The sequence below is a fragment of the Sceloporus occidentalis genome, unplaced genomic scaffold, assembly GCF_023333645.1.
Source record: "Sceloporus occidentalis isolate IW3139 unplaced genomic scaffold, rSceOcc1.0.p SCAF_48, whole genome shotgun sequence".
NCBI classification, from domain to species: domain Eukaryota; kingdom Metazoa; phylum Chordata; class Lepidosauria; order Squamata; family Phrynosomatidae; genus Sceloporus; species Sceloporus occidentalis.
The window spans coordinates 3679909-3824087 of record NW_028317028.1 but is presented as its reverse complement, the minus strand read 5'-3'; the positions used below and the strand labels follow the sequence as shown (position 1 = coordinate 3824087).

Here is a 144179-nt window from a genome sequence, read left to right as displayed (position 1 = left end):
TAATGTGTGGATGAATTGCATGAATGAGTGAGAGTATAAATTAATGTGTAGATAAATTGTGTGAATGAGAGAGAATACATTAATGTGTGGATGAATTGTGTAAATGAATTACAGAATTAATGAATTAATGTATGGATGAATGGTGGGAATGCATTAATGAATATGTGCAAATGATTTGTGTGAATGAGTGAGAGAATGAATAATTGTGTGAAGGAATTGTGTAAATGACAGATTAAAGGAGTGACTGTAAAAGTGGTTTGTGTGTATGATAGATGTATAAGTGATTTGGGGAAAGGCAACAATGGCACAAGCTGGGTGTTTGAGCTTTGGGGACCAAGATGGCACGGGCAGGGTGTTTATGGGACAAAGATGGGACGGGCAGGGTGTTTATGGGACAAATATGAGACAGGCAGGGTGTTTATATGGTGTTTATGGGACAAAGATGGCACGGGCAGGGTGTTTATGGGACAAATATGAGACAGGCAGGGTGTTTCTAGAGTGTTTATGGGACAAAGATGGCACAGGCTGGGTGTTTATGGGACAAGGATGGCACAAGCAGGGTGTTTGGGGACAAAGATGGCTCACGCTGGGCTGTTTGGGGACAAAGATGGCTCACACTGGGCTGTTTGGAGACAAAGATGGCTCATGCTGGGCTGTAATTTGTGTGTGTAATCTGGGTGCTGGTCAAGTTCTATGTGGACACCAGGGCTGGCTTTGGGGTGTGCATCCTGTGATCTATGCCTGTAATTTAGTTTATTTGATCTATACCTTCAGTGCTGTAATGTGTATATCTGATCTATACCTTTAGTGCTGTAATGTGTATAGCACAGAACTGCCCTTTTTGTTCTTCCCACTACTTCTGTCTCCCTTCTGCAATTATCAACTCTTCACCCTTGCATATTCAGGATATTAACTTAACTTACACTTATACTCTAGAACTACCTGCCTTGCTCTGTACTTGCTAATTAAAAATCCACCTATACATAGATGCATACAAACTATTCTAATACCCACAACCTCCTTCTTCAAGAAACCATTCATCTTCCAGACCTTTTAGCTCTCTACACATAGAAACATAGAATTGACCGCTGAAAATAACCATTCGGCTCATGTACTCTGTCCATTTTGTAAAGATTAATGATGTATGATCTTAATTCCATATTCCATGCATGCCCAAGTTTCTGCTGCAAAGCTGTTCCACTTATGTACCACCCTCTCTGTATACTAAAACTTCCTTACATTAAATATAAGCATCTGACCTTCTAGTTTTAGATTATGACCTTTTGGTCTAATATTTCTCCTTCTAAGATTTAAGAACCATTACTATTTATTTAATTGAAGGAATTGATCTTATTGAAGGAATTAATAAAGATACACATACTGCAAACTTAAGTACACTGCTTTAGTAGAAATAGGGAGCGGACAAGGAACGTGAGACAGAAGCAGGTCTGGACTGGGAATTAAAAGCAGCCCTGGAAATATTTGGACACCAGCCCCATATATGTTTTTGCATGGTCGAGCTCATGTGCCCATATGCCCCACCAGGGGTATAACTAAAAACCACAGGGCCTGGGGCATCCCAACCTCACAAGCAACATGTCCCACAGTATCACCTCTGCCCCCAAACAGCTTGTTTGTGCCATGTTTGCCTCCAAGAAGCTTGCCTGTGCCATCTCTGCCCTATAAACTGCCTGTCTGTGTTATCTCTGCCCCCTAAGCAGCCTAAGACACAGAATTGTTATTTATTGCATGTGAACAGTGTTATTGGTTTTCACAGTAATCACATAACATAGATCAAAAAATATTGGTTGATTCTAGTCTGCCAAACTCCCAAGGCAACCAGGAACGACCCACCCCATTAACCACCACACATTTGGGGGCGGATGGGCTTGTCAAATACTATATGCAATTGCTGGCACAGGCAGTTCTAGCAATTGCAGCCCCTCCATGAGTTCTCTTTTACCTACAGCAAATCAACAAAGATCTTGAAAGGCAAAGGAAAATATCTTGCTGCCAGTATCATTTTCCTAAAAGTGAAAGTAATGGAGTCCAGAGAGACACCTTTACCAGCTGTTGCGAGCTACAAATTTGGTGGATACAGAGAAAATACTGTGGGACTGTACTACTGCTTTCCAAAACACTCCAAGTGTAATTAATTAACCTCTGAGTGACCAGATAGGATGGTTATTTTTCCAGCCATGGTTCCCCAGAGGTTTCCTACAAAAAAGGGGGGCTTTCATCTTCTGAGTGCTGTGGAATAACTCAGTGAGTCCAGAGGTAGCATTCAGTTTTACCTCCTTTGAAGTAAATGTGTATCTTTTACTTCTGTCACAGATTTTATTTCATGTATTGATAAAGTTTCAATAGTCCCCCAATTCTTGTTAAATATGTTATTTTTTCATAATATTAACATTTTATATATATTTTTTATCTGAGAAAATGCTAAAATTGTCTAAAAGTTTATTGTCTATAATTACTAGAGGGACAAAGATAAATCTTAAAAAACATGTAACATAATTTACAAAAAAGCATTTATTCAGAAAACATCAGGTGGCTACCTATAACATCATCGGTGCACCTGTCATTGGTATGATGCTCTTTTGTGTTTTACTCCTGGTATGTGCTTTTACTTATCCTCCCGTGTTTGACCTGGCTTGCCCTGGTTCTGCTGACTCCACTGTCTCCTGGTATCCTGACCCAGTTAGTTAATACATATTAAAAATGCAAAAATGCCAAAAAAAGGTCTGGTCTTTGGGGTACAAAAAAAAACCCTGGAATCTCTGATCATTGAGGGGTTAAACAACTAGTAAAAACAATCACAACTATTATATTTTTTTATGTTACATATATTATTCTTTGTTTCCTAGAAAAGGTAAATGCGCATGTGTGATCTTGTACCAAAGAAAGCAGCCTCAGTGAGGTGTGATATTGTGTTAAAAAGGTGAGATCAGGGAAAAGTGTGATCTATAACACACACCATCTGCACAGCACAACTTGTGTTTCTATTGAGTATATTGAGTGACATTTACTTCACCTCTCCAGCAATCTGTTCTGTGGACCTGTGTTTTATTTGCGTATTAGCACATATGGTTTCTCCCCTAAAAGCAGAAATCCTACTAATTAAAACAGAGACATATTTAAAGGGTCTGATCAGTCTCTTAGCAATTCAATGTGCAAGTCTGTTCCGCGGGGCAAAAGGTGAAGCCTCTCAGTGAGGAGACCACCCTGGGGTCATTGTGTGTAATGGGACCGTAAAGTTTAGTGTTAAAAGATGAGACATGATTGTTTATGGATTACAAGAAAAGGTCTAGTAGGGTTAATTGAATATCATCTTACTAATTATTTTACATTAAGTAAAAAGTTGTTCCTGCTGGAAATACAAAATTGTGTGATTCTGTTGACTTGTCTGGTCATTTCTGGTTTCAAAAAACTCAAAATCAAGCAAATTACTCGGGTTTAAATTAATATGTTTGTGATCTTTAACCCGTTAAGGACTAAGGATGTTTTATATTTTTGTGTACTTAAGGACTAAAGTGATTCTGTCTTTTTCATTTCATTAACTATATTTTTCCAGCTACTTAGCTATTTAGCATCTATCAAGGCATGACAGTATCAAGTCAGAATATCATGAATGTGATAGTCTGTAAATATAAGACTGTCATGAAAAACAAAGCTACTTGGTGTGAACCGTCGACTCCATTCTGAGGGACAAATTGGTCTGTTAAGTATTCTTCTCACATAGTTATTTCCTGTGTAGACAGGTAGCATTTACTACAGACATTTCCTGAAAATACTATTGTCAACCACTGTGATATTCTTTGCTGCTAAACTTAGATTTATTTATTCAGGGACGTAATTGGATTCTCGATTATTTATTTCTTCCCCAGGTACGCAGCATATGTGACTACTAGTATTAAAAGACCCCATTACTCCAGACTAAAAGTAAGAGGACACAAACCCAGTAATGAGAAACAGGCTGGTTTACAAATGGTTCATATAGGTTTTCCAGCATAGCTTTTAAGCAATGTTTGTAGTTTCAAATTAAGTAATTTAATGTACTCAGATGATGTACTATATGGTAGTGTCACCTTGAGAGACACTCTATAATCTGTTGCTATAGTCTATATGGTTGGCAGACACTTTTTTGCTACACAACACAATAAATAATCTATTCTGGGCTCTTCTGTTTTGAGCTAGGGTGGGGGATGCTAATAATCTAGGGCATGCAAGCATACCATTTTACAGCACATCACTGACCTGGAGATCCAGATTAAGCAAATTATGCAACGGCTGAAGCCCAAACTTCTCATAAATCAAACCAATTCTGCAAGTTAAACTTGCAGATGTACCTCATTCCCGTAAACATTTGCATGTATTGAGATCCAGTAAGTCCTTGTTCCTGAAAGTCTTAACCAGATAATTTATATTCTACCTTCTTCTAGTTTTTTCCTCATATCCTATTAGTGCAACTATTGGCCTTACTCATGTATAAAATATAGTGTACAAATGTAGGTGATCAGATAATAACTTAAAGCATGCATTCCATCTTTTCCAGATCTCTCACATAGTTTTTGCCTTTTGTACAATTTTCTCTGGTGTACTGGAAATTGTGAATACTGGAGGCCATAAACAGTTTAGTTTGACATGAATACAAAATTGGGACAGTCCAACGTCACAGCTGTGCCAAACTGTAACACTAGCATTAAAATATATAGGTATTTCTGTAGTATTTGCTAGACTTGGGCGCCGGCCAACTCTTTGTGTTCGTCTTTGTGTTAGTCTTCGTGGGGGTAAAAATCTTCGAACTCCATGAATATTCGCCCGTTCCTGTCTTCCGTTCGGGCGTTTAAATGTCCATACGAGCAACGCTATTATTAAAAATACAAAAAATAAAAAAAAGATAAAAAAGATAATAATAAATGTTTAAAAAAAACCTTACATCCCATTGCCCTAGCACAACATCTACCCAGTATAACCCTCCTGCCCCCGTTCACAACCCCCAAACCCTACAAATTCTACAAAAAAATTACACCTTATAGTATGCTCCCTATAAGTGCTGGGAAAGTATGGAAAATCTATATAAATTAGGTATTTCTGAAATCAGCACATCTGAATTGATAAACTTGGAGGGGATTTCCATCACTTTGCCCAATTTTGTGAGGATTCAGAGGGAAAATGTAGAAAAAATTGGGTATTTTTTCTAATTTTCGCTAGTTATTACTAAATTTCTTATTCTAAATTTTCAGCTAATCATCCAACTACGATATCAAAAGAAAGCTCTATCTCTCCTTGAAAAAACAATATATAGTTTACATGGGTACACTATTCACAGGAAAAGAGAATAATCGCTGAACCGTCATAGCGCAAAAATAGCAAAATTGCTCCGGGACTTGAGGTGCCAAAAACCCCTGGGATTGAAGAGGTTAACGTGCTGCTCCTTATAACTGTATAATTTGGATGGCGTCAGTGAGGTTACTTCTATATTAGTATTATTATTAAGGTGCATACTCCTTAGAACTGTATGATTAGGATACCGTCAATGATGTTACTTTTATACTAGTATTATTATTAAGGTGCATACTCCTTAGAACTGTATGATTTGGATGCCGTCAGTGAGGTTACATTGGATAAAAGATGGATAAAGTAGTTAGGAGAGAGGGTAGTGGTTTTCGATTATTATGTCGTCATTATATTACATATTAATATATTATGTTTAGGCGGCATCCAGGTCATGAAAGGATTTTTCTTATGGTACTTTTATGGGTTTTCTCTCCAGTTACTTTTGGCGGCCAGTACTAAACAGTGTGCAGTAAGTCTCCAAATGTGTTTTGGCTGCTGTGTCACCATTTAGATGACATGAGAGCCCTTCCTATAAAATCTGTCTATATACCGTAGTTTACACCAGAGTGGAAATATTTTTGGAGAGGTACAAATAGGCATCACTGCCTAATAGTCTACATTTAGCTAAAGTGCATGAAAGCTTTAATACTGTGCCAATGTGATCTTTGAGCAACAAAAGTTCTAGCCATAGTAATCGTACAGCATAGCAAATGATGCAATGGCATTGGATTAATACATTTGAGTTTATATCTAAAGAAATCAGTATTGGCAGATTTATGGTAATCTCTTTGTCAATGGAGTCTGGAAAATAGCTCAAAATTTAGAATTCCAAGAGCTACTGTTGTACTTACTGTACAAAGGCCTTTGATACTGTTTAAAGAAATGAATACAGGTGGTTGAGCCAGCTATGGCAAAGCATGAGCCAATCCATGAGCTGTCCCCAGCCCGGTTTGCTAAGCCCAGACACAACCGCAAACACTAGTTGGTTTATATTTGCCAACCAAACACACATTCTCAAAAACAGAAGGGAAGTCACTTTTAGCCACACATCTCGTGAGGAGCCAGCTTGTCCAGTTATAAAACAAATACACTTATTATAAAGTTTAAGCACTGAGTTGGAGTAAACTGTTGGGAATGACTTGTCACCTTTTCTACTGCAGAAGCCCACAACACAAATCATGTTGTCTGTGAAAATATTAATGTAAGGGCTGAGGGATCGCCCCAAATGCAGGTGGTTAACTGGCCAAGCTGAAACCCAAAGATTCAGAAATGTACTAATAACAGCTATCCAAAAGCAAGCCACATGGGCACAAAATCTGCAGAAACCAGATACACAAGCTGAAGCCTAAAACAAGAGTATCCAGAGGTCAAAAACAGGGAAGAGACCTGTGTACCCCATAATTTCTGTCAAGCCAAGCATACAGAGCATTGCATACACAACATGAGCTTTAGGGATGTGACATCCTGCGTTTGTTCCTTAGCAGCCTCACGTATCCAGCCCGGTCCATCGTGTGCATGGATATAGCCATACCACTTAGCCTGGGAACAGTTGTGCGTGCATGACCACTCTGATGGGTAAGTAGGCCAGGGCCATGACAGTGAGTCATTTAAAATTATACCATACAGATGAATGGTCTTCTAGACAGACGCAGGAAACTAAAGTTAGTTAGCTAGATATAAACATAACTTACTATATTTCTACAGTTAAAAATTGGGTACTTCAAGGATCAGAATTCTGTAATTCCAGAATGTGTAGCAAGTATTTAATCTAAGAACCTATTCTGGAAAGTGCACTTTATGTCTTTATGCACTGGCTTTTCTTCACCATAGAAAGTTTTGAAATCCTGTTTCTGTTTTTAAATTAAGAAATATAATGTATTTATAATGATATTTTAAGTGTTAATATTAATAGTAATATAGTATTTATTTCTAGCCAAATCTTTTTCTTTCTTGAAATTAAGATTCTTTTGTTTTTATAGAACTAATCTTCTCAGTTGTGTCAAGTTGATTTTGGCTCTAAACAGATTTTTTCCATCTGTTTTTCTAGACCATGTCATTTGATGCTTGAAAATTGTATACTTTCTCATTTCTGGTGTCTTGAAAAGAACCCCATCTCTCCTTGGTACAGGATTTTGACCTTGGACGGGTGCAGTGTATAATAAGATCCATTTTTATCTGTTTAAAATACTGTGGTTTATAGAATGGATTCTGGTTGATGGTGGAATGCAAACTTAATTATGGTTGTACAAAAAATGCTTGTGAAGATTCAGGATGCACTAAGCTAAACACAGGGGGGATTGTATTAGTAATTGAAAAACAAGCAGATTTTTAATCAGGAAAATGTACCTAGTTAATAAAATGGAATTCAATGATTTTTTCCCAATGTAAACCGGTCTCAACAACATTTCAATCATTAATTTATACATACTTCTCCTACATATTGTGTTACCATTTATAAACTGTTTGGTGTCAATTTAGGTTGTTCTTATGCATCACTGATTAACACCCCAGGGACCATTTTTACAGTATGTTTGTTCAATCACAATGTCTCTTTTTTATATTTAGTCTGAACACATTATTTCTACATTAAACCTTTCTTTCTTTATACTATCTTTGTATGTATGGTCCGTCATTTATTATTAAGGTATTATTATGTTCAAAAAATAAACAAATAAAAAAAATTCTACTTAATATTTTTCCGCAAGTTAGGTGCCCCTGATGAAAACATTCAGCAACATCCTTAACATCCTAGGTTTCTGTAATTTTATAAAATACTCCTTTACATACTATACTATTTTTTATTATTTTTGAATGTGTGGTTTGGGTGGCAAGAAAGAGTTTTTTTTTTATTTAGATTTTGTATTGGAAGGGACATGAAGTGTTTTTAGATTATTTAACCTTTTTTTTGCCTTTTTTCATTTCTTATTATTTTTATAATTTATATTTCTAATGAAAGCGATATGAGGTGTTCGGGACCTATATTAAATTTTTTACTTTTTTCCCATTTTTATTATTATTATTTTTATATTACTGACACTATAATGAAACATAGATTTTAAAATATTATTTTTTTTCTTAGAACCTATCATTGAAACCAGTGACACCCAATCTATACATCTGGTATTGACACCTGCTAGGGTCGTTGGGTTAGAAAAGTGGAAGTGTTTAGCAGCTTATATGCAAATCTTTGCCATCTGATTGAGCTGTACAGTGATTGACATAAAACAGTGTGAATGTCATAGATGAGACTAAAACTGTTTCTACTTCTATATATACACTAAAATATGGGAACGGCTTCCCCTCTTGATACTTCATTTTGGTGATAATAATTTACTATACTTCTTTTTCTCACCATGTACAGTAAGTGAAAGCTATACACATGTTCTCTCTTAAAAGACCTTGCGATTTATAATGTTCCCATCAGTCTCATAAACCTCTGCCAAAATTTTTCAAAGTCTTTCTAAACCTAACATATGAAATATTTCTGAACGGATATTATAATTAACAACCAGACCATGACATTTCACGCCTATATGGCATCTCTGCACAGCTACAAATGAAGAACACTTCATATAGGCTCTCGTGTTTTTGGATTATATTTGTGAATAGCTACCATTAGTAAGTAGTCTTACACAAATAGCTTGACAGACTCCAAAAACCTCTTCAAAGTGAGATATATTCCATTAAAACGTCATGCTGTAGTGTAGAATTCTTTAAACTTCATGTGGGATAGACAGACCCAGAACATGAAAATATACACTGTAAGCCAGATAATCAGGTGTAAGAATAAATCAATGTCACTGCATAAAAAGGGTATAAGCTGTACCAGAGTTTGCACAAAACCTAGTTTGGTGAAGTCTTCATTCTGTTAGATTATGAAGCTGCTGTTCCACTCAGAAGTAGTTATTTGGCATATAGTTTTTATTATGAATCTGTGATAACTTTGCAGTGAAGTCACAACAATGCTAGAAGTGGGGCAGAGAAGAAATTTCCCATGGCAGTGCTCAGATTGAAACAATTTGGTCTAAAAATAAAAATATTTTTTTTGCAATGCTGGAAATCATAACAATGGGTACTGGTTGTAGACAGATCTTTATGAAGAATTTGTTATCTGGCTATATCCTTATCATGCAGTCCTTAGATTATTGCATTTTTGCCATTAAGGGAATCAGGGGACTGTAGCGGAGATTCCCTGGCTGTGATTTCCATACGGTTCTCAGGCTCTCTGGTTCCAGACTGACAGTGTTTCAGCACAGTTTTACAGCTACCTTTGTGGATGCGTTCCCTGCTTTTCCCACACAGTAGACTCCCAGTACCGCTGGGCCAGTGGCTAATAGGGTTGCATACTGCCACTCCAGTGCATATCTAGCCCACAGCTGCACGTGCATTATTATTATTATTTGGTGATAGCAACTCATACCAGGGCCGTTTAGTCAACCCCTGATTGGTATCAATGAAAAACCTTAGGTGTCCCAGGGGTGTTAATGACCAGATTTCCCATTAAACTGCGATTCTAATACCAAATATATATTGCAAAAATACACAGAAAAACACTGCTGCCATACTTTACCTATTTTCCAAAATGCATTGACTACTTTGCAGTATTTTTAGATTTTTCTGTCTGTAGGCTTCATTGTCTTGTAAACTTTAATGCAGAGCATTCTACAGTCTGCCTGCATCTTCCAAACATTCGTTTTTCTCAGGGCTGCACAGACACCTGCCAGGTACAATAGAGCTCTTTGTACGGCACACACTGGTAGAATTCCCCTGTATTTAATCGTGGTCACAGCTGTTTGCTCTCCTCCAGACCTGTCCTTCTAAATTTGCATTAGATTTCCAGAGCCAGCAGTTTTGAAATCAATGCTTGTCCTTGTTACATTCACACTCGGCATACAGTACACCTTGTTTTTGTAGCAGCGTGTTGTAGAAATCACTTGAAAATTATTTTCAGGCACACGTTAATTAAATATTCTTGTTTTCTCTTGGTTATAATGCTTATTAGGGTCTGGGCATATTATTACATCATGTTTTTTTTCCAAAAATGTTCTGTTTTTATATTTTCTTTCAGGGTATGATGCGTAACATACACAGAAGTTTCTTTAAAAAGATACTCATTTGATTTATTGATGGAAATAGGCTAGACTGGCTTAACATGTTACTTTTTGTTCCTAAGGTAATGCTATGGGGCATATAAAAACAACTCACCTGTACACAGCTAGAGTGGAACACTGACATATTTTTCCTTAGGCTTATTCATATGATATATTGTTTTGTGCTCAGTTGGACCTTTCAAAAAGTTTAAGATGTTTAATAACATCTTGTCTAACAACATATTCTTGTCTTCATATGCAGTCCTACGGGTGAAAAATACAAGGGTAAAAGTGGCAATGAATACTATAGTGTATAGTATTATATATTTAGCATATACCGTATATCATAGCATATATTATTCACTATAGCAAATAGTATCTACTAGGAATGCAAAATATACAATTGTTCTTTCAGAGTTGTAAAAACTAGAGTGCTAAGAATTAGAAAGTCAGTGTAATATATACTTCACAGAAATTGGAGAACTTTGATGTAACGGCAGGCATAATATGGCCATATATTGTGACTGAATCCAAAATATTTATGCCTCAGATAGGTGTTTTTGCTGGGTATGTGTTTATTTCTTGCTCTGTTTTGTATACATTGGTTGGTCATTATTATTTTAGCAGCAACCCGGAATCTGAATGTGTATCCTTTTTAGGGTGTGCTTCCCGCTCTGTTTATATTTTTCTTCATATATCTGAAATATATCAGAAATTACATTCGCGAAAAACTCAAATGTATATGTATCTACTTCAGTGGCTACTTTATTAGATCTAGTTTATAGCTGACACGAGTGAAACCTGTCATGGTCTTCAGCTGGCTTGACATGTTGTGCATTGAGAGCTGTCTTTTTGTCAGGTGTTCCAAAGAGTAATTGAGTGCTTGTGGCATTGCCAGAGCCAGATCAAGCACAATGCAACCTAAGCGCCTATTTGAAAGCCAGCACTGCTATTGGGGCCTGATCATGCAAGCAGGTTCTGTGTGTAAATGATCCATTGCAAGTGCGGGCCCCTTACATCAAAAGTGCTAGGAGCAGAAGCTTAAAGAGGTAAAGTGATTGATTGGGGGGCCCAAATTGGTGTCTTTCTTAGGGTCCCATTGAGTGTCAAGCCAGCTGTAGGCATTTCTGTCCTTTAAACTCGTTGATGAGGTATTTTTGACCAAAGGCTGTAGTATATGGAAATACCAGGAGGTCAGTTGATTATAAAATGCTGGAACCATCAGTTTTGGAATCAACAATCATACCATGGTCAATGTTGCTTAAATCCATGGGTGTCTCCAGGATTTTTCCAGGGAGGGGGCAAAATATCCTCTCCAGCTTTCCACTCCCCCACCCCAGTACCTCCTTACTTTATGCACATTGCCTACCATTGTTGGCTCAGGAAAAAAGTTAGCCAATGTTAGTTAATAGGAAAAATTATATGACCATGGAAGTAGTAGCCAGAAGACCAGCCCAGTAATGGCTGACTGTATATCATGGGTGTAGGCCACCACAACCCCCATCTGTAACTACAATTCCCATGAAGTTCAGCCAGCAATATGGCTGATGAATATTACTGTAGATGAAGTCAACAAAAGTTAGTGTTTGTACTGAAGACTTATTGTACCCCCCAAAGGTTGGAGTCAAGAAAAGTTAATGTTGTGTTGTGAGGGAAGTAAAAAAAGGCATGGAACCAAGGGCACTTGGTAGTTTTGCAGCAGTTGTAGTTGAAGTGCTCTTATTACTTATTGTGGTGTTCAACCAACCAAATGGATGGCTGAGAATCACGAGATGTGCATTCCACATAGCACTCCAGTGGCTATAGTACTCATATACCCATGATATACTCATTTCCCCATGATGCTTAATATACCAGACTGGCGGAGAGCAATGGGAGCTGGAGTATTAACTAACCCTAGCTGCAATACAACTACCTCGTGTCTGCAGCCTGCAAACTCTGCCCAGGTGGGGACTCTGAAGCAGCAGCAGCAGCAAGAGTGAAGAAGAGTAGGGCAGCTAGGGGGAGAGGAAGAGAGCAGACCAAATCACTCTTACAATAAGCTCTCTTGCCGACTCCCAGATGTTTTTTCTGCCTCCATGTCTAGTTAACCTATTCTAAACAGTGTATTGTTTCTCCCTATCCTGCTGCTCATGCAGTGGGCCTCTTTGAATTTCCAGGGGGAGAAAAGTGCTCCCTCTTGCTCTCCCACCCCCTAACTGTCATGCTTAAATCATGCATCTTCCTCATTCAAAGACAACAGAGCCACAGAACCACTTGACCATGTCTAAAATCTTTACATATTCACCTGCAACTACATTATTCACTCTTTTTTTCTTCCATTTTACCAAGCAAGTGTACCTAATGTAGTAGCCAATCAGAATACATGACCTTAATGTAAACAAGCTTTATGGTTCTTGACCTAGGAAGACCTCAATGGCTTAATGCTAGTACTAGTCTTCAGCTTTGGTACTTGATAGCTCACAATCATTTCTCTAGAACTGTACATTTTCTGGAGAAAAAAAAAGCAGATCATTTTATGTTTTGGAGATAAAAGCAGAGCATTGTCCAATTTTAACTTAAACACAAACATGTGTGAATTTTTTTTCTGCAATTCAGTTTGAGAAACTGGAAATGAATTTGAGTAATCTATTAGTCACACCAAGAGAAGATGCATAATTGACTGGCTTCCGTATTAATTATTTCCATGCCACTGGCTCATTTTCAAAGGGCAAGTAGTAACTTCAAAGGATCCCAACTTTGCCTTTGTAATCATTTTAAAAATAGGAAGTCTGAGCATCAGCATTCTAATGGAAATAGCAACAATGATCTTAAAATGGATTTACCTAAACATGACCGTATGTCTTTGTGAATTAACAAAAGTTGCTTGTTGTTAAAGTACATTTAGTAGTTAAAAGCAGAGATGGGTATATATGAGCTGAAAGAAGTAACTACTGTGGGATAATAGTAGATACACTTGTTTGAAGAGGGGTTAAAAAAAGGAAAGCAGCAGCAGTCGAGGTAGGGGCATTAAAGGAAGGATTAGGGGAAATCAGATACTGCCTGTGGTCTTCAGCTATTAGAGTACAAGCTGATTAAAGAGAAAAACCATCATAGGTGCTCTATAGACCTATTTGAAGTAGTATACTAAAATATAGTACCTGGGGTAAAAATATGTACTTTTTCAGGGTTGTCTTCTAATCTGGTGTGGTAATAAGTATTTCAATGTTAACAAAAAAGATTCTAAGCTTGCGGGCAGGTCCCTCTCCACATAATGTATCGGTTTGTCTTAGTCTTGTCATTTGTTTTACTGTTAATTATTTTTCTTACATTTTTCTTAACACAGCAATAGTTGAAATGGTCAAGACAAGTATAAGTATTCCACTATTTAAGAAAAGCATTTTTATCAAGCATTCAAGGTTACATATTGTGACATATTTGCCCTTTGGCCAGGATAACAGGATAATAATGTCTCACAATTGCTAGGTCAATATTGAGTTTCCTGAGTTACTCTGACTATGAGCATATTTTTATCATCACCAATAGCCAGTAATTACAACTTCAACCTATAATTCATCCCATAACAAATCTTTGGAAAACATAATAAATACAAAACATCCAACATATTCAGGATAAAATTATATTTACAAAAATTATTTAAACCTGATCCAACATGACAAGCTTGGGTATTGGAGGACGGGGACCAATTTAATATAGGCCTTCAGTATATATTTGGTTGTGTTCCAGGTTAAATGATCAATCTGCTTGTTCTCTTCTAATGCATGCATTTGTATTTGAATAAAATAATACGGAACATGCAAGCAGGAAGCTGGGTTGTATAGTTAGAGGTATTAGTAGCAGAAAGTGTACATTAGTCACGCTGTGGTCAGACCTCACCTACAGTATTGTGTACCCTCCCAGTGACCAGGGCTACTAAAATGATAAATGGGTTGAGATAAAAAATAGTCAGGACTAGGGGGGACTAGGGGATCTCAGTATGTAAAGCTTGGAGGGGAGGAGAGAGAAGGGATATGTGATAGGAACATTTTAATACGTAAACAGTTTTAACAAAATATAGGAGGGATGTTTGTTTCAAAGGAGGAGAAATGGTAGAACAAGAGGTCATAATCTAAAACTAGAGGGTCAGAGGTTTAGATAAAAATGTAAGGAAGTTTTACTTTACAGAGAGAATGGCAGATAAATGGAAAAGAGGATAGGAATAAAGCTATCCCGAATGATTCAAGGCATTCACACTAGGGCAGCCCAGGGAATAACGGCCCCCCCACCACCACCATACATCTCCTGTTCCACTGTAATTCAGTTGGGGAGTTGGAAGCCTACTCCTCATTTTGGTGTGAATTGTTACTTACTCATATATATCTATTCATGCAGAATCTGAATCACTACAGTGACATGCTTCCGGTTACAAACAGATGCGCTAGAATCGGCCCTGGCTTGGATAACCACAGGTTTTAACCTGTTCTAGTATCCCCATAGCTTCTAGAGCAGTTTGCAACACCTTGGGCAACTGACTATAGAAGGAAAAAAAGTATTGCTGTAATTGGGACCTCTGTGTTGAACCCAGCTACAAGGTAAATGATTATGAAGAAAGGCAGTTTTCCCCAGTCTGCAGCTGAAACTGAATATTTCTCTGAAATTCCTAGCAAGTGGCGACAGGCTCTGCACGAGCCCTGCTGGAAAAACACTATGCAAGGAATTCATTGTATCTACAAGGGATGAGCTGCTCCGCATTATGTGTGAATGGAGGAGCCTCTGCCAAATATACCAGTTAATTATAGCCAACAGTAAGGTAATAAAGTGTACCATGCCATTTATTGCTCTCCCAATATTTCTGAATCCAGTTGACATTTTCCGGCTGTCTACTCACAATAGCATATTTTATACTATTGCTTTCATTTAAATCTGTCCGGCATTTAGATTTCTTCTATAAATAAATGCTTAGGCTGCAGTTGCATTATAAACTGCGGGACAGTTCTTTACAAAGATCCTTGTAAATAATTCAATAATAATATAGTTAAATAATAGTTTAAATAGCTTAAATAAATTTAGCTTAACAAAAGAAACCTCACTGTTAAGGGCTATCAACTCTAAAAATACATTGCTGACATAAGTCCACTAAATTCCTAGTCATATTGCAAATTAGTATTTTAATGGGTATTTCTTTATATATAAACTGCAGAATGTTGGGGGGGGGGAATTTACTGCAAAAATAAAAGCATTAGCAATCATAAGGGATGAAGTGGGAGGAATTCTACCAACACCATAAAAGCAACTGTAAGGGACATTTTGAAGAAGAAAGGAAGGGAGGAAGTGAGGAAGGAAGGGAAGAAAGAAAAGAAAGAAAGATGGAATGAGGGGAAAAAAAGAAAGAGAAAGAAATGGAATAGATATAATCTGGTGCCCATTTAAACTGTTGAGAAGTTTGCATAAGAAATCACTATGGTAGGCTTTGAATTTTCTCTCGAGCAGAAGAAAAGCAACAGGAAATATTGGGTTACTGATTAAAGTAATATTTCTCCTTACCAATGTTGATAGGTAAACATCTCCCATATTAAATGTGGTATCGTACGACAGGAGCTGTGGCAGTGTAGTGTCTTGATTGGAAACTTGAAGAAGAGTACAAGCTTTCTTTATTATTATTAATAACACAATGATCACCTTTTGCCTCTATAGCCACGTATTAATTTTAAGTTGAAGGGTTTTCCCATCACCTTTTGTTATTGGTATTTCTCGTGCTTCCCCAAGCCTCAAGTATTAAGACAGTATCACAACCTCATGCTGACGAGTCCCATTAAGGATGAAACAACTGTCCATGAGTGGTGATCTGGCTATTGCACCTCTTCTCGAGTTTTGTCTAAAGGCTGTCCTGTACAGCGGGCAATAACTTTCAAGGGATCCATGTATAAAGTGGATATAGAGGCAAAAGGTGATCATTGTTGACCTTATTTGCATGGGCTTACCCAGAATCCCTTGTGGTTGTGGCAGCACCATGAGATTTCTGAGGGAAAAAACAAGCCTTCTGGCTTGTCTGGTGTCTGTAGATGAGTGTTTAATAATGCTTCTACTACCCCCTTATTATTATTAAGAAAGAAAGAAAAGAAACCTCCCAACAACCTCATTTTGATGTTATTGATAGCCTCAAAATGAGGCTGGATGCGCCTTTAATAAAATTAATTTATCTTGGGATATGATTTATAGTTAAAATATGTTTATAATTAACATCGATGTATGGCTTTTTGCCATCCTGAAACATGCCTTCGGTCTCTATTTAGAGTACTGTGAGGCTTGTCATCAGCCATACACAAGGCTATCTAAAGACCATTTTATTGTACTTTAGAGAACTTGAGAATGGTAATACTGCCCCTAGCAGGTGAATACTAAATTAAAGTTTGAAAGATCAACCCTTATTAATGCAATTAGTTTATATTTGTTTCAAAGATGTGCAAATAAGGTGTGTAAATATCTCCTGACTTTAGGGTGCGACACTCGCTCCCCTCCCCCCTTGTCGCTGGGTACGGTTTACCAATGGCAGCTTTCCACCAGTTTGATGTGATTTGGTTTACAATTCCATTTCATTGGCACTGTTTCCATATTTTTTTGCTTTCTGTTAATCATTAGTGGATATCGGATTTGTATGACCTGTTTATTATGCTGTTACCATATTCGACTTATCTGTACTAGATATTTTCCTGCTGCACCAGGAGCTTGACGTGTCATTTTCCCACCTTCCTTTTCTATCCTCTTTTCCTCCCGCCTTTTCCCTCCCAACCCCATTTTCACCCCCCTGTTTTTCCCTTTTCATGTGTACCTATATTTTGTTGAAACAATAAACTTTGATTCATAAGAAAATAAAGAAATTTTTATTTTTTTTTAAATATGTGATATGCGGCACTCATCTTTCATATAACCAAAATTCCCTAGTGGACTAGTAATAGAACTCAAAATATATTAATGCTTAATAAAAAAAACATTATAATGAAATAAAATTTTTACAAAATGTGAAATGGTTGCTTGTTTAATTATAGAATTAAAGTGGCTCCATGAATACGGTTAAATACTTGATTATTTTTTTACTGAAATAGCAAGCAGAAGGGTCAAGGGAACATTTTGCGGTATGGTCCACCCATAACACCTTCTTCCATTAGCAGGCAAACTCATTAAGTGGGCTCCACACAAATCATTTACCAAAAAGATGATCGCAGACTGATGAATCACCAGGGGGTGTTTTAATATTTAACTACCCCCTCATTCCAGCTTTCTTGCTAACTTGCACCCATCAGAGGAGAATTAGCAAGAGGGCAGGGGAGGCTCTTCCCCTGCTTGCCAGCTATTTTCTGTGCAGGAGACCCCATTGATTTTAGAGTACTTTCCTATGCATCTATGATATAGGGGGCTTCCTGGGAGACTGGATTGTATCTTTAATGTGCATACAAAATCAAATTTTTTCTCATCTCTCAAAAGCAGAACAATTTTTTAATTGTATTTCTGTGGTCCTGTTGGAGGAAAAATACTGAAGCCTTTTAACGTCTTTTTCCCTAGTAATTAAGAACTGGCTTAAATACATACATTATTTAAGATTTAATAAGAAATGCAATATACAAGTGGTGGATATTTGCTGTAAATGCTACAATTCCCATGAATATTTAAAAGGTAAGCAGCCTAAAATAGTCTCAATCATAGGTTACCTTGAGAATTGCTACAGAAATAAGTAGCAATAAATTTCACAGTACATTGCACTTGAACTAAAAAGCAATCTAATTGTAGGACACGTTATGCACCTTTAGCGCCATCTACTGTTTACCTTTATAAGTACATTTTGCGCAATGTTAGTGTATTTTCCAAAGTTCAGATAAGAAAATGATTGCTGGTTATAGATTTACAGGTTTATAATGTTGCACATGCTGTTTGGTGCAACAAACTCTATTTAAATGGGAAAAAATCACATTAGATTTAAAATTGCATTATTTCCAGGGTAATATATGCAATTATGGGAAGAGCCCTCATCAGCCCACTATTTAACAGAATTTAATAATGTCCAGGTGATTATACGCAGTGTAAAATATCAACCTTTTCAACGGCCTACCTAAATACAGGCCAATAATTAAATAGTTATTTTAAATCAGTTCTATATGGCTCTAAATCTAGCAAGAGGATTTCCTTTAAATCTTCCATAGGTCTCCACAGAGGTGTTGCTAGGTCTCCAAAACATCTGGGGCTGGAGCTTATGGCAGATTTGATAGAACTGGAGTAAAGAAGATCACATGCTTGGCTGTGTATATAAAGGATATACATGATGCCAATGAGCAATAGGTACATAAACAATGAGCAATAAATACAAATAAAGGATTAATATTAAGCCAGTGAGCAGTAACTTTATATGCAAGGCTTTATGCCAATAGAAATATCTAAATTATGTACATGATGCCAAAAAGCAGTGAATGCATAAATGAAATGCATAAATAAACTTTGTATGGGATACCAATGAGCAGTAATTGTATAAACGTTGTATATGATTTCAATGAGACATCTTTGCCCCAAACAGCCTGAGTGTGCCATTGGTGGCCCCAAACAGTCTGGCTGTGCCATATTTGCCATGAAACTGCTTGTCACTGCTCCCAAGCAGCCTGCATCTGCTATCTTTGCCACCAAACAGCTTGTCAGTGCCCCAAACAGCTTGCCTGTCCAAAGTCTCATGACTTAGGGCTTTCGCCAAGGTAGCCCCTCCCCTAGCGATGTCTCTGGGTCTCCACATCATCCAGCTGCCTCCACAGCTATTTTGTACAACTAAGTATTCTTCTCTATCTGAGTTAACAATCACATTGGTTCCACTTTACTTTTTTGAGGGGGCCTCTACTAGATTCTACAAGAAGCTCTAGTTTGGCCTCCACTATCTTTTGAAATATATTAATAATTTGTCCCCTGCAATGTACTGAGTAAAAAGTAGATTTAGATTTAAAGTATTGAGTTGGTTTGATTGAACCAGGCATCTCCTCTCTACAATGTATAGAGTTTAAAGCCTATTTAAAGACTATTGAAATGCTGGATACAACATAAATCCTTAAAGCCCAGTTCAATTGATGGTCACTCATATATATATCATATAGATGCAATGCTTGAAAAAAGTTTTTTTAAGGTCAGTTCTTGTACAAATTTATTAACATTATAGTCAAATCCTCAAGATGTCGGTTTGGTGTCTGCAGGAGATAATGGAAAACCAGGGAAAGATTACTGGTTTCCTGTTTCTTCTGTCCCGATACCTCCGTTTCACACCTTCCATTATTCCCACGACTCTTAGATTTCTTTTGCTCCCTCATTTTTGGATGGATGATGTGTTTTTTGAAGGTGCATTACTGGAGGCAACCCTTGTATTGGTACCGTGACAAATAATGTAAACGGTAAATCCTCATTAAATGCTATCCTTTTATTATCAGAGGAGATCATGTGGAATTACAATAATCTTGAACGGGACCTGCGGAAAGAGCATGATACATCCCCTTGCCAGTAGCAAACCATTTTAAGTCCTTCTTGTGCACAGGAAGCGCTTTATCCACTATAGTCATTCCTGAAATTTAATGCCCAACTCTTTAAATAATGATTGATCTTTCAGAGACATTAATTCCAACTGCACCTCTATAATCTATGTTTTGTAGTATCACATGTTCTTTTTGTTTGTAGTCCAATTTGATACACATTAATTTAAGGAAAACATTAGAAAATAGTTTCATTCCAGTTTAGTGTAAATTCTAGGTCAGTCATTTCAAAGGTTGGAAACGTTTTTATTCTAAGACCACTGGGAATCCATCCTTGTTGTAAAGACTTTTCAAATGCAACTTTATCCCATAAAGCTTGCCGTTCTTTTATCATCACTTTATTAAGCAGTTTTCCCATATTCTGATTTCTGGTAACCTCAGGAATGTTGTCCACATTGACATCCATGCTTGCCATCCTTTGTGAGGCATCACTAAATGCATACAATCCACCCATAAGCTCTGCCATATTTGCCACAATATGTCACACCTCTTTACACTTTAGACAATTAAGGCATGCCTATGTATTTGATTATTTTGCACCTTATGGTTGTGACTGAAACCTATGGCAAATTGTATTTTTCTTTTGCCTGGCTGACCTCATTGTTCGCAAACACGCCTGGAACTTTAGATATCCATGCTTGAACTTTTAATCAAAATAATACAAAAACAATTTACCCAGTGCACCCAAAATATTTGTGTAGTCACGGTCCTTGAGTACTGAAAATATGAATCACCATCAAAAACGTAAACATTTAGACCGGTAGCAAGCAGCAGAAAGAGACTTTCATTATTATTATTATTATTATTATCATTATTATTATTGTTTTACCAATGAGAGGTGATTTAGAGAGAGAAGCCGAGTCATTTTAAACTGCCTTTCGTGTTTTGCTGTCATGACAAGTGTTAATATTCCTGTTTGTTACACACACTCTGTTCAAGCTATTAATCACAGCTTATTAGGCAGGAACCCTCCGCTTATGATGCCCTTTTCCAGGCGTTATTGGTCTCTCTATCCGTACGAGCTATTATATGTAAATACCCAGTGTGTCCTCTCACAAGCTGGGCATGTTCAACCAATGTACAAATAAGGCCTTAGTTGGAAAGGTGTTTTTATAAGCCAAGTTTTCTGAGGTGGTAATACTGGACAAGCAGATGGCTATCCTAGATCTAAGCCGAGTCCAAGGACTGATAAAGGTTTGTGGCTTTGCATCAGGAAAAATGGTCAGATCTTTAGCATATCTGTAATTTTAATCTTTCCTCTAAAGTGACACTAAAACTCTTAAGCTCTTGCAGTTCTATGGCAACATGCTATCAATGCCTACTTTTGTGTCACCTGACAATTTGGGTGTTTCTGTCAAAAATGACAAATGAACCGTTTTCTATGATTAAGTATTTATTACTGTGAAGGGTTTATACATGTGCTAGTATGTAAGAATGATGTTTCCAATGCTGGGAAAAAATGGTTAATCTTCTTGTTTACAAGACACGTGGTCTTTTTGCAGACCACCCACCAAGCTCAGTGGAGTCACATTGTACATCGTTATGTGAACTGGTGGTAGTAGTAGTAGCAGCGAGGCAGCTATCTCCTAGCTAGATATAAATCACCAGTCATGATGAGCAGCATGGCCAGACTGGGCATGACTTGGTGGCCTTGGCACTTTAAGACCAACGGTCACCAAATTAAGGACATGCAGGCACCAGCTGGATACACACGGCTGCAAATTAAGTTTTTACACTCAGTGCACAGCTATGCGCATCCAGCCAGCGGCCGCACACTGCAGAGCCCTATCTTTTGACAGAGCAGCAGTATTTGTAAGTATGCTCTGGTCCACCATTTGTCCAGTCTGCTAGTTTTATTAGTGGATCAGAGATTTTGGTCCATATGGACATGATGGCATCACACAGTTGCAGATTTGTCGGCTGCACATCCATGATGTGAATCTCCCGTTCCACCGCATCCCAAAGGTGCTCTATTGGATTGAGATCTGGTGACTGTGGAGGCCATTGGAGGACAGCGAACTCATTGTCATGTTCAAGAAGCCAGTTTGAGATGATGTGAGCTTTGTGACATGGTGCATTATCCTGCTGGGAGTAGCCATCAGAAGATGGGTACACTGTGGTCATAAAGGAATGGACATGGTCAAGAACAATACTCAGGTAGGCTGTCGCATTTAAACGATGCTCAATTGGTACTAAGGGGTCCAAAGTGTACCGAGAAAATGTCTCCCGCACCGTTACACCACCACCTCCAGCCTAAACCGTTGATACAAGGCGGGATGGATCCATGCTTTCATGTTGTTTACGCCAACGACCCTGCCATCTGAATGTCCCAGCTGGAATCGAGACTCAACCAGGCAACATTGTTCCAGTCTTCCATTGTCCAATTTTGGTGAGCCTGTGTGAATTTGTAGCCTCAGTTTCCTGTTCTTAGCTGACAGGAGCGGCACCCAGTGTAGTCTTCTGCTGCTGTAACCTATCTGCTTCAAGGTTTGACATGTGCGTTCAGAGATTCTGCATACCTTGGTTGTACCGAGTGGTTATTTGAGTTACTGTTGCCTTTCTGTCATCTCGAACCAGTCTGCCCATTCTCCTCTGACCTCTGACATCAACAAGACATTTCCGTCACACAGCCGCTGCTTTCTGGATATTTTCTCTTTTTCAGACCATTCTCTGTAAACCCTAGAGATGGTCCCGTCAAAGTCACTTAAATTATTATTTATTGTTTTATATATTGCGCCATCAAATTCCGTAGCGCTGTACAATGGGTCCCCTTTCTTTCCCATTCTGATGCTTGATTTGAACTTCAGCAAGTTGTCTTGAGCACGTCTACATGCCTTAATGTATTGAGCTGCTGCCATGCTGCTGATTAGCTATTTGTATTAACAAGCAATTGAACAGGTGTACCTAATAAAGTGTCCAGTGAGTGTATATATATATATGTGCTGCTGTATATAGAGGCTTCTTGAGACAGTCTTGTATGTATTCACAATGTACTATACTGTAGTCTGTTTCACAGCAAACATTCTATACATTGCTCTGTGACAAGTTGAATACATAAAACAAAACGAAACCATTCAATGTTAAAATATAACCAAGAATAGACACGGCCACGGTTCATGATGGGCATAGTTAAATTGATTGGACTCTTATCAGTTTTTTTACTCATTTGCCTGCCCATACACACATGCCCTCACACACAAGCATCCTAGCATACACTAGCTATTACACAGACATACCTCTCTAACATTCATGCACTTTAAACATATGCACATTCTCTCTTCCCACTCTCTCTTTTCTTTGTTTCTTTCTCCCTTACCTTTCTATCTCTCCCCCTTTCTATTCTTTCTTTTTCTCTGTTTTGACCAAGGTGGTCCTGTGTGTGACACCTTGTTGACCTCTGAATATAACTTTTATTCCACACGATGCCAAAATGTGTGCAAATACAGTAATGACCTGATGCATTTCATTATCAAGACAAAGGCAAAGCAAATTTTTTAATTGTGTATGTATGTATTGTGTGTATAAGATTCTTTCTTTCCCTAGTCTATCTATGACTCTTTCCTGACTGTCTAGTTACCACCTGACCCATTGTGTGACAGATCACACAACCTGTCAGTCTTTCCCAAAGAAAATAACAACCTAAGGAAGAAGGAGAAGTAAAATGGTGCTTAACATCAGGTGAGTAAATGAGTAGATACATCAACAATGCATGCATAGTTTCCCGAGGCAGGGCTCAGTGGAGAATAAGGTGGTAGTACAGGTTTTGTGTAATTTTGTAATGATCTTACAATTCTCTGTTGTTATGGAGGGACTAGGGGTCTGTTTTTAAGGGAAATAGTGTTTAAAGGGGACATCTTCAATATCGTTGTGCAATTATGTTATTTTCCTATATGATTGTAATTTGATGTAATCATTGCAAAAAGTAACTTTAATAATTTATCTTTACGTTTCACTCAATTACTCACCTACTCAAGACCTTATGCTATTTGAAAAGCTAGTTCTCACAGCCTGGAAGCATCTTGAAGATTGGAACATGGCACCCGATTGTGTCACACATGAAGCAGCATGTCACAAATCACATTAATATTTATGCCACAAATGGTGTCAAATATCTTACTCAAACCACATATGGTAGCAAACGTAACAACAGAATGGCCAGGCTTCATGTACAGGGTATTTGGCGTCGCCTTAGGCTACTTCTTCCCTTTAGTGTCTGAAGTAGCGCTAAGAAAAGACAATACAAATGGCTGTAGTAAACACTGGATATACTACCTGTAAATCATACTGGGGATAGAGAACTAAGGCAGGAGGCAATCATGTGATGTTTAGGTTTTCATTCCACAGTGTATAATCACTATGGTAATTTAAAATCTGGACAGAGAAGAAATACTTGCATAAGCCTATAATTACTTTGAGGCTGACAGGTGACATCATTGTTTAACAGACTATGTAAGAATGAATAGCCCTCCATGTGTAAAGCTACAAGCCACCAAAGAACACGCTTTATTGATGCTTTTACTAACTCTGGTTTAGTGTCCATGATGTGCTGCAGATCACTGTCCCTACGCCACTAAGCTAGCAAATGTTCTAGCAAAAGGGTTAACATATGTAATAATGGGGATATCTTCAGTACCATGGACAGGAGCTGCAACATATAGGAGTGATAATTCTGATATCAAAATATGGAATATTTAAATGATTAGACTGCAGGGGATACTAGTTTACTACACTACTGTAAGATGCTGCAATTGTCACTTTTTAGTGAAGTTCTGCAGCCACCATTTTTAACAAGAAATTACGTTCTGTACGGCAGACGGTATGTTTAATCTATTGAAGAAGGCTGTACTAAATGTTCTGCAGTAAAAGAAAATTGTACACTTCCCAGCACATGCACTATTTGGAAAAACAGACTAATGTTACATATAACGACCCTCGTTCCTCAAGTGTAGTGTTCAAAAGTGCTGGCGGCTTCCTGGACTCAACGGCACCTAGAGAGGGATGTAGAGCTACGAGTGAATATGCTAAATGCCTATATATAGCATACAGTCCAATGAGTGGCACGCAGAATTCTATCACAAAGGATAATACAGTCCAAGTTCAGGGCAGGCAGAGTACTTTCATAAACAGTCCAAGGTCAAAATCACAGGAAATCAGAATTGGTGCACTCAGAATGAAGAGCTAAACGGGCACAATAACGAGGCTATTGCAAAAGTCTATTTATACACAAATAACGGGAAGTGTTTGTCTAAAGCCCCCCGAGAGACCAGCCGCCAGTCACAGGGCATTGCTCTGGAGAGGGAACATGGCGGAAGCTGTATTCAAATACAATATTTTCTACATTTGAAGCACGGATAGAGCATCTCTTGGCATACAAATAATTCAATGAATGAACCCAGTGAGCCAAGAGAACTAGTTTGCATACGATTGCCCAGCCATCCCCTGGCAGTTGCATTAAGATCCCACTCAGCTGGCAATCTCTACACTCACATGCTTGTTAGAAAGGCATCTGCACCATTTATTTTTGCTTCAATCACTGGACATATGCTAATTAAACCCAAACATGGCTGAAATTTTCAAATAATATTGTTTTGAAAGATAGGAAAACACGGTGTATAACAGCAGTATACATAATTATTTCATTGTCCTAACTACTCATCATTAAAAAGTACACATATGATAGAGTCATTGGATTCATGTTAGTCTGTTCAGCAAGCTAGTGAGCCATCGGCACTGTGTAAGAACTCAAACACATTAACTGTTAAGACATTCAAGACCACAATCCCAGGGTCTGTAAGGCTAAAGATTGTTATGACAAAATCAATTCTCTAGTCTTTTTTTTTTAGTTTATGTACTTCAGAGCGCTATATACACGCTGGTGTTTTTGATGCAAATATTGTATGATTTATTTGTGCACTAATGGCAAAGTTAAGACACTTAACAATTGTCAGGAACTTGAGGATGAGAATGTTTTAGCTAAGTGGAGGCCTGGGAGGAAACGTGGCCCTGGCGCTTAAAGCCACCTTCTGCACACTAAGTGACTGGCAGTCTGGCAGTAATGGTAAGTGTGCACCACTGTTGGCCACTGGCCCACCAAGCACTTCCGTGGCTTGCCACAGAGCCAGTCCATGGCTCATAGTAGCTAACACACTGCAATTACAGCCATAGTCCCGCTGCACAATGGGCTGGTTACAGAGGAGGTCTTTGCTCTCTCCAACCGGCCTACTTATGCTATGGATGCTGTGCCAGTCCAGCAAACCTCCCTAGACCGCATTAAAAGGCGCTGCTCACTTTTAAGACACTCCCTGCCGGGATATGACCTCATATCTTGGTGCGCCTTGTCTTAAATGCAAACATGGTGCCGACTGCGGAGGGGAGGCTGGGTCAGCTCCCAAAGTAAATACACGACTGGTCTCGTGTTTGCTTCATGCCTATCCCATGCATAGGGTATTTAAGTTCTCTCACTAACTTAGCCTCTACCACCTCAGATGAGAGGCTGCTGCATTTATTTATCACACTCTTGGTAAAGTAAAACTTCCTTACAATAAACAGCCAGGTGATATAAAAATAAATAATAATCATTGATGCATGGAATTTGACCTTTCTGGTTCAGTCCTAGTCTGCCCTTTTCACCAATATACTCTCTTCTCTCATATCTGAATTACGTCACTTTATAATCCCCATACGCCACTTTACTATGCCCCTTTTTTCACCTATTCACCGCTTTGTCTGAGAAGTAACAGCTCCGGTAAACTAAGCTAAGCACACCGGCCGATTTATTAGGTAACGACCTCTCCTGTATCGGTGCTCGTGCGCACCCTAGCGGATGTCCCAGTCACTGCACATCCCGACTTCGCTTCCTGGTTGAACCCGTTGCCATAGTGACCGCTTTGCACCTGAGCCCTGCGCCTGCGTGTTCGCCGAGAAACAACAACGAACCGGCGGAAACCGGGAGCCCGTGAGACCGACAGAACGCGTCTGCGTATTGGGAACGTGACAGCCAACGCTCTAGAAGCTGGTTATTTCCTAGGACCGGTGCGGACTACAAGAAACCGTGAGATCTCCCATCATGCATCGCTTTATTGTGACCAGTCGCCCAGGGAGATAAGGAGAAAGGCAGGCTGGACAGGGCCAGGCCAGCAGACGCGCTGATCCCGGGGGCAAGAGGGCATGACACCGATACCCAGGGACCTGTACAACCCATGTAAGCCAAGGCAGGGTGCGTGTCAGTAATGCGCATCTCTTAATACACGTGTGTGTGTGTACAGCAATGATAGAAACCTACATACATACATAAACTGGATATTAGGTAGACATATAAATTTGATAATAAATTAACTGCTAGACACATAGATATACATATACAGATACACTGGATGTTATATACAATACATTGGATGTTAGCAATACATATATATACATGTACAGATACATAGGATGTTAGATATATGTATAGATTAGATGTTAGACACATATTACATTACATATATCTATATAGCACCAGTAGATTACATAGCACTGTTACAATCAGTGGGATGTTAACACAATAACAAACTGGAACAAAAGGAGAAGAGGGTCCTGCTCTTGCAAGCTTACAATCTACATATACATTGGATGTAAGATATATGTATACATTGAATGTAAGATAAATATGTATACATTGGATGTTAGAAATGCATATAGAGGTACATTGGTTGTTAGATGGATATATTGTATGTATATGTATACATATACAATAGATGCTAGCTGTGTGATCTGTTACATGTAGTCATGGAGCCACTCTTGTATGCATTTGCCTTGAAAATAGTTTAATGTCTCTCAGCATACACTATATACCCCTGCAGTGTCCGCATAAGTGAATATATTGGCTTTCACACATGCTGGGGCATTCATAAGATTTTGGGTTTTGGAATCATATTGACTCCAATGTATGCATTTTAGCTCCTAAATTCAGCAGGAAATGAAATCCACTAAATTATATTGTAATAAAAATACCAACAATGTATATTATTATATAGTAATATGCAGTGAAATCGTTTGCATTGGCTTAAAAACAAAACCCAGAAATAGACCAACTGAGTTGGCTGTGGCAATAACTGGCAAGGTCTACAGAAGCTGAGGTGCAAGGGGTTCGTTCTTCATTGAAGATTGAAGATTCTTACGATATTATGTTACATATTCAATAACTTTATTATAGCCAAATAATGCATAGTTTAACATGTCCCACAAGCCATATAGTATAAGTCTAGAAAACCCTTGGAGACAGTTTGTTGTGGCACCCATTTACTTAAATATATGAATTTTACTTTCCTTTAAAGGAACAGTTAAAAGAAATGTCGTTGTTATTATTATGATGTAAAGAATTTGACATGGTTAACCATTTGCATTGTGGCATTGAAACGTTGAGCTTTAGAATTGACCAGTCCGATACTGGTTTATACTTGAAGTGAAGTCCTTCGTGTGACTGTTTCTAAAAGTATTGTTTTTGTAAAAGAACCAAATATCTAAACCTTTCTATCCAAATAGATTTATTCAGTGGTAATATTGCTGCTGTATCCGTTATAAATATTAATAAAGATAAGTAAGGATAATGTTATGGAAACCAATAAAATCATGAGACAATAACTGGATAGAAGAATGCATCCAGTTCTGGAACTACTTAAGGTATTAGGGGTTGTACAGTGAAAATAAAATCCATTCAGAGGGCTTTCATTGTAGACTTAACAAAGTGTATATTATCCATACTGGAAAACATTTAGAAAGCTCATAAATAATTACTTCCTCTAAGATTTTAGAGATTTGAGTGTAGGTATAAAAGAGTCTCCTCCAAATAGCCAGGCTGACCCTTACTTATTGGGAACAATGTTGAGCTTTCCTTGCTGAGGATGAAGAAGGCATTACTGGTGGATGGTGCATCATGGTGCAAACCAGTGACAGGGTTTGATGGACCTGTCAATCATATGGTGACTGTTCGGCTGTTATTTGATGCTGAGTAGCCCATCGCATAGTATGAAAAGCTTCATAGATCATATGTGACATTTCTAGGCATTACAATGAAAAAGTGGTTTGTCTTACACTCTATGTCATTAAAATTGAGAGAAGTTGGGCAGCCCTGTCCATTTGGGAATAGTCGTTACAGCCTTTACAACGATGCATATCGAGGTCTGTACCTTCCGATGCCGTCCAGGCGTGTGTGTATGTGTGTGTGTACTTTGCGTATTGCTAGTAAACGTGTAGTTCAGTATAGTGTATCACGTGCCGCGTGTATTTTGCTCCCAGCTTGGTTGTAGAATGGTTTATATCTGGGTATATAAAGTTTTATTGTTGTTGTTGTTGTGTGGTTCACTGCAATGTAAACATGGGTTTGGCTGTCTCCACGTGTCCTCGGAGAGGGATCGGGGCCCGTGTACCGGCGTCACCTACTCCCCGCTGCACAGGAATCTAGCCTTTCTTCTCCGTTATTCCCGAGCGCCTCGTTGATATTTTTAGAGCCGGTTCTCGGCAGGGTCTGCTTTTCAGCTCTGCATTTGGTCGGGTTCTGCGGGGAGGAGCAGTGTCCTGTTCCCATCTCCTCCTACCCTCGTCATCACTGAGCAGGGCATCGCCTTGAAATGAACGATCCGTGCAACCCCCCGAGAGATGAAGGGCGTTTTCCTGCTCTGATCAGAAGGGACCTGGAGTCATCACGGTAACACAGGGTGGGGACACTGGACGTCCATCGCCAGCAGAAAGCCCGTATTCATCCTGAGGATGTCCCCTCTGCGCATCGTCTTCCCGGAGCTGACCCTTTAACACGTGGTGCTGAAATCTCAGAGATCGAGTTATCGGCAGCTAGAGATCCCGGTAAAGTAAAACAACTGCTTGCCTTTTGCAATCTCACAACACCTAGATCCGACACCCCCCATAATAGCCATTAACCCGTTACAGGATGACAGCTATTGGAGGCTAAAGAACAGGTATCCGCATTGCAGATGTATTGGAATGTGATGTCCAGATTGCATCTCCTCATCTCTCATCCGCATCTGCTTTGCTGCTGTGGTGGCAGGGGTGCTGTCTATGGTACTTAATGGCATGTCTCCATTATATAGGGAGTTGTGATGCTCCATGGAAGCATCTCCAGCTGCGCAGAACCCTAGGCAGAATTACTGCATGCTGATTATGGGTATGTGTTTATGATCTGAGCCATATGGAGTTCTTAGGCACTTTGGGGTCTGAACAACAGGTGAGTTTAAACACTCTGTAGTTAAGTCTGCCTTTCCAAGACGCTGTTTTGAAACTCAGTTCATTCTGATGCCCTGATTGTCCATAATTAATATCATTGGGAGATTACTATAATAAGTAACATGCGTATAAGCATAAGCGTAGCTTTAGATGCTGAAAGTGTAGGAGACTATGATTCCTGCACCAATTAATAATTCATGATTTCTTGGAGCATACAAAGAGAGCAGTGATTTAGCCATGGTCATTATCATCTACCCTGCACTCTCTTGGGATTATCCAATGACATCAGCTGTATCCCATTACTTCTGATAATGTATCCTTTCTGTTGTCTATCAGTTTCTCCAGAATTTCACCCTTTCTTCGGGATCCACATTAGATCTGCTTTTTCACTTAAAAGAATTTATCTGAAAGAATAAAAATGTTTTAGATCTGCCAAGTAAAGCCTACAGAACTCTAAATTGAAGTGCTTACATTACTTTAGTTTTGTATCTGATTTGGTCCTTCCCTTTGTTAAGTGACAGAGAAAATTAAGACTTAGAGGGCTAAACTTATGCTACCATATTGGATAATTAATGCTGTCATACTCCCATTACCCATCTCCATAGATATACTTGGATGGCTGGGAGGTTAGTGGTCAACAAAATAGGTTTATGTATAAAACTTATTTAAAAAAAAAAAAAAAAAGAGCTTGCATGCTGCAGTTGTGCCAGTGTATAAAGTGTATAGCAGCAATATGTATCATAAAGATCCGTGCCATAAAATATTACACATCCTCTGTATGCATTTATTTTGTTTTTAGGCCCAAAGCACTGGTGCATTTAACCTTCACAGTGTCTGTATGGCATCCAGACTAGGTGTGTATATAAAAGCTAACATTATGCTGCAAGCCTAAATTTAGACATTGTGTTGGCTGTGCCCTTTATACATAACCTCCAATAGAGACCACAAATCGCTGAAAAGTCAAAAGAAAGGGACATTCAACCCCCATTCTGTAGTGCATAGCTTAATGTGTGGCATAAAATGCTATGTATCAACAGACATTGTGGATGAGCTTGGTATTTTTTGAAAGTTTTGTGAGTTTAAAGCCTAAGGGCCTATGTGCTTAAAAGTGATACTGATAAAAAGTTTACCGCCGAAGCAGTCTTTAGGAATATTCTGTTGGTTACGTCTATATCATAACATTTATAAACAGGTCGTATTGTTCCCAATATAGCCAGGATAGGCTAGATCTTTACCTTCAGGGAATAAGTGTGATCATCAGCATACATGAGTTCAGGCCGTATAATTTGCACACTAAGTATAAGACAAATTACAGATGCTGACTACTATTTCCCATACGCCGCGTCAGTGCTGCTTGTGCCGGTGATTATCTTTTGGCTGAAAAAGGGCAGCCTTTAATCATGGAGAATATGTGTTTTGCCCTTTACTCTCATTTTTCTTGTTACCATCTCTGTGTCTATATGGTATCTTCAGGTTGAAATAAAAATCTGTTCATTAGGGAGTAAAGTGCCCTCTATACTCGGAAGAGGAGACAATCCCCTGCTAATACATAAGTGACCATGGCTCATCTTCATAGTTATCTGTGCACGGTGCGGGCCGATGTGCGCTTCTTCAGCCCTCAAATGTTACAGTTCTAGTCTTTTTTAAAATATGCACCAGTTGTAGATCCTTTCCCACTAAGAATAAGAAGGCTAATTAAGCTGCGTTTTTTACTGCATGTTTGATTCACGAAGCAATAAAGCAATTAATGAAGAAGAAAGAGAGTTGACTGTTAATATGCAGAGCATACCATCATCAAACTGGAGGAAACATTTTATATACATATACATTTTTGCGTTCCCAATATGTTTTCGTAAGAAACCTTTATTGTTAGGAATAATAATGGCCCCTAAAAGTTTTACTGGTGGCGCCTATGTTTTTGTTCTTTTCCTTTTGATATCGATCTTCCATGAATGCATCCCTTTATGGCTTCTTTAAAAACAAATCTGTCTTGTAAACTTGTGCTGTACACAATGGATGTACAATATAAAGTGAAACCTAAGAATATGTCAGTGGAAGCAGCAATATACTGAAAGCCTCTGAATGGCACTCTGCCCTGAAAAGATACAATATTCCAGTCTCTTAACACCAGCAGTCCCTCTAGAAGATATATACATATTCTATTATATATATATATATATATATATATACTATGTGTATATACTATGTGTATATACTATATATATATATATATATATATTCATATTGATACTGATGTGAAAATAACTCTAATTGTGTTGTTGCACTTTGACCATACACAATACAGTAAAATACTGTATAGTATGCTAAATAAGTATTAGTAGATCTGTCATTGTATTCTTTCCTCCTATGAATTTTTGTCACATGACAATTAAATGCTCCCAGGAAAAAAAAATATAAATAAGGCAAAGTTTTACACACTAAAAGATGTCTGGGAGAGGTTTGGATATCCAGCAGTGTCTAAAAATGATATTTTAATGTTGTATTGATGTACATGTTCCTATGGAGTGACCTCCTAATCACCAGTATTACCATTGTTTTGCACACAGTGGCTGTGTTTTCACTAGTATATGTGATCATCTCTTACTGGGAGGATGCACCACTGCCGTGCACACATGTATCATCACAGGGCTGTGGGAGTCTTTAATGGGTTAAACACGTTTAGCATTATAGGAGTAGTCCTGTAGTGTAGATAAGACAGCTCATTTTGACTGTAAATGCATTTTTCATAAGCTCAGAAAGTTACATTATTGCGCATTGAATTCCAGTTTGCAGCTCCGGTTTATTGCCTGGATAATATTACACCGCTGTGTCACCACAATGTCTACTCCTCAAAATGCATTTGCTGAGGACGGAGAAACACATTTTGGCAAACAATCACCCGGCATGTCTTAAAATATTGTGTTCCGCATTACAGTAAAATACGTAGTTACCAGAACAGTTACCAGAGCCAGACTGCTGTTTTTTTCAACATGATATATATATATATATATATATATATATATATCTAACAGATGAGATTTCACTTGTCTTCTTGATAATGATGGCTGTGATATACAATCCCAACACAAAACCACATTAATAATGTGGCTGCATGTTTCCCCACTTGCTATGATCTCAGTAGCGCTTCTATTTCTGTGACCTCGGAGGGAGCTTTATGGAGGGGAGGGGACCGTCCTTTAATGTCTCATAAGTCATTTTCTAAAAAAAAAACAAAAACAAAAAAAAAAAAACACAGTAGGCTAGGTTTCCACTTGGTTTTTTTTTTGCTAAAAACGCCCATAAAAACGCCAATAGCGCCACCTGGCGTTTTTTTGTGAAAAAACGCTGCAGCCAGATGTTAGCTGTTCTTCAATAGGAAATCGCACAATGCCATATCCACTTGGCGTTTTTCTGTTTGGCGTTTTTTCAGTCCTCTTTGGCGTTTTTCTGCTTTTTTGGGCTCTGTGGCAGTTTTTCAAAATCGCAGCATGTTCACACTCTGGCGTTTTTTGCAAGGAAATCTTGGCGTTTTTCTCCAATAGAAGTCTATGGGAGAGAAAAAACGCCATGAAAAAGCCATGTGGGTTTTATGCCTTGGCGTTTTTTATGGCTTTTTTCCACAGTTACAATGCAGAGGATGGACCCAGTATCTGTGTGTCCTACGAGAAATAGGCTGGAAACAAACAGTTTCACACAAAACAAAGTTCATATTGAATTCTACACCATTTGGAACAAACATGCCATTACAAACAAACCAACTGGATCCTGCGTGCCAAAAGCAACAGCAAACAATTTGCACCATCATTTGGGGCCAATCTTCCTAGAGGAGCAGACATTCGGAATAAAGCAAACCACAGAAAAGAGACAGAAGGGTCCGCCGGGGCGTTTAAGTAGAACTCTACCAAGTAAATGACATCAGGGGGCAGATACTTGCCATTTATCCTAATCCCTTTTAGCTGGGTGAAACTTCTAACTTGTAAAGGCTGGAAAAACTGCCTAAGGTCAAAAAAAGCAATTTCCACAGAAAGGCTAAAACGCCAGAAAAAACTCCAGAAAAAAACGCCAAAACGCAGGAAAATGCAGTGGCAGTTTTCTTGGCGTTTTTCATCAAGAAAAAAAACGCAGGACAAAAACCCAAGTGGAAACCTAGCCTACAAGAGAGCTCTGGGGTCGCCTTTCGTTCTTTAATTAGGTATTTGGTTTCTGATGTCACATATGGAGCTCTCTTTGCACAGTTTCTTTTGTTATGGTTCTAGATGAAGAACACTGTTTTTGCTAGAATTTAACATGTAAGTAGTTAATCTATAAGAACGAGTTTATTGTTTCCATAAAAAACGAAACACCATGTGTGCCGATGGTGAAGCGTATTAATATCGTGGCCTGGTTCTGTGACGTTCATCTTAGTGCCAACTGCGTTATATTACCCATACCTTGTTACAGAATGCAATGTACTGGGTGGTGTATGTGACAATGGCTGCTGTTATTAAAGTCATATTCGAACATATACAAAAAACAAAATTCTGTCTGCGCTTCTCACCCTAATAAAGTTGGCAGCAAATATATAAACATAATATAAATGAGAGGTTTTGGTTATATTCGAACATATTGACTGCGGAATGCCTTATTGTATGTAGAACTTTTCGAGTTGACCTATTTATTTAACTCCCGTTTTGATTTTATTGACAGTGTAGTCGAAACCTGGATTTCTATGGCAATACTTTCCCCTTATTGTCTTCGCAAACATTGAGTGAAAACCACCATGGCCACCACTAACCTAGAGATGCAGCTGCACAGCGCCCAGAAGAACCTTCTCTTTTTACAGCAGGAACATGCCAACACACTCAAAGGCCTGCACACTGAGATCCGACGACTACAACAGCATTGTACAGGTCCGAGGCACAACTTTTTATATATATACATACATATATATATATATATATATATATATACCATAACGTATTACGTGTACTCGTAATGTTAAAATATTTCCCCGCCAAGTCAGTTCCCCATGGGTCTCCAACATTGAAGATTTTCTATATTTTTCCACCCCAAGTACGTACCAAGCTTCAGAGTAATTCCGAAGGATCAACACGTGTAAAAAGGTGCATTTGTATGGAGGATTGAATTTCATTTCAGGATTGTATGTAATGGAGGATTGAATTTCAAAACCAAATATAGGTATTAGTTGAATAATCATGTTCAGCAAAGAGAATAGGACGTCATCTAGTATAGGCCAGCGTTCAGTATGAGCCATCACTTCACCAGTATTAACTTTTTTTTTCCTCTCGCAGATCTGACATATGAGCTGATGCTAAAAAGTTCTGACCCAACAGGTAAGACAAGGAAAATACACCCTTCACACATAATGCAAACTGAATGGTTTCAAAGACAACTGTATCTGCTTATCGTGAGCGCTCCATACTGGGACTTTTATGAAAATAGGTTGGTCTTTGTACGTCAAATTGCATCTTTTAATGGAGTGTTTATAATTATTTTAAAAGTTTCCCAGCTGCTGATAAAATTCTTGGCCATACTACCAGCTGACCATTACCAGTTACATAGGCAAGTTTTGGGGACACCACAATCCGATATCTGATAATGCTCTTAAATTACTGGTTTGTCCTGAGCACATAACGTTACACAGAATACACCCGTGTCTGTAGGATCGCTTTGCTTTGCTAAAAAGATTAAGTGGAGAAGTAGAAACTGTCAAATGTAAAATGCTATGCAGTGTCCAGATAATGTATTTAAATCTCCTTGCAAATGTTTGCAGCTCCATGCAGCGTACTTTTTACTAGTGTAATCTTGGTTCATATACTGAAAAGCACAAGAAAGTCTTTCTCCGTCTAGGTAGACAAAGCCTGTTCCGTGCTTTTTGAAGCTGGGAGAACAAAGACATGATGGATAGTGTGCCAGCATACCACTGACTGGCCTTCTTAATTAGACACACTGCTGTCTTTATACTAAAAGTAATTTATTATGTTACCTGCATTCCTTGAACTCTTTGATAGAGCCCATTCAGATTGTTGAGCAATATGTCACACAGGCCAAGATGCCCCTTTTCGTGGATCTAAATTCAAAGCATAAGTTGTCCTCCATAATGGAGAGTGCCTTGGCTGACGAGTTCTCCTAATCTGTGTTACCCTACATGTTTAATTACCCGTAGTGATTCTTAAAGCCACCCAGCTAGGAGTTAATACACTTAAAATGAATTGCAAGTGAGCTGAGATAAATGAAACATTGCATCTCAGCAACATAGCTGTGCATTATGAAGGGCAAATGCCTTTGCATAATGCGTAGTCAAATATGTGGGGTGCATTATGCATTGTACATGGCCAACTTGGCCCTTCTCAAAAAAGGTTGGTCTTTCACGACCAACTGCAAATCACCTACAATCCTCAGGTAACTGAATAAAGCTCTATGTCCTTTTCACAGATATTTAATTTTAGTATAATGCAAATAGGTTGAAGGTGGATTATTTTATGAATACTGCCTTGTTGCCTTAATTACATATTACCACCAATGGGAACACAAAGGGTAGCAGTACATGTAGCTACAGCATCCTTTTCTGGATGCAGCTTATTGTCCAACACCTGGGGAAATTTTCAAGAAGTTCATGTACTAGTAATAGTGCTTTACTGAGGTGGATCTGGTCCCCCCTCGTATCTGAGAAGCAAAGATAAGCAAATAATGTCTAATTTCTGTATAATAACTTCATTGATCGTGTAGCAATTCTAATATTGTAATCTGGTAAAATAAGGCTTTGGAGCATCTCTAGCTTTTTCTAGAGTGTCACTAATTCAGAAGTGTGCTTTGTATAGATATACTTATAAGTGGTAGATCTGCTATTCCAAATAAGCAACATAGTGGCACACTCCACACTTTAAAAGCAAAACCAGAATCCCTTTAGCAAATAAGAGCCATTTGGAGCAATGGAAGACTGACTGCAATGCGTACATATACATCCTAGACACATTGAATACGAGGACGATTAATGGTCTACTAGCTGCAGAGCATATGCAAAGCGCTGCATCTACACTTGTCCTCTGCACATTTTAGTCATTGATTTTACAGGCTGAGCATAAAACTTGCATGTAGTCCTGTTCCTGTGTTTATTGACGGACTCTGAGCTGACAAACTGATCTAGCATAAATACCAAAATTGAACATGATGAGAAAAATGACCTTCTCATATTGATTTTGAAGCTATTAGAGCACTCAGGCACACATGGTTCTTTCATTGTGTGATGTGAAAATATTGCATTTAATATGCAGAAAAGGGAATGAGGTTATGTTTTATATTTTACATTTTATTGTTCATGTTTTTATTTTTAATTAGCTCAAACATTTATATGCTGCTAGAGTGATACTATTATATTAGTTTGTGAGAATACATGTGAAATATAACATATTCTTCGAATCTGCAGCATTTGAGTCACAAACCTGAAAGAAGAGGGTTAGGGGAACATATGCACCTTGTCTTCTAGTAGGTTAAGATGATCATCTCCAAGTCTCCTTTATATTACTACCTTCTGCGTACCTTTCTTCCACAATCTAATTCTGGCTTAGAAATTGTTAGGGACTGCGTTTTTTTTGGTACCACAATCCCAGCGTTTCCTCCCGATGTCCCCCTTTTATTAACAGCTCAGAACATTGTTATGAGTGTATGATAGTGTCCTACAGCCCTAAGCTTACATAAACGTGCATGTAATCAGCAGAAAATGTGTTTATTAAACCCCATAAAAATTTATATTATAATACAATACATCAAAAAGTGTGCGTGTGCATATATAAAATATATATATCTATATAAGTATATAACATATACATACACATATAAACACACACACACACGTATATGTGTAAAAAGCTTTCAGAGCTGTGATTCACAGTTGGTAGTTGGATATTATTAGTGATAAATGTTATTCTTTTACTGGAATATACCATGTACCATACAACTCCGAACAGCTAAGACTACCACATTTTATCTCACTTTTAGGAAGTGGTATCTCTAGAAGTGATGAACTGAGGATGAAGTGCGAACATCTGGAAGCTCAGCTGAAAAATAAAGAAACCGAGAACGATGAATTGTTGAAGGAGTTGGAGCAGAAAACCGCAATGATTATGGTGCTTGAAAATACAATCAAAGAAAGGGAAAAGAAATATCTGGAGGAACTGAAAGTTAAAAGCCATAAGCTCAACATGCTTTCCAGTGAACTGGAGCAGAGAGCCAGCACCATTGCATATCTGACATCACAGCTCCATGCCACTAAGAAAAAGCTGCTAACTTCAAGTGGGACACCGGAGGTGGCTCCACCTGGGAGTCCAGTGATGTCTAATTACAAGCCATCTCCTCCCAAAGATAAGCTGCCTGATACCCCGAGGAGAAGAATGAAAAAGAGTCTCTCCACCCCCCTCAACGCTGACTTTGCTGAGGTTTACAGGCTTGGGGCAGATGGCAGAAAGATAGTGCTTCGTGAGCCTGTGGACGCCATGCCTGACCCAACGCCATTTTTATTGGCCAGACAGTCTGTGGATGCACAGATTATCAAAGAGAGACCCCTCGTGATTCCGCCCATACGCTCTGACTCCAGCAGCCCAGCCAAAGAGAAGAAACAGAAGGCTCACATTGGCGTAGCTCATCGCATTCCTCACGCGACTGCAGTCCAAAGTCAGCATGTACCTCGGCCAGAGGTAGAAACACTCGCAGTGGATCAGGTTAATGGAAGCAAAGTAGTTAGGAAGCACTCAGGAACGGACAGAACTATTTAAACATAAAAAAAGCCCCACCATGCTCCAACTTTGAAATATCTTGCTTATACACCGTGTGACCAGATAGGTTATTAATGCAAATCTTAGATTTTGGTTTTATATTTACTGTTACTCTTTTTTAGTGTTAGGAGGATATGCTAACCTCTGGCACTCAATGGCTTAGATTCCCCTGCATGCCAAATATAAACAGATTATCTGCTGCTCAATTAAAAAGTGATGTCATAGAAACCAAAATGACTCAAATACTAGGCTATGGTGTTATAAGCCTGTATTCTGCTTGCTACCAGCCTTCTTTCTCATAACCGTATGCTGACAGAAGCACAGGCCTGCAGCATTACCCTATCTAATGTAATAGCACTCAAGGCAGACAGCAGTAATTAGAATCTGGCAGGTTGAAACACTGTGTGTGTGTGCTTTTCAACACTTACATATGTACCGCTAAAGAACTAATTTCCACACTATATGTAAACAAAGCCTTTTCTTCTGGCAGCACATTAAATAATGCTAATGTATGTATTTGTGTCTGATGGACTGTATAAGATGACTATACTCTCACCGAATTAGTAATTATTATGGTAGTGAGTTTGCAGAATGTACCACGGAGGTGACTGTGAGATTCGGTGCAGGGTTTTTAAGATAACCTTTAACAAACATTTATATATTTATTAGAAGTTCTAAGGTAAAACAATATATGCGACTATATATACCATTCAGGTGATTTTGTTCCAGTTTAGGGTCTTAGAGAAGATACCACTTAACATAGAAACATAGGATTTGACGGCAGATCTATTTTTCCTTAAGTAAAGGATTCAATCACCTATCAGTCCATGGTCTGCTCCCATAGTGAGGATAGGTTTATTCCATGCATGTTTAAATTCCCTCATTGTGTTAGCCTCCCCAACTTCTGCTGGGAGACTTTTTAATTCATCTGCTACTCAGTTGGTAAAGTAGCATTTCCTTACATCTGAACCTCTGACCTTCTAGTTTTACAGACATACCCCCTCTCCAGGAGGTCAATCATCATTTTTTTTAGCCCCCTGCAAACACATGGGGGTACTCAACTCCCTGGTATGCATTTGCCACTTTCCCTACCCCCTGGATATGAGATTGCTGGGAATGTTTCCGGCCTGCCAAAGTCCATTCACCCTGTACTCATCATCAGCCAGCTCCAGCACCACCATGCTTGAGCATTCCAGGGAACCTAGCGGGACCCCCCACCCCCACCATGCATGGAAAATGCTCCCACTGAGTTCAATGGGAGTCGTTTCCTGCCAAAACATGTCCACAGATGGCATTGGGAAAGCTTTATTCTATATTATTTTTTGGTATACTTGCTGAAACTTCCCCTTTAACATCAGAGAAACAAATCATGTTTGTTAGGTCATCACTAGCATCCAGAAAGCTGTAAAGATCATGAACATAATATACACACAGATTGTTGTGCAGCAGAAGGAATGTTGACAGTTTAATGTTTTATTTAGCTCTTCGGCTCTTATATTTTAAAATATATAAACATTAAGCAAGTATATATATGTATATATATATATATATATGAATTATATTGCACAGGTCTCATATGTTTTAACAGTGTTAGCGCAGCACTTCAGTCGGAATTCAGAGTGAGGCAGACACCCTGCAGCACCCAGTGGGAACTGTGCTTCTTAGTAGATAGATCAGCTTCAAACACCAAACCAACTCCCATGGCGTTCCTCCTCATGGATGTGGTATAAACGGGGGTCTTGAACGTGTTCTGTAATAAGCAACAATCTAGTCTGTTATTCATGCGTTCTCTATTTTTTCAAAAAAATCACATTTAGAATTTTTTAGTTATAGTGACTTTCTAAAAGGCAAGGCAGCCCTTGATTCCCTTAATTAACTAGTTTACTTTAAACTCAACGCACCAGCTACCAAGGATCCTGTCAAATAGAGACACCAACCCCTGCCTAGTTCATATTTGTGTTAACCAACGATCAATTTTATATAAACCATAATTTAGGAACAGGTTTAGTGCCTTAAGCCTTAAGCCGCCCGCCTGCCTGCCAGCCTGCCAGCCTTAAGCCCCCCCCGACCAGCCTTAAGCCCACCCACCCGACCAGCCTTAAGCCCCCCCCGACCAGCCTTAAGCCCACCCACCCGACCAGCCTTAAGCCCCCCCCGACCAGCCTTAAGCCCACCCACCCGACCAGCCTTAAGCCCCCCCCGACCAGCCTTAAGCCCCCCACCCGACCAGCCTTAAGCCCCCTTGACTGACTGCCACCTGACTTGTGTTTCTGGCCTCTGGACATAATTACCTTTGGTGAATACGTACTGAAGCACATTTAAAAACATGGGCTACTTATCTTTATGGCCGCTAGCATGGCAGATCGAGTACCAGGAAATCTGCACAGCTACATGAGTCACAACCAGTATACGTTAATGGGTTTAAGTGCAGCCAGTTCTTAAGAACAATTGTTTCCTTACCTGTAGCTTGAGACGATGAGCTTCTATTGGGATGACCTTCAATACAGGTAACTCCACCACAAGTACTTTGGGTTGGCTTTTAATTAAACACGAGTTCTCAATATCCCAATCCGCTCCTTCCAGGTACAGGCCAGAAATAAAGCATCCTACAGGGGGCAACAAGGCAAGCCTGGAATCAGCTGGGTAATACGATGCCTTAATATTGCTATGTTATTGTATCATATACTATGCAGATGTCATTGCTACAGAAATAGTATAACAAGTTTTTGTATAAATTGGAATGGCCAATAAATTAGGCCTAAGATGTCTTGCTGGAGGCTTTCACTTGGGGTGGTCCCAATAGCCCCCACTATTACCATCGCTAAATCAGCAGGTTTATATGCTGTAACAACAAAAAATGGCAATTTTGCATCAAACCATTTCACAAGCATGATTACCTGGAGGGACCTACTGCAACAGCCCCTTAGGCCTCCTCAACAGTCAGGACTAAAGGTCTGCTATATAGCTGTTGGTACAGATCAGTACAGTGTGGCAAGCAGCTTCACAGACCCCCACTGCACTATACCACCAGCAGGTGTGAGTGGGCTGGGGGTCCCAATTGGGCCGCTCTATGACCACAGATGGCCCTGACAATGTCTACTGGATTTTTACAAATTAATATGGATGATCAAGTTCACTGTATAGTATATATACAATAAAGTAAAACTGATAATGGAAAAGTAACCACGCTAGTTTAGTATGACTGTCAGAGAAAGCATTGACCAGCATTACTTCAAGTTAATGGATCCTCCAACAAATGCAACTAACCTTGTCCAGGCCTTTCAGTTACTTCATCAGCTGCCCTAAATGTGGTTACTTGGGTGTACAGTGTGGAGCGGTCAAGGGGCCAACCATTCTTCCTGCAGGTGGCTTGTACAAGAGCAGTCAGGTAGGACTCCGGGATATGAAGCCCTGACAGCCACATGACATTTGGCTCTCCGTCTTTCACCTAAAAAAAAAACAAAAAAAAAACATAAAGCCTCTTTCATCTCATTTCCACTATTCTGAACACATAATGCAGTATAGGCATATTACCCATGATGTATACTGATTAAACCGCCTCCTGAAGTGGATCATCCAATTTCCCAAAGACTTGAGTGTATCGGGGGCCAGTCTCCTCCATATGTTTGGAATCTGTCCGTTGAACAGTGCTCTGGCCACTTCATCCAATTCACTGCTCATCCCAACTTCACCAGCCAATGCCTGTGCACATTAGAACACGACACTTAAGTGCGTGTAACTTATTGATGATTGGACGACGGCCAAAAATTATCATTGCTAATTAACTTTGCGGGTATATCGACATTATAAATGTTCGTTTTTCACGCAAAGACTGTAATTGTAAAATTTGTTAGGTGACAAACTATCACATTTACAGTCTTCTAGCAAAATGTAGACCAACCTTTTTCGATAATACGGGGTACAATTTAAAGACTCATATAGGTCCCTCTGTTTAAATATGTATACTAAGGCTGCACCGTGCTGTTCTGTGCTTTGAACCAAGAACTAATATTCTCAAATAGGAACATGCAGAGCAGATCGATAATTCTGATCCTTTATGCGGCAATACTGGGAAAATTGCATTAAAAACTGTTATCATATCTACATTTAATATCAATACCCAGAGTATGCACTTTCTTAATCAGTGTAACTGTTTTGGAGGAATTTAGTTTAAAATTAAGGGTGTATTGCACCACAGAAAGGCTGAGATCTCTAGTAAATTGTGACCTCCACATTAATTAGATTCCTCCTCCTTCCTAAGACTTGCTATGGGATGCGAGATCCAGCAACCACCGAAGAGAGAAGTAACAAAACAACTTCGGAACAGAATAAAGTGGGTTTCTAATATACACAACTGTACTACTCACCCTCTGCAGTTCAGCCAGAGATCTAGACATGCGGATGATGAGCTTGTTAAATCTTTCCAGTTCCTGAAGTAGCACCACCGTGGTCGGTGAGATGTCCAAACCAAAATTCTTTCTGATTTGGTCTATATCGAATATTTGGGGTAACTTGTTCTCTATGTCCTTAGCCACCTGCCCGATGTACTCATCTCGACTGATACCGGTCCCAGACTCGCCTGAACAGATAGCAGGAATATAATGTCATAAGATACTTTCTAGACTTTTTCATCTAGGAGTTGCATTGACAAACATAAAGAAGCCATATAGTCTACCATTAAAGATTTGATCAGCGGCATCTACACACATACTGTTGTCACCATTTCTAGTCCATGAAGCTGAGTAATAGCCTGTGTTTTAACAGCCGTTTTACTGCTATTCAGTCTTATACCGTTCCCGCCTCAGATACCTGTTTGAGGCTGCAGCTCCAGAAGGTGGGACCACATATCTCGAGCTGCCTGCGTATAGTATCCAATCTCAGCATTTGAGTGAAGACCAAAAACTTCAGGAGTGTTTGCAAGTGGAAGGGATTCTATTGCCTCTGTAATACAGTAATATAATATTTGGTTGTGCAATATGACAGCAGATGAGAACAATTCAGCGCTTCTAGTCTGACCATTTTTCCTGATGTAAGACTCAGACCTGAATCAGCCTTTGGTCTTGATTTGGATCCAAGATAGCTTTATCCCTAACTCGTGCATGTTTAACTTCAGTTTTAGACTATAGTTTCTGGTTCCAACATTTCTCCTCTGAAATAAACCTCCATCCTGTACTTTGGGGTACGCAGCATGCGCAGGCTAATTACCATGTGTACTGTAGCATAAATGAAGATGGGACACATTATTGCCCCCTCAAATTTTGGCAAACAAAATATCCTAAAACACATGATAGAATATGGATGTTCCTTTACCAACAAAATCATCCTTTGTAGTCCCATTTGGAATTTTATAATCAACTTCCTCGTTTTTATAGAAATGAAACAGTTGAAATGAGTCAAATATAAAGTCGCCCAGATATTCATCCATGTAGGTGGTAAGAATGCGCCGATCAAAGCTGTCAATGGCACGACCTCCATACATAACCTGCAAGCATACACAACAAGAGTTCAGCCGGTAATAAATCAAATAAAATGTAATATTCATCTGAACTCTGTGATCATAAAAACTTGTGGATCTCTACATTATGCTCTACGAATATGTGGACCCAATAAGTTATCACAGATGTTTAAAGAATTGGGACCAACATGGGAAAACCTGTTAGTCAAAAAAGGCATCATTGATGTATGGTAGAGAGTTACCCCCGACCTCCATTGGTACCACACCTGCAGGAAGGCTTCCATTCACCCAAAAGCTATGAAAGCTGTTCTTGCTTTACAACTTTTTTCCGGAAAAGTGAAAATATTCTTGGATTTTTTTTTGCGGTTACTGAAAACAGGTGTAAATGCAAGTCTTTCGTAAGAGCAAAGTGGAGTAAAGCAAATTTTCGAAAAGCTATTTAATTACTTCTAAACTAAAAATACTGAGCTGCACAAGCTACCACTGCCTGAAAAAGCATTATAAAAAATTCTGTATTTTAGATCGTTTTAGATAATAGATGTTTACCTCTCCTATTAAATACTTCAAGCTTCCCCATGGTATCTTTGTATCATTTTGCTGAAATGCTTTGGTCAAATATGTGTTTAGTATTTCCATGCAGACCTGCAAAACAGAACAGTTATAAGATAAGCCATAATTAGAATGCAAGGTGGAACAACATTTCAATGTGAACTGAGCATTCTGACTGAGGACTACTAGTCAACTAAAAAGTCACTAGTCACAGGTGAAAGTTATTATGATTTGGCTCCAACACGACAACAGAGGGTTGCCATGTTTCATTTTTGAAGCATTTTTTTTATCTGGACTTAAAGTGAAAATAAATAAATAACCAGAACAAACCTGAAAATCGGATTCATTAAAATCGTAAGGTACATTCCAGCCAATTTTGCCAAATTTCCTTCTTTCTTGCACCACTGCATGGAAAAATGCCAGCACATATACCAGAGATTTGAAGGCAGGGTGCGGACAGGCATCCAGCGCCTCGTGTGTTATCTTGAAGTATGTTGCCCTCATGTTTAGCTTCAACCCATTAGGAGGCTCTGTAACAACCTACAAGATGTACAAAGGAACGATTATTATCACTACCATCCTGCAAGACATCACTTTTTTTTTTTGAACAGGACAATTCCCTTCCCCTATTTTGTGAGAGGTCACAAAAGTACAACAAACACAGGATTTTTTTGACCGTAAGTGGCTATGGTGTTAACATGTTGAGTGGATCCTGATCCCACATTTTAGTGCCTTGCATGCCATAATGATAGGGAGGAAAATGGTGGAGCTCCAAGATCTTCATCACCAAAAAAACAGTTTTCTAGATGCGGGATAGTTCTAATAAACTCTTGTTAACCATTTTTTATTTTACTTTTTCTATTATTACACTCTTGTGTGTGTATCTATATATATATATATATATATATATATATATATATATATATATATTTGCATCATAAAGCAGACATTACCAAGTGATATCATTGTATGTGCAGGTGACACAAGTCATGAAATACCGCACTCTGAATGTACCTTCAGGGATTTCTGAAGTATTCCAATAGGGAAGTCCTTGGTGGGATCTGTAGTAAGCCACAGACGGAAGTCTGGATGCGGTTTCTTTATCATCTCCAAGGCCTTTTCCAAATCTTTTAACCACTTTACCAAGAGGTGGCAGTTCTGTAACATCAGCCACTGCCCACGAGCAACTGCTGTCTCCAAAAGCTGGAGAGCTACCTGCATATTCAAGAGACATATATGTCAGATACTTTTACAAATGAATAAAACATTGTGGCTATATATGAAACATTTATGTCTGGAAAAAATAGAAAGGTGTCATAAGGCAAAATGTTTTTATAATATGTCAATTACCTTTTCCTGACCTTGTCCCATGGCAAGGAATTTGAGTCTGTTGCCTCCAAATCCAGACCTCTCAGCCAACTTCATGAGGTCACTAGCGGGGTCAGAGCCTGGGCTCAGGATAAAGACAATTGGTGAAGTTGGAACACTTTGTTCAAATATAGCTTCAAAGCTTATGACTGGAGGCTGCACGTACCTGAAGGAAGCAATGATACAAAAGTGTGTTTTTATAACAAGGCATTTCATCTCTGCCTTTCTTTAACATCTATATTTGTAGTCGAAGTAAAAATCATCCTCTAACATGGCTTATTCTTTAGAATGTAATATGGGTGAAGGCTCTTTCAGTACACGGAATATGGTTGCCAACTTTACACTAACCAAATAGCAAAATAATTATCTCAGACATGTAATCAATTCTAAATAGAGATTCCTAGCCACTAGTCTCGTATATGCAGCACAGCTCCCAAAATACTTTATTGTGATGGGTATGGGTATGGTCATGGCTCCAAGATGAGTGTTCCAGGAAACGTAATTGAATGACAGGAGGAGTTTCCTGTCAAATAGCAAACCACATGTCTAACATGTTCAGTAATTGGCTTTTAATGTTATAGCACACACAGTAGAACACATCTTATTTGATTTTTAGCCTGTTCTCACATTTTGTGTAATAACATTGTGCATGGCCTATGCAGTGCTCCCTTAGATTATTTTGTCAACTATTGTCTTTTTTTTTCTGGATTTAACTATCCTTTATGCCCTCTTTGGTGTTCACAAATTTACAGAACAAATTCTGCCTCCATGGATCTTTATGAGCCTGCAGCTAAGACAGACACTAACAGATCTGAATTATGCTCTGGTCTGTTCTTGTTTTTGTTCAGTATGATGGAATGATGATCAATAATGCTTAGTTAAATATTTTCATAATTAGTCAGATAAAAATAACATTAGCTATTCTTCAAATACTGTTCTAATGCCAATCTGCTGGAGCTTCTCAAGGCCAAGCCAATTTTACAATGGCTTTGCCTTCACTTAGACATCTGATGAACTCATGGCTATAGCAGAAAGACGAATGCCTCTTTCTACCAGAGCTCTGCTAACTGAATGAATAGATGACTTACTTCTCTCCCATGGTAACTGTGATATAGTCTGTGACAGCTCTGTAAACACGATCTACCCGAAAGCAGCGCAGAAGAACCAGTTTTTGGAAGCTGGAAAGCTTGTTGTAGCTAAGAGGGAATGGGTATTGTTCCAACGTGTCCAGGTCATACCACTTTGAAAAAGAAAACACTTTGTGTCACATATTTTGGATCAAAATGATGCATTAATTCTCCTTGGCACACATGTATTTCTGGAATTTTCTTTCATTGTTTTTACTTATCTTCTAATCTAATCTAATAATCCACTATTCTGTTTTCCCATATCCAATATTTAAATTTATACCCATAGCTTATATTTAATATATTTATAAGCTCTATTTTGGACCTCTTTAGTGAAAAAAATAAAGGACAAAGCATGGTAGGAAGATTTCTTCAGATAACATTTTATCTGACGAGACATCTGAAGTGACAAAAGTTATATTTACCATACAAAGAAAAGGAGGGAAAATGACTGTAGGCGCGTTGGTTACAAATTTCTATGTAACTTAATTACTATGCTACACTCTTTTCCCATGTTGGATTAAAACCTTAGCATTGGAAGTGATAACTGCCTGCTTTAGTAATAAAAAAAGAGCTGTCAATGTAGATGACAAGGTAAGTATTCAATTTTGTAACACTATTCTTTTATTATTTGAAAGATGTTTTGTTGCGTCACTCACAGCTTTCCAGTCAGACTCATGCTTCTCTACATCATCAGGAAGAGACCCAAACAGCAGTGGGAACAATTCAGAAAGACGTATGATATCTTCCCAACCTTGATCCGACAGCCAAGAACAAGGTTTCTTCCTTTTGCTTTTCTCCAAGGAAATATTGCCTTAAAAAATATAACATATATGCTTTTACTTGAAATTGCTCCAACCCTAGTATTGCAGCAGACTGGACGCCCAAGTTGGGTTTGCAGGATCCAGTCCAGAACTTGTGAAGCCTGCATCAGGCACAGGTGCTGGAACCTGACAATCAGAGAGACTGTTGTGCTTGCAGGGCAAGAAGAGGCCCTTAAGAAGATCCCCCTAGCCCAATGCGCATGGATTACTGTGTGTGCTGTCTGGGGTTGGGGGCTTCCAAAGCCTGGCTTAGTTGGGTCTGGAGGGAAGTCAGTGAGTAGTTGAGCTGGCCAGCAAAGTATAGTCAGAGAGGGCTCAAATGGGAGCTAGGCTTTATTCTTACGATTTTGCTTTGGGGATATTTTGTGTTTTGTGCACTAGCAAATAGATCAAAAGTTTGCTCTAAATCAGTGTTCATGAGCTTTATTGCCCTAGAGGACCGTACTTATGGCCCTCATACTAACATACATGCATGATGTAGTAGCCCACTGACTGAGAAATAATAACACCAGCACCAAACTTTTTGAAAAATGCCACACTTTTTTCATACATTATAGGCGAGGACATACATCCTACCATACAAACAAAAGCATTCATGTCACTCCTGAAGACTGCGATAAAAAACGATCAATAATGCTGGAAAATATTAGACTTGAGCTACTTACAAATGTTCTTTTTAATTAGAGTTTAGGCTTTTTAGGTTATTGCTTGATCTTCACATACACATTGCTAGTAATCGTTAACTGCTGTAAATACCTTTTAAGAAAAAGTCAAGCTCTTCCTGCGGCACTCTGCCATCTGCTTGCTCAATCTTTATAGTCATATTGAAGGAAAACAACAATTTGTGTTTTTCAAATAAACCTGCAAACAAAATAATGAGATGATACTAATCAGCATGCAAATCATTAACACTGCAAATGATTATATTGTAACACAGAAAAATCCCTTCAATATTATTGCTGCCAGTAAGTAAACTATTGGGTTTTTTTTAGTGTGTATTTTCATGTTAATCAAATCTGAAAACATTTGGAATAATCTTATTTAAACATGGTTTTATAGAAACGGCCATTACCTGTACAGCCATAGTTATACACGTTGAACGTCAAAGTATCCATGATGTTCTTCAATCTTTTGGCCAAAATGCCATCAGGCAAAGATTTTCGCAGAGAGAAATCGAACACAGCCAAAAACGATGACAATGAATACTGATACATTGAGTTGACCAACGCCATCTCCGACAGGACAAAGAACAGAATAGCACCGCGTTTAGCGGCCGGCCTGTAACCATCCCGTAACTTGTCAATGTCAACTGCTGTCTTCTCTGCTAGTTTCAGTTTCTCAGAGACCTGATGCAATACAACATTTTGTTAGTATGATTACAAACCATTCTTTTTATTGAGTCTTCTACTCAGATATATAGGCTATTACTTGTTTTAATCCATGTTTAGTGTCCAGGCAAAATTAATGTGTACCAATGTACATTAAAAAAATCAAGAGGAAAAAAAATTGGGGACTAGACCGGCCCTTTTGAAGGACAGTAATAAGCACATCCTAAACAAAGCAAACTTAGCCAAACCTCCCCTGATAATAAAAATATTCCAGGCCTTTATATCTTGTGTTGTTATACCCATATACCTATACATATATATAGTGTTACCTCGGTAGCCTTGGACTTTGTTTCCTCCAGAGTTTGAACCAGTTCCACATTATCCAGCATGTTACCAGTAGACGTTGCAAGTTCTCGCAGCAAAGAATCCTCCAAGTCTTTTAACAGCTTTTTATTTTCACTGGTTTCTTGAATGAGGTGTTCTCTTTGCTCTTCTAACTCCCTTCTCTCAAAACCTACAATTACGCTCAGCAACTGATCTTCCAAGCCTTTCAGAGTAACTGGGACCAAAAATTGAGATGTGTGAGAATGGGATTTCATGGCCGAGAGGTGTTAATTAATACTAGCAGGTATCTGTCAGATGTCCATTAATAAATGTGCAATATACACAAAGTTTGTAACTTTAACCACATTCCAGAGTCACTTACAGAACGAAAAGGATGTAAAGGATGTAAAGGATGATCTAGTCTATTCTAAGTGGTCTGCAAGAGGTCCATACGAGTGGTGAAAAGGAGAAGCAACATAAATAGAAATTGGTTCTTACCTGTGTAATTGATGACCATGGCTTTACCAAACACTGAAGGCGAATACTTGGGGTTTGCTAGTTTAGTGTTTAGATACAATCTGAAGTTTGGGTCATAATCAACTTCCTTGTCTCCCAGAATGATAAATTGCCGGCCTTGAGCACCCTTGATATTCTTCTCTAGCACATTATCAATGACGGGATCAATATACTCATCTACATCTTGAAATAGGAATGGGAAACCATACTTTATAGCCATTTCTAGTTGTTTTAGGAAATCTAGGTCGTTAAATGAGGATATCTGAAATATACCAAAAAACACTACTTAGTGACTAAATGAGACACAGCACATTCCTCATTTAACAAACATGTTTTTTCTTTTTAAATTACATTAACAGACACCATAAACCATAAAACATATCATAGAGCATTTTTGTGGACATCTGCAGAATGAAATATATGAATAGCGGTCTGTCATATTAACTACTCAGATTGTTTTACAGCTATTCATTTTTAACATATAATGGTGCGTGATTTACAGAACAAAAATATATAATACATATTATTCAAAGAATAATATGTATTATATATTATTCAAATAATCTTACTATGTCTTGTTTGGGGGAATGTGAGAAGGAGATATGACAGAAACATATGTATACATAAGGAGCTTAAACATAGTACAATAACTAAAAAGAGTTGCTCGCTTGGACAAGAAGCAATAGCATAAAATGAAAGGCATAGATATGAAGTTGGAAATTATTTTTACATAGGGTAAATTGCTCTTCTCTGCAGTCTGCTAGTGTCCGTATTGTTTTATAAATTTGCATAATGAATGTCATGCTGGACTGATAGGATGATATACCCATTAGGTTATTCAAGAATACCTTGAGGTTATTCTTTTCCTCTTTCCTCTTGATCCAGTTTAATGCTTGCTGCTGAGGGTCTATACACAGGGGGAAACGGCTAGCACGGGTTGTTAGTATACCATTCTGAATTGAGAGTTCATCAGGGGGTAATCCTTCTGAGCCCCACCTGCAAAAAAGATTCTCATATTTGGTACATTTGGGATATGATAGATTAAATCAGTCAATGTGATGAGCATGACCCAAAACTGTTTTTATGGGCGCTGATCATTTTCATTTACCTGCTTATTTCTACATCATCAGTGAGAAGACTCTCTACCCGGAATGGTTGGCTAAGCGGAATCTCTCGGTCTTGTATGTCCTGCTGCCATTCAGTGTATACCATCTCTTTACGGAATTCCCAGTTAAAGGCACCTTCATAGCTCAGGAAAGCAGAGCACAGCAAGCAGTCTCCAAGTAGTTTTACTCTTCGCTCCTTTAACTCTTCTAAATCATTTGTCCATCTGGAGGATATAAACAAGATGTGAACTGTGTGTATCTATCACTTGTTGTTAGGGTCTCTAGCTGGTGTTCATTGAGCTTAAGATGTTAATTAGATTCTTTGCATGCTAGAAAAGCTATTTTCCTTTTTTTTTATAATTACATAAACTAGAAAAATCTCTTTGCAGTAAAAAAGTACAAAGTTCTATGCATCTTTGAAATGTATTTATTTACAGAACTGAGTAAAAATAGTCAAAACAACAATAAGCAGGATAAAAGAAAAATAACCATTAAGTGATTTCATTAGATGAGTTTGTTTGTCAAACTTGCCTTATGTTCTCAGATCCCAGACCAGAGATGAGTTTGTCCGCAGCGATCAGTCTGCGTTCCATAATTTCAGCCTCGTCTTGCAGTTTTTGCTTCTCTGTAATCGCAGACTCATACTTTTCACCCAATATCTTCAGCTCACTCTGTATGACGGCTAATTCTGCCTGGATCTTTTCCAGGTCACGCTTGCTCATGTAATAGTTACGCTCTAGTTTTGCCACCTGTTTTGTAAGAAAAATGGCCAGCAGTCAAATCGTATTTAAGTGATGTTTCTCAATGCATGTGTTTCTTGAAGAGAACTTTTTCAGAAAGCAGCCATACTCTTACTCCAGGACCCATTATCCCAAAGAAGTTTGTTATACCGTTAGACCAACACCCATAGAGGAAAAAATAGAGCCCCTTCAGATGTAATTAAATGAATTTGGTAGAAGATGACCACTTTGTCCAGATTATCTGACCGTTTTATATTTTGATTTATGCTTCCCAAGCTTATATAAATATATTCTCTATGTTGCAGGAATTTGAAATCCGACAATATTTTCATGAGTATTACTAAATGTTTTCTATGTCCTGTTTTTCTTTCTCTTCTATTATTTCCCTACTTTTTTAATAAAAATTTCTAAAAATTAATTGTATTTCATTTTAGAATGTGGATAACATTGAAAAAGGGGCAACTAAGGTTATTTCTTGTTGCTTCCTACTACTTACCTTTTCCCTTTTTGGTTTGATCTCTTTAGCAACATCACAATAACCCATCACAGCTTCCACAAATTTCAGCATCCCTAAGCCTGCCTTACTTATGCCTTCCATGTCTTCAAATGTTGTGTTCAGATTTCTCAGGAAGCCTATGAGGTTAAGAACAGTTATTGTTTCACAAGCTAAGATATATATATATATATATATATATATATATATATATATATATATATATATATACATACATACACACATATATATACACACACACATACATACAGCTGTATTAGCAGGAGACAAATACCTATAGGTTAGGGGGATATGCATATCTTTTTTTACTTAAGGACCTAAATATACATTTAAATATAGCTCTGCCTTTCAAGTAATTTTGTAAAACCTATATTTCTATAATTATAATATTATAATTATTGTGTGTATGTATTTTAAACTTTGTCTTTGGCATGTTACCTCGTACTGTTTTGACTTGGTTCGGGGAAATTGAATCAAAATCCATCTCCATGAGAGATTTTAGGAAATTGGGATCTGACATCATTCCCTTTGCACTTTTCCAGCTGATCTCTTTGTACCCCCTCATCACCAAGATACACTCGCACACAGACTGGACTTGCTTGGGAGGCTTGGCAAACGTCCTTTAGGGGAAAAAAGTATCAATTTCAATAAAGAGATTACATCGGCACGGGTTCACTGCATACTAGATCACTGCAAACTGGAGCAAACCATGTTGTGAATATGACACAAACATGACAAATTTATAATTTGTAAAACAACTGTAAAGAAAAGACTTGCATAGATAGGGCCACACGGTATACTTTACAATGCTCTTACAGGCAAGTCAGTACACACCATGACCCTGATCGACACTGGGAAGAAGAGACACTCACATTGAAACAACACAACTCCCCAAATCATGTACACCTTCACATTTCTCAGACAAAAGTACTTACAGCCTCCTTTGAAAAGCATAAAGTAAGAGAAAGACCTTATTCCACTTGACCAAAAGTAAGTGATAATGTTTTTCACCATATGTATATATTCTATAGGTTCCATTATTTGAGACAAGTGGACAGTTAAATCATAGAGGAGGCCAAAACCAATGGAGAAAACAATTACTTAAAGAATGCAACAAAGCCCAGATACACCATTATAGTGTACAGGAGAACCAGTGATGGAATTCACACCAGAAACCTTCTTCGTAAATCCTGTGTTACCTAATCTCAGTGACGTCTGACTTGTCCAGCTTTTGAAGTTCCAACTTGGCAGCCTCCAGTATTGGCAAAGCTTCTGTCAGGGCACTCTCAGCCTCCCGCTTCTCTACCGCGATGACTTTGTTTTGCTCTTCTATTTCTGCGGCCTTCTCTTCAGCAAGCTTCCTTTTTTCCTCAGCTGTGAAAAAAATTACAGTGACTCAATAATATAGACCAAATTAGGTGATTTATGTCGACTAAAATCAATTCACACTACTACTAATTGGTGTTTTACCCCACTACCTACACCAGTTTTACTCCTTAGAACAGTGTTAGTCAAATATTTGTACGAGAGCCATACTTATTATTAAGCAGTCAGGGAAGAGATAATAATATTTAATCCTGTATAGAATACTAGAAAATGATCCAGCCTGTAAAATTATGGGAGCCATAAATTCTTAAAACAAAAAAAAGATGCAATTATTCTGACCCATAACAGAACCAGTAAAAAGTACACGCAAACAAAATAACACAACATGGCAGATTAAGATTACTCTCATAACTGTGATACAGAATAACAATGCCTGTACAGTGCGACATATAAAACTGAGCTATATGTAAAGGAATGCCCCAGGTGCTGGGAAACTGCCCAAAATTGTTACAAATTTGGTTTTGTTAAATGTCTATAGAATTAAAGGTTTTTTCAATGATGCCAATTTAACCCCTTCAATCCCCTATAGACGTACCGGGACGTCCAAAAAACGCCTATTAAGAAACCCCTATGGACGTACCGGTACGTGCAAGCCTTTCTTGCAGCGTCAGGGACACATCCCTGCCGCTGCACGGGAGACCAGGCTGTCGTTTGACTGAAGGGATTGAAGGGGTTAAAAATTGAATAAACCGTCCCAAATTCTGAACGGAAAAACTGCAGACGTTCTTTTGGCATATTTCTAAGCGGGCTGACTTTGGTATTTTCTCTAACAAGACTACGGTAGGTTTTTTTCAGCATATATATATTTTTTGTGGTCCTGGACATTGTGCAGTGGATCGCTTCAGATCCACTTTCAGGATTTAAGCAAGAAGACTTAGGCGGGACACATCAACATGAGCAAGTGACAAAAATCATTCTTCATAAACTCTGTGCTGCAATACTCATTCTAATCTTCTTTACAAATTAAATATTAAAGTGATATGTCTTTATGAAGAATATATACCTAACCCATCCCTCATTCTCTGAGGGACTCCTTAGACCAATGACCGCCCTAGGGAGCTTCTTAACCTGTTTATATGGTAGTTCCAAATTTGATAGGAACTCTCTGAAATGTTCAAGCTTCAACTGTAATTCACAGTTCTAATTGTAAGTCCTGTATATCACTGATCGTCTATCTTACATTTTTACTATGAAATTAATACAATGTTAGCAAACATTTGCTAAAACAAGTGAGGTGTGTAAGAAAGGAAATTATGTGTACATTGATCATTTGAGATGGTATGGCTCAAGGAGCACAGGCTTTGCATCTCAGAGAACGTCATTGTTCCGCTCACCTATTGCAGTATTGACTGAAATCTCCTCCAACAAGGCTTCACAGGCTGAGGACTTCTCTGCTAAAACCACCTTCTGTTCAGCCAACTTTACATTGAGCTCAGCCAACTGCACGGTGGCTTCCTTCAGCTTGTCCAGACCACCTTCCAGCCTCTTGCACTGTGCTAGAATAACCAAGAATAAGGAAGTTCACCAGATGCTGCCTATGTATCTATACACAGAACACTGAAATAGATGTCTATAGTGTATTTTTATTAGATAGTAGGAGATTCATTGCTCATAATATAGACTAAGGATTATGGGAGTTGTAGTTCCTATACATCTGAGAGGTACTGTTGGCTTTTTAGGTTTGCAAAGAACTGAAATTTGAGGGAATAAAGATAATTACTGCATACAGTATAGACTTCCAGATATCATGAGCATGAATAACCTCGTTTACCGAAAAAGACTTCGGTGTGAAAATGTTCTGGCAATATCTCACCGTTAGCTGTCAAAACTTCATATAACATTTTACAATTGTATCGCAATAGTTACAGTTTTAGTTTACAGTAATTGTCTGTAAATAGATTAGTATGCACTAATTCATCCCCGAGTTCCCATTTTACCAAGGTTAAACTGGTTCTTTTCTTCTAACAGTTTTGAGTAGGTGTTGATGAAGTCCAGATAATTCTTAGGGGTGACGTAGTTACTGCGCCTTAGCTTCTGCTGAAATTTCTTGCTAAACTTTCCAACGGAATCGTGTACCATAACCACATGGCCAATTACTGGCTCCAAGTGCACAGGAGGGATCATTTCATTCTCTCCTAAGATTTCAAGAGAAAAAAGAACATAAAAGCTTTACAAGCTACTCACATTTAAAGTTCAAGTTGTGCTTAACACATGGTGCCATGTTTGTCACAATTTGTCAAAGTACCTCCGCATAAAAGGTCTATAAACATATTTGCATACACCAAAGTGGTTTAACTCACCTAAAAATGATTTGGCAACTGCATACAAAGCTTGTGGTGGCCAAGGCAGAAACCAATCTATCCCAGTGTTATTTACCAAACCTTTTAAATAAACAATGCATTAAAACAAAAATAAAAATTATCAGATTATATTCATTTTTAGCCATATAATAAATTATAGATCTAGAAACTTATGATTTATCAATTACAAACATTATAACCAACCTAAGGCAACTGAATTTTAAAACCACACATTCTAAATTAGCCAATATGGCTAATGACATGTCAATAAAAGACTTCCTATGAAGCAAAACCAACCTCCATCAGTTCATGCACCCTGAGTTAATGTAAAGTATCTACAGCGAATACATTAGGAAGATAAAGACATGATTTGTGAGAATTACAAATTAACATAATAGAATCCAGCTTCCCTTTACCTGGGAAATTTCTGCATCTCGTCCTCAAGGTGTCACCTACTGGAGACATTCCAAGAACAATGTGTAGATTATTGGCACTCTTGTTTACAAAGAATTGCCAAATACTTTCTTTAGCTGGGCCGACCCCACATTTAGCAGCTTCATCCCGGATCTGGCCCAGAATCGATTCCTTCTCATCATCAGGGAAAAGAGCTGGAACCATCCCTGTAAAATACGACGACATTTAATATATATTTTCGTGAGTATAATTAGGTTTAACACTGACAAATTTCTCACTACGTAACACAGCTGTATCTTAAACTTGATCATTCATGGGTTCGAAATCAGTAAGTATATTTCAGTTTTGTCCGAAACGTTGACCTTCATTAAGTATCTTCATATTTTTGTTGTTTTTTTATTATTTAAATGTTCTCATTGTATTGTGTTGATGCAATGCTACTATTTTGTATATTAAGCTAAATGATACCGTTTGTTAGTAGTTAATAGTTACAATTTGATCTCTGGATCTATTTTAGATGGATTGTTAAAACACAATGTTTATTGAGGGAGGATATGTGATATTTCAAATAAGATACGTTTCGTGTAACAACACATTCCTGTTTTGATTCAGACTTTCATAATGTGAAGGTACATGTAAAATAACAATGATTCTATATAAACTAAGGACCTATCTGTAACTGCACACTCTCCTGAATGCAAGTGGTTGCATCAGCTAGTATTAGAAGTGCCATCACACACTACAGTAATTATTACCTGACGTTAACATATTGTTAATCAGTTCCAGGAAGCCTTCTTCTGCCACATGAGCGTCGGTAAAAAGGAAGATCATCTTTTTGTTTTCTAGGCCAAGCTTTGTGTAGAGGGTCTTCAGATCCTCCCGGAAACTATTTTCTCCATAACCTCTGCTTAGGACTATTTCGAAAACCTGAAACAAGCAAAATACTTTTTGTTATCTTGTTCTGGGTGAAGCATTGAAGATGTACACAGTAACAACTATAACACACCTCATATCCAGCAGTAAAAGCAGCAAGACGTGCAAGCGACTGCTTTCCTGAACCTCCTACTCCAACCAGGAGAGCATGTCCTCGGTCCATTCTTATAATGCGGTGGACGCGGGTGAGGTGTTCGAGTGCATCATCGAAAAGAACCAAGTTCATTTTGGTCTTAATTTCATTGTACTCTTCAAGAATTTCCTAAAAACAACATTGCTTAATGAATCATACAATTACAGTCATGGAAGCTGACTGAGTAAAAGGTATCAGTAACAAGTCATAATAAAATATTAGTACATACTATATTATATTACCTGAAAGACAGCTTTTGCAGCATCATAATCTTGAATATCCTCATATACCCGAGGCTCTCCCTCGTTCAGCGCTGTCCTGTAATCTCCAAACAGAACTGGATCCTTCATGGCATTTTCCAAGTCCGCCGGGAAGTGTTCTGCTATTAGGCTCTGAATGTGGCCTTGTACCTTTATATTAAAAAAAAAAAGCCAGGTTTTGAAGCAATTTTTATACATTTTATAAATTATACATATATAAAGTTAATATTTTCATATTGATACATTTCATAAACAGATTATTTTTATAACATTATAATTAAAAATTCATTGTGCCAGTTTTGGAACTTTTTTCATTTACCTTTTTTCATTTCAGTACCACAGTATAAAATATAATATTAAGCTATACACACCACTTTCTTATCATCTTCATTAATAAGTCGATCATGAAAAACTCGTAGGCCCTCATTTCTCCACACTCTCACCATATGAGTCACAGTCTGGAATCTGGAATCAAATTTTAAATAGTTATTGTAATTGTTGATATCATAACTGTATATTGAGAGGATAATTACCTTTATCTATATATATATATATATACATACATACATACATATTATATGCTTTTTAGAAAAAGTCACCTTTCTGGAGTAGTAAGAACTAGCCCATTGTAGACCCGTGAGAGGTCACGGAGATTAAATATGTAATGGAACTTTGAAGGGGTTGGGGGTAAGTCGCGCACGATCAGTTTGTACAGTTCCAGGGTGCAGAAGGTCAGCTTATCACAGATGGCCTGTATATCCTCATGAAATAGCTGTAATGAATAGAGACAATACACATTCATACTGTAATTGAGAAATGTAAAAACTGACTTTTTTTTTTTTAATAGTTACATAAGATAATTTATATTAAGGTTCATTGTTTGAACATAGATGTTTTTACAGGAACCAAGAATACATGTATTTAATATTATTCACCATACCAAATGGCCAACAAATAACAATGATAACTTTAAGAATGTGCTGATCTGTGTCCAAAGTTTAACTTTGCAAGGTGTGCACCTTAAGCTTTTACATTTCATTCATGTAATCTCACATGTAACTATTTTTTTCCCATTTGCTTGGACTATTCATTTACATTCATCTGCCCTACTGCTTATTCTTAAATTACCTTTGTATGTCCTTTTAAAACAGATGAATATATATGATGTAAGGACTCCTCTGAAGGGAATGGGACGTTAAATACAGTGAAGAGGGAAATAAAGCGGGTGTCCACTTCATTACGACCACCACCTGCTTTCCCCATGGCAGCTATGAATCCGAGATCCCTCAGAAACTTGCAGTTGAGCTCTTTGCCACGATCGTACATGCCACCTTTCTCAAGGAGCAGCTTCAGCAGAGCGATGGGCTGCTGGGTTCCATACTCGTCCACCTGTGTCACAGACATTAACATTACAGAGCCATTAGAGGGAAAACAAAATGTCTGGGAATTGACCAAACATTAAATGTGATGTGATGTGATTAGTCCTACTTTCCAGGAGACAAGAAACTAATCAAGATTAAAAAATGCCAAAGATCCAACAGCACCATTAGCAATCATTTTCTTTAAAATTTAATAGCGTTTGGGTGGCAAATCATCTAAACTAACCTTTGGCATATTCATATCATCCATAAAGACCAGCAAACGCTTGCCCATGGGAGGTCCATATGTATCCTTTGTACGCTTCTCAACATTGGCTTCCAGATTCCTCTGGATGTCCATGGATGTAGTTCGAGAGGAGAAGTTAATGGTCAGGAGCATCTAGGAAAGAACGTACAGGTAGCTCACCATTAAGAGTTGTATCCCATTACTGAATACAATTTAATATAATTGTACATCTTCAAAAATGTTTGGAGTTTTGTGTAAATAAAAGCAAGCTTAATGTACAAAGAGCATTTAAATAGATGCTCTTTTTACATTACAATAATGTTTAATAAAGTGTGAATATTGCATACGCTCATTCATTCCATATTAACTGATCAAAGGCAACTTGGTCATGTATCAAACACATCACATAAATATGAAAATGTCACATACAGTGGAGTCACTGTTGAGGTTTCTAAGCAAGTTCGTTGTTGTTGCTGTCTTAGAGGTACCAGATTCACCAACTAGAACGACGGGCCGTTTGATTTTGACCATCTGTTCCAAGAGCCACGTAGTACGAGTTGTATCCACAGTAGGAACTAGAATATAAGTATATAAAATTTGGACTTTATCCATCCTATATAGTTAAATCAAATGTTTCTTTATGTGAATCTCTGCAAAGATAGGTCCCATATCCATCAGCAAAATTTTACTATAATGCTAATAGTATAGTACAGACCTGGGCAAAGCACGGCCCGCGGGCCACATCCGGCCCGCTGAATAGCTCGGACCGGCCCGCAAAGAGTGTCCTGGTGACTCACCAATGAGTCCGGTGTCCCCCCCCGCCCCGGTCACTTACCTTAAACTCCTGTGTTGGAAGCGTTTGTCTCGGGTGCCGGCGCTTTACGCTGGGCGCCGGCATATGACGTCAGACGCCGGCGATCAGCAGTGAAGCGCCGGCACCCGAGACAAACGCCTCACGCTTCCAACACAGGAGTTTAAGGTAAGTGACCGGGGCGGGGGGGGAGATCCTGAGAAGGGGGGTTAGGGAGTTAGAGGGGAGATACTGAGAAGGGGGGTTAGGGAGGGAGGTCTTACTGTGTGTGTGTGTCTTACTGTGTTTGTGTGTGTGTGTCTTACTGTGTTTGTGTGTGTGTGTCTTACTGTGTGTGTGTGTATCTTACTGTGTCTGTCTTACTGTGTCTGTGTGTGTCTTACTGTGTCTGTGTGTGTCTCACTGTGTCTGTGTGTCTTACTGTGTCTGTGTGTGTCTTACTGTGTCTGTGTGTGTCTCACTGTGTCTGTGTGTGTCTTACTGTGTCTGTGTGTGTCTTACTGTGTCTGTGTGTGTCTTACTGTGTCTGTGTGTGTCTCACTGTGTCTGTGTGTATCTTACTGTGTCTGTGTGTGTCTCACTGTGTCTGTGTGTGTCTTACTGTGTCTGTGTGTGTCTTACTGCGTGTGTCTTACTGTGTTCATAGCTTATTCAGTTATTGTAATAAATATTTTAGCCCATTTTTTAGCTCAAAATATTTTTTCCTTTTTTTTCTCCTCTAAAATCTAGGTGCGTCTTATCAGCAGGTGCGTCTTATAGAGCGAAAAATACGGTATGCACTCCGAAGCCTTGTTCATTTTGTTCACTTCTGTGCTGTGCTAATAGTTATTCAGGCCTTACTTATTCAAGCACCTCTACCAATGACGTAGGCTTGAATAACTTTATTAAACAGCACATAAGTTAACAAAATGGACAAGGCTTCGGAGTTTGTAGTTTGTAGAGGTCTGGCCCTCTAAAACCATTCCAATTTCTCATGTGGCCCCATGGGAAAATTAATTGCCCACCCCTGGTATAGTACAACGTATAATACTTCTATTTTCATATTAGTACAAGTATGCATTTTAAGTATTAACATTTTCATATTTTATAATATAATAAAAAAATCTTATAGCATTATTATACATTTCCAGATAAAGATCTGTTAAAATGAAGATTATGCATCTTTTCCAACAGGAACGGAAGGAGATTGTTTGAAGCAGATTTTAAAGAATTGTATGCATATTCAGCTAATGTTATTTTTGAGCCCATAATACCAGGACAAAAAAGTGAAAGCATTATTGAACCCTCCACTTACCTAATATATCAATAAACTTCTCATCAGGTTTATGGATATACTGAGGAACCAGTTTGCTCCAAGGTATCCACTTGTTTTTCTCTCCATCAAAGTGATAATCATAAATGGTGGGCAACTGACCTGTAGAAATGCACAAACTCATGTTTCACTCTAAGCTCTACAGGACACGGACCTCCTGCCCTAATGTATTTATACCTATTATACCCCAATATTAACAACTGTACAACCATTGTTCATACTATACTACTGCACTTATTCTACCTTCCCTTTATTATACAGTCAACTGCAAAGCACTAAATAAATACAATATACATATGCAGTATACACATATAATATATCTATATGTATATATATATATATATATATATATATATATATATATATACACATACAATGTCCAAGAAAACTCTTATTTTGATTTAAGTAATTGAATCTACAAGGTAACCTACCTGGAAGCTCTCCAGGCCCAGCCATTTCATTCTCATCATTGACTGATGACATTGATGCCAAGCGTTTAACATACTCATCAAATTTAACCCTTCCTGCTTCAAGCAACGTCCCACCCAGGGAACAATACAAGGCTTCAATAAAGTAGCATTCCAAAACATCCACATCATCAGTTTCTTTGTCAATTAATGCATCCAGCATCATGGACAGCTGAGTAACCTGCAAAGTCCACAACATGAAACATTACTTGCTTATACTATTATTCTATACCCATTTAATAAAATAATTTACACAACTACCATTTCACACACAGTCAGTAATGCAGTACACAAATGTAAACAATAAAACGAGTGTGCTCTAATGTGAACTTTATTCATGTTTAGTAATAGTTATGAAGAGCGGTAGAAAGTATTATCTATTTTAAGGTAATACCATGTTTAGATCCGTCTGAGGTACGATCGTTTTTAACTTTTCTCCTTGTCTTCCATCAATGATTCCTTCAATAATCATTTCAAGACACTGCGGGACATACTTCTCAAACAAACGATTTAATTCACTTTGTTCTTGCTGAAAATAAAATGTAAAACATAGAAATAGTCATTAAGTATACATTGATAGGAACAAAGTGAAGACTAACATTATAGTACAGACAGTTTTTGGTGCTGATCCAAAGACACACAACTGAGATGGAATAAATAAATAAATATTACACAATTAATATTAACTTATGTTAAATGTATTTTTTTTTAGAACCTAAACCTCACTATTACAAAAGGTCTTAATGGTAAGGCACGTCTTTTCACAAATGATACAAAGGCCTGCAACGGGGTAGATGTTCCTCGTGGAACAAGCCAAATGGCAAGGGATTTACGTAAATTTGAGGAATGGTCAGGAGTGAAGCAGCTGCAGTTTTATCTTGATAAATGTAAAATAATATACTTGGGGTGTTAAAAATCCCAAGGCAGAACGTAGCATTGGGGCACGGTTCTGTCTGTGAAAACCGAAGAGAGGGACTTGGGAGTAATTATTCCACAGGACTTAAACGTAAGCAGAAAACGCGATTAAGCATCAAAAGATGTATATCGTGAGGCCAAACCTCACCTAGAGTATTACGTACATTTCTGAAAAACCATCTACATAAATGGTAAATGGTTTGCGGGATTCCAATTAAACAGGAAAGACTAAGGGATCTCAACGTGTATCGCTTGGAGGAAAGAAGAAGAGAAAGGGGAGATGTGACAGAAATGTTTAAATACATAAAGGGATTTAACAAAGTACAGGAGAGAAGTTTGTTACATTAAGAGGCCATTGTCTAATAGCGGGTCAGAGGTTTAGGTTTTCCTACTTGCTTATAAAATAGAGTGCATCTCGTTTCTTGGTCTATTCTAGTACATATCGTAATAAATAATAACCCTAGCCACACAAACTCCTGAAAGGTTTTACCTTGTTCTGTCTATTACTGATCCATTTCTGCCAATAAGGCCTGTACTTCAGGTTTTTGGGGTCCACAAAGACCATGCCGCAGCGTGACACAGTAGCAGGTGAAGCATATTGTAAATCCCCAACCTAAAAGAAACAGAGTGTATTTAAAGGTATTGCACTGCGTGAGTACTCTGAGGAGATAATGGGGAAAATCGATACTATGATGAAAATAGTCTGCACCTCGAACAATAATGCGCAGTGTGGCTGCAGCCTAATGCGCTCGCCATTTGCCAAGGTCAGTAGCTTGTTGTCATCCATCACAGAATTCATATTTTCCACCCACAGAGCATCCACGTCTCCATCAAATAGTATATACCTGAAGAAGAAAAAAAAAAAACAATGACTTGCTTCATGGACGAAGTTAACTAAGTAATGAATTTCAGTTCTGGGAAATTAAATGGCCTTCATTTCAATTCCCCATCTGTTTATCTAGATCAATGATTCTCAGACATTTTAAAATCAGATAACAATCATAACATATTCTATCATCCAAGCTCCGCTAATGTAAGTCTTGTTTTTCCGACAAAGAGTAACAAACGCCTTTTTTAAGTGGCACTCCCACCATTTTTTTTTTTATTACTAGTATTAGATTAAAAATAAGTTTTCAAAATATTGTTTCTCCTTATCTGGGGTAAACAATACAATGGTCTGGGTAGAAAAGGACTTGTTAGTATTGCCATAAAGACTCCGCTAAATGTGGTGAAAAAGTCACCCAAAATATCACATGGATGCACACAACAGCCAAACCCTTACCGTCGCTCTTTTTTGTCAGTTGGCTTGTTGATTTCCCTAAATATATTAGACAAAACTCCATCCGTCCAGTCTCTTGTTGCAGGATCCAGGATGCCATACAGCTCAATCACACTCATAGCTTTAGGATTTAGTGTATATAACTTGGTTACAAGGCCAAGCCTAACAAAGAGAAACAATTAGTTGTTTTTTAATAAATCACAATCTGTAATACATTGAGGAACAGCCTATACATAGAGAAATGTCTGGTGGCCTCTCAATAAGTGCATTAAAAACATACATAACAATAGATATACAATTCAAAAATGAAAAAAAAAGAAAAACAAGTAATGGAGCCAGTTTCAATTGTAAGGCAAGCAGGTACACTTCAGTATAAATATATATTAAATAAAACTGGATATTTATAGAAGCAGGGCATTGATTTTATTGTTCCACACATAACCGTTGACCTGTTGCCAAAAAAATAAGATGATTTTTTTAAAAGAACAATCAAAATTTGCTGTACGTATTTAATTGTTTTTTTTCTCTAAATTAGACAAAATTTGAGCGCCGTTTCATTCTTTTATTATGGGGCTTAGAACAAAGCCTGTGATTCATTTACGTGCTGACAGAAATATCAGGCAGCTCTTTGATTAGTAAGTAAATGGAAGCTACAACATTGCTTTAAGAAGATTATAAAATATATATATATATATATATATATCTTGTTAATAAATGACTATTATAATACACAGCCAACTTTCATTGCTCTTTTTGCTGTGACATGCCCAGTATAAGGCTGGGCAATTAGTATTAACATGAAACATACCACATTGGACATCCACTTACTTAGTTTGTGCCGAACACAAAGTGTTAATAACAACAGATTTTCCTCCTCCTGTGGGTCCGACCACCATAGTTGTATGTCGTGTTAGCATTGTCTCATACATTTGAACAACTTTATCCACCTTTGGAACAGACCACATGTCAATAATGAACACATTCATTCCTAGACATAATTTAAAACTATAACTAAAACCAGTCCATAACGGACGCAATGCCATGAGCAGAAACATCCGAAAGAAGTGAGCAGACCCACTGCCTGTGTCTCATGGTTGGCTTGCACAATGATTTAATGAAATAGGCAAAGGACATCATTGAATGCAATGAACAGTAAAATTGGCATGGTTACTGATTTCGCAATCAGCTACTCATCCTTCTCAGTAATGGCATAATGGATCAAGCAACTTTTAGAAATTATGGAGACTCTAAAGTTACACTAAGAAGTATAATGCGTTTAAAAATCTATGTTGACCACTTTAACATGTTAACGAAACATTAGCTAAGTACACATAAGTTGGAGTAAGGCAGGTCAGGTCCACGTTACCTGTGTGGGCAAAAGGACATATTTGTTCTCAAGAAGGGCCTCTTCCACAGCGTCGTTAAAATTAGGGTAGCGAACACGGGGGCAGTCCAGCCCCGGAAACAGGTCCGAAATTAAACCAAGGAACAGAGGAACATCTTCAAATACAAACTTGGGCAGGTTCATGTCTCTTAGAGCTCTCATTAATACAACATCCTAAAAATTCAACCAAAATACATATCATTCATAAACACACAATAAAGGTCATTTACTTCTTAAACCTACACCGCTGTGTATTTTCCCTCCCAAAAACCTAGATTTATTGCTATAATTCCAAAATTAAAATGCAGTTTTCTCTAATAAACCATTGCAATGACAGCAAACGTGTAGCACTCCAGCTATTGAGTCGGTTACAGTCACAAAAAATCTCAACAGATCCGGGATATTTAAACTAAATGAAAAGTCCTTACCCTTCCACCCCAAGATTCATTATTTAATTCAGAATATGCACTATTTCATATTCAATGGGTTTAAGGAAACACCCGCATTGTTATCTTCAAACACGACTATGACTGATACACACACGCACACGCTTACCTCACTTAAATCAGGAGACCCTCTTTTCAGCTCCCCAGCCATCACTAGCACAGATTTTAGTGCACGCAAACCAAAGTCATAATGATGCTGCTTGGACAGCTGTTCCCGTGCAAGTTTATACAACACAGTCATCTTTTTAGCCAGGTTCTATAATAAAAATAAAACATAAATTAAAACTACCGGTATATACATTAAATCTGCATGGTAGTTGTATATACATATATATATATAAATATATATATATATACATATATATATACACATCTTTTTAGCTTCTAACATATAAAAATAACTATATACTTATAAAGAAATATTTATCACTGTGCCCCATCTTGCAATTTCCATCTTTCCTGATTTTGTCCAACTTACTTTGGCTAGGAGAAATCCTTCGGAGAAGAGCATAATTTCGCAGATTTGCTGGAGATCAGGCACAATCACCACAACAGGTCTAAAAAGAGCCTTGACAGATTCCGGAAGCTCCGTACGGCCGGCATAGCCAGGGTTCATTGTAATGAAGATACCCATTCGGGAATCCAAAGAAATTTCCTGCCCTTCGAACTGAACACAAAAAATCCAATGCAAACTTTTAGGAACCTTTGCTGCTTGTGCAAACTTTTGGATCATACCTCTTACCTCTATGCAGCACTTTAGAATACGGTTGTGCCTTATAAATAAAAGGTAGTAATAAAGCATAGGTACACATTGTGGTTAAAACACATTTATACATATACATAATGACAAAACACTAAAAAGCTAACACTGCTGTAAATGGAGAAAGAAAAACCCTCCTCAACTCCAAAATGTAAAAGTTTGGTGCTGCTATATACCTGTATTTATATTCATTTTTGTAAATCTGTACATTCATCTGTGCTAAAAAAAAAAAAAAGGTATCCATCCATTTTTCAAAATGCCTATTGGTTGTGAATCCACTGATATAGTTATGAAGTCTATTGCGTTACACACCTGAAACTTCTTTAAGTGATGGATTAATGCATTTCGTATAGTCTGTATCTGGGAAGAAATCACTGACAGCACAGAGGCATCAATCCGATTGAATTCATCAAAACATCCCCATGCTCCACACTGCGCAAGGCCAGAGAAGATTTTCCCAACAGCCTAAAATAGAAAACAAAATAGCATATTACTCTTCAATGGATGGTGACAGATCACATAGTGATAGAACTGTCACTGCAGATACAATTAAAATATTTAAGTATAACCAGCGACCATTTTTACCATACATTTTGGGGGGTTTATTAAGTTACCAATTAACTCCTTCCATGGTTCTTTTTTATGTGGATTAGAGGGCATCATATACAGCTATCAAGACAGTAATTTATTTATTTTTCATATCATCACTTCAAATCTGGGGAGTAGGTGTCCTCCTCTTGAGTAGGGACATGATATTTTAATTTTCCATTTAAGTTTAGCTAAAAATCAACAGCATCTCAGAACTTAGTGAATACCTAAGTTGCTTTTTCTCATCCTCTTGACACAAGAACCAGTCAAGTTAGCCATTGGCAAGGGTGCAGCCAAGTTTGTGTTAGCAAACAGGAGCTTTGTCTAGCTAATGCAACTTGGTTGCCCTCACGCATTAGTGAATAACCTCTAAATACGGACCTAGGATCTGTTACATTGAACATAGCAATGTACATGCAATACAGTATAAAGTAGCACTTTTTGTCCCAGTAACCTCTACTTACTTTGTAGTCCATGCCTTCACCACAGTTTGTAACCACACAGAGTAACCCAAGGGCTTTAGCCAGATCCTTGGTTGTCTCGGTTTTACCTGTACCTGCTGGCCCCGCAGGCGCACCTCCGAGATACATGGACAGGGCCTGTAAAATTAACAAAACAAATTAAACACAAGAAACTAATTATGGGATGGAGCTATTGACAATAAAATGAATTATTGAGTTCCCTCTTAAACGAAAAAAAACCTAAAACACTTCAAGATAATAAAATATCTCTAAGGTACTAACCATACAGCTTCTATGAATCTGGTTATAGCCATAATAATACAGAATGTATCAAACATATGCATTTAATGGACTAGGACAGCCCAATTCAGCATTGATTTGGTATTCCAGTAGTAACACAACTGATGACATAAAACTGACCAACGGGTCAAATGCTGCAATGAAATAAAAGCAACAGGCATAATGTTGAAAATAGGCTTAAGAAAGGGCACCTGTGTGAGTGTTAGGTATATCCGATCAGTCAGAGGGGTAATGACCAATCTCCCATTGAGACCCATGTACTCATAGCCATAAGCGAATGTCCCAGTACATTGTCTGACATTCAGGTCATCGGGTTCTCGGTCCCAGTAAAATCGCAGTTGGCTTTCCCACTCGAACTCCCGTGCATCCATTATACTGGCAGAGAGAAAAGTCATCCACGTTAGTGGGAGCCATTTGCGGCACATGGCAATTTCGTATGAAACTTTATCTCACCTGTCCCTAACAAATATGTCCACAATGTCTCTTGCATGCACATCAATGATAAGTACAGTATTGTATTTTTTCCTGTCATTTTTGTCTAACGGCTGGGTGATTCGTGTAACAAGCTCATCAATCTGCTGGTGCATTTTCTTTGCATGATTCTTCATTGCTTGTTTCTCTCCGTTTTTCACTTTGCGGAAAACGTCTTCTACTTCCCAGGTCCACCATACTTGATTACCAGCCAGCACAACCATCCCCTGGTATAACAGCATCCAGTCTATCCTGTGTGACGCAGAGATATGGGATTAGTACAAATGATATGTCACCTGTCTGTGTATTCATTTTAGCTACATACAATCTACTCTCACGTTCTGCCCAGGCTGCGGAGCTGCATATCTGTCTTGCTTCAGTTTCCCTGTTTTGCTTCAATCCATTCCTGGATTTCCTTTTGCTCTGTTCTGATCTCCCATTCCTTGCTTCTGCTTCAGCTCTTTGCTTTTGCTTTGTATCCTTTATAAGGTGTGCCCCACCCGTGTGTTCTGTTTGTCTCAGTCTGCAGTCTAAGGTATGTCTCAGTGCTATGTGTTTGGTTTACATGTTTGGTTTGTTTCGTACCGCTGTCAGCAGGGATTAGCGTTAGGACCCACCGTCATTGGAGTACTTTGGCGTAGTGGTGGGCTAAGCATACTATGGCCATATGATGTGACGGAATCTCCAATTGTTATCAAACAGTCTTAGGCTAGTTCCTGTATTCATGTTTGTTTGTCTCTTATGTACCTTTGCCCTTCTTCCTTGTATCATCTGAGGATTCTGGTTCCTCTCTCCTCTCCCTTTGTCCTAGTCAATATGGCCTATCCTTGCTTAAAGGAGAAGCGTCCGAGGATTCCGGCTCCTCACTCGTTCCCCTGTGTTCCTTGCCTTGTTCCCTGTCCTTTGTTGTGCCCTGTATCATGTATATCTTGTCTAGTAATGTTTATTCCTTGTCTGGTTCACTGTAGTGCCCTGTAACATGTATGTCTTGTCTGGTTATGTTTCGTGCCTGGTCTCCCTGTCCCTTGCTTGTTATGTTTCTGCTATACCCTTTGCTTAGCTTCCATACGCCCAGCCTGCAGCATCCTGCACGTGATTCTTGTGTGATGTCTCATGCCTGTTCCAGGGTGCCTGCAGGATTTCACTTTGTTCTGGACTACATCCGCTGCCATATCAGGGCGCTGGTGTTTGGCTGCACTACCCTAGGTGCTCAACACCTGGGTGAGTGTGGTCACCCTGCAACCAGGCCCTGTCCAAACTCCACTACTGCACTGTGACTCCTGCATACAATCTTCGGGCGCGCTGGGTCCTTTCAGTCATCTGTTTGGACCCAGTCCGTGACATCTACTTCCCAAATAATCATGTTATATTTATCTATTTTGATCCTTGACTACAGATGTGTAAAGTTCCGCATATATGCTGGCTTTATTTAATATATACAAATAACAAAACTAGCAAAGTAGACTTGCAAAGAACTGGTATTGCCAGAGTCTTGAATAATGAAGGGATGCATTTACAGAAACATACGAAGAAAATACAAGAGTCAAAGTCCACCAAACTTTTATAATGGCTACAAGAGTTGCCCAAAGCTCTGACTGTTTTTGCATGGGTCAATAAAGTAATACTTCATGGTACCCATTACCAGTCCAGAGCATGATGACGAGAGACAAGGGGTGGCGAAACAAATCTGTTGCTGTTATTTGCAGAGAGGTAAATTTTGTACCTTAGTTGAATGTGTCAATTTCTCAAAAATTGTGTTCAAGGTTTTCCAACAAGCATTACCAATACTTGTAATTATGACCAAAATACCTGCTTTTGTCCTCGCAATATCTAAAAATGGCCTCCTTTGTAATGAGTCTGTTTGTCCTCCTCATTTCGTGGAGCACAGCTGTCATCCAGTCCTCCACACGCCCTTCAGCTGCGATAACCTGCCGGAACGGCATCACTTCCCCTTCCGCAGAAATCATGGCTGTTGCAAGCATTTCCCCGTTATTGCCCTCTTGGAATTTGAGGGATGCAATGTTATCATACATCTGAAACAATCGACATGTATTTGCTTCATATATTTTCATTTCCAGTTCGCTCATTAACTTAGAATTTAATTTTCATTCATTACAATCATGCCAAACATCAAAGTTGTTATTTAATGAATGATCCTCTCTTAAAATAAACCGGAACACATTCAGAGGAACATTGTATTGTGGTCCTGTTTCCTAAACTTTTCAATTACCTTGATGATGTGCTCCTGGACGCACGTAGGATCGCTGCTCCCAAGTATACTGAGCAGCTCATCATCAGATATGAAGAAAAATCTCGGAAAGGCGTTCCTTTTAGAGTCCAGGTAATCGTTCAAACTTTTCTGACACTTTTCTAAGCCTTCGCTTAGGTTTTGCAAATCAAAGAGGCGATTAGGAACTTGGCAACATCGTTTGATAACTGGGTCTTTTACAGTTTCGGACATTATCTGTTTATAGAAAGAAACAGTTAGGTTTCCCATCTGATATCCGTGCGATAGTCCTTAGGCTTCGACAGCCACAGCACGTCTTCATATACTTGCAATACACAGCGTTTGATGCATGATAGTTAAGAAATGATAAAATATAGACCCGGGCAGAATTACAGAGCCTGCTTGCCAACTCGTTTCCACAGGCTTCCTTTCAGGACACTTCTATTCAACCTAATGGGTACATTTGTTACATTTATAAATACTCACCCTTTTAAATATTTTATCAATATTGTCAAATTTTTTGGCCTCATCTGGGAGCTGCGCTCTAATATCTCCCCCAATAAATATGCTCTCCAGATACATCCATTTTCTCTGAACGGCCATCCACACCTGTGATTAAAGTCAAAAAACAATTGGGCAATGGAATCCCAAAATGTGTTGTGTGTCAATGTTGATGTCTAAAATGTACTACTGTATTTTTTCTGTCTTTTGTATTTTTGTATAAAATCAATACAAATTTTTATTTTTAAAAAAGTCAAAGAACAAATTGAAACATGATTAACTGGGAAATAGTACGTTTCCAGTAACCTACAAAACATTGTGTTGTTGTATTTACCGCAATAACTTCTCCAATTAGAGAAAGCGTTTTTTCCCACAGTTGCACGGTGTTGAGGAAAGGACCGACAAATCGACTTCCTGAGATACTCTGAAGATTCATTGCATTATCATCCAAGATTTGAAGGATATCATCAACAGATCCCAGGATATAGCCACGGTCTTGACTACCCTTAATGTATTTTTGAACAATGAATTTCATATTTTCCCAGGTGTCTACAATTTCTTTCACACCCTGTTAAAAACCATAATAAATCAGATAAACAACATGGATTGGTTTAATTTTATTATTAAAATGTATTATAAATTATTAGTATGTCCACATCATTAAAAATTACACCTGCACAGCACTACTGCCAGGAGCAATGAATGTACAATCTGCATAACAAGGAAAAAAACAGAAAATATTTGGTACAAATAAAGTAATAGAGCAACTAAAAGACAAAGCAGTACCTAAATATGTAAGGGTCTTCCAAACTTGATGCAAGATCTGCTCTTTCTCTGTTTTGCCTCATCCATACCTTCATTATCTTCTGCTTGGAAATCAGATGGTGCCAGACATGCTTCCCTACTCAGAGGTCACATTCTGCTCCCTGCCCCAGACTCCAGACCAACTACAGGTGAATCCACATCACCCTTACAGATGGTGGGACTACATTTACTACTGTTAGGTGCCCAATACTTACAGACGATTATAAAATCGAAGAGATATTGGTTTTTTTGTTCAATTTTGCTAGTAATGTTTACTAGTAACAGCTCTTAAGCACAAGTTTAAATATTTATGGTCTTTTATGGCATCCAACATGTATTAATTTCTGCTGTACCCAAATTATTGGTCCCAAGATTATAATTTGTAATCTGCATACTATTGGTCTCAATGTGATCATTTGCAATCTATAAACTGCGTCAACCGTTAATTTTGGTTTTCACTAAATGTTTTTTTTGCTTCTTCAATTACTTGGCTTGATTGGATATTTCAAGCATACGGATCCTGCTTAGCTGAATGTTAAACCTACTGCTTGGGATCAAAGCTCAGCTTCAGATACAAACTGCATGTAGAATCCTGGCTTTCAACTCAACAAACTAAAAAAGTGTGAAAACCAGTGTAAAAATAGGTATGTACAAGAAAAAATAGAGGCATACTTCCCTTTCTCCTTTTAACCGGATACACAGCTGCAAACCCGTAATAACACTCTCCTGGTGTTAAAACGATAATTTTGATCCATTAGGGGCCGCTTGTGTTAGCCGGTTTTTAATTTGAAATGTAAACAGAAAAAAAACTATAATAGTGTAGTACTTCAGACTCAGTTGTCGTATGGATATTATATATATGCACTCACAATCTAAATGAGCTGATCAGGCTCCGTATATAAACCCACCGCGATCCGTATGTGGAATATATATGAAAAAAGCAACAACATAAAAAACACAATGGTGTAGTAACTTAATATGTTCTGGCTCGCCAGAACTGATGTACACTTACAGTTGTAACTGGTGTGTCAGGCGCATAGGAGTTTGGTTTCCTCGGCCCTTCACGATCACGTAGTTGTATGTAGTTGTTGTGTATATGACCTGATTTACATTCAACTCAACAAAGCCTGGACATTATTTTTTCATCACTTACATTTGTCAGTATGAAGGAACCAGGGCCTTTCAAAATAACGCTCCCAAGTTATACCGCTTAGAACATGAGCTGTTCCAGAATACGGTGAGTAAAACATTGTGTATGCAGAGTTATTCATTCTAGAAACCAATCACCCTGTCCTTAACTTGTGTTTGTTATTTTAATGCATCCGGGGACTTTTACAAATAGGATTTTCAAAAAAAAACAAAACCCATCCAGACCTGCCATTTATAATAGTAAGCACGCACTACAAATGAATGATACTGAAGCTGGCAAGTCAAAACTTTCTACAGGTCTCCAGTTCAGTCAAGGAAAAACAGACTTCAAAATGAGTCTGGTAACTGGATGTATAGGTAACTGTGATGTTTTGTACTTTCATCGCTGGCGAAACCCCTCTAGTTGTCAACAAAACTCACATTAAGTAGACAACTTTTTGAATACAGATCACATGGAGCCCTAAATCTTACTTTTTTGGACTTATACCCTATAACTTCAAAAACCTTTTATCTACTGGACCTGGGCGTTAATGTGAGTGTCAGTTAGGGAGGAGGGGGTTACTTTAAGTGATGGGTAAGATATGGTCAGGTGATATGGTCAGCCACTTTATGTTTATAGTACCTTACCTGAAGGCTGCTCTATGAGTCAATCACATTTGAGGTTCTAATCTTACCTTTGGGTCTTGAATTTCTAATGTTGGGGAATTTGTAAATAATAGTTATTTTTCATTTTTATATAGTTCTCATCCAACTGGGTTTTGTGTTTATTTCAACCACGTCACCAAATTACAACCCCAAAATATAAACTAGGTAGGGTTATCCACTCACCTCAGTTTTTATACAGAATAACACCATCTTTAGACATTTCATTTCATTGACTTTATTCATGATTACACACAATACCTTCTCAATGCTCAACTCTTTAGCAGCTGATCCTACAATGTCACTGATAACATCTGCATATTTGTGTAGCTCCATTGCAAACATGTTTTCCAAAGTAAATGTATCGGGGTTCATGTCAAAGCTTCTCCCAGTCTTGGTCATAAGTTCTTTCCAATGTCTGAAACCACAAAAAACCTCAGTCAGAAGAAATATGAAGCATATCGGGCCAGAGTGAGAATATTTTTAATGATGGTTCAGACCTGTCTCTCAGTGCTTCATTCTTGAGATCAAGGATCAATGGGATTGAATCTTTGAATTCCTTCATCTTAGATTCAAGATGGAAAGCCACCGACATATTTCGGACATCTTTTGGCAGCTTCCTGAAGGTCTTCAGAAAACCATCAATTCCATCCAGTAGAATCTGAACATTTAAATTTGCCCATAGAGTCTGTGACCATTCTTCCTTAGCAAGCTAAAACACAATACAATTATTTTTTTTATATATTTGGCACAAAACATTATTGGTTACATAGCCCCTGGGCTTGGTTTTCCAAGCCCTTCTTTACCATACATGACAACTAACCCTCATGGCATTTCACTTGCTGAACATAATATGATCCTTTTCTACTTAAGGATCCAGTGATCCCCATTAATCTCACTATCTTAAGGACCAAAATAAAACAAGACCCCCACAAACACGAGTGTCCTCTAGCTCATTCATAAACATATTCCCAATATATTGACAACTTTACTTAAGACATCGGGTTGACAAACCTTTTGTGCATTGTATATTTCATATATTTTGCGCAAACCATTCATTTCTTTCTGAACCTCTATAAGATCAGGATACATTGTTATAGGAAGGTCAAATAGTTTTTCAGCATTAGCTAATTCCTGACGGTTCTTCTCATGCTGTGTGAGGTCGTTTTCAAACAATGTAAGTATCTCTAACCCTGTAAAAAATCAAAGATTTTAAATTGATTCCAATACAGGCAGTCAGTAGCATACAGCCATTCTAACTAACTACAGGAAACTTCATTTCAGTATTGCATATGTTTTTCTTGGTAATTACTCCATGGTGTGTTAAAAGAAAGCATGTTATTATTTAATCTGATTTATAACAAGATCCAGGGTCTAAAGAGGAAGCAGTGCCTAAGTATACCTTTATCAAGGTCACCACCAACCGCTCCTGGCCCTTGTTCACGAAATACCGATGCAAACTGTACCAACTCTTTCCGGTATTCCTCAATCTGATCTTTGGTGATCTATAAAGAAGTGGATAAAGAAACATGGGCAAGTCTCTTCTGTGTCAGTTAATCATAAGGCCGTCCAATTTCCAGATGCATAGATTACATTATATTTATAGAGCATAGGCAGTTTCCACGGCTCTAATACAACAGGGGGAAAGCGACAACTAACAACAACTTTAACACCGACGATATATAACTTCACAAGAAAATAACCACATTAGCACATTACAATTAGTAAAGATCTCTATTACATTTCCCCTAAGGCATAAGGTATGCAGCTTACGTGTAAGGAGATGAGGCACATTACTGTTGATATTTGTACAGTGAGGGGACATTTTGGTGGGCGATTATGATTAGGGAGCATAGCATTGCAATACAGAAATTAACAATCATTGTCACAGTAGAACACAAACAATACCCTACACCATGAGTCTTGCTTACCTGAGTAAATGTCTTTTTGACTTTCCCAAGACTATGATCAACTTGCTTTGATTCTTCAACAAGGTCTTCCCAAATGTGTGTCACCCTCTCAGCCAAAATGTTTTCTTCTTCTTCAAACTGTACAGAGGATTTAACTTGGTATTAGAAAATGAGTCTATTCCATAAGTACGTTACCACTACCCAGCTCTAATAAAGATATAAGTATATTCAGTAATCAATACATCATTAAGCTCTGGGCATAGAGAAAATGAGTCTATTCCATAAGTACGTTACCACTACCCAGCTCTAATAAAGATATAAGTATATTCAGTAATCGATACATCATTAAGCTCTGGGCGCAGGGTCTTTATTGATCCTTTTCCTAATCTGAATAAAAATCAGAATTACTTACTGAAGGATTGTTTTGTGTGTTTTTGTTTTATCCTGCGCAACCAGTTCCTATCTCAGTACATGTTTGCTTACCTCAATATGATACATTGCCAGTGTCCGGTATCGCTCTTGGGTGTCACGATAACGCAACTCAACTGTGAGTGACATGTCTCTGATGCTAGCAATGGTGGCAAGAACAAACTTGAGGTCTTCCAGGGTCTCAGGAGATTTCTTTAGATTAGTAGACAGTTTCTGCACGAGAACAGAGTTTCATGGTCAGTTATAGTTAAAAAAATACAAACCTTACTCTAGTGACAAACAGGAGACGCCTCAATCCATTTTGCAACAACTTAGACGTGCTACTTTATAGAAGAAAAGTTTGTTATCTGTTTTTTTTTCTTTTCATTTTTAAGTTTTTCCCTGCAGTTTGGCTAATCAGAGTGGAAAACAAAGAATTAATGAATTACTACTAGGGCATCAAGGGGTTAATACGGGGTTAGCGCGATACACAGCAGCTTTGGCGCCAGGATTTTAAACGCAAGTACGAGCAACTCTATTGGTCGCCGGCAGGGGCCTCCTTTGCCATTAACCAATTAAGTGCACCTGACAGTGAACCTACGGACAATTGGTAGATGCCAGAGGAGGCCCCTGCAGGCGACTAATAGAGTCGCTTGCACAGCCCTTTAACTCCTGACGGCGAACCTACGGATTTCCGCTCCCGTTAACTCCTGCGATGCTGCGTAGCTAAGGTAGGCTAGATGGGGAAGGGACCAGGGAGATTTGTAAACTCTATTCATCTTTGTATACATTTTGCCGCCACCATGTTCGTATGTTCGGTATTCAGGCTGAACAACAAAAACGCACCCTTCGTGTTCGTTTTCATGTTTGCCCGAATACGAATGCACAAGTCTAATTAGAAAAGAGAGTTTCACAGATGGTGGATCCAAAAAGAAGTTAAGATCTCATGTTATGACATTTGTGACAACTTGCCATGTTTGTATGTAATTTTACATTGAATGTCTACATCAACAGAGATAAACATACTTCTAGCTCATCCTTGAGGCTGTAAAGGTCTTCCCGGGCTGATTCATTAAGGAGATGCCCAAGCGAGTTCACCCAGGCTCTTGCATTTTCCTGGACTGTATAGGCCAAAGGTCCCAGGTATAGCCGGATGCATTGCTCATCTTTAATCAAGGGCTGCTGCGTCACCTCTTGAGCTAATCTAGTGTAGAATTGCAGCTTTTCATCAAATGTAACACAGGATGGCTTCCGAGCAGCAAACTTTTCCAAGACAATGGCTTTGTCCATCTTCCAGAGAGGACGATACCTCTTCCATCGGCTCAGATACTTAGTAAGTGAACTGAGCAGTCTATGCATGCTCTGGTTAATGATACGAGCTTGTTCTACAATCTGAGGGTTTTGGTAGACATCACTGTAGAAGTTATAGATAAAAGGCTCATCATCGTCAACTTTTTGGGGAGGGCAAGGAAGGCAGCTTCCATGCATCCATCGTACAAAACTCTGAAATACATGTAGACAACAGTTATAAGGATAAGTTCTTCCAAATTTATGACATTTTACATATTACAACCTGACTGAGAATGTAATACACTACGAAAACAGTTAACAAACACTTCTATGTCTAAACAATACAATACAATTTCTTCTATATTTTTTTGGACCCTCTTTAAGAACCTTAAAGCTTTCCAGTGTTTTACATAACTGTATGTAGATGTACCCATAGCTGACAACTTGCTTGTTTTAATTATTTTCTTTTAAAAGTTTGAATGTGCCTTCTAAATTAGGCACATCTTATATTGTAAAAACCATGGTAGTTAATATGTTTTTTAAATTCAATTAAATACATCTGCATTTATGTCATGTAACTCCAGAGCGTCAAAATCATTTGAGTGGCTTCTTTCTCCACAAACCTATATTCTATATCTGCATCAAATTTCCTCTAGGTATTTTATATTCTATATATATATATATATATATATATATATATATATATATATATATATATATATATATATATATAACTGGAGATATATATATCTCCAGTTGCCCTGTCCACATTCATCTTTCTAGCAGGATGAGAAAGACTGACAAGTGATATACTTTCTTAACCACTTGATCATTGTTTAATAGTGATCAATTAAGATTTTTACAGTATTTTTTTTTAATAAAATAGTTTTTTGGGGCTGTTTGGACAGCAGTTACATTTGGGAATTGTAGCGTGTTTACTGCATTTTGCGTAAATTAAAAATAGGTATATATCTTATAAGGTCTAAAGTGTGGTGGGGGTTGTGTAGAATTGGGAATTAGTTGGTTCTGTGTTTGGGAGAACAGTAATATTTAAATTAAAATGTAAATATGTAAAAACACAAAACATATGAATTTACAAAAAATTTTATGAATACTAATTTATATATGTTAGATATACCTTAAAAAAATATTGCCTTTAAAAAAATAATATATAAAATGGGCACACTATATAATAATTGAAAATAAGCCACTTTCCATGTTGTGGCTGGATGATAGCTATACCTTTGTTGTCTCCAAGCATCCTTTGTAGCATTGGGTAGTCAGCTTGAAGATTTCATTGAAATTAGGGTGAAGAATTATTTCTGGAGCGGACAGTATTGTTTCAACTTGAAACAGAGGTACACCCCCCAGTATGGAAGTATTTAAAGCCTGGAAATTTCTACAAATGATAATAGAACATATTAGCACAGCCCCAAAAATACAATTCAAATTAAGTAGACTTTGAGATAATTGGTAAGATTGTTGGCTTCTTAAAATGTAAGATTGTGTTTATCTTCTAATTGGATACCTAATAAAGAAATGTTATGTGGACTGCTCACATTTAGCATACTAAATAAAATTTCCTATAACTTTAATAAGTCACTGCTCACCTTTTGGGGAAGCTGATTGATTTTGGCAGCCTTTGTAAAAGTAAAGAGTAGCAGTTGGAAGAGAGTTAATATTATTAATATTATCTTTTATTTATATAGCGCCAACAACTTACACGGCGCTTCTTTCGCACATCTCAAAAGTACAGGCTATAGGTAGCTTTAATAATAGACTTTATGTGTGCTAAAAGCTGACAGTTTCCTCTTAAGAAAAACAATTTTCTTTGGACATTTCAATAAATTGTAACTTCTTTACCTAAGGACCATTTTCGTAAGAGAGTTGTAAACTTTGTTTTCCCAGTATGCATAATACGGAGCCATTTGAGGATTTCTTCCGGTGTTGGTGTTCACAACAAGACCTTCGATTTTTGTTAGAATTGACCCTATTGCGGAATACTTTCTAACCATTATAGCAACATCTTTGGAGCGTTCAATTTCAATATATTCAAAGAATTCTTTCACTCCTACAGGACAAAGAAATTTCACTTAAATTATATTTGTTGCAAGTGCAATATAGATTCTAAAATACAGCATAAAACGTTACATATTATGAAAAACATGGTATCACAACTATATGTGCTCAGAGGTGATAGACCATATTTTTTATTTAAACCATTATATATATATTATATATATATTATTCCAGCATATTATACCTGGAATATCAGTCCCAGGTTTCTTTGGCATAAATTTAAAGAGATTTGCAGACTCAATAGCGGATAATTTGGAATCAATGTCATTTGCATTCTTTTGTATTTTATGGACCAGTGATTCAAACTTCGAAACCGCTTGGGTACAGCGAGCAATGTATTCTCCAATGCCTAAAAAAAATTAAACAATATATTTTTGTGTTATACGTATTCAGATTATGCATGATGACACAGACTATTTAACAACATATACATGTATAAATGGTATAAATACAATGTCTCATATTTAGCTACCAACAGCCATTTGAATCAAAAAAGCCAAATATCATAGCAAAGTACAACAATTAAAAGGTGCAAATTACCTAAAGAGTTCCAGTTTAGTCTTCTATAGCCAGATCGAAAGACTTTCAAAAGATCACGAATATGTCTATCAAGGAGCTGGATTTCTGCTTCATTCAGTAACCCCATCAGTCTCCCATACGATACCAGCATGTGCTTCATTTCATCTGTATACCTGCAAAAGCACTTACTAAGTCATGCTTCACAAAACTGTGTTATAAAGTTGTAGATGGTACAATATGTTTTACGTACTTGTGCACTGATTTGCATCAAACCCAGCTTAAAAAAAAAAATATGTGAAGAACTGCACACTTCTGTAACCTTGTCAGCTTTCTTTAATATAAGTTACAATCAGATTTACTGGAAGGGCAGAAAAGGCAGATTTTGTTGGCAATCTAATACCTCTTAATAATAGATAGTAATAGATGATGTGCCTGTCATGTGTAAGTGTCCTTCGCAATTTCATTATATATATATATATATATATATATATATATATATGTTCCTGAATCAATATAAATAGTGGTTTGAAAACTTAAGTACCTTAAAAACTTGTCTTCTTGAAGAGCAACATTTCTTGCCAAATCTCCAACTGAAAAGCCCAGTTGCTCCATGTTTTTGGTTTCTGTAATAATTTCTTGGAGCTCAGGGGCAAAGTGTACAGCATAGCGAACAATCCTGTGATCAGTATCGGCCTCAATGTGGTCTACATTCTGTTAAAAATATAATTTAGTCCTTTATTTGTATTTAAAATGAAAAAATATGCAAAGTTTATAAATATATATATATACCCAATTGAAGATTGAAAAAAGTGTTAAAAATGAGTTACAAAAATACATTAATCTGTTAACATACATAACAATACATGAAATTGCATATGGCATCTATAGGAGCTAAAGTAAGTTAATATATGGGATGTATAGGATCCACCATCTTTTCTCATGCAGAAGCTCTGTCATGCTATTTGTAGCTTAACAATTCTCAAAATACTGTATTTTGTAATTTACAAAAGAAGTCTATGCACAAGACCCTGTCCACCAAAAGTTTTTTGGGGAATTATTAAATAGACTGAATTTGATGACAGATGGCTAGAGAGCCGTCTCACCCAAATAGCCTGGCACAAGTTAGAAAAGGAAAACAGTTATTTGTCTTTGTAAGAAGAAAAAACAAATACAATGCTATATAAACACATAATATTAATAAAATCCAGATATTTCCTTCAATTGAGAATGCCCACTTCTCCCAAGCATCTTAATAATCAATTTATATAGTAACTCATACATACTTCTAATCATTTTCTCATAATTCTTGTTAATGTGAATTTTAAGAAGCATGGAAACGAGCCAAGAATGAGAAAAAGGATAGTTCTTTAGTTTTGTTACCGATTCTGAAGCAGATGTATTTCCCTGGACAGATCCTGACGGGTGAATGTTAACCAGCAGACTTCTTTTCAGCAGAGAGGGCAGTATCTGAGCAGTATTTTCCTTCCACACCTCATATTTTGTGTCTTCATACTCCTTCATTCTCCTTGCCACTTCTAAATATTTTGCTTTTGCCTGGGGGAAAAAACAGTGTTTTATGGCTAGTGCATTATAGCTTAACCTAGTATTCCTCCAGTTATATGTGTATTCCCCTGCTTTATTTGGGTGTCCAACACTAGGGCCATATGGAACCATATTTTCCATATGGTCTCTGGTGCTCCACTGCCTGCACACACCTGATGTCTAGCGTAGGTAACAATGTCGTAATGTTGCTGTTTAAACCTGAATACTTACTGCCTTTCCACGCTCAGATGACAGCATCTCTTCCATCTCCAAGAATCGGATAATTGTGCGTTTGATGCAGTGGAAGAGAGACCTCTCCCAGTATATGGCACCAGCCACAGGAGGGTGGTTTTTGTACAGTGGGGGGTTATCTTGATGTTTAATGAAAAGCTTGTTCACTATATCAACCTGCCAGAGAAAGTAATATATATATATACACATAAGGAGATTAATTGCAGCTTGATTTTACAAAATACAATTACAATTCATTTTCCGTAAGTAGACAAGAAAAGAATGGCTACGAATAGTACAACTGAAGTTACTTCTTGTATGTTCTTTGCATACATATGTTCTTTGCATTACGTATATTAAATATTCCAGGTGGATAATTCCACTAGCCCACCAGCCTCTAACAAGCGAGCGTCTGAATAAGAGAGGAAATGTAACTTAGAATTGACTGAAAACGGACTGGGAGACAAGCATGGAGATATCTTAGTTGTGTAGGTCAACAATGGGTGGACAACTTCATTGGCTAGGATTCCCATGATGCAACTGGACTGACATTGTCCAGGTCTTTGGTCCAGAAGAACTGGGTTTTGTTTATTTTTTTTACTTATTTGATTAGTTAAAATGTTCATTTTGTAAAGAATACGATGTGATCAGAAATACACACACACGCTAATCAATATACAGTTCTGCAATAAAAACATTGTGTTAAGCTACAGATAAGTATGTTGTTTCTCTAGGGGACATGGGATCGGTGTTGGACAATACCTCTTTACAATACTGATCCAGGATATCATTGAATTTCATCATCATTTGCTTGTTGATGGCGTCCCGGGAACGAATGTGCTGAAATTTCAGCAGCATATCAAACGCTGCTTCAGCTGACCGTAGGGTTTTAAAAGATTCATCTATGAAGTTTATGGCTTCTCCTTCAATTGCCTGTTTTTAATTTAAGGGAAAAATAGATGATCATATAACCTTGAAATAAGTGACCTGACACTCTGGCTTCTTGAAAATATTAAAACTATGACCATGGCCTATCATAAAGTGTTTACAGGGAAGCAGGCAATGCAATAAAGTGTTGGAAAAGGCAAGTAGGGTGGTATAATTAGAGACATTAGTCTCAGAGAGAAGAAGAGAGAGAAGCGGTTCTGCCACTTTACATCTCAACTAGAGTGTTCAGTCCTGGAGACCCCATCTACAGAGAGGGACTTCAAAGGAGGGCTACTAAAATGGTAAATGGTTTGCACAGAAGACTAAGGGAACTCAATATGTATATCTTGGAAGAAAGAAGAGAAAGGCAAAATATGATCTGATAAAACTGTGGGAGGGAAGTTTATTTCAAAGGAGGAGAAATTTTAGAACAATAGGTCATTATCTACAACAGGAGGGTCAGATGTTTAGGTGTAATGTAAGGAAGTTTTACTTTACGGAAAGAGAGGAAGACAGATGGAACAGCCTCCCATCAAAAGTGGTAGAGGCTAATATAGTGAGGGAATTGGCATAAAGCTATCGTAAATCTAAGATAAGACCACGGTCTGAGTCTCTACATCAAGGAAATTGGGCAGATTAGATGGGCTGAAATTCCGTTTCTATGTTTTACACTTTTTTTGACTCTACAGGTACAATAAAGTAAAAAAAATTACAAATTGATTAAAAAAAAAAAAAAAGACTGATCATAAAGGCAGTTCACATGCAGTCAGAGGTGGATTGAGGATTGCCCTGGACCTATATGTGTGAACATTTGCTCTGGGCCTATAGGTCACATTATCGAATTTATCAAAAAGAAATTCCACCAGGACTAAACATATCTTAATCTTTGTCTGCTCGTTGCTGTGACGACGCGAAAATAACATAGAGGAACAAAAAGCTGATTTTCCACATGAGGGAGCAACTATTACTCTCTGCGTTAAAAGATCTGGAAACTGTGATGTATTGAGGAAGGAGGTATTTTACCAGGACTTCATTTTTAAAGTCTTCCATAACAAGCCTCCATTGCTGTGTATTTTTTAGGTTGAAAGGATCAAAGTTCAACGTTTCCATTGGCTTTATGAGACCATCGACTCTACTCAATACATCGTCAATCCGCTTGGGGTCACCCGTCACGGCTTTCAGTTCTGGACCAAAAATGTTGTAAAACTCCTCCAGAACCTAGCAGTTAAAAATGTGAAAACAATTAGAAATATATATATATATATATATATATATATATATATATATATATATATATAACATTGTGCAAAATATTACATTAATATGTTGTTTTTCATCTAGTCACAACTTCATCAAATCATTAAAACAATACTTTCTGTAAGGATTTAACTCTCGCACCATGGACAGCAAGACAAGTAGCACTATAATTACATGCGGAAAACAGGGGTACAAAAGAACTATAAAAAAGTGAGAACCCATAAAATATCATGTGCATTTAATAAAATAATAGTAATAAAAAAAATACTCCCTTGTTCAATTTTTAAAGAGATATGACTACTAGGTATCCAGATTTGATAATCAAATATATATACTGGTGAAATATATGCCCCTCTGACCAAAATCGTATTTTTATAAAATGACAAATGTATCCGCGGGTGTTTTTTTCTATTCAAAATCATTCATTTTTGGCAACTAATAATACCTGCAGAATATTAAAGAGGTCCTGGCAGATACCAGACAAATAGTCTGTTTTCTCAAACAGGCGTTTTCTGTCAAACTCCCATCTCTGATCTCTTCCCGAAGCCTCAATCTTGGCACGAACTTCAAAATAGGTGCTTTTCCACAGCTCCAGAGTGCGTTTGGCCTCTAATGCCTTGGTTTTTGCAGTTTCTCGGGTCTCCCTGTTAACAGAAATACACTCTTGCAGTTACAGATAAAGGCGATACGATGCTTAGGAACCCCATTTACTAATTGGTAGCAGCAGAACCATGGTACCATGTAACCCAGCATTTCGACAGTTCCAAATGTTAGGTGCATGTGTTTTAGATTCATCTATATGACCTTTATTGCCCTTTTCCTCTTTTAAGGGTCTTGTTTTAGGACTTTGGTTAACTATTGTTATTGCACATTGTCTTGGTCATATTGTTTTGTACTAGAGATGGACAATGTATTCTCTGCAGCATCAGGTTAGTGGGCAAGTTTACTAAACCAAAATTAAGTCCATGCTTAAGGGAAAGCCTCTGCATGCAAGTCTAGATCAGAGTCCCATGTTCTTCAGTAAAAAGAAACACAGACTTCACGCCCGGGGACAGAGCTCACCTAAACAAAGAGTGTATATTGAGAACTCTGCAAACACGTTCTGCAATTTCCCAGGCGATTCTCTCCATCAATGGTACCATCCTTTCATCCTTATTGTAATGGCGAGAGATAATCCATACCATTCTTAATGCATTCATCATCGGCGGAATAGTGTCCATGACAACATTAAACCCTGTACCATGGGTTAAGTTCTGCAAAAACAGTAACACTCCATTAGGGCTGCAACTAACGATTATTTTCATAATCGATTAGTTGGCCGATTATTTTTTCGATTAATCGATTAATCGGGTAAAAAAAAAAATATGCAAATTTTTCGTTTATTTTAAATAAAAACGTATAATTTACAATGGCATTTCACGATTCGCCTTCTTATTTTACTGACATAATAATTAAAGCTATATTTTAACAAGAACTCAAAAAATACCAAAAAAAGCTTTACTAGTAAATATTCATGTAAACTATTTTTGCCCAGTTATGCACATCTCACCCCCAGCTTGCCTCTCTGTCCCAGAAATGCATATCAGGGGGGGTATAAGGCATATCAGGGGACAGAGTGGCATATAGGAGGTATAAGGGGATACCTCCTATATGCCACTCTGTCCCCTGATATGCATTATACCCCTCCTGATATGCCTTATAGCCCCCTATATGCCACTGATATGCCACTTTGTCCCCTAATATGCCACTGTGCCCCCTGATATGCCTTATAGCCCCATATATGCCACAGTGCCCCGATATGCCACTGTGCCCTCCTGATATGCCTTATAGCCCCCTATATACCTTTACCCTTGATATGCCACCATGCCCCGATATGCCTTTTACCCCTATATGCCACTGAGATGCCACTGTGCCCCCTGATATGCCTTATAGTGCCTTCATGCCACTGTCCCCCCTGATACACCTTATAGCGCCTTCATGCCACTGTCCCCCCTGATACACCTTATAGCCCCTTTATGCCACTGTCCCCCCTGATATGCCTTATAGCCCCTTTATGCCACTGTCCCCCCTGATATGGCTTATAGCCCCTTTATGCCACTGTCCCCCCTGATACACCTTATAGCGCCTTCATGCCACTGTCCCCCCTGATACACCTTATAGCCCCTTTATGCCACTGTCCCCCCTGATATGCCTTATAGCCCCTTTATGCCACTGTGCCCCCTGATATGTCTTATGCCCCCCCGATATAAGAAAAACTGACATCACTAAAATAGTTTTTTATATTTATATTTATTAAATATAGACAAAAAAAATACACAATACAATATAAATATATATAAATATATGGACAATAAATCAAATATTATAGACATTAAAAAAAAAACACAAATGCACATAATTAATAGATCCCGCAAAAATTCTACCTGCCCCACCAGGGGTTAATATATCAACAGAAGAAACACAGGGCAAATGAGCATAAAAATAAAGATAATACTTACCCAGTGCTGCTTACTTGTCCTGTTTTTCTTCTGTTGATATATTAACCCCTGGTGGGGCAGGTGGAAGTGGCAGCGAGATGAAGTACCGGAGGTTGCGCACATCGCGCACTAAAATCCAAATCCCCAGCAGGCGCTGCAGCGGGACCTGGATCCTCTCCGGCAGCCGGTAGGGGTCTGTGTGATGCGCGCAGACAGCCGCTTCTCCCCTCCGCTTCCGTTGGGGCTTCCATGATGGAAGCCGCACCGGAAGGTCACATGACGGCGGGTTCAGTAATAGAAGCCCCGGCGGAAGTGGAGGGGAGAAGCGGAGGATGTCTGTGTGTTTTGCACAGACCCTCACCGGGTGGCAGAGAGGATCCAGGTCTCCTGCAGCTTTGCGGGGGGTCTGGATTCTACAGTTATAATCCGATCTCTATTTGAGATCGGATTATAGAAGGACGGGAGTTTTTCAGAGCGTTTGCTCTGAAAAACATAATTTTATAAATCGATTCAACTAATCGATTATGAAAATCGTTGAGAACGATTTTCATAATCGATTATTATCGATTTTATCGATTCGTTGTTGCAGCCCTACACTCCATTAACTAAAGCAACAAATACGATTGGCTTAATTATTCTGTATGAGAAACCCAGGACATGGGCATGGAAATGGCGACACATTTATATGAACTCCTCTAGGTTAGATGCTATAGGTTCTTTGCCAAGTAGGCATTACGCATATCTAGCAATTGAGTAGTTGGGAGTTCAAAAATGATTCAATAGAATGAAAGAAGGTCAAATAATTTATTCCCTAGCGGGGGTGAGGACAGGGGTCTACATGGAGTTTCGAAGATGGCTTCTAAAATGGTAAATAAATATCAGGAGTGACTAAGAGATCTCAACATGTATCGCTTGGAGGAAAGAAGAGAGAGGGGAGATGTGACAGAAATATTTAAATGCTTACAAAGGGATTTAACAAAGTACAGGAGGGATGTTTATTTCAGAGGAGAAATGTTTGAACAAAAGTGCCATAGTATAAAACTGGAGGGTCATGTAAAGAAGTTTTACTTTACAGAGTGTGGTAGATACATGGCATAAGCTTTCATCAGAAGTGGTAGAGGCTATTACAGTGAGGGAATTTAAACATATATGGGATAGGCATAATGATATTCTGAATCTAAGACAAGACCAAGGACTGATTCACATCTGAGAGTCTTTACAGCAGGAAAAAGGGTCAGACTAGATGGGCCGAGCGGTTCTTATTTGCTGTCAAATTCTATGTTTCTATTCTTGTATCAAAGAAGGAGAAAAAATAGCGCTCACATGTTTTGGAACCGGACAGGTGGATGAGTATTTTTCCAGCATTTTTCCTTAAGAACAAAAATGATTGGAGGCTACTCCCTATGTTTAGAACCTTTCCATATACATACATATACAGCTGCTAGTATAAGCCTTTGGGGTAGAAGTACTTGCTAAATCTCCGGAATTTCTGGTAAGCGTTTTGGAATCATCAATAAAGCTTTATCTGCAAACACTGTAAAAATTAAAATCAAGTGAAAAACTGACCTTCAAATGACGTTCCAAGGTGGAAAGGAATCTGACATTATCTGCAGCCTCCACATGGTATTTCGCAAGCTCGTTGACCGTTAGTTCTAGATTTTGGACCACACCAGGGTCAGAGATGGACAGAATGTTCAAAACCTTCCTCACGGCGGGGAGCTTCAGCTGCTCACTTAATGCACTTAATGTGGCATTTCGTTCACGCCAGAAATCCACCTCGACCAGAGGGCCATTACCCTATAAAGAAAAACAATGTTATTTTTTCAAAGTTTTATCACCAGCTAGCCTACATTTCTAGATGTCGCTTTCACCGTGTTGTAGGTTTAAACCTTTGCGATACATCAAGATTTATTTATTTTTAGAATTTTAGATTGCTTTAAACCTCTTAGTCAGCGTTTAGTATACCAAGTTTATGTACATGAAGTCATGCAGGTAATACGGATACCTGGGGTTTCTTCTGTAGCAACTCCTCCAGAGCTGCAGACATTTGTGTCTGCCACTTCATTACACATTGCTCAAGTTTTTCAACGACAGATGCATCTGCAGCTAAGATTGCGGGTTCATTGTCTAGGTTTATCTGCGGCATTTCTAATTTAATTTCTCCTAAAAAAAGAAAAAATAAAAGAGGGGAGTTAAAAGGAATATCCGTGATTATATTTTTGCCAGGTGAAGGAGGAAGTAACACTATACATCTATGATGAAGGGGTCAGATTTGGGTAATACAGAACATTATTTATGGTCTATAATTTATTACAGGAAAAATGGCTCAACTGGGAGAAATATAGCCCTACGCAGAAGCATAGCTGATCCCTTTTTCGTGTGAATATTTTCTCCCAATATTACAATTTAAAGATCAGTAGACCTTATTGAGCAATTAAATGTTGTTTATATCCATAAATAAACAATATGTGCATTGAGCACACTGGAGTAAATAGGTATGGGCTTATTTAACTAGCGAGTTCAGCACTGTAGATCTATCCAAATGTTCATTAAAAAGAGATATTTTTCATTGTAAAAGTGCACAAGACACAATGCATATGCATTGTTGCAGGTATCGCCTAATGGGAAATACAGCCTTATAGATATACTAGGGCTCCGATCATCTAAGTGGTTCAGTTAAACAAAAAATACTTGGTAATATAGTACAGGCTTTACAGTCACCGGAGTAAATGGTGGTAAACAGAATGTAAGCTACTTTAAAATAGCTTTAGGAGGCAGTTGTGTTTCATTATGTTGCATTTAAATTAAAAAAGGTACATAATTCACATATGTGGACAGTCCCCAAGTCAGCAGTGGCATTTGCTGGTCCATCCAGAGCCCAGCCAATGACCCATTTGCCACCAGGTAAGTAAGCCTTAACAATCTGCATGACCCCTTCAACAAATGCACCATATTTAAGTTTGAAATAACTCACCCTCAAGCTGTTGTATTGTTTGCTGAATATGGTTCAAGAACTTCTGCATATTCATTAGGAATTCATCTCTAATGAGCTGAACACTCCTTAGTTCTTGGTTGGGTTGTATGGTGTCAATGTCAAGGCCGTTCAATTCTACATCAAGCGTTTGCTGTAGCTGATCCAGCTGAGAGGAGACATCTCCATTTTTGTGTTGATTGTATGAAAGAAGGGGCATGAAAACCTAAGTAATAAAAAGTTTAAAACCTTTATTATCCTTCATCTGCACACTGTCCCAAAGTGGATCTGAATTTTGGGAAACATTACATTTAAAAAGACAAATAAAGCTGTGTTTATCTGTAATTGTGAGATTGTTTTAATAAATATGATCCTCGTGAAACTACATAAAAATCCTATTTTCTCTTTCATCAGCTCTATATAAAATGGTATAGGTCCCTAGTATGGTATACTTTTAAAGCCTTTAATAAAAGATAAAGCAGCAGTAATCATTTTAAGATCCATGGCTAACTGGTTACCAGCCCTGTGTTTGTAGGAAAACAGCCAATGCTTTCGATGGCAACTGTGATTGGGATCCAGTGTTCAAAGGGCTGTGAAGGTTATGAGTTCATCCTTCCTGTACATGAAAGCAAACTGGGTTGTGCGTCAATTAATGAAAAATGTCATCAAGCAACAAGATGTCTTTTGGTGCCTCAATATGAAAGGGTTAAAACGTAACATACAAAATGAAATAATGAATAAGTGTGCATACCCCGATCCATACTTCTTTCCTTTCATACTATATTTGGCATGAGGATGAGTAAACAGATTATATCATCACCTGAGAGAAGACCTGTTTCAGCATCAGCAAAGTGTGTCCATTCAACATCCCATACTCCAAGAACATAGGCAAGACGTCATTGGCCTCCATAATATCGTTAGGCTCTGAGATAGTTTCTAAAAAACAACATGTCAGTTTAAATATAGTGGACTAATTCTATGTACTATGTACTCCACTAGTAATGAAGGGGAATAGTGGATAGTATGGCACCAAAAGGACAATATTTTTAACAACAAAAATAAACGTGCTTCCAAAAACATGCTAGTAGTGATTTAAAATCCTACTGATAATGATAATAAAGAGTTGCAATTGAATCTTATTCTACATAGAGAAGCAGCCACAAGTAGCAAGAGCATTCCGTTTAATGTTTACAGATAAGAAATGTCACCTTTTGTATTTCGGAGGAAAAATAAAGCATTGGAGTTTGCGAATTCCTCAGGGATGCAGTTGAAAGAGACATGAAGAACCGTGCGGTAAACTGTTTGCTTGATAATTTTCTGGAACAAAACAAAAAAAAAAAGAAAAATTATCAGAATGCAGAATTCAAAAGTAACAATTAAAATGAATAAAAGGTATTTCTGACTTTCAGTGTTAATTTGTTACTAACATTATGTGTAAGCTTGATAGAGCAGGACCCTCTTCTGTTTCTGTACCAGTATGTAGAAAGTTATTGTTAATTATATATATTCTCGATTCTCTTCTCCTACCGTGATAATGCTATAGAATCACCATTTTTGGTTTGTTTATCGTATTGGCTTGTTTCTTCTCTTTCTCTAACATGAAGAGCAGATGGACTATGACTATATATCTAGTTTTCTCTTTTTCTCTCTATGTAAATTTCTAGATAGATCGATATAATTATTTATCATTTTCACACTTGTACTAACATGAAACATCCACCCCATCTCGCAAACCAGAAATATAGATTGAATTATGAACCATAAACATATACAATAAAGTAATAGACTGAAGGTGAAAAGCCACATCTGTGGATCACGGGCAAACACAAACGTGAATGTTAGGTACGCGTACCTTTCTTTTAGGTTCGGTGTAGTTAACAGTTATATATGATGTTTAACAGACATAAGTACTCACAGTGAGGGGAGTGTAAGGGTCCTCCTCTTCTTCAGGGGTTTCTCCACGAGCTGATTCAGTAACACTTCCTGTCTCTAGAAGGACTGAGTTTTCTGCTTTCACAATAGCCTTTGCGTCTGAGTCTTTATTTGGAGTAGTAATGTCTCTCGGTGGTTCCTGCTCTTCTTCTAAATCAAAGGGGAAAAAAACAGTCATTTGTGTAATAAGAACACATCAGTTCACGTATCATCAGATCTATAGCTGGGGTGTAAAGGATAAAGACAGTCTACTGAATTTCATTTAAAAAGAGAGAAACCGGTGTAAATTAACTCTTTACTGGTATGTTACATACTTTTCAAGCCACTTACCACTTATTTAATTTCTTAATCATATCATACAAGGAGAGTGGTTTCTCTCTCTGTATGCCCCAACCATGGCATACCCAATAAAAAATTTCAAGTAAGGTTTCCCTATATTATATACTATACACACCACTAGAAATGCGTATTGCTAAGCTCCATTATTGAAACAAACGAAGGGGGTCGGTGTTTGTTTATCCGAATGCCGCAGCTATAGACAATTTCTGCTTATTCGGGGGGGCGGGGCCGACACCGATCCAAGATGGCTGCATAAGACCGCAGCTCTGTCCACCGTCTCGGAACTAAGTACGCCTAACTTACTCTGCCGCGACCATGGGGAAGTCCAACCGCTCTGCTGGCACTCCTAAGTCCTCCGGCACGCAGGAGAAACACCTGGCGACCTCGGTTCGGCACTTTTTCCGGGGCTCTCAAGACTCCGACATTCGGGGCCATGCGTCCAAGATGGCGCCTTCTCCCTCGAGTCGAGCTAGCGAATGCTCCGATGACGCCTCGCTGGACCAAGACTCTACGCTCCCGGACCCCCCGCCAGTGGCACCTACCTGGCAGGACGCCCTGAAACAGGTACCCACCAAGGCGGACTTGGTCTCGGTGATCGACGCCGCTTTGGACCAGGCCTTACACGGGGTTCGAGCTGACCTTACCTCGATCAAACAAGACGTCCAGCATATAGGCGACCGTGTTGCTACACTAGAGGAAGACCAAATTAAGACCTGTGAAACCGTCGATGCCTTGTAGGACATGTACCGCGACCACTCGGAACATTTTACTGCTCTCCACAGACAATTGGAAGAATAACCGGGGAAGACGCATTAACCTGCGCATCAGAGGCCTACCCGAATCAGTTTCGGCAGCCGACGTTCGCAAGACGCTACAATCTTTATTTAACAAGGTCCTCCAGCAACCCGACGACACCCCGATACAGTTCGATAGGGCCCATCGGGCACTTCGTCGTAGGGGCCCCCTTCGGCACCACCGAGATACGTGGTATGTTGCCTGCACGAATACTCCGTTAAGGAGGCGGTATTCGAGGGGGAACAGATCCGGATCTTCCAGGATCTCTCCCCAATCACCCTACAGAAACGCTGTGCCCTCAAACCCATCACGGCAGCGTTTCGAGAAGCGAATATACCCTATCGGTGGGACTTCCCATTTAGGCTCATCGCCCGTAGAGACAAGGATGTCTTTACCCGTCGTCACCACAGCGATCAAGAGTCTTTCCTCACTCAACTTGACCTACCGGCTATTGGTCTCCCGAACTGGGAACTCTCTATTACGGCTCCAAAGCAACTCACCGAACCTGCCAAGTCCTGGACGGCTCCGACGCACCGCAGAAAGAGGACTCGACGAGCTACGACCGCAGCGGCACAGGCAGATGGTGCCCCTGACTGACAGGCTTCGTTCCCGGCCTCGCACACTTCACTGAGATCCTGCGACGAGTCCTGTGTCCTGGCTGGCTGACATTCTACGGTCCGAGACCTTTGACTGCTTCGACCGTGAGTGCTGTATCGTTTCATGGCCCTGTGGTGACATGGACTATGTCTACTGAACTCTACGCACTTTTTTTTCCGTTTCCTCTGTTTTTTCTGTTGTTCGATCGTTCGTCCGGGATATTGTCGTACACGCGTCGCTCCCCGTACTCTACACTACATCTACCACACCCAACACGCCATGGTTCTGCTGATACTTTTTTCGTGTACCGTTATGGCCCCCCCGTGAGTCGGGCCCTGCTGTCGTGCTAGTGGTGGACTGGATCTCTCCAGCCTCTATATCGCCCTCGGTCATTACACACACATTTTTCCTTTTTTTCTACTATTTTTTCGTTATTTACATGCAGAGTGATCATCGCTCCTCCGCCGTTACGTCGGCCCTTATGGCTTCACTCCCCTACGCGGCGTCTTCGCCTCGTTTAAGTTCCGTAGACGGGGACATACAGTACAGTCCCTTCACTCTCCCGTCTTGGGACCGTTTAGGTCCCTTTCTCCTTTGCCCTCCTCGGCAACCCCCCCCAGAGCCTTCCTGTCCACGCTTGGACAGTAGATTTGGGCCTGCTTGCAGTCCCCGTGCTCACCCTGCATATTGCTACCGCATTGTTACTAGGGATGTTGTCCCTTTTCTCACACCACACATTACACACACTCCACACAGTTTGGTTTCTGTTGTTTTGTTTTATTGTTTCCTTTGCATGTCCCAGAGGTCCAGGGTATCGGCTGTTCCCTCCACAGGGCTCTCCTACCCCTTTAAATGGCATCTAAGTCTCTTAATCTGGTCTCTTTGAATATTAGAGGCCTCAATAAACCTCAGCAACGTTCTAAACTCCTAGCGTTTCTCCACTCCTTTAAGACACACATTGGCTTTGTGCAAGAAACGCATTTTTCTGCTAACAGGGAATTCCCTCTTCTTAATAGGCACTTCACGCACTCGTTTCTTTCCAGCTCCCCCTCCTCCAAGACCAAGGGGGTAGCTATCCTCATACATAAGTATTTACGTTTCCGACCCTGGGAGACTTGGAAAGATGACGAGGGTAGGGCTATCTTTGTCAAGGGCTATGTAGGCTCTCACAAAATTACTCTGGCTAATCTATATGCCCCCAATAATAACCAAGCCCGATTTATCACCTCGATCCTGTCCAAACAGGAGGGTGTTGGACCCTAAAATCGATACTTCCTCTGGGAGCTCTCATGTCCCTTTTTCAATGATACGCAAAGTGATTCACCAATTGAGATTAAACCAGTTGTTGGATGCGTGGAGGACCCTCCATCCAAATGAGAGGGATTACACTTACTTTTCCCCTAGCCATTGTAAATACTCACGCATAGACGCCTTTTTTTTCGCGCGCCTGCGTTCGGCTAGAATTGGTGTGGCTTCCCTTAGTGACCACGCCCCGGTCTTTATGAAACTCAATCTCTCTGATCTCCACAAGACTAACTGGCATTGGCGACTTAATGAAAATCTATTGAGCAACCCCCACCATGTGTCCCAATTATCCTCCAACATTAAACATTATTTAGAGGAGAATGTCACCCCTGACGTATCGGTGCCAGTCATATGGGAAGCACATAAAGCTGTCATGCGGGGCCACCTGATAAAGTTGGGTGCCTCCGTTAAGAGGCTCCACTCGGCCACTATTTTAGACCTTACGCAACCAATAGCCCGCCTGGAGGCCCGCCACAAATTAACCTTACTCCCTTCTACTCAGGTAGAACTATCGGCCCTACGCACACGGTTGGCGGCCCTCCTTGATGCTAGAACTAAGCATAACTTTCTTCTGGTGAGGCGTCAGTTCTACGAAATCGGTGACAAACCTGGCAGGCTCCTGGCACGGGCGCTGAGGGCGAAGAGGGCACAGAGCTATATATCCCGTATTAGGGACCCGGCCAATCTGCTTTGTTTCCGCTTGGAAGAGATTGCTGACTGCTTTCGACAATATTATACCTCCCTGTAAAACCTGCCACGCCCGGGGACTCCCCTCTCTGGATCAGTGGAGGCCACCACCGATTATTTATCGGAATTCATCACCAAAACTCTACCACCCGATGCCAGGGCTCTTCTTGACCAACCGATTTCACTAGCAGAGGTTGCCGAGGCCATCAAATCCTCTCCTGCTGGCAAAAGCCCTGGCCCAGATGGTTTTACCATTTCGTACTATAAAAAATTCCTCCCCATTCTTGGCCCCCACTTGGTCTTGTTCTTTAATGCTGTTGCCCAGGGCACTCCATTTGCCCCACAAGCCCTAGCCGCGCATATTGTGGTCATCCCTAAGCCCAACAAGAACCTGGATTTGTGCAGTAATTTTCGCCCCATTTCTCTGATCAACGTTGATCTGAAGTTATTCTCAAAAATTTTGGCTAATCGCCTGCAACCCTTTTTATCCCATCTTATACACTCCGACCAGGTGGGGTTTGTCCTCGGGCGCGAGGCCAGGGACAACACTATCAAAGTAGTCAACATCATTGCCCACGCCCAATCTCAAAAACTTCCGATGATCGTGGCCTCGATGGACGCTGAGAAGGCGTTCGATCGAGTGTCATGGTCCTTTCTTTTCCGGGTCCTGTGGAGAATTGGCATTGGACGTCACTACTTGACCTGTGTTAAGGCTTTATATGATTCTCCAACCGCGAGAGTGGCCGTTAATGGCATACTATCTGACCCGTTCATGTTGTCGAACGGCACGCAACAGGGTTGCCCTCTCTCCCCCCTTTTCTTCCTTTTGCCGCTCGAACCTTTTGCGAACGCCGTCCGGGCACACCCGGACATTAAGGGGGTTCAGATAGGACCCCGCTCTCACACCTTATCGTTGTTTGCGGACGACATACTCTTGACTCTCACTGACCCGGTTCAGTCCCTCTTGGCTGTCCTGTCGGAGCTTGCCAGGTTCCAGGAATTATCTAATTATAAAATCAATCTTTCCAAATCGGAAATCCTGGGATTTCATATCCCTTCGCCAATATGTCACCACATTGGGACTAGGTTCCCCTTTAAATGGAAGGACGATTTTCTTAAATATCTGGGTTTGCTTATTCCCGTGGACCTCTCCAAGTTGCGCATTCTTAATTTTTAGCCCTTACTGTCCACTCTGGAGTCGGACTTACGTAAATGGGCTTATCCCCATATATCCTGGTTTGGGAGGGTGGGGGTCATAAAGATGAATCTCCTACCCAGATTCCTTTACCTCTTCCAGACCCTACCCATAGCTCTCCCGAGATCTTTTTTCCGGAGATGCCGGAGAACCTTCCTGCGTTATATATGGAGGGGAAGGCCTTCGCGCTTGGCGTTTTCCTATCTGATTAGAACTATACTGGCAGGCATCCCATCTGCGCCGCGTTATCGAATGGTCTGTCGACTCTGTCAAACAATGGGTAGCGTTGGAGGGTTCTTTCTTGACGTGTCCTGTAGCTGCGCTGCCATGGATCCGAGACCCGGCGAGGTGCGTCACGTTCTCTGCCCATCCCTCGGGGGGTAGCTTACAGGCTTTCCCTCCTCCAGGGATGCATACCCTCCGCCTCTGCCATGTGGTCAGTGGGACGGCTTTGAAACCCATGGGGACTCTGTTAGGTCCGGGATCCCATCCCTTTTCCCTCCAGTTTCTCTACCATCAGCTCAGGCATTTTGTGCTCTCCTTAGCGGTCCTGCCGCATATGGATAGGCCGCTTACGCAATTGGAGAGGTTTTGCCTTGAGTTGAAGGAGCCCCCCCACCTCTTATCTAAATTGTACGCACTTTTACTGTCCCCGGAACCGGTGGCCAAGCCGTATTATTTTAGCCTTTGGGAGAGAGATTTAGAATGCTCGTTCGCCCTGGAAGACTGGTCCAAAATTCTTTCTATAATCCACAAGGGCTCGGTGTCTAGCCGGATGCAGGAGACGTCTTTCAAGATACTCACGAGATGGTATAGAGTTCCCCTGGACATTCACAGGTTCGCTCCTCAGGTATCCCCTATCTGCTGGAGGTGCGGTGTTCATCCTGGTTCCCTGTTGCATATTTGGTGGTCCTGCCCAGATATTAGACCCTTCTGGGATTCCGTAACAACAGCGTTCCGAGACGTAGCCAATCCAGACTTCCAGGCTTCTCCTGAGGCCATTCTGCTCATCACACGCCCACCCCCTTCACTAGCTACAAACAGTCCTTGACATTTCACCTGATCAATGCGGCCAACACGGTCCTCCCCCGCCACTGGAAATCAGCCACCCCTCCCTCTCTTATGGCCTGGGTTAATCAGGTCGAATTCATCTACCAGATGGAAGTTTTAGTGTGGTCTGCTAAGGGTGCGGGTCATAAAGTGGAACTTAAATGGTTTCACTGGAGGTCGTATGTAACATCTCTTGAGCAAAGCCCACTGCCTGTTTCCCTGTAGGCTTATAGTGCCCCTAGCTTATTGGATGTATGGCCCTTCTCTCACACTTATCTGTGTACACTTCCCTGTTAGTGTTTCTAGTTAGACGACTCCGTAGCGGAGTTATCCGCTGGACCCTGGGACGGACATGTTTCATTTTGTTTCGTTCTATTATTGTTTTCTTTTGTTTTGCATAGAATTTTCATGACACCACCATACTGGGTACCTCTGCGCTTACCCGGCTATACTTCGTCTTCCCCTTCTGGGGGGTATCTTTACTCTTATGATGTACCCGGTTTCTTGTTCATTGGCTCTCAATGTCTCGTGTTTCTTATGCCATATCGATCAATTAGCCCGAATACATTTACCATCGGTGTTGGTTCTCTCCTAATGTTGTCCCGTCAGAGCTATCTGTATTGAGGGTCGGTCTTTGTGGGCTAGCCCTGTGATGCCCGACGGTCACGGTCTACACAATGTTACTGGTTCACCCACCTCAGTAGTTCATAGCCGTTCTTCTGTGCCTTCACCGCGCGACTATTACTTGAACTACAATTTCCATGTATGATGTTCCTTTCTGTAATGTATCTGCATACTGGTCATATAATGTGACTCTGTATTTGATGCTCTGTAACGTGTTTATCTTACCTCAGAGAATTGAGGGGAAAAAAATTCTGCTTATTCCAGTTGGGTGAAAGTGGGCAAAGCCTCTTTATAAACAAGCTGTCTACTAATACTTTGCAAATCCTGCCTTTTCCATACTTGTGTCACCCCAAAGAAAAGGCTTCCAGACATTGAACGGTTTTCAATGCTCAGATTGGGAAGTATGAATATTATTTCACATAAAGCACAGACTCCCAATATCTCATCATGTAAATCCTTTACTTTCTATCCCCAATCACTTAAAGACTGCTAAGTTAATTGTGTTAGAAAAATCAGGCTGTGATGACCCTTACCGGCATCGGATGAGATTGGTAACCCGTACTCCTCCTTCGGCTCTTCTGCTTCCGGAGAAATGTTAGCATTTTCTTCAGGTGGGGTATCGCTGCCAAGCTTCAAAAGCTCTTCTGGCTCTGGGAGAAGAAGTACACACAAACAAAGCAACACTTTAACATGTCCGTCTTCTCACCCAAATCATACGGAACAAGCCGAACGCGACTGCTCCACGCCATACATTTCTGTGCGCACCTGTGTACCAACATCCCCCAGAATAGCCTCGTGCCAACCAAAGACAGGTAGCGCAGTCTAGGCTACCTTCTGTACGCTAACATTACATGAAACTTTGTCAAAAACTCACTTTGTCCTCTGTCTAAATGCTGTATCTGACATTAATGTAAGTTGCGTAATATTGCTGTAGGTTGGGATACTCAGTGCTGATAATCGAGTGCTTATTAGGGCCGATTATCTATTTCTCGCTGCTGAACCATCTGCTTCTAAGTACATCTCCCGCAAACCATATCTTTCACTAGTACTGTATCAGTGAAATGAGCAGTTTACATAATATACAGGGCAGCCTTTACGTTTTTAGATTGTAAGCTCTTTTGAGCAGGGCCCTCCTCACCTGTTTCCGTATGCGATCTTGTTATGTTATATACTAATTGTTATGTCCTGTCTACCCATTGTACAGCGCTCCGGAATCTGGTGCTATATAAAACAATAAATAATAATAATAATAAGGGGCTTACAAAAATATTTACTAAGCTCCCACATCTAACATGCATTTTAATGACGTGGTTAAAAGAATAAACGTCACATGAACTAAAGAACCCAAAAAAAAATGTAAGTGAAAGTGAAAGATACCATTTATAAGACTAAGCTACAAAAAGCTTTCAAGTCCTCGGAGGTTTCTCCTTTAGATGGAAAAAGAGACTTCTGAGGTTTACGTGTAGGTCTATGTGACATTTTTCTCTTCAGTTAATTTATACCTATGTCTAGTAACATCATTACTATGGTTAAGGTGGGATACCGTTGCTATAAGCCAGATCTTCCTGTAGATTATGAGCTTGATTAAGATTGACCCTCCTTACTTTTTGTTCCTGAAGTTTAACTTGGTACGTGAATTTTTTTTTATTTTTTTTTATTTTTTAGATGTATTGCTTTTCCATTGTACAGCACTACGGAATATGATGGCGCTATGTAAATAAATACACAATAATTACACATAAATAATCCACTGTCAAAAATATAAGTTATTTATATAATTTATATTTTATATAATTATATAACAAAAAGTATTTCTAAACATTTTCTTTTAAGATTATATATGTATCAAGGATGTTCATTCTTCATAGAAAACACATTAGAGATGAACTCCCATGGAGCCAGTGCAGGTAAAGGCAAAGCAGGGAGCCATACTTGATTCCTATGTACCTCGATATTTTTAAAGCCCTTACTAAACAGCGTGATGGGAAAACAGCGCCCCCTGCCTGTGGAGCGCATAGTTCAAGCACCAACAAGACCAGTAAGTTATTCCGTTTTTATTCGCCCATGGCCAGTAAGTTAATGCAGAGGAAGCGTGATGTCTCTTCTATCTCACCTACTGCTATCTCCACGTCCACCTCTTCTTCTCTGATACTCTTAAAGAAGAGCAGGGCCGAGGCACCCTCCTCCTCGGACGTTTCGTTCAGGAACCTCAGCAGTTTGGCTTCGTGTTCCCCGTCTTTTCGGTTGAGCAGCTCTTCAAAGCAGGCCGGGTCGGAGAGGCTGAACGCAGAGTACACCCGGTCCCGGATCCATTCCAAGCGTGGGTCGTCCAGGGCCATCTTCTCAAGCAGAGTGTCTACCAGTTTGTTGTTGCCCTGGCAACGCCACGCTACCGGCACTACATCCTACGTTCCGTCTAAATGCGCGTACATTAGTTTAAGGCTTGTTCGATATCCTTACGCTGCAAAGTGGCCTATATCGCGAATAGAACTTTGTATGTAAAAACACACAAGTGCACATGCATGCTCACACACACACACACACACAAGTGCACATGTATGCTTAAACACACATAAAATTACACATCCATGATCACACACACATACAAGTCCACATCCATGATTAAACACACGCAAGTGCACATCCATGCTCACACACACAAAGTACACATGCATGCTCACACACATACAAGTCCACATCCATGATCAAACACACATAAGTATACACACACATATATACATACATATATACATACATGCCACCGCCCGCCCCCGCTTACTTCTTACTGCTCCTGCAGCTTTCCCTCACAGTGCGGAAACCTGTTTCACCGCTGGGTCATGTGATGTCACGTGACCCCCGATATGCTCCTGTCTCCCTGTGCCGGTTCAAAATAGTTTAGAAAAGTGCCCTTCTGGCCTTGGTCGGTGCGGTCCAGGTCGAAAGGGCCCTTCCTAAACTATTTTGAACAAGGAAACAGGAAGAAGGAGTTGCACTGGGCCCAACTGCAGCCGCTGTAGTTACGCCAGTGCTTATAATGAGTCCTCCGATCTCAAAATTATTCAACCCCTTCATTGCAAGCATCTTTAGTACTTAGTAGTGCACCCCTTTGCTTTTATGACCTGCTGCAAAGGAGATGCATTGCCAGACACCAGCTTCTGGCAGCGTTCCTGAAGAATCTTAGCCCATTCTTCATGAGCAATGGCCTCCGGTTCAGAAATATTCTTTGGTTTGCGTTCTGAAACAACCTTCTTCAAATCCCACCAGAGATTTTCTATAGGGTTCAAGTCAGGTGACTGAGATGGCCACTGTAGAACCTTTCAGGACTTCCTCTGCAACTAAGCCTTGGTAGAATGAGAGGTATGCTTGGGATCATTGTCCTCTTGGAAGGTCCATAGACGCCCAAAGCTTCAGCTTACTCACAGATGGCATGAAGTTTTCTCCTAGGGTTTTCTGATACTTCAATGAATCCATCTTGCCTTCCACACGCTGCAGGGTTCCAATGCCAGAAGATTTAAAGCAGCATCACCGAGCCACCATGCTTAACTGTAGGCAGAGTGTTTGTTCAGTGTATGCTTCTTTCTTCTTCCCCCAGACATACCTCTGATCCATCGGGCTGAAAAAGTTTCATTTTTATTTTTTATAGCTTCACAGAACAAGATCCCAAAACAGCTGTGGCTTTATACGACTTTTGTGTTTTTGGGTCAGTAGTGGTGTACGTCTTGGAGTTCTTCCATGGAAACCTTCCGCATTTACTATGCATCTTACAGTGCACACCGAAACCTCAGTGCCTGTTGCCACCAAGTCTTGCGGCAGGTCTTTTGCAGCCACGCAAGGGTTTTTCTTAACCTGTCTTCTCAGAAATCTGGTTGCAGTCATTGATAGAACTTACAAACTATGCTTCCAACGGCGTCTCTAGGAACATTCAGTGCCTTCGCTATCTTTTTGTACCCTTGTTTTTTTGCGAAAGGCAATGGTCTCTTCTCTTAACTTTTTGGACCATACTTCTGACATATTTCTAACATACAGTTCAAACAAACACCTAGGCAGTTCAGGTATTTTATATGTTCCAGCGGGTGCAACTAAGGAAGCCCTTGCTTAGTTACATCAAGTGTGCTTCATACGACATCTGATTTGCATACGTGTGCTGTTGTGAGGGATTCTAATCAGGGGGTTGATTAATTCTGAGACTGGAGAAGTCGTTAGAAGTTGCATTTTCAGTTGAATTTGGGTAAACCACTTTTGTTGTGTAAAGCTATTTCAATAGCTTTTATTTTATTAAGCTGAAAGTCTAAATAAACCTGATTTGCAACGGGGGTTGAATAATTTTGATTGCGACTGTATTTACTGTTGAACTCTGTGCATCCTCATTGGGATAATAAATATCACCTTAGTGAAGGAATCATTTTGAATTTTTCAAAATGAAAAGCCATCATAAGCTAAAATTCATCAGTACTATGCACATTTTAGGAAGTTCTAGCCTAAGCCCACCCTAAAACCTCAAAAAGAAAAATATTTATCATACCATGAATAAAGCTTATTATTTACCATTGTACGTTAAGATACGTTTTTTTGTAGGTTGGGAGCGTTAAAGTGATGATTCTTGCAGTAGTGTGTGATGCGTATGCAGAATATAGACCTATATAGACCTTGGTGTATTAGCAACAGCACCCTAAGTCTGCATTTCTAACATTTCAAGTCATCTTGAAGGTAAATATAAAACTTTTTTGTAAAATTTGCCAGTATGGAGAAATCTAAACATAGCTTAGGGTTAAATAGCTAAAAGAAAGCCAAGCTAAAGATCCCAGTATCATAACTTAAGGTAATTTCTACCCTCTTAATACCAGTTTCTCCATAAATAAAATAAAAAAAGACAAGTGCTCTTTCAAATGGCAAGCTGTTAATTTTATTTAACCGATTAGTCCGGGAAACGTTCACAGTTTGGGACAGCCAGCGAGTAGCTGAAATAGGAATGCATACAGTATATGGAAAACCACAAAAATACAGAAGAAAAAGTTAGGGACAATAAAAAGAAACCGCAAGACAGAGCAACCAAAGGAAAAGTTCTATAAATCACATGAGTTGTATAAATCTTATTCACGCTCATAACATTACAACTGGAAACCCAACATAAAACGTTTAATGGAATGTAAGCGGAAATTTAATCTGTACAGTGGTTACAATTGATACATCCGTTAATGGTCTAAATTGACCATTTGAATTGTTATCCATGCTTAACGTTTACCAGGAAAGAAATACATTGGCATCATCATGTCCGGAAAAAATACTGTATGGCGGAATTGGTTTACAGAAGCAGGCATTTTTCCGATGCACGCAATCTTACAAATATATAAAATTCTGTTCCATTCTTACACACTGTCCCAATCACAATTCATCATACAGTTACTATAAGATTATAAATAAAATAATTAAAATTAAGTTATCCAAATGGAAGCTAACGTTAGGCACGGAATAACCTTGTAATTGCTATTCGCCTGATTAAACAAACTTGGTTCTGTGTAATTGAGGTAGCACAGCTGAATGCTTGTACCAGCTCAGGATGTCCTCTGCTCCGACAAGATACAGCTTCAACGTCTGAAGATTTGACCGAGGATATTAACACAAGAAGAGGCACTGGCAGTTTAAAAAAATGGAAATCTACAACCCAACGATGAAATCGGGCAACTGAATAAATCAAAAGGAATGATTTGCTTAATATCGTCCTACCAACTTTTCAAAAGAAAGTCAATTTACAGGTGTGTATGGGTTTATAAGTTAAGAATTAATAATTTACAAAGAATTGTATCTATAAAGGCAAACATGGACTTGGGGTACATTCTTGATGTAAGGGGATTGGCCTCTTAAAAATAAAATGAAAGACATATCGCAATGCATTAATATGTAGCATTTATAAGTCTCTGTGCTTCTACTAACAAGGCAGTCTCCCACGCTGCACAGCATTGCTTTTACATATGGTTTTTACACGCAACTTGGCTTGTCCCACGGCACGCTACAGGACAGGCTGTCCGTCAAGGTGTAAAGACAAGTGATGGAAGGAAAAGGGAGTAAATTTGTATCCTGTGCCAGAATAAAACTTCTTTTGAAATTCCACCCTGTTGAAAGACAGAAACACACGTATGTACATATAATCTTCACATACATACAAAAACTGGACAATCTGGTTATCATTTCAGTTATTTATATTATTATGGTTATTTCAGTTATTTATATTCAACACAGTAGGGACACAATATGTATATAGGTTGAACTTGATGGACTTTGGTCTTTTTTCAACCTTATGAACTATGTTACTATGCAAACAGGAATATTCTTTCGTACGTGAACTAGTCTTGTATTATCTAGCAAGGATATTTATCATTTTGTCCGAAAATGTATTAAGCACTCCAACTCTGAAAAGTTTTATAATAAACCAATGTCTTTGCCAAGAAGCTGTATGGGGGTGCACATACAAACAGAATTTGATGACAGTTAAGAACCCACACAATATATTTGTGAAATTTGTAGTAGTGAAAGGGTAATATTTCTGTTTGAAGAGCACCCTCTGATGTCCCAAAAGCTGTACATATTTTTCTATGATGGCCCAAAGAAATGTACCAAATTTGAGTAAAGATGGACATTTTCTACCTTAATAGATAGATATGTAAAAAAATGGCTGTACAGCAGACATTTCAAATCAGGTAATTTACCAATAAGATATTACAGGTAAAAATTATGAGGAAGCCCATAGCCCACATGACATCTTAATAGTTCTTTGTACAATGGCCCAATATAGACAATATAGGCTCTGTAGTACTGAATCACTGATGGTTTTTTTAATCTAACCTCAAAACCAAGTTCCCGTAAGAGTAAACTGACTTTCCTATGTATTTTATATAACTCACCAGTGTAATCGAAGTGCATGTAGGAAAGCAGAGAGACCCTCCATGAGGAGAAGAATAAATACGGTTAACACCGCAAAGACAGCCACGGTTGGTACGAGCAGGAAAACCCCAACGCTAGGTGAGACACGGAGACCCATCCTCATTACCATTCCCCATAGGACCTCTGAAAGCTCTGAGAAGGCAACATGTAAAGGTAATACGTTCGCTGAGCAGAATTAGAAAGCACCGTTTTCATTCATGTGTGTGTGTGTGTATTTACATCAAATAAAGAATATAAACATGAAAAATGTGCCTTTGCCCCCAGGAGTGACCATCTCAAAATACCTTCAGACATTAATTTCCAACCTTAAGCTCCCCATCCTACAAGACTCTAGTCAGCACCTGATCCTCTTGTCACCACTTAAAATTTTGCAAGGCCACTTTTTCTCCATCTTCCACAAAACTACTGCTAGCGATACCAACCAGATTTACAAAATATCTTCAATCGGGGCTACGAAGGACAGCATTGTCCAAAGAGCACAGCCTTGCTGCCTATTCCCCTCCCCCTCCCGGGAGCATCACTTCTCTTTATTTATACAAGATCGAGCGCACTCGAGCCAACACTTTTCTTGCAATACAAATCTTCCATGAAACTGGTGAACTGGCCCCTTAGGTGAGAATGTTCCCTGCAATTTACATCGGACGCTACACGCTGAGGCTTACAGTGAAACCGCTGTATTTTTATTTTTTTGGAGGCAAGCGAGTGGGACTTTTTTATACTACCTTGAGATTTTTGTTATATGCCTGGCACCGTCACATTATGAGACTTATCCAATACTCACGGCACATTCTAGAACAAATCTGTTTCTTGAATTAAAGAATATGATCAATTTGTTGAAGGCACTCATGTACTAATGAACTGTTGAGCAGCTCTTCTATGGTTTTGATGATTGAATATTTGCACAAACATAAGGGGTTACGTGCACAAGGAAGCTCCCTGTGATATACTAAAAGGTTTTTTTTTTCCCAAGTGTTTTCCTGATTTATTTTGAGTGCATATCCCTTATTTGAATCTTTTGTTAACAAAATATCAAATTCGTCTGAATTAGCTTCTAAAGGGTAAGAGTAGCCGGCAATGGCTTATTTTAAAAGGTATGCTTTTGAGTATTTTCTGTAAGGAAAATTCAGTGGTTGCTTTTGAAAGGCTGTCTTACAGGAGACGGACTTACGAGCATGAGCCAAGCTTAATGCCCAGAGCCGGAGGTAGGAAGCAGTGTTGGAGATGCATCCCAAGCAATATTCAATGGTGTGAATGGCCTGGTGTATGAATACTTCGGCAACATCAAACTGCAAGACAGAAACAAATATTATAATGTGCTGTTCGGCCCCTAAATCTGCTGAATAACTAAATGAAGAACTGGAAACATCATTCCCAGCTACGATTACCCAAGCTCACCCTGGAAATAATTCTCTCATTCTGTAAAATTCTAAATCACTCAAAAAAGCTTCCGTGTAAGTAAACATTCAGAGGATAGACGAAAAGGACAAATCATGGCTTGTCTGGTTAACATGAGAGCACTATTTAGACATGATCCCGTTATCCATACGTGCAACAGTAAACAGTAAATGAAAAAGGCAATTTTATAAAAAAGTTAACCTTCCTTAGGAATTCTATGCATTAATAACACTGGTGCATGGAGCGCGACGCATTAGCACCTCGCAAGATGATCAAGTTTTCTTGTGAGGCACAATAATTGGTTCTTAGTGGCTTTAAATTAGTTTTTTTGCACTCCCATTATTGTAGGCTGTCTTTAAGTAGCAAAAAGAAAAAAAAGATTATTTTGCAAGGTTTTGTTCAATGTAACCAATATTTTATATGGCATTATTTACTTCAACAGATAAAGTTGCTTACTCGATTATCTATTTAAAAAAAAAAAAAAAAAAAACCCTCACCTCTTCTTTGCTTCGTTCTCGCTGTGCTTCGTTCTCAGTATGGTCCTCTCCTTCTTCTAAATCATGGGATCTGAGCAGGGAAATATCCTCCTCGCTTCCTCGACGTACTAAGGTATATCCATTCTGCAGACAAAGCCAAGTATAATCGCATATATGCCAACGTAGAAATAAAATGTGATTTGGGAATAATTGAATTGCATGTTAACACCTACTCTGTAACTTCCAAAGGTCTGACCTCCATGGTGCTGCCAGTACAGATATATGGGCTTCCCAAGCAGCAAAACGGGTACAGACAGGAACACTATCACCATCAGGAATGCTTGTAAACCAAACTAAGATAAGAACAAGAAAGTTTATTAAACACAGCAATCTAGAACATATAGAAGTAAACTTCTTTCAAAAATCCAAGATGGCATTATTTCAGAATCATTTTTGACAAGCTAATTAACATGATCCACAGAATTCCACACTATCTTCATAAAACAAAACTTCCCGAGTCAATTATTAAATATCACATCTCTTGTTCTAGCTTGAAAAAGAAAAAAAAAAAAACACATTTACAAAGATTACCAAAGCACTTAAAGTGCACGTTTCTTTGCAAGTCTTTTAGGTTTTCACTCACCTGTCCTGCATAAAGAGGTACATTCTTCTCATCCGTAGTAAACATGAACATGTGTATAAAGTGGAGCAGCACACTTGGGGCATACTTTGAGTCCACTACAGTCCACGCTATCCATTTGTACACGATCATAAACACCAGGTAGCCAAAGATTAAAGTGATGAAGATGAGTTCAGGGAGGAACACCAGAATCACACTAAACGTCTTCTTAAAGTGCCTGATAATACAAACATTATAAAGACATTTTATATAAACGCATTTCTTACATACACATATATACACACACACACACACACACAGAAGCTTCAGGCTGGACAAAATAAAACGCAAGACACATTTCTTCTACAATTTTAAAAACAATCCATAAACAATCCACATCTCCTTTTTTTAAGGAAAAGCAAGCTGCTGCTATCCCATCTTAAGCACAAAAATCCCAAAGCACTATTTCCTACAGAAATTACTTACATATAGTTAAAGAAACTCAAAACTACTCCAAAGATCATATGCAACACTCCAATAATGATGGACATCTTCATCTTGAAAGAATTCAAAAAAGTGAGGCGGTTTGTGGCCAAATTCCAAATCTGAAAGCGAAGACAAGTGGTCAAGCTTTACAGACGTAAACGTTAAGTGTGTCGGGAGACTGGTTATCCTGAAAATGGCAACAATGATATCTAGGTCTATCTAGTGCTATAATAAGACAAATGGTGGAAACAACATAAGTGCCAAGGGATACCTGCATCAAGTAGAAACTTAGCTCGTGACATTCAAGTAAAGCGAGTTCAGATTACTCACTGGGTCTATGCCGAATGGATAAACACCATTCAGTACTCCAGTCACGTTGGGATCCAGTGTCAAGTAGGAGTTTGTTAAATCTGCATCACTTGAGAAAAATAAAATGAAACGTTTAAGTACTTTTATAGCTATTTCTCTACATTTGGAAAATTGTGATACACCAACATTTTATTGCCAAGTTCAACAAGTTTACTATACAGCTATATGTAGAACATACTGTATGACAAATTCTTACACGGAGACAACCTTTAAATTGCTGCGATAATTTGACTGGATAGTTTGCCCTACTAGTACAAAGTTTAGTGTGGAGGGGACCTTAGCAGATATAGGCTAATTATGGGTATTGCAGCTAAACACACAGTGTTGGGCAAACTGATATACTTAAACACATATTCACTGCTTATCCATGAACCTACTCAAGGAAATATTGCAGTGTTAACAAAATAAACTAACACCATGTATGTTGTGATCAGGCCAATGGAAGCCTGCTGTCACACAGGCCACAACTGCAAGCAGTGAAGAGGTCTCTGTCTAAGGTTGACTAGGTATACTCACCTCCAACCCTCATCTGAAAACATTGCCGACACATTCCAACTGGAGCCAAATATATTCATGGATTTTGAAAAGCAGTCATTGTAGATCAAACCAGTGTAAATGGAGAAGAGTCCCATAAGTAAGATGATGTAACGGCCCTCAAAAAAGGTTTTCACAAACTGCCAAGAGCGGAATAAGACAGGGTGAGCACAACGGATAAACCAAGTCATTGTGCTATTAAGCACTTTTAGAGAGCGTGCAGTGTGGTACATGGAACGCAGCACTCGTGGAACCTATTGGATAAAAGTGTTTACCTCATCCTGAGTACGCTGTAGTTTAGGGTTGGTTTCACAGAGGACCATCCAAACGGCGAAAAGAGTCATGAGGATTCCATGGCCAAAATCCCCAAACATAACCGCAAACAGGAAGGGAAAGGTGATGATGGTGTATGGAGCTGTAATGTTAAACAAATGCTGTTACAACCATACAATACTTGTCAGCAACATAAAGCAGACACCATAACCCTGCTTTACCCCAACCAGTGACTCGCCTGGATTCACTTCTCTGTAACTGCCCACCCCATAAGCATCCACAATGTTCTGGAAGCCTGATGTGAATTTGTTGGTACGGATTAATGTTGGTGGGGTCTCAGTGCTGGGGATCCGGTTAATAAATGAAGGGACAGTTGCACCACTCTTCCTCTGAAAGGCGTAAAAAAAAAACAAAAATGAATGAACCAAATAATAAATGTGAAAAACAAGTCAGTAATAGCAATGCCATATTAATGCTAATAGTAACATTACAAAGGTTAAATGCAAGGTAGTGGGCACTAAACACACTTACTCACTAGTCAACTAGAATTGTAACAGTCTGACTTGCTTACCGAGCCCTCCTCAAGCCCTCTCCTGAGGTTTTGCAGATCAGCCACAGGACACCAAACCTCAGCAATAAGGCACTTGTTGGTAACATCAAAACTGCACAAATTGAGGACATGGTAAATAGCTTTCATCTTCTTGACCTGCACAACCCATTTGTATACAGACTCGGATGCCTTGAACAGAACCTGTTTCAAATAATCTTCAGTCTGAGAGATAACCTGCATCACAAAAAAATATCAAAGTCAAATGAGATTATAGAAAGAATTGCAAATTAAAAAGTAAATAACTGTTTAAACGGGATGCCACATGGAAAAAGTGTTTTGGTTTTTTTCTTCATTTTCCGGGCAAGAGATTAAAAAGCAACATGCGCAAGGTTTACTCACCGTATGCAGATCTTGAATACGAGTGCTTAGCCCTGTTATTATACCTTTTCGTTCTTCTACAGAGCTTGGATATGGATATATGTGACAATGATAACTTGAGAAAGATAAAAAAAAAAATGGGTTATCACTGTAGACCTTTACAACCTTTGCCTTAATTACCACCTACTGAAAAAAGACCCTTCATAAATATGGAAATGGCACTAAAAAGCATTAACTAGTATAAAAAAAAAATATCAGTAGTGGTACACAATAAAAAAAAAATCAATTAAAACAATTATCAAAGGGTCGTGAGATCCCAGCATGCAAGTGTAAATAATATAATAAAATTATTAAACAATTCTAAATAAAAAAAAAAAAGTTTGAATGGAAAGGTTTTTCCAGAGAAGAGCAAGGAGACAAAAGGGGTTTCTCAAGAAGATGTGATGGTCACGAATCATCTGAGGAAACCATTAGTGAAAATTAAACTACCCCAAGTCCCACAAAATCAAATATACAGGCAAAAAACTCAAAAGCAAAACCAGATCCCATGATGCTCTGATGACACTATATTATTCACAAGGATGAGACGAGTGAGAGAGCGAGCGATCAAAAGAGAGAGAGGGAAAAGAAAAAAGTACTTTAGAATACTTGTAACATTAACACTTGTCAATCAAACATGCATCCATGTATGGAAACAAGCCCCAATCAAATAAATTAAACTTAAAAACGGCATTCACATAACCAGTTAATATCCAAAGGAGAAAAGCAGGTGGTAAGTATTTCCCTTCCTTGTCCTTCTTTATAGGAACTATCAGCTACCCTAATTTAATTTTACTCCATTATTATTAATAATGGTAGTCAAAGGCAAGAACTGGCCCAAAACGCAAGTAGTCTCTGAAAAATTGTCAACCCATGTTGAAAAACGGTATTTGCTATTACTTTTTATCTTAACCACCGTGTACTACATTGTTGATAAAACTTCACATTTAAAAAAGGAAAAGAAAAAAAAAAAACACACACACAAAACAGAAATAGATACGCAGACTTCAATATTTCACTTACCATTCACATATCTTCCTTACTTTCTGGCCAATTTGGTCTCCCCAGTAAGAAACTAAAAACACAAACCATTTCGCTGGTTCTTCCTACAAAAATAAAACCTAAGTTGTCATGAACGAAACTAGAACTTAAAAAAAAAAAACAACAAAAAAAAAAACAGCACAGACGATTGTATTATTTTTTCATACATTACAAATAATTTCTCATTATTATACACTATAAAACAAGTTTTTGTTAGAGAGAAGGGACCAAAACGGTATTAACATACTTTAATCATACATACACATATTTCCATTTTAAAACACCATTGCTTCAGCTAACCATGTCATATTGCTTGTTACAGAGATCACAGATTAATGTGACACCGATCATTGCACTGGCTGCCGAGATATACCTACAGCAAGCGGGTATAAATGGGTTAAGCCTAAGGTGGAAGAAACACAGTCTATGTGCAAACATTGGGATAGGAAAAACAAACACGCATGTGCTTTATGCGGTGGGCAGAGAAGGGTTTACTCACTGTGTCTGGGTCTTCCAAAAACTCATCGAGTTCTTCATATGTAAGAATAGTATATCCTTTACACGCTCTCCAGAGCATTTTTTCAAATGAATCCCGCTTGGCATAGTGAATTAAACCAGATATGAAGCTGCAGCACAAAAGAACCACATTAACCATAAAACGAAACACTAAACAAAAAAAACCAAACATGCCCGCCTCTCCATCTTTGGCCTTAACAAACAAGTCCATGGGCCATGAAGCGTAATATATCGTTCCCAGACACCCTCTGCTATGTTATATTGAGCGATGTGAATGTAAATATTCTTTCGATATCACCAGACTTCGTAAATCTGAAAAAGGAGTCTGGTAAAGGTATATAATGGAATGACAGACGCAGCAGATCACAAGTGCCCTTGTTGGCAAATTTACTGTCTGGATGAGAATGGAACAGATGGGATGCAAGTATAGAGATGGGGTTGCACAATAAAAGTGACTTTTTGGTTTGTAGTTGGAATTTGTTGAGTATTAAGAAGGGCTTGTAGACATGTAAGCTTTTTGTAAAAGATGGCTTTGTAGTAGTCATTGGAAAAAAAAAATAGCGAAAGAACTAGGACTGAATAGAAATTAACCAGGTCAAAGCGGAAGATAAAAAGCGTGATGATCAGAAGCAAGTGAATCTTTTCTAGGATGAGGTTTCATTTAAGGATCATTCTGTTACCAACTTTAAAAAGTAAAATACATTATAATAAATCCTTAGGTCTCCCTGCCTCCTTGTGCTCACTTTGCCAAACTCTGTACCATTACAGATGGCAAAGCTCCAAAGTGTGCTAGTGCCACATGGACACAATCTGGCACACAAAGCTGGCACAGTTGACAAAGTCACTCATCAGATCTTCCCTAAGACATAATAAACTGCCTCGTCTGGAGTATTTTCTTTGTATCAAGAATTGGGAACCATGTTTCCATACAAGTGCAAGGTACACTGGAGTCTGATGATAATACCGTTGGCTTATTAAATTACAAACAATGGAATTTTAAAATAAAAACTACATTGTTACTCACCCAAGTTTTGCACCAAGTCTTTGCATACAAGTATAGTCCATTAAGGAGTCCTTTTCTAGAGTAGGGAATTCTTCATAGCTGGTGTGTGACGTTGTTTCACACTACAGCAAAGACATAACACAAATCAAACTGGGTGTTTATAGGAAGATAAACCAATTCAGGCGGCATAGAAAGGGTTACAACATTTGTATTCGGTTATTGTGTCCTTAATGTGCTCTGGTTATTTACACAAATGCAAAAACAAACCAAAGAGAAGATAAAAAAAGAAAATGACACGTTTAGCACAATTTTAGTGTTTTCTATAATTTGCTATGGACATCATAATGATTTCTCTTCTGATTCCAAATTTCTAGACTAGTATTTGTAATATTTTTTGTGTTAACAACAGACATATTTGTCACATAAGTAAAACGGAGTACCTCAATAGACCTCTGCACAAAGTTCTGGGTCACACGGAGCATGTGTGTATACTCTGTTAACTCCAGGAGGTTTTTCCGCAGTTTTTCCTTGTTCTTATTAACTTCTCTTAATTCTGCTTCCAGCTTTTGCAGTTGTTCCTGCAATCGGAAACAAGCGGATCATAAACACATTACTATATCTGTGATCAAGAGACAATTTAAAGAGACAGACATGGACAATTTTTACCACACAATTTACCTATAATCTCTATTGGGTATCTATTCATGTGAGTTTACACAAATTTATGACTGGTCAGCAGAATAAACATGGCGGGAGGATCTCCACCATGTCATTAATTATTGTCGGTCATTTGGAAGTCATGCTGCTAATACTGCAAAAACAAAACCAATAACACGGGCACTCTCAGGGCCGGCCCAAGACAAAATGCTGCCTGGGGCGAATTTTAAAATGACGCCCCCCCCCCCGTACTTACCTTTCAGCAGTCCTGCGGTAAGTCTCCCTCTGCTCGGTCTCGGTGCCGGCTTGTAATGCTGAGCGTTGGAAATTACGTCATCTTCCGGTGCTCAACATTACAAGCCGGCACCGAGACCGAGCTAGAGGGCTCGCAGAGGAGAGAGGGGCGCTGAGCGGGTACTGACAACTTGGTAACATAAAACCACTCGGCGCCCTTCTCTCTCTCTCTTCTTGGCTTTAAAAAAAAAAAAAAAGGGGCTTGGGGCGGCAAAGTGCCGCCTGGAGCGGTTGCCCCACTCGGCTCCATTGTCGGGCCGGCCTTGGGCACTCTCATTCCACCTGTAATTTATATAATATATATATATATATATATATATATATATAGTTATATCAACGAGTTTTATTGTTTTAATTTGAGTGCTGTCTAACACGAGGATTGTTTTAATACAACTCTTGTGAACATCACAAGTCTTGTGAGCCACTAATTGGATAACAATAATGTATAAAAGTAGTCCAATAGCTGTAAATGTGCAAAAGTAATATCCAAGAATCTCAAGAGATCCTGAAGAGCAAAAAAAAAATAAAATATTCTGTGTATATTTATACAACTCTTCAGCAAAAGCAAGAGACCAAAATAGTCCCCACACTTCTAGCAGAATATGTATAAGCATATCAGAGAAAAGGGACGTAGAATAAGTGACCATATTCTACTTTGCCCAAAAGACCAAGGAAATAAAGGTTTTATTGTGTCAGCTGGATCTGATCTCATAGTAGTAATGTGATCGCAAATTGAACTACAGGAAGTGAATTATATAATCTCCTTTCTCCTATTTGTGTATGCCAGCTGGTCATGAATTACAAGTTTATAATAAAAAGTCTATAAAAATCTAAATAGGCATTACCTGAATTTCTAACACATATTTGGGAGCAGGGGCGGCTGGTAGAATGGCTCCTTCAGGAACATATATATCTGCTTTTCTCATTTCTTGGACTAAATACCCTGTAATCATAATAAAAATCATTACGTACCCAGAAATGGCATTGCACTAATCATAGTAACTTTAATTATGCAACAAAAGTACAAAGATTAACACAAAATGTCAGACTGTAAATGTTCAAAGGTCTTGAAGAAAGCAAGTAACAGGACTGGTGAGCCGGCTTAACGCTAATCACATGATCCAAACCCTCTAGGCTGTCACCGGCAACTAATCTTACAAACAAATAATACGTCCAATATCATGAAAACCAAGTATCAGAATTGCTTTCATATACAACACGGAATCCACATGCTCTGTTATACAGAAAATATAACAAGAAATACTTTTCTTTAGTAAGTTGCAGTAACAGGTAAAGATTTATTTCTGACAATTCATAACTGCTGCTAATATTAAGATTTAAAAAAAAAATATTTCCATGGCTTTATGCCTTATACCGATAAATTAACAGACAGATAATGCAAATCAACTGATTTACAATAAATATGAATAAATGGCTAGTTTGTGTTCTGTAATCATATATGTGAGGTTTCCATGTGAAATTAAACTGATTAGATAATGCAAGTCATACGCTTCCTTCAGAAAACAGAGGCTTGTGACCGTAATCAATGGCAATAAAAAGAGTTACAAACTTGCAAAAAGAATGCAATATTATATTTAAAACTATCTTTGTAGTGCGTCATTTCTTTTTTTAAATTGTATCCTATGAATTTAAATAAAACAGCGGAACAAAAAGATATATTAAAACATAAGTACATCATACGTCTGAAAGTTAGAGGACTATAGCTGCTTAAAATAAAATTCCAGAAGTATGAAAAACTAACTTACAGATACCAATAGAAATATCTTCTCACTCCCCACATACCTAATATTCTCTCCAGCTCTTCACACTTCTTCACTTCTCCAACAAACTTTCTTTGAAATACACTTACATTTGGATTTAGCTGTTAATAAAACATACAGAAGCATTTTATATACGATATATATATATATATATATATATACATACATATATACATATATACATATATCTCCATACAGTTACATAGGCATTTTAAAACTCGAGCCAGGAATTTACGTCATTCAATTGAAATGCAAGGCTTCCATGAGTAATATGGATATAACCGGTTTACGCAAAGTGCGTAAGAAGTTAAATAACCGTAATCTCTTAGTTTAACCCTTAAAAAAGGAGACCAATATACGTTTTTCCTCATATAACTCTAATAGTTAACTCTTCTGCTGCCAGTGATGACTACTAATCCCCTTCCAAAATTGGCATATACTGCCAGCTCCGTAACAGCCGGTACCGAGGCATACTCACATCTCGGAACTCAGCCAGCCCCATCTCCCCCAGCTCGCTGACACAGTCATATGCCGAACCGGACTGCAGAAAGAGCTGGGCCAAGCACATATTCTCACTCCTAAACAAGGAGCCCATCTTGCTATCAGATGAGTGGAGCGCTATGTTCCGGTAAGCAGTCACACACACTAGTCCCGGGGGTACTTCAGCGGAACAGGTAGCCGGTAAGACCGCTTCATGAAAGCACTTTTAATCTATATGACACATCCCATTGAAGTTTTCAGTCAACTCTTTCCACGTCGCTTCCTCTGCAGGTCCGATCCTCCGGCTGCCCTGCGCACACTTCCGGGATCGAGTGACATCCGGCAGTAGAATTCACGTGGTGCTCGGAACAGCCAATCAGGAGGCACACATGAGAGACGTGAGGAATGTCTGTGTAATGTGTATCAGAGTTTAGGATTAAATGCGAGTGAATAGAGGTGTCCCTAATTATTGCAAAGCATAGCATGTTCTTTAGAGGTGACCAGTGTTTGAAAAGTGCAGACATTAATTTAAACCAATTACTGAGGCGGCCAATTGTATGTTGCGATGGGGTGGTCCATTCTATTGGTTGCTATAGTGATAACTCCAGTTTTTTCTACAGTAACCCTAGTGGTCATCGTACTGTTGATGATAGAAACACAGTTTGTCTTTGCTGATCCCTGGAGAATGGACATGGCTGACAACTTAGATTGAATCTGACTGCTTTACTTTGGGGCTGATGGTTTTGCACATTAGGTTAATAAAGCGGAACCTTTTACCCAGGAGAGATACAAAAATGAAAATAAATTGACTCTGACTGAGCACTGTTAAGTAAATAAATCTTAAAAACATAGAAATACTGAAAAGCTTTTTCAATTTCTATGGCAACATCCTATTCATTGCCCTCCCTGCCATGCCCTCATAATCTCCCACCTTGATTATTGTAACCCTGTTTTAGCTGATCTCTTACCAATCTCACCCCTCTACAATCCTCCATGAACGCTGCTGCCAGACTTATCTTCCTGTCCCATCGCTTTACTAACGTCTCTCGCCTGACTCTGAAAGCTCTTCACAGCGCTTCCCCTACTTACATGTCATCACTCAATACACTCCTAACCGGTCTTTTACCTCTATAACACACCCTAGATTGTAAGCTTGTTTATCAGGGCCCTTCTTACCTGTTGTTTCTGTAAGTCAAAATGTTATGTTATATACTACTTGTTACGTCATGTCTACCCGTTGTACAGTGCTATGGAATATGATGGCGCTACATAAAATAGCCAGTGCCTAGTTTTGTGTCAAATTCCCTTAAAAAGTTGCAAAACAGCCAGGGCCGGCCCGACAATGGAGCCGAGTGGGGCAACCGCTCCAGGCGGCACTTTTGAAGGGGCGGCACTTTGCCGCCCCAAGCCCTTTTTTTTTTTTTTTTTTAAAGCGAAAGAGAAAGGGGCGCTTACCAAGCTGTCAGTACCCGCTCGGCGCCCCTCTCTCTCTCTCCTCTGCGGCGAGTCTTCCTGTTCGGTGCCGGCTTGTAATGCTGAGTGCCGGAAGATTTCCGCCGCTCAGCATTACAAGCCGGCACCGAGACCGAACAGGGAGACTCGCCGCAGGACTGCTGAAAGGTAAGTACAAGGGGGGGGGGAGGCAGGGATGGAGGGAGAGGAAGGGTAGACAAGGGGGGGGGGCGGCAGGGACGGAGGGAGAGGAAGGGTAGATAAGGGGGGGGGCGGCATTTTAAAATTCGCGCTTTTTATCATTTCAAGGGATCTAGGTGGTGGGGAAACACTTTATCATGTCTGATTTCCATTTTAGCTGATATTTGCATGAGATTTCAATCAACTTGGCATAATGTAGGCCAGCTCAGCCTTTCTTTTAGGCTGGCCCTTGATAGTCACACCTGGGAAAGTCTCACCTGGAGACTCTGGGTAAAGTGCTACATCTCCTGGTTCCGGGAGCGGCATCGCCGCACTCCGCGCCCACTGACCCTACAACGACTCCTTCCTGCGTGTGAGGCTAGACCGGCTTGCAGTGTCGGCGGGACCACCTACCGATGTCAACAGGACTGCTTACCCGGATCCCGCAGGGGGAGGGATCCGGGTAGCTGGAGCCAGAAAGTTCCCAGGTACGTTGATGAGGCGTAATAAGTTCTCTGATGTGAAATGTTCATAAATCACAAACAATGTATACAAGACCGACAAGATGTTTAAAAATGACAGTCCATGTATTATTTTGTTACATTTTTGTTACATATTTTGCTAAAGGTAGAGTCGTGGCTTCACTATTCATTACAAAAGACCAACACTGACATATTTCTCCAGCAAAATGGCAGAGCTGGCCCTACATAATGTATAATTTAATGAGTGAGGAGACTGAATCTTCACCTTTACATCATCAGGGCCAACCAAGTTCTCTCTGCAGCTGGAGCTCACTGGGCTTGGGTCACTGTAATACATAGTGAAGTCAAAGAATTGAAGCCACAAGTCTATCGCTCTCTCTTCTGTGGACGGATCCCAAGATACAGAACATAAAAGTTCACATGCCCTGAGACAGGACAACGTTTAGTGAACAATTTAACTTTAAGAATAACAAGAAACACACATACTGTATGAACAACAAATTCTGGTTTTGTGCCATTTCAGCAAAATGATTTCTATTCTAAGGCGCACACCCTATAGGCTTGAACATTGTCGTTGTTTCTTAGTTTATTAAAAATATAATTTCCTCTCGTAGTTTGTGGACACATCCCTGTATCTCGTTGTTCTGTTGCATACTGTCAGTCTGATGACATCATAGCACCAAGCTGCCATCTTGGATTTTTTTTTATTGACTGTTGGGAACTGACTGTACAATGAGCTCTCCCATTGATTGTCAAGAATAGCGGGACCACAAAGGAGGAGGGCAGCCCATCTTCTACCTCAAGTCTTTGTTTATTTTGTTTTTTTTAGAACAGAGTTATGTTTTTTGGATTGTAAAACATGAGACGTGAATAACCAAAAAAAATATCAAGCATGTATCTTTCTTATGCTATGTTAACACCATGTATATCTATGAAAAGAAACACATTTGACAACAACCTTCCATTACAAAAATATATTTATTTACAGGTACATTGTAAAAATATATGAACTGTATAAATTTACAGTATTACATATTTCCCAGCAAGACACGTCTAGTAAAAAATAAATTAATTAATTCTCCTGAAAAAACGCCACCTTATTTGCTTTTCTTTACCTCATCGAGGGATTACAGCAACACCGATTGGGTGCAGAAAGCGAACATAGATCGCTTTCTACACCCATTTTAAGCCATGAAAGACCTGACACGTCAATTGTCACTAACTGAGTGTTAATTGTTGTCAAGGGGTTAATATTGCCCCGATCTTGTTAAATTAAGCATCTCCATCGCTAAACACTCACACAAAATAAATACTATGGGGTCATCCAGAAGGATACAATCACTTTTGTTATTTTTGAGTATTTGTATGGGCTGATTTAATTAAAATACAACAAATCTGACTAACAAATGAGGGACTAGAATAATATAAATGTGCTTACAACTAAAACACATATGGTTCTATCCATAAGTTCCTGAGTAAACTGTAAATGTTCAGCTGACCAGACTTAAATCCTAATTTACTGAGGACCCAGCTTTTTGCAGAAGAATTCAGGTGCATGTTATAAATAAGATGGGAAAAGGCCTTGCAAAAGGGTCCCGGGGACTGCCAGGCCTTGCTTACTCCGGCTGGTAAGTCAGACTTTATTGCTGGCCAACAGTTAAGATTTTGTGCATACCCAAGAGGATAATTTAGGGAATATTTTAAGTGCCAGGTACAATTTGTAACTTTGAAAACTAATTTTATTAGTCGGCCACATAACTAGGTGAAATTGATCTATATGATCAGATAACAAACTCCTTGACCTGATCCGCAGAACCAAAATTCTTTACTGCTAACACCTTGTAAAGATGCTGAAGCCTCCCTGAATAAGAAGCGGTCAAAGTACTACCCATATTTAGTAGTAAAAGCCAAGACTAATTTTGAAAAGATCTGTCAGTGGGCAGACTATGAACTATGATCTGAATTCTAGTAGCACGCCACATTGGGGGAATGAGTGCAAGCCCTACTACACTGGCCCCGATTTTAGGTAAAGTCCACTTCATGGAGAAGAGAGACAGGACACTGGGAATCCTTAAATGGGCTTACAGGGTGTAGCGTTGGCCTTTTTAATTTAAATATCCCTATACTGAGTGACGGCAGCCCAAAAAGGTTCAAAGTGTTGTACTGTTCCATGCTTTACGGATTCTGTTCCACGGTCCACCCAGTACGGAGGCAACTATGAAGAAAAAAACCAGGATCATTCCTTTAGCCAGAGTCAAATGGTGCGGTTCCCCTGGAAAAAGTAAAAGAAAATTGAAAAAAAATGCACACATGCAAAATGTTTTATAATATTTATTATTTTAGAAGCACGCAAGTATTCTGTTCTAGACACATAAGAGATCCCGACTTCAGCAAGTGATTTCACATGTTTAGGGATTGTGTAAACATCTACACCTATTGCCTGGATGCACATCGTGACTGCTCCGGCCAACCTAAATAGAAACATAATAGGACAGCAAACAAGAGCAATTTGGCCCGTCTAATCTGCCCATGTAAGACTTCGGCAAGACTCAGACTTCTCTTAGATTCAGGATAGCTTCATGCCCGTCCCATGCATGTTTAACCCCTTCTATACCAAGGTTTTTTTAGTACATTTTTGCAATATGTTGGTTTAATCAAGATGCCCCTTTTCCATGTTTGATGTTTCAGATGAAATAGGGCTTTTGTTTAAAGCCCATTGTACAGCACTACGGAATCTGATGGCGCTATATAAAACTATAAATAATAATAAATAATAAAACAATAGAAACATGCAAAAAATAACAATTGTGAGTGTCAGTATGTAAAAGCCTAAACTAAAAATATTTTTTGCAGATTGTTTTAGAATCTCTTAAACACAGTAGGTGCCACTGATGAACAACGATCCAATTTATCCTCGGCAACATCCTCTGGTTACAGACATACATTTTTTATGTTCTAGAGGGCCATATCCATCCCTTACATAGTATTTTTAACATTTCCGGCTTAAGGGGTTTGAAGATAGTTCCTTGATCGCGCATTTCCTATGTAACAGTCCTTGATCTTGTCTCAGATACCTTTACGCCTATGCCATGCATGTTTAAATTCACTTACCAGTGGTTACAGTTAAACCGATCAGTCGTGGGAATTAATCTAGTCTATGCAAAGCTCTTTTGGCTTGTTATACATAGCATATCATACTTCTTTTATAGAAAGGATTTCTTATTGTTAAATGTTGACATTAAGTATAGTATGTCTACAGTTAGCTCCGCTTAACCAGTTAAATGGTTCCATATACCATTTCATATACGGTATAGTCGTATGTCCTTTTTATACCTGTGTAGTACTTTGTCAGTGGATATGCAAGTTGCTGCCAACATACATCATTCTTCTCGCAGTCATATTCTGTATAATACATCTGAAAACTAGAAAAACAGACAAACTTTTAGCTGGGATGAACCACAACATTATATGGACACATTATGGAATATTATTGTTTGGGTGTAAAACATGCATATATTCATCTCCTACTAACGATAATCCATGTTTTGGGGTTTTTTTGCTCTCTCTTGTGAAATGCTTTTATTATCACAAAATACTGACTTCAATAACAAAGTCTCATATATACAGTAACTCTTTGCCAAGGGAAAACACCTACATAAGAATTGCCAAGGCACTTTTAATATATATTGCAATGCCTGATTCATTAAGTCGAATGTCAGGTTTTACCTTGAAATCCTCGGTGTGGGTTGTGCCGGCACTTTGATGAACTGCACAGAAGTGCTCAGTGGAAGGGACAGGGTGCAGGCAGTGCTGCACTCAACATTCACTGTAGAAAAGCTAATGAGGAAAACGGCAGCAAAATTTGAATAGCTATCAAGTATGGCATGTTTACTGCGGGTTTTGGGATCAATCTTGCAATTCTGGAATTAAGTATGATTTGTCTACTTTGTAGCCGAGGGTAGGTAAATGTCAAAGGCATACCGGGAATTCTGATGTTTTTGCTCTATACATTTGCATCTATGCATACAAAAAAGTTAATACTTAAGAGCAAGCTTCTGACACTGGTAGGAAGGGGGGGATATATAGTGTGAGTCAATAACTAATTTAAAAAATGCCCTGTTTTTTTTTTTTTATACAGTCTTATGCAATGTTAATATTACTTGACTGCAGATCATCCTAGAAATCCAAAGGAACTTGCCTTATCCCGGCTCCAAGGATCTCTTCCTGGGCTATGCCCTCCACTGCCCCAGTCACTGCCGTCAGCATCTGTATGTTCATGTTAACAGGAACCTTTGAACACATCACATTTTCTACCAAGCAGTCTCCTCCTGAGCACGTGGCATTATTATCTTCAACTGTATGAACACAATAACATCATAATAATATCATAACTGTTAGCCTTAGTTTGGAGAAGAAAACCTGAGCTCCTTAAATGGTTTTAAAGATGGCAAGAACAGCCGCCTGTTGCATCTGTCATGGTCATACAAATAAAGTGGCTTTTCCACAGAAGGTCTTCTTTTTGAGAAAAATGCCAATGTGTAATAACCATTTGATTACGGATGGTAAGATGGGCTACAAACTATTATTTCTTATTTAATAATAAAGATGCTCATATTGTGATGTCATAACTTACAGATAATGGGTACCCATTCACTCAGGTCGCTGACATTAGAGTTGCCTCTCATCGCTATATAATCAGCTGGGACTAAGGACTTGAGTAGAGTAGTGACAATCTCCCTGTAACAGACAGAACAGTAAACAAGTCAACTCATACATTCTACTTACAGATACATTCCTTAAAGGGACAGTTTACTGATGAATGCTTATTAAAGTACGCAAAGATCACCTTTAATTGCATTATTCAGAAAGGGAAAAAAAAAAAAAACTACTGAAATCAATGTGAACGCTTTCCGTTTATGTGCAAAGGGTTCTGAAAGGAACCCACCCATAGCCAGTGCAGGAGCTGACTGGAGACCAGTATATAACTGGGGGTACCACAACATTTTAAAGGGACCATGCAGCTTTCATTTGCATTAAAAGTGCCTATGATGGCTGGAGTGTAACTTTAAGGTTCTTAAAGCTTCTTTTCTTCTGGACAGGGGAATGACATTTGACCGTGCAAACTTTCCACCCCACTTACACACACATCCACTCCCCATCCACTACAGGCTTGTCTCCCTCCTGCACGCAGGTAACCCCTGCCCTGACTAGCTCTACTCATTCATTAAGGGAGAGAACTCTGGTCAGCCTACCCTACAAAGTTCCATATAATGGGTACCCATTGAACCTGAAACATTACAGGATCTAAAGAACACCATTATGCCTCAAATCATTAACAGTCTACGCATCCCTCATGTGTAAATATAGTCAGGATCTAGTGATCAGTTGCTGTTTAGTGGACCATTTACATAATTGTGAGCCAGATTATTAAAACAACAATAAAGTGGAAATCATTTTCCAGCCTAGGCTGCCAGTTCTGCAAGATAATATGCGTAGTCCTAACTGATCACAGCTTTAGCTGCCTTTAAGAAGTGTAAAGGTACGAAGAAGAACAACTGTGACTAGTGTAGCTAGAACTTCTCCCACTTCAAGGACCTTAGACAACAACAAAAAACGTATGTGAGGAAACAGCCCGCATAAAGTGCATGACAGTACCGATATGCTTATAACAAACAGATAAAGAAAAACTAACCTTAGCTGATTGCAATCTTCATTTACCACCTGCAGAAGACACCCAGAATAGGAATCTTGTCCATACAATATTGGGCTTTGATTTGCAGAAGAGCAAGAACCGTCCCCAACTAGAATAAAAACATCAGAATTAAGAACTGGACTTTCCAACAACATATCAAACTAAAAGATAAAAAAATGACTTCATGTAATTATGTTGGACCTCTAAACCACACACTTCTCCCATAGCAACCACAAATCTTTACATACAAATTTACAACCTATCTTTCTTATATTTTATGGTAGGAATATGTATGCTATGAATATCATTTGAAATTATATCTATATATCTATATTTGAAATTATTTTTCTTCTGTTCAGGTAAGTCACAGCAGGGTTTACAGACAGAGATCCGTAGGATACTTTTGAGCAAATTGAAATAATCTTGCATTTCAATGCCAAGGAAACAAGCCCCACTGTTCAAGGGTTTACATTTAAGTCTTGAACTTCCCCAAACTGTTTCAGTACAGTTTGAGTTAATGCAATAAAGCAGCAGGTTAAAGCTGATAAACCCTCATTTTAAAGTTTCAATAAATAGCCTATATATAGCCATTTTCATTTTTTTTTAACGAAATATTACCAGGTTTCCATAAACTGATGGTCGTTCTAGTAATAGGCGAGCTCCCATTGGCTGCTATCACGGGTTTGCCAATTTGGTAACCTGAAAGAGACAAGTGACATTAAGTTCGTACAATCTCATATCTAACCAATTGATTTTTTTATACTCTGAAGTTAAAAAAAACACTTTATGCTGAGCCAACACATCTACATTCTGACGCATCTTATTGGATTCTCTTTCCTTTTTTCTCCTTAGCAGTCAGTTTGGGTATTAAATGAATTCTGGCATTAACCATGCTCAACTTGGCGGTACGGCCAGATTAGGGACACTTACTGAGTTGTATAAATAACAGTGCTTGTTTGTTCGTTTGTAGTGATGGAATGGAAGAGGATTCCAGTGCAATAAATCTATCACTTTCATACCTCTCTCTACCAAGGAACAAATGATCATGCACTGAATACTCATTAGAACAAAGAAGACGCGGGTATCTTTGCTTAATGTTTAGGACAAATATAGATTATTTGGCTGCTTACTATTTAAAGGGGGGGGAAACAGATTGAACTATACATAATGTAAGACCCTTTTTGTAAATGGCCCTTTAAAAGCATTAATTCAGTAAACCTTGGTGACTCACTGATTTAATTATGTTTCAAACCACAAGTCTCGCACACTCCACAGATTAAACCCATTTGCGCTGTTTAATGAAAGTAGCATCTCATCTGACATCACCTGGTTACTTCATCTTCTCGGTAATGCTGTCTTTGTCAGAATCTTTTCAAATTGATTTCATTCTTGGAATACCCGTTTGGAGCAATACTAAAGCTATATGTTCTTGTACAGTTTTAATGTACTATAGCCTAAACCCGCTTTTAGTACTTTTCTTAATATCATAATCTCAATCATATATATAGTACAGTGTGACTATAGCTAACCTGGATTTCCAGAGAGAACATTTAACACGCCGGTGCGGTCGCTGGTAAGGAAAGTTGCTGTGAAACGCTGGGTTAGTTGTGCTATGGCAAAAAAAAAAAAGCAAGATATCGGTCCGATTAACAGAATATCGCAAATTACATACATTTTGTGATACATCAATGCAAGCGGGTTTAGCAGTGTAATAGATGTTTTTCAGTATGCTCGGACACTCAGGCCATTTCATTTGCAAAATCAATCCCCTTCGTTCATTAACAGACAGGCTACTACTAGATGTCTGGCCCTGTTCAATGACCCATCTAAACATTAAACGCTGTTAGGCGGTTAAAACGTCATGATTTGCGATTTAACCCACTGACACATCCCCATATAACAATCATTAATTCTATAATGAACTTACTATCGCTAGCTACTTCCAGAAAGCACATCAATAGGTGCTGCATGAATTAATACAATGTCCGTAACAGATCTAGTAATCTTGTTGGTTTTTTTAAGGAGACGAAATAATAAGAAAGCTAGTTACCCTGATGAGTTAGATTAATGTCTGCAGTGACAATGGTAACATTAATTGCCCTGAGGGTGCGAGCCTCCCAGATGAATGTATAGTCTGCAGATATTATAACATCCCGGCACTGTACAACTGGGGACAGACTGGTATCTGTAAAAACACAAAAACAGAGTTGTTTCAGAACAAGAAGAAAATAACAATGCAGCGTATCTCATTTAATCATGGACTACAACCTCTTTGCATCAGTTCTTAACTAGACATAGTAGGGCTAGATAGGGGTGCGATAGGGCAGCCCTGGCACTTTAAGGCTGGCAGCCGACAACAACGTAAATGCGGAGGGATAGCAGGATATGAAAGGCCGCAGTGTGTAGCCACACATATCCAGCCCGGTATCCCAGATCGCCAGTCCGTGCCTGACCTATATACAGGGCTACGGAATATATGATTATATATATTCTCTTACCTGAATGTATAATGTAGTTGTCCACAGTAATGTTTTGAACATCTGTTGAGGGAACAATTGTACCTAAACAGAAACACAATCAATCAAAAAGTGTTTTCACAGCAATAGCTTAAACTAGTTCCCAGATCCTAATCTTGCAGTTCTATACATTAAATAAAGCTATGCAACAGATAGCAAGGTATGAGGGAATGCAAGGTATGAGGGAAAGGTAACCTAACATATTTCTTACCTCTCACGTGTTACGTTGTTGGTTTAGATGGCCTTTGTGTGTGGAGGGGGTACTTTAGGACAGTAAATTGCTTAGTGATGGCCCTGCCATAAACTGTCCCCAATCCCAGCATCCACAAGGTGGACTTTTAAACTAAATCTAGATATACTAAAATCAAAAAAGGGGACAGTTTGTCTTTAATAAGTGAAACCTTACCTCCATTGCCATCTCTTACAGGCATATTCAAATTAGGGCTCAAAATGTCTGCGCATGTATTCACGTTACTAACACACGTGGCAACGAAGTTCTGCAGGTATGCCACGGGGGCATTCGTTTCACATGCGCCATTTGTAGATTGCTGAGATAGGAAAAAATACTGGTTACAGTGAAAAGGTGCAGATAACATTGGATATTCTGTCCATTACAAAAAACACACAATTCTTTTTACAAAATTGTACATTTTTAGTTTGTTTCAGTTATATTCCTAGCGCAACATTCAGGACGATACCTGCGGGATTGTGAAATATTCATTGACGCCATTCTGATCTATTAAAATGGCAGCCCCCTGTCTATATCCACCGGGGGAGTCCTGCACGGTGGGCACAGAGTTCATACTGAAGGCAGGTCGCTGACCTACAGATCTGAAAAACATGATATCAGGCAGTAAATTATCAGAGTGCATTATTGATTTTATTTAAACAATTATCAGAATACATATAATTAATATATATATATATATATATATTAAGTGGAGAAGCCACTTATTACTAATTTCATCTAAAGGATGATGATGTACTTGATTATTAATGTATAAAAAATAATTTTGATCAGCAAGTGTGAATAACCTGAAATAGAAATTTGTTTTCCAATTTATATTGGTTCCTTTATTATAGAAAGTGTAATATTAAAAATTCGAAGTTAAATGCTCAAGTGACAGCACATACAGCACACAGCTTATGAACAAAAAAGTATAACATCAATAGTCAATGTGAACTTTTATTTTCTTTTACATATTTATTTATTATTAAACAAAAAAATAGGTTGGGTATAAGATGACAGAACCACCACTCCTGGGATGTCAAGAAACTAAACTCATGTGCAAATAAACTAAATACTCTCCAACGAATCACTTCAAACGCAATGGCACATAGTGGTCAGACTGGTAATTGGCACTTACACGACTGAACCTTGGAAGAAATATCCCAGAAATGGTGAATTGTCAATAGAAGACTGAACGCAGAGAAAGGGATACCAGTCAGAAGCCCGACTCTTTTCTTGAACACTACAGAGCTGGTCAAAAGGTGGGGTCACATTTCCACCAAAGACCCCGGGGTAACAGAATCCATTAAACAGTTCTTTCACGCTTGAACTACAGTCCTTTAGAAGAGATGACGTAAAATTAGGAGAACAGAATGAACTCGTTTGCAATACTTTTAGAATCAAGATCAGTATATAATAAATATACGGTCATCGGTCATATAGGAATTATCCCCTGGATGGATAGAATTTATAGTTACATGGGGAGTGATGACAGAAAAGAACCGATGGGTCTACGTTGTTTGCATCACATTTTACTCATTAAAGCTGTAGGTACTACCCAAGATTTCCTGAACTCCTTTACTATGTTTGCTTGTACTACTTCCACTGGAGGTATATTCCGGGTATCTACTACCCCTTTCTGTAAAGTAAAATGTTGTCATGTGACATACTAAAGAGTGAGAATACTTTGCATACGTAGATTAATGGCCCTACCCCTTCTGGAACATTTGTAAAGTAAATACCTCATTGTACTGATACTCTACTAAACTAACTAAAAAGATCAATACATTACCATATCACAGCAGCAGCCAACATCACAGGCTCCAGCTGTTAGATTACAAGGACATGAGCCGAGGGGCTGGTACGCCTGATTCAGGATCACTGTAGCATTGTCTGTAAAAAGATTTTGTAATCCTACTGAATTATTGTTTGTTATGAACTTTAAACTAAACCTTAATAGCCATCTTGAACATATCTTCATCACACCGGCAGGGTTAGACCCACACTAAAATCTACATAAAGGCTGTCAAATTGTGTCTTATGTACGATTCCAATAGTCATTTGCCCCACAGTTAGGTAACAGGTGTAGTTGAAGAACAGCGGAAATTTTATGGGATGAAGACAAAATTCTCTCAAATGTTACTACATGGGACTGAACCCTTCATTATTGGATAAACATAAGAAAGGGTGATAAAACTTAACCTGTAACCCTTAAAAAGGGAACCATAAAACATGGAGATGTCAATGAATTGTGAAAATGCTACCAAAGCTCTTCTTCACAGTAGATGCTTGCAGCATTCAGCAATAAACACCTAAATTGTGGGCTACTATTCAGTTGGTTGCAAACTAGTCACCCATAGGCACTCTCTTCTACATCGTGGACTATTTCCGAGTCTGAAGAACTTGCTAAGAGAGTGTATTTCCACCTGTAGAATACATACGTAATGTCTGTCCAACTTCCTAAACTCTAAACTGAATACATTATTCATTTTAAAAACATTCTGTAAGGCAAGAGGAGGCTGCGGAGATTTCAATTTCATTATTTTAGGAATTATTATTAAGAAACGTATTACTGCTCTAGATGGCAGGGTAATAATGACATAATTATATATGAATAGCAAACGTACCTGAAACGTTCCCGGAGAAGGTGGTGTTGACATAGATTTCCGCTTGTAGGAGCAGACTTGCAACACTCACATTATTCACACACGCAGAAACCCGAAGGCTCTCCGCTCGGCACAGGGACTCAGCGCAGCAATCAGTCTCATTCACGGTGCAGAGATTCAGCGTCTTATTCAAAGCCAAGGTGACTTTATATACATTCTACATGAAAAACATATAATAACAAAACAGTGAGGATTACAGACATTGGCTCATGCATTTATTTTATGTAAAAGAAAAAAAAAAATTAAACGTTACTCTTCTGGGGTATTTTTATACTAGTTATCTAGCGCAACCGAATTTGCTTTTTCAGACTTATTTGTCTACTTTTTATTGACGCTGAGTAAATATAAAATACATTTTAAAATTACGCTATCCTGACAAACACAAATTCAGAACAAAAAGTAGGTGGGCTAGCCTGTGACTCGGTGATAGATTACAAATCTACAAGGGTAAGATCTTAGTACACAAGTTTAGAGGACTTGATGATTGGTATGTGTTTATATAGTACTGAGCAAAAGTTTTAGGCAGGGGCAAAAATTCTGTAATGCAAGATTGGTTAAGCGTGCTTAACCTGAGACTAGCCAGACCCCCTTTGTCTAATTGTAAGCCACGCTTGACATATTGACCGGATAGAAAGGGTCCACAAGAGCACCCAATGATGGAAGGGAACCCTGCCCTCTAGAACCCACACCAGATCACCCTAGACCAGGACTTCTACATAAAACCAGAACGAAAAAGAACTCACCGGATTAGCGAGAGGTTCCAAAGATGATAACCAGTCGTTGATGTTGCTACTCCCGCTGCAGCCTGCTGTTTGCACTGTTGCTAATTTAAAACAACAAATTAGATTACACATACAAAGGAAGACACGGATCGGCTGCAAATGCTACCCGAAGATCTATAAGCATTTGAAAACTACCATCCTGGCATGAAAACACTATACAGAGGCAAGGGAATGGTACAGGGACTTAAATCATTCACTAAATAAGATATAAAAACACTTTTCAGTTTAATCTTTAGCTCAATTTGTGAACAGTTTTCTGTCAATTTGACCTCTTGTGTTATATGTCCTAAATTTAGATTGTAAGCTCACTTGCACAGGGCCCTCCTCACTTGCTGTTTCTATAAATCAAATTGTTAGGTTATATACTACTTGTTTACCCACTGTACAGTGCTACGGAATATGATGGAGCTATATGAAACAATAAATAATGAAAATATCAATTAACATAAGGGTTTTGGAGGCAGTGGAAATTATTTGCCATCAGACGCACAATAAATAAATGTGATCCTCTTATTAACATCAAATATATTATGGCGAAACTTAAACTAATAGTACTTGATCAATTGCGACATTTTCTATTGAATTGATTCTATTCCTAGAAACAAATACTAGGGGTAAACTAGATAATATTAGAATTGGTTATAACTGCTATATGAATTCATATTAGTTTAAGGATCAATTAACTTACTGGCATCTGTAATCTGAGACAGAGACAATCTGACAGAAGATGAGTTTGTAACAAGGAATGATGTGGCTTGCAGCCCAGTGAGAAGAATTCTAGAAGGAAAGAATCCTAAACAAAGAAATAAAGCATTAATACAAAATACTTAAGTATAAAGTTACAGGTTAATTCACTGTACAATAAATACAATTATTTTATAGCACACAAGTCACGAATGAGACGGCAGTGCAGGCCAGACATTGCGAAGCCATCTATCCTCCCGATCAATCCTCCGTCGCTCTCTGCATACGCACCCGCTATGTTCTGCGCCACCGATGCCGTCGTTAAAAGGATGCAGCTAAACCAGAATAACCCCCGGACCCCCGAAAGGCCCATCGTGTCCAGCGATCTCAGGCCCGGACCTGCGCTCAATCACGTTGCTAGGACGCCATATTAAAAGGCGCAGTGCGTTAACACGGTAACCATGGTCGCTCCACCAATCAGTGAGAGGATTTTAGACACCAGATTCTTGTGACGTTGCCCAATAGAGTTAATGTTTTTTCTGTAGGCGTTCTTATCAGACGTGGGATTGGCTGCATGTTGTTGTTGGGTGTCGAGTTTAAATAAAGTATTATGAAAGTCATTTGGTTTGGGGACTTTGTTATATAAAATCCATTCTCCGCCATTCTATGTTCTGCCCAGTGTGGGAAAGCCACTGGGCAGAACGTGTTCTTTGCCGATGGCTGGTCATGCATGGTTGGTGGATGTAAGTGTAAGAGAGCGTTCTGCAGCCCTGAATGTCACAATAATGTATTTATTAAACAATCTAAACAAAATTCAGCATAATGCTTGTCAACCAGACCGCACCGACTGAAGCTACAGTATCTTCTTTACAGAGGTACATTTCAGCATACAGCAAACTAAGGGTAGGGGGCTGGGGGCAGATCACAATATTGGGTGGCAAGGCTGCACGGCTGCTAAATAGGCGATTTACATGGGAGATCTATAATGTCCCTAAATGACCAGTTTACACTACGAAGGGACTGTGACTAGCCAACACAGCCTCCATAGCATCTTCTTCACAGGCGACACACATCCTTAATAGACCAAACGCCAGGATATGACATCATATCCTAATGCTTATACATAATTTACACCCTAACTACATCCCTTATGTGCTCCTTTATACACAGAATGCCAGGTTATGGTATTGTATGCGCAGCAGTAAGGACTGCGGACTGGGCAGGTGGGGTTTGCTGTCCTGGGTGAGGCCTAGGGAAGTGTTAAAGATATTGAAATGTTATGATATGATATATGTGATATGTGTTGCTCTGCTCTGATTTGAGGGGCCAGAATAATTCTTGTATTGTGTTATTGTTCTACTTTCAATTCCATGTATAGCGATGGGTTTCCTACACAATCAAGATGTTTAGACATCACTTAAACCCTAACTAGATTTAAGGCAGGACTTTGACCAGGCCGCTCCAAAACCTTCATTTGGTTTCCTACAAGCTATTCACAGGTGGGCTTGCTTGTGTGCTTCAGATCATTGTCCTGCTGCATAACCCAACTGCACTTGAGCTTTAGATCTTGAACTGATTGCCAGACATCACCAATCAGGATTTTCTGTTATAGAGTAGAGATCATGGCTCTATAAATTATGGCAAATCACCCAGGCCCTAAAGCAGCACCAGACCATCGCACTACCAGCACTGTTGGTATGATGTTCTTATTGTGGAGTGTTGTGTTAGCTTTACTCCAGAGGGTACAACCCATGTCTTTCGCTTTTGATTCATCAAAACACAAAATATTAACGCAAAAGTAAATTCTCTCTTGGAGGAATTTCGGTAGGCCGGTCACTCCTGGGAAGGTTCAGCACCATTTCAAGTTTTCTCTGTTTGTAGATAATGGCTCTAATTGTGATTCACTGGAGTCCTGGAGCCTTATGGCTGTCATGCTTCCCAGACTGATAGATTTCAGTGACTTTGTTTCTAATCTGTTCTTGAATTTCTTTAGGTGGAGGCATCATCTGCTGCATTTTGGGACCTTTTAGCCTACTTCATTATGCAAGACAGGTTCTTTCAATAATAATGCCTGGGTCTGTCAATTGAACCCAATTAACAGTTTCCTCGCACAATGTGCAAGCTCCACAGCGGTAAGCTGAATCCTAGAATTTTGCTCATATGGCAAAAAGATGCTACAAGGTGGGTTGAAACCCACACTGAAATTACCCATTGTACATACACCTTCTGTTGTGGATGAGACTGGAGTCCCCTCGCGGAATAACTAGGCTTATGCCAAGATTTATTTTAGTAGTTCTACAGAAGGCACTGCTAACTATGCCTTTTACTCAACATTTCTAATTTCCCTTGTGTTCTGCAAAGCCGTTTTACAAGAATGGCAGCAATAGCAGTTGGGTTTAGGGGTACCGGAATGAAAATCTAACCTAAGTCAGCGAGCATGGAAATTATAGATTTGTTAGATAATACATAATGGAACAAAAGCACGTGAATATCTGTATCCTTAAATGACAGATGCTCCGTTCAATCACCCTATAACACACACACACTCATTGTTCTATAAATGGAACCAGTGATCCATTCACGTACATTTTTTTTCCCCATAAAGGGGATTCTGCCTCTGTTTCCTGGTACAAATAGTCCATTGTCAATACAAAAGAATGCCAGTGTCCTTGAAAAGACACCCTATCTCTCCATCGTAGCTCATCAATAATTATTGCTAGGCTTTTGGTATGTGAAATTAGATACAACACATGCTTTTCTTGAAACTAGGTGTTTTCTTTCATACACTGTATTATAGTGCCTGGTGTTAAGTGTTATATGACTTATTAAAAAGTAATTTGTTTTGGAAAAGCAACATCTAATAAATCAGGGCTCAGAGCTTTGCAGATTTTATTATTAGTTTTATGAGAGTTTTGATGTAAGATCAGGGCAGAGATCCGGAGTTTGGAAAATGGGCTTATGTGTTGTGCTTATAACAAAAATGCTAAGTTTGGATGTTACATTGCGGATATGTGTAATGCAGATGGATTCGTGGAGGAAGAGAGATGCAGAAACGCTACTCTTTCCCCTCGAATCCATCTGCAATGTCCTGGGTGCTTGGAGTACTTCTGCACAATCGTGCAGTCTCCGTCCTTTTGAGGAAGCGCTCCAGGAGGCCTGGTTAACAAAGCTAATACCAGGGAGAAGTTGAAGAAGACAAAAGAACAAGAAGAGGCAAGAGAGGAAACAAAGCTACGCAGAAGGAGACAGAGACTCAGAAGTGGTCAGTGGAGGAGGTAGGGAGACATTGAGAGAGAAGGTTAGAGAGAGAGTGTGGATCAGGGATATTCTTGCATGCGTCAGGGAGGCAATTCCGGGAGACTCCTGGATTTTCTGGGACCTCTGGATCAGAGTTATTTGTTTTCACATGTCAGTTACTGAATTGTTAATGTTTACTGCTTATTATAAGTGGAGTGATCAATTGTCCATGCTGCTGAAACGTAGGTTTATCTATATCTATAATACTGTATTTGGTATAAGACATCCCTGATTATAAGAAGACACGACACAATTTGAATATTAATTTAGGAAAAATAGAAAAAACCTGAATATAAGACAACCCTATAGGAAAAACATTGTACTAGTAAATATTCACTTTTTTCATATTTAAAAAAAAATAAATTTCTTGTTTTTATTCCCTTTTAATTGTCAACCTGCCCCCCAGTTATGCACATCTGCCCCCAGGATTGCCACTCTGCCCCCTAGAAATGCCTTATACCCACCTGTATGCCAACCTATAAGACAACAGATGTGCAACAAGCTCGTGCCAGTTATTGACTATGAAGAGGTTGTATGGATACCAGCACCACAAATCCAACTTGACAAATTTAGAACTTTGTACTGCTCAATTGCAGCTTTGTTTTCCAATGTGGTTACAGTACTCATCATATGCTTCAAGATCTAAAGTGACTGACGCGTGATTTTAAGTGTACCCTTCACCTTTCTTGCGTGGTGTGCAACCATTTCTCTACGGCTTCCTGTTCACTTCTATTAACTTACTCCTGGTGCTGTAGAGCTTCATAAACATGGAATGCCCTCCAATCAACTTTGTCTTTGAGATCCATGAAAATGTCAGCCTCCTTTGATTTGGAGAGTCTCAGGATTAGCTCATTTAGAAGGTTGTGAAGTATAAACAGAAAAAATATACATAAACTTTCAGGACCAGAGATGTCTCATTTTTTAGCCTGGCTGCACAAAGTCATGAACATATGTAGCAACCAGCCATATGATACTGTGTTGAAGCAGTAAAAGTGGTATCACTAGTTAAACCTGTACCTTCATTTGTCCATTCCATATTGTTAATCCTCCATCCTTAATCCTAATTTATCCTACAATATTTCACCTAATTCAACTTCAATTACCCCTACTTCCATCTCAATCCCTACTCTTAAACCCTGTTATTCCCCACCCCTAACCATTTCAGGCCCTTGTCTTGTCTTAATACCCCTTTTTCATCTTTAGCTCCTGCCTTCTCTACCCTTAATAACCCATCCTATATTTTTAATCTCCTTCCCAACCTTAATCCTATTTTATTTTCCTGGTTCCTATATAAGCAAAGTTGCTAGGAATCGGTAACTCCTCTTTAGATCTAACATTGCAAATCAGTTCCACCATTTAGAAACAACACTTATTTTTTGAGTCGCCTTCTACATCATACCTACATTAGTAGTAGTAACCATTGGGAAGAAAGATCTACGCCTTCCCTGACACTGACCTTTCTCACATTTCCCTCACTATTCACATCTCATGGAATATGCCTTCTGTCCAGAGGGAAGTGCCTTTCGTGGCCTCTGATGCTTGTCACCACCAACGATGGACAATGTATGTCAGGGCATCCTTTATGGTGGCACTGAGCAGTGACGCGTGGTGCTGTGTTAATATGTTGTGTTGAGGCGCAATTACTCGAAAGGGAAATATATAAGAAAATAACTTGAAGAGGGGGCTACAAGTTGCAAAAGGCTGGGTATTTTATATTGGATTGCATCACAGATTAGCAATACTGAAAATTGGTCCTGGCATTTATCCACACCAGGTAAAGTAGTATGTTTTCTGAAATTTGCCCTGTTTGATCTGTCCATTTGTGTATTTGCTCCCTGTGTGTCATACTTCACTGAGCGTAAGTCATCAGCGATCAAGCAAGAAGCCGAGCCCACGCAGTGCTAAGTGACCCTAAGATGGGTAAGTACCTCTTACAAAACATTTCCCCTTTTATATATGATGTATTTCCAACTCAGTTGTGACTAAGTTTATAATTGGTTCCCTGTAAGTCAATACATTCGAATTGTAATTGTATATTTTTTCTTTTATGGAATTGTAAACCGTGGGAAACGCTGATTAATATTTAGCACAAGCCAGGGTGTGTGACGCCGGATTGCTTACTTAAATTGTTTACTTCCTGATCCCAAGGTGGCAAAAACATCTGATGCAGAAGAGAGTTGCCAGGAATTCACTGTTTGCTGTTAACGTGAGAAATGTGCATCATGTAGGGCTGCCCTTCAGTAATCAGATCCTCTGCTTCACTGCTTTTAGATGATTGCTTTACCTCCCAAAGGCTTGGTAAATGTTTCGCTTAGTGATGGGAACAGCCAAGTCTAAGAAAACTTTCCTGGGAGGTAAGGCAAGTTCCCACTGGATTAGACCGAAACCGAGTTTCTCACTCACACACACACCTCTGGATCAGCTGCCTACTTCTTGTTGTCTTCTTCAGTTAGAAGGCTGCCCTCTGTGCAATGCATTAATGAATATAGCTCGTCGTTGTCAGGACTTAGAGATGGGTTGTAAAGCAGAGGTATCCCTGGCATTCCTGTACAAAAATGACCCCTTTTATTCTCTCTGCCTCTCTGATTTAATGAATGCCCCGCAGTCTGTGACCAACCAGTTCCTGAAGGAGCAAAGGAATCTAACCGAGGTGAGTTGCATGTGTATTATTCCTGTAATAGCCTCATGTCGTGGCATACATTAAATTGAAATGGGCAGCCAGGTCAATATTATATTGCTACAGTATCAGCTATGTTTAAGTTAGGCTGCCTGCTGATGCCAACTCTTGTGATATGTTCACCAATGTTTTATAGTCTAGCAAGATGATGTCATCAAAGTGGATCGGCTTGGAAATTTTATGCCGAAAAGTACACAGTACCTATTTTTAACATTATATAATCTAAAAATACACACAGCCCTTTCCTCATATTGTCTGTCGCATATGATGTATCACACATACATGGGTTTAAAGCTGAGGCCAGAGAATATGAACTAATGCTTTTACCTTCTGGTTCCAGCCTTTACACTAGGGGCATTTTGAAATACCTAGGGACTTTTTAAATAAATTGACCCTGAGTCTCTTTAAATATTGATCCTTAAATGGCCAATCATGGGGATTTCATGTAGCGACTCATCAAATCTGTTAAGCAAGTGACTCTAATGCCTGTCCTCACAGAACCCTGGACTTGTCATTATTTAAAGATACACTAAATTGGGTAACATACAATCAATCAGGGAATGGTAGCAAAATCACTAATTAGAAATGTTCAATAACAACAGATTAATGTGGATTATGAATAAATCAGCTCCAGACCGTGTGGCTGCAAGATTTTTGTCCCTTCACCTTGAGATCCTAAAATCGATCAAAAACCCTGAGACTCTGGGACTAACCCTGAATGTTCCCAGTTGTGCATATTAGTAGTTGAGGATCTCTTGGCCCCTTGCCAAGTACAACGAAAGAGAAGATAAAAAATGTCCTAGGTGTATGTCTAGCACAAAATATAGATCGCTTTGGGAGATCCATCTGTGGATCTTTAAATAGTTTAAACATTTAATAGTGTTTTGTATTCAGCACCAACCATGGGAAACATGAAACTGTCTTGTATGTGCAAAGACCATACTAGTTAGAAAACAGTCGAATGACTTCCTTTTTACCAAATTCTGTATAAACAAATAATTAAATTAGAGCTGTCACCTAGGAGATAGAGCTAATTCTTTGGTGGTATAGCTGTGCTAGACCAGAAACACATATAACCCATGTAGCTATACCCGTAGGTCATAGGACCCCTGCTGTACTTGGTAGCAGTGTATGTACACACAGATATTTTTATTATCTTTTAATACAATACTTAATGCTATTATCGTGTGGGGATTCACATGACAATTTTACTTTTTAGACACTGAAGAGGTTAGATCACCATCAACGGAGCAGATTAGGACAGCTAAATGAAGAGAAGAGACAATTTGCTCACCTGATGAGCAGGAGGTTAGCCCCAAGAATAAGCCAGTGTTCATCAATGGAAGATGAGAGAGTATCTAGAAGGACCTGCTCTGCCAAGACCTTCAGTGACCTAACTTCGGTTAAAGGCAGCTTCCACACTCTTGAGACGGCATCCACTGTATCCAGTTTAAGGAGTATTCCTACCATATCAGCAGCTTCTAATAATTCTGGATGGAATTGTACAGCACCTAGTAACGTGAGTATTCTTAATAGTCTGGCATTCAAATAAAGTAGCGTGGTGATACTAGATTGTCCAGCTTCTTGCTGGCTACAAATGGCTGCATGCCGCATGAGTATAAAAACCATAATGTGTAGCCACACATATTCAGCCAAAGGCCACACTTACATCATTTAGTAGGCGGTGGCCTTAAAGTGCCAGGGCCGCTTAGTCATCCCCAATCTGCCCCCGAGCTGCAGCAACGGAGCTGCAATTCCCCACCTCTTCCGTGATCCATTGTTTCACTCTTCTGATTGGCTTGTTGAATCAGCCAATCAGTGGTTGGTAAGTGCTCACACTGAAAATAGCAAGCATACAAGGTTTGTGAAGACATCCCCTATAATGCCAATGCTGGAGCTGTCTGAGGAAATGGCAAATACAAATGGGGGGATTTCACAAAATCCCCCAAAGTATTTGAATTTGGGATCATATGAAAATTAGGAACCACCCACCTAAGTTGCATATGAGAGCTGGAGTGCCCCTCCTGAAGTTAAGGAAGACCCCTTGATGTTTCATTTGCTCAGTTACTTGTTGTATTGTTGCCAATTACCGTATTTGCTCGATTATAAGACGACCCTGATTATAAGACGACCCCCCAAAATCTGAATATTAACTTAGGAAAAAAAGAAAAAGCCTGAATATAAGACGACCCTAAAGGAAAAAAGTTTTACCAGTAAATGTTAATTCATGTAAACTATTTTTTTAAATAAAAGCTATGATTGAGAAAAATATTTTTTTTGTTTTTATTTCCTTGTATTTTCCAACCTGTCCCCCAGTTACGCACATCTGCCCCCAGGCTTGCCACACCAATATGGCACTGTGGCCCATGATATGCCTTTTAACCCTCTATATGCCACTGTGCCCCATGGTATGCCTTTTGACCCCCTATGTGCCACTCTGCCTCCAGAAATGCCTTATACCCCTATATCCCATTCTGGCATTTAGGGGGTTAAAATGCATATTATGGGGCAGAGTGGCATATAGGGAGGTATAAGGCATTCCAGGAGGCAGAGTGGCATTAAGGGAGTTAAAAGGCATTGTATAGAGCACTCTGCCTCCAGAAATGCCTTATACCCCTATATGCCACTCTGGCATTTAGGGGGTTAAAAGGCATATTATGGGGCAGAGTGGCATATAGGGAGGTATAAGGCATTTCAGGAGGCAGAGTGCTCTATTAAATGCCCCCTTAACGCCACTCCAGAAATGCCCTATGCCCCCATTTAACACACACACACACACACCCTATACCCCCATTTAACTAACACACACACACACACACTCTCTCCCCCCCCTCTCACCCCTCTCTTCCTTCTCTCCCCTCTCAGCCCTCTCTTACCGGTGCTTCCAGCCGGGGCAGCAGGTTGACGTCGCCTTCCGCTGCAGCCGGAAGGAGGTGGAGTTGGCAGGGGGGGTTGTCTGCGTCCGTCGCGTATACTTTCCCCGGCTGTCAGAGATCAGAGTTCCCCGCACCGGTGCGGTTCCGGTGCGGGGAACTCTGATCTCTGACAGTCGGGGAAGGTCTACGCGACGGACGCAGACAACCCCCGCTGCTAGCCACACCTCCTTCCGGCTGCAGCGGACGTTGTCTACGCGAATCGCGTAGACGTCAACCCGCTGCCCCGGCAGTACAGCAGGAAGCACCGGTAAGTGTGTGTATGATGGGGGGGGGGGGGTGAGACAGGAGGATCCAGGTCCCCTGCAGCGGTGGGGGGATCTGGATCTTAGTCTCCTAATCAGACCTCTATTTGAGGTCTGATTAGAAGACGACCCCGATTAGAAGACGAGGGGTATTTTTCAGAGCATTTGCTCTGAAAAAAACCTCGTCTTATAATCGAGCAAATACGGTAATAGTTAAAGTTTTCCCCCATATTGTGTAAATATTGTATGTGATAACCAACCTATGCTATAGTCAAATACTTTATTTAGCTCAGTTTATCATTTTCTTCTATTTCCTGCAGGTATCACAACCTTTTTTTATCACCGTATTACCAAAAAACAGATGTCACTTGAGAAGAAACGAAAAAAATTCCTCTGCTCTGGGGTCTGAACACATCGGCAAAACGATATCCCATGTAACTTATAGGATAAAATAAAAAAAACAAGGGTCACTGGCCGAAAAGAATCATTATTATCTCATATCTTTGCATTTTGTTATTGAATATGTGTAATTTGACACAATAAAAAATAAGATCATTGACAATGTTGATGTATCTCTATTTACATCTGCATATTGCTTCTAGCAATGCCCTTTAGTGGCATCACTTGGGCTCACAATTTTATTTGATTGATTTTTCCCCTTTATTTTTTTTTGGAAGGGAAAAACTAAATTTCTCCCCATTTTCCTCCTGATCTCTTTGTGCTGATCACAGGGCTCCATAGCCCTGCATTGCTGTTTGTAATAATTGCAATGGGAAAGCCCAGCACAGTCTTCAAGCGATCTTCCGGTCGGTGTCAGCATGATCGGACTGTCCTTAAATGACAGTGTAGTGGCGCTAAAGCTAACAGCAAGAGCAACGTAGGTGAAAGTGTTGCTTTGATGAAGACAGCTAAAAAATAATACCAAAAAGTGTAACAATAAATATAATATAAAACACTTTATTCAATTTTATAGAATACAAAAAAAAGAAAAAATGTGATTTTGCTGGTATGATGGCAAGCGTGATTTCCACGAATATTTACAAAATAATACTTCAGATCTTAAAATAACAGTCCCATTGTAGTATCCTTGTCAGTCTGACAGTATTTAATATTTCTTCTAAAACATGGCTTTTAATTTCTTTTTCTTTGCTTTCATAACAGGAGGCAGGGAGATTTTAAAGGCGGTCCTATTGCAAAGAAGAAAAAAAAACCCAGAACATATCAAAAGCAGAAAATAAAATAAAGTATTGTCCTTTAGACATTCAAAATAGTATTGTGTTGACACTAATGATTTCTGACAGATCAGACAGATAAGATTAAGGGCCAGAAAGATTACATTAAAGAAAAATGTCTATACCAGAAAGGAAGTCTCATGGAAACATATTTTTCTTTGACCAGTAAGTAGAGTATATTTTATATGGTTCGGATAAACCTTTTCTGTAGACCTTGTGGTGTCGCTATTCTCTACTCAAACTCCCCACCCAGACTATTTTTCTAATAACAGAGCTAATGTAGTTGCTTACCCTGTAGATCTTTATTAGTAAAGGGGTGCCTTAAGGATATATATATATATATATATATATATGCAGCACGCAAATAACGTTGATGCACTCAGTGTCAATATATATATATATATATATATATATATCGATATATAAAATAAAAATACTTACTCGCATGTGGTACAGATGGGACTGAAATTACAAAATACTGTAAAAGAAACAGAATGACAAAATTAGAATATTATATTATACTGTAATAAATGTCAAATAGCTCCCAGAAAAAAACTTCGGAATATGAGCAGTCAGCTCCACACATAAATCTAGCCCTGTAACGTATATGGCGCTTAGTGTAGTTCTTTCCATTCATGCTACCATATAGAACTCCACCACACTCAACTAGATTGTCAAACAGCATCTGAAGTTGGTGGAAGACATCAAAGAGTGATAAATGGGCTGCTTTAAAGGTTAAATCTAATTACCGTAATGGTTGAATGTACAATAAAGCCAGCTGCACTTCACTCATCAAAGGACAAACAAAATGCAGCCCAAAGCTCTTACTTGATAAACAGACGGAGCACACATAGCCGATCTCAATCAAATTTCGATGGCAGAAGCATGCAGCTCGGTAGTCCACGTGAACAGGTGGAGGGAGATTCAGCTGTGATCTTTGATCCGGATCGGGAAGGAAAACCCACTGTGACAGAGGGAATGATTTGTTTATTCAACTAATGCCAGTATGCATTCTCTCAATGTATAAAATAACCACAGAAAGTGGGAAAACCGGTATAATATCTGAACATCTCCTTCCAAGAAACTTCTGAATATTTAACCGTAAATGGTGTACAATCCATAACGCCCGCACCTGCACTTAGATGGCAATGGATGTTGGACAATATCACAATGAGATCTAATAGCTGCATTACAGTTGCTTTATTAATTACTGGATAGCCTACAATGTGATGGTTACAATAGAAGTATCAAAGAATTGAGCAACACTTCCCCCAGACATTGGTGGACCCCTTATTCAAAGGTTTGTCAAACGATGACCTACCAACAAATATTGCAGCAGGGAGTTGACTTGTGGTATCTTCAGATAAATCCCTCCTGTAATATCACAGGCCTGTGGTCAAAGATAAGAGAAGCATACAAATATCCATCACTGTGTAATCTTGTAACAGATCTTTAAAGATCAATTAAACTGCAACTTTTAAAGTTATAGTAAGGAAACAGAAAATTAGCCGTATAAAATGTTTGTGCTGGGTGTTGGCAGGGGGTCTGGGACGTGTGGTTTTAACTCCCACAATTCATTATCCATTATCAGTGGTCAGGGAGGCGACTCTCAAAGCGTCACTCAAATAATGCTGTATACAGGGTTGGCTCTTCCTAATGTAAAGTGAAGTCAGTGAGGTAAAACGGAACTCCTGCAAACTCCCTGTCTTGAATAGTATGATTAATAGCACGGCTATGGCTTGGGTTAGTACTTTGTTCATGTCCCCCTGAAACAGATGAATTAATAATGACTACCTCCTTATGAAGAAAAGGGCAAGTTTTTTTTCTCTTGGGTGGGGGGGGGGGGGATTAGCACAATTTTTTTTATCTAAAAAATGTATGTGCCCTAATCTCCGTGTTGCCTCCAGAGTACTTGTGTGAAACATGCTTCAGAGCTCCTTGGACCCTACCTCTCTGTATGATCTATATGTAAGACATGAATTCATTTTGAATAATAGGATTTTAAAAAATAAATTTATGCAGTTTTACAGGTATACAAATTCTGAAAAAATATATACTATTTTATATAAACGTATACAAACCTATCCATAGGTAGTACAGATGGGGAAAAATACCAAAAATATATTAACTTCATCAGTCAGTATTCATGCATGTGATTGGCTGTAGAAGCGATCACATGCATGGAAATGCAGAAGATCTGCAGTAGATGGAGCCCTACGGTCACGGAGCTGTCGGCAACAGCGGTGACCCTTGGATCACAGCAATGTAGCATTGTTTTGTTGTTTTTTTTTTTTACCGATGACGTACCAGGTATGAGATTGTTTCTGTATACCTGGTACATCATAAACACATGTCCCAAGAGGACCAAAGGAAGAAGAAGCACAAAAGGAGTCCTCAGATCTACAGTCGCTTGGTGCTATTGGCCTGGTTGACCCAATGCAGTGGCTGAAAGTTCACAATCCGCTGACCTATAGTTTCTCTTTCACAAAAAACAAACTGTAACTGACCTTGTATGTCAATGCTAAGGAACAATTTATTAAGAGAGTTGCAAGAATATTTTCTAGTAGATTGATATTTTTCACCCAGTTTTTAGACATGACTACACAATTTTATAAAGATGAAAACATTTCTTTTACCTGCTGTAAAAGTCCAGACTCAGAGTCTAGTACACATGCATCAATAAGAACACTCTGGAGGGAAAAAAGCAGAAACAATGTATCATATTATTTAACATTTTTAAATTAAGCTAAAACAACTTACCACGATCTCCTGTTGGCCGCTGTGTAAATTGATGCCTAA

General features: G+C 39.0%; 5 protein-coding genes across 5 annotated transcripts in view; 1 reads left to right on the top strand and 4 right to left on the bottom strand.

Annotated features, from left to right (window-relative positions):
• Nucleotides 1-34937: 34937 nt before the first annotated feature.
• Nucleotides 34938-38949, top strand: LOC149289138 (coiled-coil domain-containing protein 92-like). Its single transcript, XM_089491104.1, has 3 exons — nucleotides 34938-35067; nucleotides 35470-35511; nucleotides 38177-38949. Exons 1-3 carry the CDS (start codon nucleotides 34938-34940, stop codon nucleotides 38947-38949), a joined length of 945 nt encoding a protein of 314 aa, XP_089347230.1.
• Nucleotides 38950-40552: 1603 nt separating this feature from the next.
• On the bottom strand, nucleotides 40553-100822 carry LOC149289137 (dynein axonemal heavy chain 10-like). The gene is made up of 81 exons (XM_089491034.1): nucleotides 100597-100822; nucleotides 99017-99133; nucleotides 96823-96847; nucleotides 93471-93751; nucleotides 91875-92041; nucleotides 91168-91276; nucleotides 90780-90895; nucleotides 89963-90185; nucleotides 88994-89151; nucleotides 88555-88785; nucleotides 85574-85764; nucleotides 84957-85155; nucleotides 84278-84472; nucleotides 83090-83260; nucleotides 82328-82504; nucleotides 81935-82108; nucleotides 81096-81265; nucleotides 80576-80727; nucleotides 80220-80384; nucleotides 79820-80027; nucleotides 79199-79355; nucleotides 77693-78169; nucleotides 76742-76900; nucleotides 76280-76396; nucleotides 75751-75853; nucleotides 75363-75541; nucleotides 74849-75060; nucleotides 74610-74766; nucleotides 72088-72321; nucleotides 71739-71861; nucleotides 71256-71489; nucleotides 70835-71058; nucleotides 69008-69277; nucleotides 68746-68929; nucleotides 68258-68392; nucleotides 67518-67670; nucleotides 66924-67112; nucleotides 66555-66701; nucleotides 65982-66173; nucleotides 65444-65562; nucleotides 64619-64777; nucleotides 64046-64181; nucleotides 63827-63949; nucleotides 62816-62950; nucleotides 62386-62602; nucleotides 61937-62056; nucleotides 60261-60406; nucleotides 59832-59984; nucleotides 59355-59615; nucleotides 58826-58998; nucleotides 58598-58691; nucleotides 58209-58376; nucleotides 57907-58095; nucleotides 57656-57827; nucleotides 56903-57106; nucleotides 56487-56567; nucleotides 56124-56321; nucleotides 55521-55682; nucleotides 54000-54174; nucleotides 53239-53420; nucleotides 52783-52919; nucleotides 52078-52295; nucleotides 51549-51770; nucleotides 51289-51436; nucleotides 50423-50702; nucleotides 49930-50159; nucleotides 49345-49618; nucleotides 49029-49133; nucleotides 48108-48262; nucleotides 47410-47561; nucleotides 46304-46487; nucleotides 45968-46168; nucleotides 45284-45493; nucleotides 44951-45046; nucleotides 44260-44431; nucleotides 43759-43890; nucleotides 43317-43528; nucleotides 42484-42651; nucleotides 42217-42397; nucleotides 41410-41555; nucleotides 40553-40699 (listed from the first exon to the last, which is right to left on the bottom strand). The coding sequence occupies exons 1-81, from the start codon at nucleotides 100820-100822 to the stop codon at nucleotides 40553-40555; spliced, it is 14238 nt and encodes a 4745-aa protein (XP_089347160.1).
• A 3668-nt stretch (nucleotides 100823-104490) lies between these two features.
• LOC149289136 (V-type proton ATPase 116 kDa subunit a 2-like) lies at nucleotides 104491-116428 on the bottom strand. The gene is made up of 20 exons (XM_089491033.1): nucleotides 116312-116428; nucleotides 115856-115934; nucleotides 114898-114995; nucleotides 113542-113679; nucleotides 113123-113223; nucleotides 112082-112208; nucleotides 111565-111647; nucleotides 110524-110617; nucleotides 110146-110358; nucleotides 109813-109963; nucleotides 109577-109716; nucleotides 109284-109441; nucleotides 108729-108816; nucleotides 108399-108517; nucleotides 107937-108150; nucleotides 107527-107646; nucleotides 107315-107437; nucleotides 106591-106708; nucleotides 105383-105554; nucleotides 104491-104593 (listed from the first exon to the last, which is right to left on the bottom strand). The coding sequence occupies exons 1-20, from the start codon at nucleotides 116426-116428 to the stop codon at nucleotides 104491-104493; spliced, it is 2556 nt and encodes an 851-aa protein (XP_089347159.1).
• A 146-nt stretch (nucleotides 116429-116574) lies between these two features.
• Nucleotides 116575-131369, bottom strand: LOC149289135 (tectonic-2-like). Its single transcript, XM_089491032.1, has 20 exons — nucleotides 131288-131369; nucleotides 131001-131105; nucleotides 130274-130353; nucleotides 129492-129687; nucleotides 128657-128757; nucleotides 128003-128202; nucleotides 127334-127466; nucleotides 127042-127183; nucleotides 126618-126680; nucleotides 126170-126304; nucleotides 125649-125729; nucleotides 124738-124818; nucleotides 124120-124228; nucleotides 123061-123164; nucleotides 122626-122782; nucleotides 122154-122264; nucleotides 121761-121849; nucleotides 120592-120699; nucleotides 118382-118460; nucleotides 116575-116722 (listed from the first exon to the last, which is right to left on the bottom strand). The coding sequence occupies exons 1-20, from the start codon at nucleotides 131367-131369 to the stop codon at nucleotides 116575-116577; spliced, it is 2304 nt and encodes a 767-aa protein (XP_089347158.1).
• Nucleotides 131370-141265: 9896 nt separating this feature from the next.
• Nucleotides 141266-144179, bottom strand: part of LOC149289134 (general transcription factor IIH subunit 3-like) — an 8291-nt gene continuing 5377 nt past the window's right edge. The window contains exons 8-12 of the mRNA XM_089491031.1: nucleotides 144017-144070; nucleotides 142702-142770; nucleotides 142209-142344; nucleotides 141822-141858; nucleotides 141266-141335 (exon numbers count right to left, since the gene is read on the bottom strand). Coding sequence (XP_089347157.1) covers nucleotides 141266-141335; nucleotides 141822-141858; nucleotides 142209-142344; nucleotides 142702-142770; nucleotides 144017-144070 — 366 coding nt within the window. The remainder of the gene's footprint in view (nucleotides 141336-141821; nucleotides 141859-142208; nucleotides 142345-142701; nucleotides 142771-144016; nucleotides 144071-144179) is intronic.

Excerpts from the sequence above, each read along its gene's own strand:
- LOC149289138 (XM_089491104.1), top strand. The coding sequence starts at position 34,938 with ATGGCCACCACTAACCTAGAGATGCAGCTGCACAGCGCCCAGAAGAAC. Across the intron at positions 35,068-35,469 it reads ACTACAACAGCATTGTACAG|ATCTGACATATGAGCTGATG; the intron begins GTCCGAGGCACA and ends TTCCTCTCGCAG. Across the intron at positions 35,512-38,176 it reads AAAAAGTTCTGACCCAACAG|GAAGTGGTATCTCTAGAAGT; the intron begins GTAAGACAAGGA and ends TCTCACTTTTAG.
- LOC149289137 (XM_089491034.1), bottom strand. The coding sequence starts at position 100,822 with ATGGCCCTGGACGACCCACGCTTGGAATGGATCCGGGACCGGGTGTAC. Across the intron at positions 76,901-77,692 it reads GCCTCAAGGATGAGCTAGAA|AAACTGTCTACTAATCTAAA; the intron begins GTATGTTTATCT and ends GTTCTCGTGCAG. Across the intron at positions 57,828-57,906 it reads CTTTTACTGCTGGATATGAG|GTTTTCGAAATAGTCCTAAG; the intron begins GTGTGTTATAGT and ends TGCTTGTTTCAG.
- LOC149289136 (XM_089491033.1), bottom strand. The coding sequence starts at position 116,428 with ATGGGCTCCTTGTTTAGGAGTGAGAATATGTGCTTGGCCCAGCTCTTT. Across the intron at positions 111,648-112,081 it reads TTTTGGAAGACCCAGACACA|GAAGAACCAGCGAAATGGTT; the intron begins GTGAGTAAACCC and ends TTATTTTTGTAG. Across the intron at positions 110,359-110,523 it reads GTATTCAAGATCTGCATACG|GTTATCTCTCAGACTGAAGA; the intron begins GTGAGTAAACCT and ends TTTGTGATGCAG.
- LOC149289135 (XM_089491032.1), bottom strand. The coding sequence starts at position 131,369 with ATGGGCCTTTCGGGGGTCCGGGGGTTATTCTGGTTTAGCTGCATCCTT. Across the intron at positions 129,688-130,273 it reads TGGAACCTCTCGCTAATCCG|AATGTATATAAAGTCACCTT; the intron begins GTGAGTTCTTTT and ends TTTTTCATGTAG. Across the intron at positions 127,184-127,333 it reads AATATTTCACAATCCCGCAG|CAATCTACAAATGGCGCATG; the intron begins GTATCGTCCTGA and ends TTCCTATCTCAG.